Source organism: Trichomycterus rosablanca, chromosome 2 (genome assembly GCF_030014385.1).
Source record: "Trichomycterus rosablanca isolate fTriRos1 chromosome 2, fTriRos1.hap1, whole genome shotgun sequence".
Classification (NCBI taxonomy): domain Eukaryota; kingdom Metazoa; phylum Chordata; class Actinopteri; order Siluriformes; family Trichomycteridae; genus Trichomycterus; species Trichomycterus rosablanca.
In genome coordinates this window covers 34,050,235-34,194,413 of record NC_085989.1, presented here as the reverse complement: position 1 = coordinate 34,194,413, position 144,179 = coordinate 34,050,235, and the positions used below count along the sequence as shown (strand labels likewise).

At 38.9% G+C, this 144,179-nt stretch overlaps 6 protein-coding genes across 8 annotated transcripts; 3 read left to right on the top strand and 3 right to left on the bottom strand.

Annotated features, from left to right (window-relative positions):
• The first annotated feature begins 23,209 nt into the window (after positions 1-23,209).
• Positions 23,210-86,901, top strand: hpca (hippocalcin). Its single transcript, XM_063014626.1, has 5 exons — positions 23,210-23,346; positions 78,293-78,439; positions 80,206-80,487; positions 86,593-86,698; positions 86,804-86,901. The coding sequence occupies exons 2-5, from the start codon at positions 78,344-78,346 to the stop codon at positions 86,899-86,901; spliced, it is 582 nt and encodes a 193-aa protein (XP_062870696.1). The 5' UTR covers positions 23,210-23,346; positions 78,293-78,343.
• A 3,475-nt stretch (positions 86,902-90,376) lies between these two features.
• Positions 90,377-102,013, bottom strand: tmem54b (transmembrane protein 54b). Of its 2 annotated transcripts, none has more exons than XM_063014614.1 (6): positions 101,866-102,013; positions 99,060-99,250; positions 98,381-98,440; positions 97,619-97,810; positions 91,953-92,084; positions 90,377-90,789 (listed from the first exon to the last, which is right to left on the bottom strand). In XM_063014614.1, the coding sequence occupies exons 2-6, from the start codon at positions 99,210-99,212 to the stop codon at positions 90,577-90,579; spliced, it is 750 nt and encodes a 249-aa protein (XP_062870684.1). In that variant the 5' UTR covers positions 99,213-99,250; positions 101,866-102,013; the 3' UTR covers positions 90,377-90,576. The 2 variants fall into 2 exon arrangements, with proteins under 2 accessions (XP_062870684.1, XP_062870676.1); XM_063014606.1 differs by having other exon boundaries at positions 101,879-102,013.
• Positions 102,014-104,518: 2,505 nt separating this feature from the next.
• Positions 104,519-105,289, bottom strand: LOC134309141 (gap junction beta-3 protein-like). The gene has a single exon (XM_062990772.1). The coding sequence runs from the start codon at positions 105,287-105,289 to the stop codon at positions 104,519-104,521; it is 771 nt and encodes a 256-aa protein (XP_062846842.1).
• A 6,977-nt stretch (positions 105,290-112,266) lies between these two features.
• LOC134309140 (gap junction beta-4 protein-like) lies at positions 112,267-113,076 on the bottom strand. The gene has a single exon (XM_062990771.1). It carries the CDS (start codon positions 113,068-113,070, stop codon positions 112,267-112,269), a length of 804 nt encoding a protein of 267 aa, XP_062846841.1. The 5' UTR covers positions 113,071-113,076.
• Positions 113,077-114,709: 1,633 nt separating this feature from the next.
• zgc:91944 (uncharacterized protein LOC436941 homolog) lies at positions 114,710-128,215 on the top strand. 2 transcript variants are annotated; one of them, XM_062990769.1, is made up of 11 exons: positions 114,710-114,914; positions 115,378-115,491; positions 118,359-118,770; positions 119,953-120,038; positions 120,742-120,852; positions 122,041-122,166; positions 122,414-122,567; positions 125,702-125,784; positions 125,883-125,978; positions 126,313-126,431; positions 126,806-128,215. In XM_062990769.1, the coding sequence occupies exons 2-11, from the start codon at positions 115,413-115,415 to the stop codon at positions 126,947-126,949; spliced, it is 1,410 nt and encodes a 469-aa protein (XP_062846839.1). In that variant the 5' UTR covers positions 114,710-114,914; positions 115,378-115,412; the 3' UTR covers positions 126,950-128,215. The 2 variants fall into 2 exon arrangements, with proteins under 2 accessions (XP_062846839.1, XP_062846840.1); XM_062990770.1 differs by lacking the exon at positions 122,041-122,166.
• Positions 128,216-129,776: 1,561 nt separating this feature from the next.
• Positions 129,777-143,978, top strand: LOC134332789 (coagulation factor XI-like). The gene is given in 16 exon segments (XM_063014597.1): positions 129,777-129,936; positions 130,122-130,269; positions 131,433-131,542; positions 131,641-131,803; positions 132,702-132,820; positions 132,924-133,071; positions 135,432-135,440; positions 135,649-135,653; positions 136,420-136,530; positions 136,620-136,776; positions 139,100-139,227; positions 140,314-140,452; positions 140,845-141,005; positions 141,145-141,240; positions 141,323-141,474; positions 142,805-143,978. Coding segments are annotated over 16 exon segments (1,935 nt in total). The 5' UTR covers positions 129,777-129,839; the 3' UTR covers positions 142,997-143,978.
• Positions 143,979-144,179: the final 201 nt, after the last annotated feature.

Here is a 144,179-nt window from a genome sequence, read left to right as displayed (position 1 = left end):
TTTGCTTTGGCAGTAAACTGTGAATCATCATTCACTCAGTTTTAAGGTTTAGGTTTTTTTTTTAAATTCAGTATTACTTCATGCATTGTTGTATACTATATTCCCCCGTTAATCATGAAGAGATTGACAGTCCCTGCTGCTAAAATGGATCCAAACTTTGAATTATTAAAACATGACTTGATGCTTCCATCACCATATTTCACTGTTGGAATGGTTAAATGGCTAATGTGTACAATTTATGTTGAAATTTTTATTTTAGTATCAAATGTTTACAAGATGTTTACCACAGTGGTACCTTGAAACTCAACGTTAATTGGTTCTGGGAGTGGCGTTGAGTTTAAAAGGTATTGAGTTTTAAGTTATTCCACACAAATGCAGGTTGTAGGTTATTCCACACAAATGCAGATTCGACTCATATTTGCATGACGTTTTACCACACCGCTCAACTAAGCACTGAACAAAGCAGCAGTCGCACACACGTTGAGTTTAGGGGAATCGTTGAGTTTAATGGTACAAATTCTCAACGAAGGGTATTAAGTTTTAAAGATTTTGAGTTTAGGGGACGTTGAGTTACAAGGTACCACTGTATCTGGTAAGTCCTCCACATGACAATTGAAATGATCTGAAAGCTAGATGCAGGGAGAGTTATTGATCATATTTTTGTAATTTTTATGGTGGACTGAATTCACTTTCTTTTTTCTATTAGTAAATAACATGTGTAAATTGATATGAAATATATGTGTACATTGATTGAGTGTGTGACGCCCTGAAATGGCCCGGTATCCCATCCAGGCTGCAGTGCCCCCAAGCATCCAGTGTATCTAAAATAACCCATAATTGACACATACTGGATGGACAAGGGCCTATTACAGGTGGCTTGCAATAGGTAGTGTTTTGGTGCATCAGCTATGCACTCAGTCAAAGACAGTAGGACTCTATAATAGTGTCAGCCATACTCTTGAGGCCTGCTCCAATTACTTTACTGCAGATCAGAAGCACTTTGATGATACAGTAAAAATAATTTTGTATGCATACAGCCATGTCAAACAGTTTGCTAATGCAGCAACTTTCACATAATGAACAGGTCTTTTGTGATCTGTATGATGTCTTAACAAACATCAGTTATTGTGAATGCCCACCACCCCCAAAAAAGTGCTGACTTGAGCAATTGTTTATTATGGGGTTGGTGGGTGGGTTTAATGTTTATTTAAATCTATGAATAACACATATAGTCATGTACTGTACATAACAATAACCATTTTAAACCAGTAAAAAACCACCTATCATTTTTATTCATTTCATCTTCAGTTTTGGCCCTGTTTAGACCAATATTCAGTATGGTAGCACTCTAAATGGCTTAAAAAATTCATATTGGCTACAAAGTGCACTACTTAAAGTGGATTCTGGAAGGCATGAAAGTATGACGTCCTCTATCTATTGCAGGAATGTAGAGAGTTAAAAGACTTTTAGGATTTTAAATATTAGAATGGTTCTAATAATTTTTTTAATAAAAAATCTTGCCAATTCTTTTAAATTACCTACATTTCACCATTAATTATGTTTTATTTGTTTAATCAAAATCACAATTATAATAGGCAAACACTAAACAAGGCTCACAAGGAAAAATAAAATTTTACTTTTAATGCCTGTCATTCACAGAACTGATTTTGTTAACTCATGTAATAAATAAATAAATAGAAGATACGTCTTTTTTTAGCAGAAATACAGTGTATCACAAAAGTGAGTACACCCCTCACATTTCTGCAAATATTTTATTATATCTTTTCATGGGACAACACTACAGAAATAAAACTTGGATATAAGTTAGAGTAGTCAGTGTACAACTTGTATAGCAGTGTAGATTTACTGTCTTCTGAAAATAACTCAACACACAGCCATTAATGTCTAAATGGCTGGCAACATAAGTGAGTACACCCCACAGTGAACATGTCCAAATTGTGCCCAAAGTGTCAATATTTTGTGTGACCACCATTATTATCCAGCACTGCCTTAACCCTCCTGGGCATGGAATTCACCAGAGCTGCACAGGTTGCTACTGGAATCCTCTTCCACTCCTCCATGATGACATCACGGAGCTAGTGAATGTTAGACACCTTGAACTCCTCCACCTTCCACTTGAGGATGTGCCACAGGTGCTCAATTGGGTTTAGTCCATCACCTTTACCTTCAGCTTCCTCAGCAAGGCAGTTGTCATCTTGGAGGTTGTGTTTGGGGTCGTTATCCTGTTGGAAAACTGCCATGAGGCCCAGTTTTCGAAGGGAGGGGATCATGCTCTGTTTCAGAATGTCACAGCACATGTTGGAATTCATGTTTCCCTCAATGAACTGCAGCTCCCCAGTGCCAGCAACACTCATGCAGCCCAAGACCATGATGCTACCACCACCATGCTTGACTGTAGGCAAGATACAGTTGTCTTGGTACTTCTCACCAGGGCGCCGCCACACATGCTGGACACCATCTGAGCCAAACAAGTTTATCTTGGTCTCGTCAGACCACAGGGCATTCCAGTAATCCATGTTCTTGGACTGCTTGTCTTCAGCAAACTGTTTGCGGGCTTTCTTGTGCGTCAGCTTCCTTCTGGGATGACGACCATGCAGACCGAGTTGATGCAGTGTCGGTGTATGGTCTGAGCACTGACAGGCTGACGTCCCACGTCTTCAACCTCTGCAGCAATGCTGGCAGCACTCATGTGTCTATTTTTTAAAGCCAACCTCTGGATATGACGCCGAACACGTGGACTCAACTTCTTTGGTCGACCCTGGCAAAGCCTGTTCCGAGTGGAACCTGTCCTGGAAAACCGCTGTATGACCTTGGCCACCATGCTGTAGCTCAGTTTCAGGGTGTTAGCAATCTTCTTATAGCCCAGGCCATCTTTGTGGAGAGCAACAATTCTATTTCTCACATCCTCAGAGAGTTCTTTGCCATGAGGTGCCATGTTGAATATCCAGTGGCCAGTATGAGAGAATTGTACCCAAAACACCAAATTTAACAGCCCTGCTCCCCATTTACACCTGGGACCTTGACACATGACACCAGGGAGGGACAACGACACATTTGGGCACAATTTGGACATGTTCACTGTGGGGTGTACTCACTTATGTTGCCAGCTATTTAGACATTAATGGCTGTGTGTTGAGTTATTTTCAGAAGACAGTAAATCTACACTGCTATACAAGCTGTACACTGACTACTCTAAGTTATATCCAAGTTTCATGTCTATAGTGTTGTCCCATGAAAAGATATAATGAAATATTTGCAGAAATGTGAGGGGTGTACTCACTTTTGTGATACACTGTATGTCTGTTAGCTTCAGATCAAACTTGCCCAATGCTGAAAAGGAATTTAAAATAATATCTTCTTTCTTTTATGAACAGTTCTTTAATGTCATTTTTGTCAAATGCACCACACTCTAACTAATCGAACATCTCCGCAAATATTTCCTTTAGTAGTATATGACCCAATTCTCCTGTACATGATGATGATGATGATGATGATAGCTGGGATTTATTGCCATGTCAGCACGATTACGGCTATATACGTGGCATGTCAAGTTTCAGGTTCATATAATGGTGACGATGTTTTTAAAGGGCGGGGTGCGGCTTGGTACTCCCATCATTTCCTTTACATAAGGTGTACTAGTTTGACGTGTGTTAAGTAATTATGTATTTTCCCTGGTGAGGTATTATCAAAGAGATCTTTGATGTTGCTCCTGTACATAACATTAATGTCAATTTTAATTCTACTTATATCTAATTATTATAATTCTCAATTATATAAGTAATAACGTATGAAAATCTCATTATTTCAACTGCCAAATTATTTTGACTTGACATAATTACTTTTCAGGACAGATCAAAATCTGGCTATTTCTGAGACTGTTGAGTATGATATACAAAGTTCACAATATATTTTACAACCAAAAGGATAAGAACATTTTTTTTTCACAAATTTTTGCTAAACAAACTGCTTACAGCTCCATACATTGAAGTATACAGCCATGCAATCTCAACAGACATCCATTTCAACTTCCTCTGTAAGAAATATTAGAAGAACAGTTTATCAGAAGCTTTATGCATAGGGTTTCTATGACTACGCCATATAATGTGACCATACACAATAACAAGTTATCTGGAGGGTTGTAAAGAACCCCACTAATAAATACTGAAACAGCAAGGATGTGTTCTCTATATTGATCAATCGAGCTTTATAATCTGCTAGTCTGAGGTACAAAACTGGGTCTGGCTGATACCAGGAAAGCATACAACAGGCTTTTTTCAACCATATCAATTGCACATGCCTTGATCAACTAAAATTTTTGCCAGGTTCCATGACACATGCAGAGATGCTGCAGTTACGTTCTCTTGTTCAGATGTAGCTTTATAAAAGGTAATAACAGAATGATTGTAGAAGGCAATCAAATTTGCAGTTTTTTGTTTTCTACTCAACTTGTCATTGAAACTGTTGTGGCATCTTTAAAATACCCCTTTATATTAACCACCTTGCAGATGGATGTAGTTTAAGAGCATAGCAAACAAGTTGGCTTAGCATTGTTATGGTTCTCTAAAATAAAACAAAATCTATCAACCCTGACAAAACTGAATTGTTTATTTTCTTTATCAACTTTTCATTTTTTAGCACTGTTTCCCCCCCCCCTCTTTTTGGTGCCAGTAGCATTCGTATGTGATCCTGTGTTGGCAGTGGCCCAAAGTTTAAGAGCTGCATTAGGCCTGCAGGCCACCCATTAGGGAACCCTGTTCTAGAAAATTCCGCTTCCACTATTTTAGCCAAAGTATCAAATATGACCCTTATATGCAGTTTTCCGAATACACAAAGAAAAGCTGTCAAAGAAAGTAATTTTCTCAGTTTGGTATAAAAGAACTTGATTGTCTTTCACAGAACATTGGGCTCAGCTCCATCAAATACCATTTCTATGGATCAGAACTGTACCTGTTAGCCAAAACATTATCACTCAGTCTCTACTCATCTGTAACCTTTTCATCATTAACATTATTTGAACAAGCCCTGATGCTATTATGAAGAAAAAGAAACAACTCTGGAATGAGATGGAAATGCATGTAGTGCTTTATTTATATTAAGCAACCTTATAGCAGTGTCAAAAAAAAACTTTTTGATTTGCTCACTAATATCTTTTGACCCTAAATGTGTGACAGTCTAACAATTATGCTATTTAGTGTATTAAAATACTATTGTATATGTAAATGGAATGGTGTAATAGTACCCTTTTGTGCAGAGCCTCACAGATATATCCACACTGGATGTGGGCTGCATTACTGATGGAGTGCCAGGAAAAGACTTTTTAATTGCCACCTGGGGTATACTTCTGTTTTTATCTAGTTATCAATTTTTCTGAAATGTAAATTATCACACACCAGTGGACCGAGTAGCTAGTGCTGTTCTAACTCACCCCTTTTATCATATTGTTTCCCACTTTTCTCTGTGGTCCTAGAATTAAAGCAGAATACAAATGCAATTGTATTTTTAAATCTAACGCATACAAAATGTTCAACCTCTAAATACTTCTATTCATTTTCTTACTGACCCTATTTTTTCATCTGTGTGCGTATATATATATATATATACAGTGTATCACAAAAGTGAGTACACCCCTCACATTTCTGCAAATATTTCATTATATCTTTTCATGGGACAACACTATAGACATGAAACTTGGATATAACTTAGAGTAGTCAGTGTACAACTTGTATAGCAGTGTAGATTTACTGTCTTCTGAAAATAACTCAACACACAGCCATTAATGTCTAAATGGCTGGCAACATAAGTGAGTACACCCCTCAGTGAACATGTCCAAATTGTGCCCAAAGTGTCAATATTTTGTGTGACCACCATTATTATCCAGCACTGCCTTAACCCTCCTGGGCATGGAATTCACCAGAGCTGCACAGGTTGCTACTGGAATCCTCTTCCACTCCTCCATGATGACATCACGGAGCTGGTGGATGTTAGACACCTTGAACTCCTCCACCTTCCACTTGAGGATGCGCCACAGGTGCTCAATTGGGTTTAGTCCATCACCTTTACCTTCAGCTTCCTCAGCAAGGCAGTTGTCATTTTGGAGGTTGTGTTTGGGGTCGTTATCCTGTTGGAAAACTGCCATGAGGCCCAGTTTTCGAAGGGAGGGGATCATGCTCTGTTTCAGAATGTCCCAGTACATGTTGGAATTCATGTTTCCCTCAATGAACTGCAGCTCCCCAGTGCCAGCAACACTCATGCAGCCCAAGACCATGATGCTACCACCACCATGCTTGACTGTAGGCAAGATACAGTTGTCTTGGTACTTCTCACCAGGGCGCCGCCACACATGCTGGACACCATCTGAGCCAAACAAGTTTATCTTGGTCTCGTCAGACCACAGGGCATTCCAGTAATCCATGTTCTTGGACTGCTTGTCTTCAGCAAACTGTTTGCGGGCTTTCTTGTGCGTCAGCTTCCTTCTGGGATGACGACCATGCAGACCGAGTTGATGCAGTGTGCGGCGTATGGTCTGAGCACTGACAGGCTGACCTCCCACGTCTTCAACCTCTGCAGCAATGCTGGCAGCACTCATGTGTCTATTTTTTAAAAGCCAACCTCTGGATATGACGCAGAACACGTGGACTCAACTTCTTTGGTCGACCCTGGCGAAGCCTGTTCCGAGTGGAACCTGTCCTGGAAAACCACTGTATGACCTTGGCCACCATGCTGTCGCTCAGTTTCAGGGTGTTAGCAATCTTCTTATAGCCCAGGCCATCTTTGTGGAGAGCAACAATTCTATTTCTCACATCCTCAGAGAGTTCTTTGCCATGAGGTGCCATGTTGAATATCCAGTGGCCAGTATGAGAGAATTGTACCCAAAACACCAAATTTAACAGCTCTGCTCCCCATTCACACCTGGGACCTTGACACATGACACCAGGGAGGGACAACGACACATTTGGGCACAATTTGGACATGTTCACTGTGGGGTGTACTCACTTATGTTGCCAGCTATTTAGACATTAATGGCTGTGTGTTGAGTTATTTTCAGAAGACAGTAAATCTACACTGCTATACAAGCTGTACACTGACTACTCTAAGTTATATCCAAGTTTCATGTCTATAGTGTTGTCCCATGAAAAGATATAATGAAATATTTGCAGAAATGTGAGGGGTGTACTCACTTTTGTGATACACTGTATATGAACCCTCCCTAAACTGCCTGTGACTATTTGCTCTGAGTTAGTCACTGTGGGAGTGAACCCTTTCTCCACTCACCATGGTAACCTGTTTGAGCAGCATCTTAGTCTTCCAGTGTGGTTTTCATTCACAGAAAAACCATATAAGGCTTTTTGGGGAAAATACACCCTAGGTTTTTTGCACCCTATAAAAATCATTAGTTCTGTGCCGCATGAACTGTCAATATTGACCATAGAAATACCAAGGCACTTTGGGGAGGAATGTGGTAAAATTAAACCTTGGTGATAATTAGACTTTCCAGCAAGACAATGATCCCAAGCTTGCTTCCAAGTCAATCAAAACTTGGTTAAGGAATCAGTACTGGAATACCCTGGCCTTATTAAAAGGACATAGAAAATCTTTGGTGGGAAAAATGTGTTCCAGTACATTCCTGTATTCAAGTTTGATTTATAGACGTAAAATTCCTGTACTGTTTACAGAGAGGCAGCCCCATATCATGATGCTCCCACTTCCATACTATACAGTGGCAAAGTGTGGTACGTGTAAGGGCAAGCATGCAGAGTTCATTGATTGCCAAAGAGTTATATATTTTATTTTGTCTGACTATAATATGGGGTATTATAAACAAAGACGGATTGTCACTTCATCGTTAATATTTCTTGATTTAACATAAAAAGCTTTAATATAAGCTTTGTTGTGTTATATAATTAAAGAAATTAAAGTACAACCTGAAATTGATATAATAAACTAAAAATGGTATTGGTATGAATGGTATAAAAATATAAATGGTATTGTGTTCTAGACAAACACATCGTCAGAAAAACAAGTCAACAGGAACCCGCGTAAGAAACCATAATCTGCCATGTCTCATTTAATCCACATACAAACTCAGTCTCATTAATGCAGGGGGAGCATAGCGGAAACATTTGACCTTTCTACATTAAAATAAGGCACAGAATCCTCCAGCATGACACTAATTCAGACTGGGCTGTCCTAATTTTTGTCCTGATGATTAAGACAGTCAGAAGGAGGCTAATTGAAGTAATCCAAATTAATTATATCACTCCCCTGTGAAGATGTTTTTAAAATGGCCCTTTCTAGCCAGTAAAAATAATGTATGATTATTTATGTCAAATCTAACTAATTTAATATATAATTTTGACGTCTGAGAAAATTACAGCATAACAGGTTTAGGGTATACATAATTATTTTATTTTAACTATATACACAATTATAAATCTCCTGATGGAGTTCCAATTAATCAGCATTTCAGACTGGCTTATCTGGTCCCACATGCTCAACATTTATCTTTCTGCAATTGTCCTTCTCTCTAAATTATTTTAACTAGTGCAATACCTGTGTTAGGTGTCATAAGAGCCTAGCACCTCTTATTCACTTGTTATCCCAGAACTTCTTTTACCTCTATTGCATTTGTATTGCTTTAGCACAATGACACATTACCTGTAGAGAGACTGTACCCAATCAGTTAAAAGAGGTCAGGCATTGGATGAGAAGACCTTGCTTGCAATGGACATTGCAATTCATTTCAAAGGTGCTCAGTGGTGTTGAGGACAAGACTTTAATTAAGGTCAGTGGAATTACTTCACACCAAACTCATAGAATCATGTCTAAACCTTACAGTAATGTTTAAACAGGAAAGGGCTTTCCCCCAACTGTTTCCACAAAGTAGCTTAAAAAATTGTATATGTATTTTAATACTTTATATAGCAATATACAAATGTTTATCATTGGTTTATGCATTTTTTTATAATTAATTATTGTAGAAGTATTGTATTGTAGAAGGTTATTTCACATATTTATTTTTAACTGTAGGATATAAGACCTAAATCATTTTTAATGAGTAATCTGTTAATATACATTATAACACATTTTTGTCAATGACTATATTGTAGTTGTAGCCTAGTGGTTAAGGTACTTGACTAGTAATTGAAAGGTCAATAATTCAAACCTCACCTCTGCCAGGTTTTCACTGTTGGGCCCTTGAGCAAGGCCCTAACCCTCTACTTAGAAAATTGCTCAGAAAATATACTTGTACAGTACTGTAAGTCGCTGTGGATCAATTGTTTCGAAAATATACTTGTACAGTGCTGTAAGTCGCTGTGGATAAAATGCTAAATGCCGAAAATGTAAATGTAGTTTATGAGAATTCAATAAATCATAGGACAACTGGTGTAAATTTGTTTTTTAAAAGAGTATTTTACTCTCAATAATCATATAAAAATACAACACAACAAAGACTGCCTGCCAAGAGTAAAAACTCGGCAAGCCATGTTTTCCCTTTAGAGGCTTAATTGGTCACTTACATAACCATGTTTGGTAATGAAATGTCTAAGATTTCACATAATGTGAAGTTAGTGAGGAAAGTAAGGACTTTGGGAGTTTTAGATAAGGCAGATAAGGGCATATTTTGCAAAGTTAAAAAAGGGTATAAAAAAAGGTAATGGGGATGGGAGATATGACACAGATGCTATTTAAACAAATTACAGGTTATGAAAAAGCAGAAAAGAGTATTGCATCTGCAAAAATAAAATCAAATGTATCCATAATCCACTGACTGAGTGCTAGAGGAGTTTGTTTTTTTAAAGTCAGTTGGCAATACACGGTTTAATCTCTGGATATGTTTAAGTCTGGATAACTGTCATTCTATTAAATCTTTACCTACCGATAAACAAAATGTATCTGCTATGTTTTTATGAATTTCTAATTTATAGCAAAAAAAATAACACCACTAGAGTAGTTTTTATGCACTGTTAGCCAGTTTTATATTTTGGGAAAAAGGCACCATCTGTGTAGCCTACAGCTCAGCATGCACAGTTATTACCTATCTCTATAAAAACATCCAAACTCCTGGAGCAAATTTTAAGTGTTTATTGCATCCTCTTTTGCACACATGCTAGACTACCTTTATTTCTTTTTCCCAGGCTTGCTATGTAGGCTGTGGTACATTGCACTATGCAGTTTTTAGTAAGGTGTCTGAAAGGTCCCTCTGAAAGAGAGTCAAATTCAAGCCCACCACCACCAATTTGCCATAGTCAAAGGTCATAGTCAGGTCCCTAAACAAGGCATCTAGCCTTCCACTGCTTGTGTTGTATTTGTACACAATTGTTCAAGCAATTGTACAAAAAAATAAATAAATAGAAAACACAATAGTAAGTCACTTTGGATAAAAGTATCACCTAAATGACATAAATGTAAATATAACAATCCCTTTAAAAAGTCCCTTAGTAATGGTGAGCCACCCCTATAAAATGGCTTTTGCACTTAACATTAATAACTGTCTGGATGGTTCTTTTTTGTTTTTGAATGCAGCAACCTGCTGAAACATGAAGTTATCTGACCACAGGCATACAATTTCATTGTACAGTGGTACCTCTAGATACGAGCTGCTCCACATACGAGCTTTTCGAGATCCGAGCCGAGGCTTGGACAAAATTTCTGCTCTAGATACGAGCCCAGATCCAAGATACGAGCCGGGCTGGAGCTTCGGGGACGCAACCGCTAGTTTGCGCGTCGGCGCAAGGGAGCCGTTTCAAAGGAATTTCCCAACTACTACTACTACTAGTACAGTACTCGCTCCCACAATCCTCGGTCCCACAATCCTCTAGCATCCCCTCATTCCGTTCTTCTCATGGGTCCCAAGAAAGTAAGTGCAAGTGACAATGGCGAGAAGAAGAAGAGGATGATGTCGGTTGAGTTAAAGCAAGAGATAATAGAAAAGCATGAGCAAGGCGTGCTTTTTATAATAATACTGATTATTACGTATTTTATACATTTTTCTTACTGTTTTTTATACATTTTTCTTTTATTTATTTATTTTGTTATGTTTTATATGTTTATACATGTGTTTTTCTTAATTAAAAACGTGTATTTTTTCATAATTTACGATATTTTGGGGACTTGTCAGAGGGCTGGAACGGATTAATTCTATTTCCTTTATTTTAAATGGGGAAAATTAGTTCGAGATACGAGCTGCTCTACTTACAAGCTCGGCTCTGGAACGAATTAAACTCGTATCTAGAGGTACCACTGTATTTTGGTTCATCTGCTATGAGCCCTGGCATGAAAATTGGTGGTATTTCAGCACATAATTGATGTATGGCTTTCTCTTTATGTAATAAAGTTTATGCAAGACAGACATTATCTGGGACCTCATCACAAATGTCAGTGTCTTAAGTATGCGAAACAACAGCTAAATATTTTGAAAACAAGAGCTGTGGATGGGTATTCCAATGTCACAGCGGTCTATGAAGCTAACCTTCCACTGTTGTGATCCTGCTGTTGCAGATTGGACATCCACACAGACATGATTGGCTATGTCTAAAAGGAAAGGAGATGGAGGAAACCCTGTGATGGATTGCCGCCCTGTCCAGTGTAATCCTTCCTTGCGCCCAGTGTTTCCCCGTGGAACCAGACCAGACCTAATCCTGACCAAGATAAAGCTGCTGATTAAATTAAATAGAAGTCCTGCAGACTCCACAATCACCAAAGTACATTATATAGGCAAAAGTAATGGGACACCTACACATTACACCTACAGGAGATTTAAATCCATAGAAATTAATATGGAGTTGTTCCCCTCTTTGCAGCTATAACAGCTACCACTCTTCTGAAAAGGCATTCTACAAGATTTTGGAGTGTGCCTGTGGAAATTTATACCCATTCATCCAGTATGTGAGGTTGGACACTGATTTTAGACAAGAAGGCCTAGCTCACAATCTCTGTTCTAGTTCATCACAAAGGTGTTTGATAGGGTTGAGGTCAGGGCTCTGTACAGATTAGTGAAGTTCTTTCACACCAAACTCACCCAACTATGCCTTTTTGGACCTTGCGTTGTGCACTAGGCACAGTCATGGTGGAACAGAAAAGGGCCTTCCTCAAACTGTTCACACAGAGTTAAGAGTTAAGTGAGGGTTTGTAATGCAATGCCATCTGAGGGCTCAAAGGTCACAGCCATTCAATAGTATTTTGTGGCCTGCCCTACACTGAGAATCCAACAGTCTTTTCACAATATTATGTAATATTATGTCTCACAAAACTGTGACCTATGTTGGGGAGCCATTATCCATGTTTGCTTGCAAAGATTGAGCCTGTGGTGTACAGGGGTGATTTGTGCCTCACCACTGAGGCAGCAGGTAATACGTGACAAATAAAAGAAACAAAAAAATGAAACTAAGAACTACAGCCCAAAGCAGAGATATGAAAAAACACATAGACAAGCACATTTGGGGAGTAGGGGGTATCACACTCTACAAGCTTGGCCAGAAAAAAGGAACATTCACTCAATAAAGACATAAGCCAAGTTGTATCCAGTACATGTCAGAAAACTCAGGTGGCTATGTTCTTGCCAAGTGAAACACATGACCATAGAGGAAAGTAGGAAAATTAGGTAAGAGCAAATATGAAAACTGAGTTATTACAACGTCAGCTACTTGTTCCACCGGCAAATAATAACCCATGTTTTTGGGGAAAAAGACATAAGAAAATGAAAAAGAAATGGAGCAGGTGTTTCACCACTGATACAACCCACATACTGTACATTGTGAATACATCTGTGGGGTGCTGCTTAGGAGGCAGCCTGCCTGTCCAGGGAAGTTGCCCTTTGATCGCAAAGACTGAGTTTCTTTAAAAGAAGAAAAAGAATATCAGCATATCTACTAACGAAAACAAAAGTAGTAGCTTCACATTGGTGTCAAAAATTGCTCTCACACCATATAGCACAATGCCAACAGTCCAGCGGTGAAGAGGCCAGTAAAGCTAGCATATAAAAGCCCTTCCCAGCTGCAACAAATTAATGCAAATGAGATGCAGAACCTGTCTGATTAAAGGTAAAAATTCTAACAGTATTCTGTACCTCCATGCCTCATGCTGGTCATAATGACATAGCAAGTGGGCATGTGGAGATTGGCAAGTGGACAATCTGTGCCCCCTGCCAGGTGGACAAGTGGACAATTTGTGCCCCCTGGGGCAGCACAGTGGCGTTACAGCAGAAAGGTCCTGGGTTTGATTTCCAGGTCGAGCGGTCTGGGTCCTTTCTGTGTTGAGTGTCTGTGTGGTTTCCTCAGTTTCAACTTTTTGAAGTGTTGCAGGCCTATTTATTTATTAGGATTTTAACATCCTGTCTAACACACTTTGGTAACATTCATGACAGAACAGGTAGTTACTCGATACACAAGATTCATCAGTTCAAGTTTTAATGTCAAACACAGTCATGGACAATTTTGTATCTCCAATTCACCTCACTTACATGTCTTTGGACTGTGGGAGGAAATCCACGCAGACACGGGGAGAACATGAAAACTCCACACAGAAAGGACCCGGACCACCCCACCTGGGGATTGAACCCAGGACCTTCTTGCTGTGAGGCGACAGTGCTACCCACTGAGCCACCATGCCACCCGTTGCAGGCCTAAAATGCAGGAATGCATGTATAGTAACAAATGAAATAAAGTAGGCCAGACAAAACATTATATATTTCGGGTTCAAACTTTCTGCGTTGATATAAAAGTCAAAGTAAATGTAAGAAACTCTGCTGGGTTTTTTCTCCATACTGTTCCAACTTTTTTCTGGGGTTATATTATATATGAGTTATGTACAAAGCCAATTAAATTAAATAACTTCTGCTCAACAAGTCAAAGTTAATAAACTTTAAAAATAAAAAGAACAAATGTACTTATTAAATAAAAATATGAACATGGGAACAGAGTATCTGCCAAAAGAGCAGACTTAACCTTGACATAAAAGTCCGGAAACATATCCCAGATAATAAGCTGTTTTCTATTCTTCTGAGTCACTCAGTAGACAAGTCAAAAAATTCCAGCTGCTCTTGTTCAGATCTCATAAATATTGCAGTGATGGTTACCTCCTGCTGGTGGGCTCCACTGTCATTATTAATTTAGCTTTGTATTTTTGATTTATTATTTCACCACTTGCTCTTACTCTTGTCACAAACATCAGACTCACTGAAGTCCAGAGACTAGACTGCCTATTTAAACATTTAGTCATGTCTGACTTTTCATTGTCTATTGAAGTTTTGGTATTTAGAAGAACAATATTTAAACAAACATACATGACCTCATATTTGTATTTTATCTATCAGTGCATTCCAAAGTTGTTGCATAGTAGCGTAAAGCAGCAGTCCCCAACCTTTTTTGCACCATGAACCAGTTTCATATAAGATATCATTTGAAGGGGCAGGAGGATTTAAAATGAAATTATACAACGTGACTGAAATAGGTACGTGTCAAACAATTTAAAAGGAACAGACAGATGTTATTAAAGGAGAATCCTTTTTTAAAAAAAATAAAACATCTTTCAGAGTGTCATTGTCAATAAAAAATAAAAATAAAGTTATTAATATAAAGTAATTAATTCTTTCTGTGCAGCCTGTGTGGCCCTGTAATGTGGGGCCCCATGGTGTGAAGTATACAAAACAATATTTTTGATAAGTGTGTAAGAATTATGAAATATTGTTGTTGTTGTTTTTTTTTTGAAGAAACATTATCTTACTAATGGATTATTGCAGAGGTTAAAATGATCATAATTATACCCTTGTCAGTTTAGTACATACACCTATTATGTAGGTGCACTTGTTTCATGTAACTGGACAGTGACTGACTTTAGCTTATGTGTTGTAGCAGGGCAGTTGTAGCCTAGTGGTTAAAGCACTGGACTAGTAGGCATTAGGTTGCTGGTTTAAACCCCGCCACTGCCAGGTTGCCACTGTTGGGCTTTTGAGCAAGGCCCTTAACCCTCCATTCCTTAGAGTGTATACTGCAAGTCGCTTTGTCGCTTTGGATAAAAGCGACTTATTTTTTACATTTTGATTAGATTCAGGAAGATACAGACTGGCCAAAATATGACCATGTATGGTATGTAGTTTTGTGTATGTGTGTACATAGTTTGAGCAACATAATTGTGTAGTTAGAACAGAATTTGTATGTTTTCTCAATTTGAGGTTTGACTAAAATCCAAACAACTACTCATACACTATTTTAAGGTCAGTGATGCCCTTGTGACTCTAGCTCTTTCATTAGTGAATGTTTTTTGAACAGAGTATGAACAAATCAGGATGTTTTCCTGCAATCCCTTGTACTTTATGCTACAACTGGCATTTAATCAGGTCAGTTACAAAACAACAATTTCTCAAAGGTTTACTATAATTATACAGTTTCATATCACATAATTGATAAAATGGACACAATATAAATCTCTTAAACTAAAAAAATTGGCTTTTGCAAAAAAATATAACATTTAACAAATTTATATCTGGTTTGGAGTTTAAATAAATTCCCTAATGGTGGCATCAAGTCTATCAGCTCTATCTTTCTGTCACAATGGGTATGTTCAAAAGGCTAGTGAGCTCTCTACATAGACAGCATTTTACGTCATCCTACGCACGCTCCCGAGAAGGAGGCTGTTCGAATTCCTAGATGCCTTAAAATGCTGTCTACTAAGGCACCTTAAATCTGAATGCTATTTTGACAAAATAATGAGGGAGCATCCCATGCTGCCTTAGCGGTGGAGGCAATCCTAGCATTTAGTGTGGCACAACTTTTCTCACAAAAAAAACCCCAAAAAACATGGCGGACGGTGCGGAGTTATTTTCAAATGTAAATAAATTATTGTTGATTTTAATTTGTATAAACTTGCAAGTGTCATTTATCTGCAAATTCGGGCTTGTCGGCGAATTTAACCGTTTTTGGTACATGGAGGGAGATGTTAGTTGACATGCTAGTGCGTTGTGCCACCCCATCCCATTGGTTTGAATGGCATGAGGCTAACTGTGTAAGCGATAACTGATGGAATCACTGTGTAGTGTGTTCGAATAACCGCGCTTATAAGAGGATTCTTATTAGAATCCTCTCTACTTACGCAGCTGCCTATGTAGGCAATAAGACAGCAAGGTAGCTCACTAGGTTTTTTTGAACACACCCTATGTTTCATCCAACGAGACAATCTGTAGACATTGGACTATATTTTAATAGTAACCATTTGAAATAAAACAAAAAAGAGCCTGAAATTCAAGCATAATGCTTGAATTTAATCAAGTTTATGCATGTTTACATTGAAATGTAGCTGCACACTGACCCTATGCAGTCTTGCAACTATTTTAGTATTAATCACCATGTATCCAGGAAACACAATTCAAACTGAAAAATTTGGAGTTAGTATCATTTTCAGCATATTGAACTGGCAGTCTGGACAGGATTAATGAAAAAAGATAGGGAAGGAAGTGTACAGAGAGGAATGGCCACATGGTTGGGTCAGGTAAGCAAGATTTGTCTATTTTCAGGTGGTGTCATCTAAAAGTCACTAAGCAAGATCACAGGATCTTGTCTTGGTGATATATTTCCATCAACTCAGTCTTGCTGGGGTTTGGGTGATGAGCTGATATTTTAATATACAGTTGATTTAGAAAAAATTCAGATCCCTTGACATTTTGGCACACTTGATTCTATTGTAGTTTGGATTTTAAATGTATAAAACTGTGACATAACGTTTCCGTTTAATGGATGAATATTGGATAATTGACACATACAACATAGATTGTAGGATATACAGTGTAAGGACAGATAAGTGTGGCAAAGGTGTGTTTTCAGGAGAGGGCCAATGCATTCCGGATTGTTTATCCTGGTTGCCATTATAAAGGTACAGCCGATATGACTTTGCTATTGCTTCTTAGCATGGGTGTTAGAGCCATGTGTGCCAGTATCTGGAATGGAGGGTTCTCCATGTCTATTTTCTCATGCTCCGCAATAAACTGTGGTTTTGGCTCCAACAGTATTGTGCCTCTACAAGACTTTCTTCTCTATATTGAGGTTTTTGTTTCTATATTGTTTTGCTTTGATATTGTTCTGAGGGTTCATCTTAGTGGAACTGAATCTCCCAGACTAGAGTATGTGCTGTGTGGGGTGTGTAGGGGTAATCTCTTAGATCATCCCTGGATTTATTTTTAATGTATTTTATGCCACAGTTATATATCTCTTAATTCTTTTTTATGTCTTATTTTCCTTATTTTGTAGTGATTTTAATTTCTCGTGTTGATGTGAAAACAGGCCCTAATTACAGCCTACAGACACAGTCTCCATATAAATACACAAACAGGTTTTAGACTCACTATCTGCAGATATTGTGCTCATACAATTGATCATGAAATTTGTTTTGACAGCTTCAAAATCAGGTGAGTCTCACTCGCCAGTTTTAGACTGGTTTTGTACATATCTAATTTAAAACACCTGGAAGTTAGACAAAAAAGACATACAGGCTTATCTTGAACGTATTTGAAGCATTTTCTGAAGCAAGTGTAGAATTTTAGTCACAGATTTTTCTGTGAGAATACACAAGGGTATTTTAGAGATGGGGTTAAATCCCCTAAAATAACAAATACAGGCTTTCATAACATGCTGGTTAAGCTTTTCCTTTTAATGTGTTTCTTTTTAATTCATTTAATTTGTTTTTTATTTTGTCTGTTATCATTTTATTGCATTATTGCCTCCCTCCCTTTGTAAATTAAAAAGCAATTATTGAAAGGTCATATAAGACCAGTTCTAAGCATTACAGCCATGGAAAGTACATTAAACCAATCTTCTTATTAACTCAAAGACACAATGTGCTAAGTTGTGCTGATCCTCAGCAGCCTCCATAATGGTACTGGTTGGGATTACAGGGCAGCTTGTCCTGTTTCACCAGAAATAGCTCATCGTGCTAATCTCTGAGCACAGGTGAAATCAGCCGTGTAAGGATTAGCAAGCACTCTGGGAGGCAATAATCAGGTAAAAGTCCCTCATAGTTGACTGGGCCAACAGATTCAGTCAGATTGACAAATACAAATGTAGCTGTCAATCATGACCAAAAATTAGCATTTAATTATATTAAAATAAAATGTTTCATGTATTACAATAATCATGTAAATAAATATTTGATAAAGTGAATTTATATAGTAGGTCATCCTTATTTACATAGCCCATTTAAAAACCTTTGTTGATTCAAAATGATTAGAACAGTAAATAAAACAATAAAAGTAAAATCATCTACACATGTAGTTAGATCTATTTCCTTTCACCCCCCTTTATTTCAGTCCCGGCTCTAGGTTTACATTATTTCATACACTTTCTTTAACAATTTGACCAGCTAATGTGGCAGTTTGCTCATTCTTATTGAAATTTTACTCGTTTTGCTTGCTTGGTGAATAATCTTAGATGTGACAATTAAAGTAAGCTAATATACTTTGAATCATGATTCTAGCAGCAGATATAATTCATGCTTTTCAAACTTGTGTTTTAAAATGTATATAACACAGGTACTTGGGCTTTATTTCACCTAACTGGTTTGGGAAAAGGTCCAAACTTAGTATTAGGTGGCCTTAAATAATGCCTGGGCTTTCATATAATTTGAGATTGTTTTTTATTTAATGAAAATGTTCATTATTTGTGTTTTTAATTTGCTATGCTTTAAGTAACCATCTTGAACAACTTGATTTGAAATATTTATTAATATATTCCCATTTTAACCCTAACCCTGCCTCAGAACTACCCTCTTAAAAGTGAATGGTAAAGCGTTTTTAAAAACACTAACAGAGCTGCCTCAAAACTAGTCTAATTTTAGTCGATATTCGAGGTAACTAAGTTGACTTCCTTTTCAGTTACTTTTAAAGCCACACCCCAACACACATGCATTAATGCATTTAAACGTGTAATTTAAACCTTCTAGTGCTAATTTTCTCATTTGTCAGTTCTCAGAATATTAGGAGAACTGTAACTAAAAAAGAAGAACAAAGAATTATGAAGAATGAAAAATCACTGCCCTCTTTATGTCCCCATTCCACCTGGGGCTCTTATAAAAATGTAGGCTTAGTACAAATAGATAATTTAATTCATTTTAGTAAAACTAATTACTTTAGTTGTATTTTTTAATATTTTATTAATAAATATTCTTTTCAGAAGCTGACATTTAAATAGACTATTAGAATGCAATACTTTTTCTGATTCTTAATTTTTTCATCAGTGGCAGCAGCTGGTGGTGGTTCTTCACAAAAAGAGGCCTTGCAAGTAATAATGAGGAAAAATTTACCCAAAGGCTAAAGTTACTTGGATGTAACCATTCATGGCCCTCTGTCCCAGGGGTGGTGTAGTGTCCAGGAGCAGGTTGATAACTCAATGGTTTTGGCGGTGTGGTGGGAGAACTTGATGGTTGTCATGGGCAACAGACTTTCAGGGGCATGGTAAGCATACCTAGGACCTTGGCCAGGTTAAGTCTTCCAGCTGCTCTGGAATTTAGGAAGACCCCCAAAGTTCTTCTCTTGCTGGGCTCACCGTATGAGGGTCGCACTTAAGAGAAACAAGTGGGCTCTTTCTGGTCAAGATTTCCCTTTCTGGAACGCACCTTGTCTTTTCAAATTGAGCTTCGGCTTTTGTGGTCAGGAATGTCAAACCTACTGTATTTGAGCACTAGGTTCCGAATTACTATCATGGAGACAGGCATTCTCGAGCTGCATGGGTTCATCCTTTGTAAATACTTGGTCAAGTTGAAGGTGGAAGGGTGTAGAAGGAAGGATTAGATTTAGCTCTCCAAAAAGTCTTGGCCCAGCAACTCAGAAACAGTTGCAATGCAGAAAGTCAGTTAAAAAAAGGGCTCCAAAAATACTGACAGATCCTGGGTGGCAGCTCATCTTTATTCTTCTCTACAAACCAATTCTGAAGAGTGGCGATTAAATGCTCTTGATGGCACAATTGGCAACTGAGTAGTGGCCCTGTTGATTGTGGAGAAGTCATAATGTGAAGTCTTTACCTCTGGCTGAGCAGTCACAGATCTATCGTAAGCTTGAGGTAAGCTGGATGAGGTATGAGCAAAGGTTTGGCTGGTTCTCCCAAATAACAATGGCCGAAGCAAGGGCCCACCCAGAGAGCAGTTTGCATCCAGCCAGGTACTCTAACTGCCACAGAATCAGCTTAAGCACTTGTTTGTGCTGCCCCAGGATGATGTAATGCTCTTCAGTTGCTTTCTTTAGTCTATCTGGCTCTGCTCGATCAATAGCTAACAATCAGTTTGGTAACTGCGGCTGTCTACCTTACTGACTGGGTTAAATGCAAGTCAAAACCTTAGTGCATTTCTGAGCTCCAGGCTTTCAGCTATGCCATATTAGTGCTAATGAGCCCTGTTATTCATAAGATGTGTGGTCTTTCATGGGAGAAGGTGGTCACCCCATTACAGTTTTGTATATTAAGTCATAAATATCTACACGGATCTGAAAAAACCTGTCAAAAACTTCTGTCAGTGTCACTACAGTCTAAAGGCCTAGTTAATGCCTAGTGTAGTCTACAGGTCAGAAATACAGATGCTGGTGTTTGTATTATTAAAATGACTGAAGAAATGAAATGACTCACTGTTTCAGACCTCTGAATCATCTTTACCTTGTCTTTCTTTGTGTTTCATTCAGGTATTTCCACTACACACATTGACGGGTGTATAGAATCAATTTTAAGTAAAGTAAATTTTTCAAACAAAACTCCTGCTTTAAAATGATTTGCCTGCAATTTTAGATGTCCCCCTATATTTTGTCATCTTTGGATCTCGCAGTTGCTATGTGTTTTTTAAAGAGTTATATTTAAAGTGTGAACTGTCATTAAAAAAAAGATATCACCCTAATGGAACTGACCCATGCAGCTTTGTCCAACCATTGCATCTTTAAGTAGTACCTATGCAATTGGCTGTATAACTAGTGGTATAGGCTATGACTAAAAGAAGAAATGGTGGTAGTGGTTGGATGGAGAGTAGATGTATATTATTTATTCATTAGGATTTTACCGTCATGTGTTACACATTTTGGTTACATTCATGACAGAACAGGTAATTACAGGTTACACAAGATTTATCAGTTCAAGTCTTTAATGTCAAACACAGTCATGGACAATTTTGTATCTTCAATTCACCTCAATTGCATGTCTTTGGAATGTGTGAGGAAACCGGAGCTCCCGGAGGAAACCCACACAGACACGGGGAGAACATGCACACTCCACGCAGAAAGGACCCGGATTGCTCCACCTGGGAATCGAACCCAGGACCTTCTTGCTGTGAGCCACTATGTCGCCAGTTGTTTAAGGAGCTGGGTATCTTTAGAACTACATGTTGAAATCTAACATATGAAGCATATCATATAAAGCATATCAGGGCAGTGGTAGCTCAGTGGTTAAGGTACTAGACTAGTAATCAGAAGGTTGCCGATTCAAGCCCCACCACCGCTAAGTTGCCACTGTTGGGCCCCTGAGCAAGGCCCTTAACCCTTAATTGGTCAAAGTTGTGTTTAGTCTCAACTGTAAATTGCTTTGGATAAAAGCGTCTGCTAAATGCTGTAAATGTAAAAATATTTGTTAGCCTTTAATTATCATGGTAATGAAACTGACTTGTTCAGCTGTGTTTGTATTAGGAATTTAAGTCGATTTAAGTCAAGCTCCTTTTCACATGCTGTTTTTCTCTAATCGTTGTATCTCTACCTAGCACATTTGCAGCTGGCTGTATAACTAGTGGTATGACTGAAAGATGAAATAGTGGTAGTGGTTGGATAAAAAGTGGTTGTATAGGGAGCTGGGTATCTTTGGAACTCTGTTAGTTGCTACATGTTGAAGTCTAACATACACTGACCAAAAAAAAGGTCACCACTACTAAAATCGGGTTAAGAACTGTCCAACGCATTATTAAAAAGTGGAAAGACAGTGGGGAAACTGTCCAAGGAATTTGGTCGGGAAAAAATCTTGAATTATCGTGATCGGCGATCACTTAAACGTTTGGTGAAATCAAATGGTAGAAAAACTACAGTAGAACTCAGGGAAATGTTTAATAGTGACAGTAAGAGCATTTCCACACGCACAATGCGAAGGGAACTCAAGGGATTGGGACTAAACAGCTGTGTAGCCTTAAGAAAACCACTTGTCAGTGAGGCTAACCGGCAAAAACGGCTTCAATTTGCTAGGGAGCATAGAGATTGGACTCTGGAGCAATGGAAGATGGTCATGTGGTCTGATGGGTCCAGATTTACCCTGTTCCAGAGTGATGGGCGCATCAGGGTAAGAAGAGAGGCGGCTGAAGTGATGCACTCATGCCTAGTGCCTACCGTACAAGCCTGTGGGGGCAGTGCTATGATCTGGGCTTGCTGCAGTCGGTCAGGTCTAGGTTCAGCAACGTAATGTGCCCAAAGAATGAGGTCAGCTGACTACCTGAATATACAGAACGACCAGGTTATTCCATCAATGGATTTTTTCTTCCCTGATGAGACGGGCATATTCCAAGATGACAATGCCAGGATTCATCGGGCTCAAATTGTGAAAGAGTGGTTCAGGGAGCATGAGACATCATTTTCACACATGGATTGGCCACCACAGAGTCCAGACCTGAACCCCATTGAGAATCTTTGGGATGTGCTGGAGAAGACTTTGCGCAGTGGTCCAAATCTCCCATCATCAATACAAGATCTTGGGGGAAAATTAATGCAACTCTGGACAGAAATAAATGTTGTGACATTGCAGAAGCTTGTGGAAACGATGCCACAGCGAATGTGTGCCGTAATCAAAGCTAAAGGCGGTCCAACCAAATATTACAGTGTGTGACCTTTCTTTTTGGCCAGGCAGTGTATAAGGCATATCAGAATGAAAATATTTGATAGCCTATACTTGCCTTTAATTATCATTCTAATGAAACTGACTTGTTTAGCTGTGTTTGTATTAGAAATTTAAGTCTAGCTCATTTTCACACGTGTTTCTCTAACCGCTGTATCTCTATCTAGCACATTTGCAGCTGGCTGTATAACTCGTGTATATTATAGGCTATTATTAAGAGTAATAGTGGTAGTGGTTGGATAGGGAGCTAGGCATCATAATAAACCGGCCCGCGTGATCCTTCCCCCCCTCTCTCCCTCTCCCCGCCTCGCTTTAAATGCGCTCCTTCAGTTCCGCGTCCTGACCCAGTACCTGAATCTTCTCCTCTTGTCCGTCTGAAGCTGCGAGTCGCGCGGTAACATGCAGCGCGGAGCTGGGCAGCACTGAACGATAAACAAGCCCGAATACACCACCCAGTCCGGTTCACCTCCACGTACAGGCTCAGCGTGCGGATTTAGAAGTGGTAAGGAACGGTCTTATATTCAGTCTGAGCTTTATTTTCATCTGCAATATTGATACGGGTGTAAATTATTAACGAGGGCGGCTGCAGCATCGCTGTGTGTGTGTGCATGCTGCCATTCTGTCCGGTATTGTTGTACTCGTCCAGCGTCGTGTGTGAGCTTCCGTTCGCAATGCCAACAACGAACTTGGAACCGTTCTGCATCTGTGCTATTTCGTATACTCGACCAGGATTGCACCCATGTAACACACATTGTGGTATTATTACAAGCAGTGAGATCTGGTAAGGAGATTACTGTACGACATCGGGTCTAGGTTACCTAGCGTTTACTCCAAGTGGTCAGTAGTTTGTGAATGAAACATGGCTCTGCTCTAATGCAGTGTATCGTTTTGCCAGCGAGAAATGACTGTATCGTGGTTATCAAGCTGCTTTCTTACTGAGGCTATTGTTGTTTTATTATTGGTACAGATTTAGAAAGGAAAAAACAGAGTTTGCAGCAGGAGCTTGGGGAAGATGTTGTAAGTAGGGGCTCGAAGCGTCAGTGACGCAAGTCAGATGGATGCACGCACACGCTCAAATATTTATTTCCTTATTTATTAGGATTTTAACCTCATGTTTTACACACTTTGGTTACATTCATGACAGGACACAAGATTCATGAGTTTACAAGTTTAATGTCAAACACAATCATGGACAATTTTGTATCTCTAATTCACCCTCACTTGCACGTCTTTGGACTGTGGGAGGAAACCGGAGCTCCCAGATGAAACCCACTCAGACACGGGGAGAACATGCAAACTCCAGACAGAAAGGACCCAAACCGCCCCACCTGGGAACAAACCCAGGACCTTCTTGCTGTGAGGCGACAGTGCTACCCCATTAGCCACCGCAGCCCGGCTAAAATAAATATTCCAAACAAGCAGCTTGGCAGCAACATTGGCAGCAGTGTTACCCACAAAACTATGAACTTTATCTGCTGATGTTACAGATGCTGAATAATCGAACTTTCACTTTACGTTATCAGTAATTCATGTCCTGCTTGCATTTTGATGTTCTGCTGTGATGAAGCTTCCAAAAAAAAAAAAATCTGTATATAATTTATGCTGAATGTTCATGGTGCACTTGCATTACAGTTGACATCTTTTGGATCATAGTACTTTTAAGTTGCACCCTGAGCCTCTGTAAACAGTGATGTGTAGATTGTGGATACAACACGCTGTTAGAAATCTGGCAACCTTTGGGTTATTTTAAATGCAGTGCCATTGAATGGCCGATCTAGTGCTTAGATAATTTGCATCCTAAACAAATATTTAATCAATATATGGTATAAATACCTGCAAATAAAAAAAAAGTAATAATGCAAATTAAATAAATAAAGATATTTAGGCATTGTAGGGAGTAGAATATACACACTGTTTAGTATATAGAATGGTATCTGGAACATTCCCTGGAGCATTCCTTCTTGTGCAGCCTGATACAGCAACTTTCATGCTGATGCATTATGCAATTTTACATTCATTTTATTAGTTTTATATTTCTATTTTCATTTTTTTACCCTCTACTCACCAAAGTCTTTAAAGAATACTATAACCCTGAGGATCAACAAAGCAGTGGATATGATTTGTAGCATTCTGTTATACAATTAAGTGTTTGTAATTGATTCCTCATACTCGTATGAAGTGCCTTTACTGCTTTATGTTGCAAACTGTTTAAAAAATAAAAAAAAATGCAAAAATTAGATACTGTATATGCACAGTAATGCAACAACCTATGATGTATTACTCTTACATTTTTTTTACTTTACCATATACTGTACTTGTGAACACATCCTTTTAACTAAGTTCTTTTAATTGCTAAAGCAAATTGGTAACATTTATCTGCTCATTTTTTGTTGGATTTCTTTGCATCTGATCTGTTCTTAGACATTGTGCTTAAAATATTTAGATAATGAACTCTGGTTTAAATGGCAGGGCATAGGAAATTGAAATTTTGATCATATGCTGACAGCCTGTTTGATTAATATGTCATATGTGCACACTGAGCAAAATGTACCTATTACCTTTTCTATTAATTAGACTTTTGAATGGTTTGGGAACTGTGGTCACTAATTGTTGCAATTTTGTCATTGTTGTCTGAGTCTCCTCTTTAAGATGCAGCATATTTTTAAATAAAAGACAGCCTTTCAAGCACATGCATTCTGTGTCTTTAAAGCAATGCCTGGCATCATCTTGCTGAAATAATCATGGTCGTCCTGGGAAAAGATGTTGCCTTAATAGTAGCACCTGTCTTTATAATTCCAGTATACATCTCTGTGTCAATGAAACTTTCACACTTATGCAAGTCATCCATACCATGGGCACTGATGCATCCCCATACCATGACAAATGTTGGCTTTTGCACCTTTCACTGCTAACTGTCTGGATGGTTTTTTAATCTTTGGCACAGATAACTCATCCACCGTCTTTCAGACTGTCCGAGATGAGCTTGGGCACAGAGAACTCTGAGGCGTTACTGCATAAAATTGATGTACATTTAATCAGCTCTGGACTGTGTTAAGTGACACTGGATTTCTGAAGGTGTCCAGAGCCCATGTGGATATACCTATTAGAGTAGCATAATGATTTCACATAAAATGTCGTCTAAGAGCTCAAAGGTCATGCACATTCAAAAGTGGTTTTCGGCTTTGACCTACATGGACTGAGATCTCTCCAGATTCCCTGAACCTGTTTTGAATATTATGAACAGTAGATGGTGAAAGACTAAACTACTTGAAATCTTGCATTAGGACTGATTAGCAATTCTCTCCTGAAGATTGGCACAAAGCTGTGAGCCAAAACCCATAATTGCGTGTAAATGGCTCCTTTATTCCCTAATCATGATTCCCTCACCTGTTACCAACTGACTTGCTATAGACATTAAATTCTGAACATGTCTCTATTAACAAAATACAATTAAAAATTGTTTCTTGTGATTTAGAACATAAGATTCTTTGTTTTATTGCGTTTTTCGAAACACTCCAACAAGGACTCTCCCAGGACCACTACAGAGAAGGTATTATTTAGGTGGTGGGTCATTCTCAGCACTGCAGTGACACTGACATGGTGGTGGTGTGTTCGTGTGTGTTGTGCTGGTATGAGTGGATGAGACACAGCAATGCTGATGGAGTTTTTAAACACCTCACTGTCACTGTCACTGTCAAAATATATCCAGCCAATGGCTTTCTGTGGGCAGCGTCCTGTGACCACTGATGAAGGTCTCGAAGATGACCAACTCAAACAGCAGCAATAGATGAGCAATCGTCGAACAAAAAGAGACACTTTGTCCCACAGCCATACCCACTGATCAACCAATCTCCAGGGTGCACAGCCATCACATCCTACCTGGGGTTGGGAAATAGCAAAGTGACTTACAGGAAATACACCCCATGCAGTAAACAATTCCATTTGTTACAGACACAAAACAATTTAGAACTGCCTTACCCTCACTCATGGTTCTGACTCTGCACAGGGGGTCATTGCACTATTTTTTCTACTTGAAGAATTTAAAGATTGCAGAAGAGTTGCTGTGACAAAAAGTGGATAGATGTTGAATAAAATTTGCATTTTTCCTCATGTTACACATACTAGAAATGTGTCTTGGCAGATATACAGTGTATCACAAAAGTGAGTACACCCCTCACATTTCTGCAAATATTTTATTATATCTTTTCATGGGACAACACTATAGAACTAAAACTTGGATATAACTTAGAGTAGTCAGTGTACAACTTGTATAGCAGTGTAGATTTACTGTCTTCTGAAAAAAACTCAACACACAGCCATTAATGTCTAAATGGCTGGCAACATAAGTGAGTACACCCCACAGTGAACATGTCCAAATTGTGCCCAAAGTGTCAATATTTTGTGTGACCACCATTATTATCCAGCGCTGCCTTAACCCTCCTAAGCATGGAATTCACCAGAGCTGCACAGGTTGCTACTGGAATCCTCTTCCACTCCTGGTGGATGTTAGACACCTTGAACTCCTCCACCTTCCATTTGAGGATGCGCCACAGGTGCTCAATTGGGTTTAGTCCATCACCTTTACCTTCAGCTTCCTCAGCAAGGCAGTTGTCATCTTGGAGGTTGTGTTTGAGGTCGTTATCCTGTTGGAAAACTGCCATGAGGCCCAGTTTTCGAAGGGAGGGGATCAAGCTCTGTTTCAGAATGTCACAGTACATATTGGAATTCATGTTTCCCTCAATGAACTGCAGCTCCCCAGTGCCAGCAACACTCATGCAGCCCAAGACCATGATGCTACCACCACCATGCTTGACTGTAGGCAAGATACAGTTGGACACCATCTGAGCCAAACAAGTTTATCTTGGTCTCGTCAGACCACAGGGCATTCCAGTAATCCATGTTCTTGGACTGCTTGTTTTCAGCAAACTGTTTGTTGGCTTTCTTGTGCGTCAGCTTCCTTCTGGGATGACGACCATGCAGACTGAGTTGATGCAGTGTGCGGTGTATGGTCTGAGCACTGACAGGCTGACCTCCCACGTCTTCAACCTCTGCAGCAATGCTGACAGCACTCATGTGTCTATTTTTTAAAGCCAACCTCTGGATATGACGCCGAACACGTGGACTCAACTTCTTTGGTCGACCCTGGCGAAGCCTGTTCCGAGTGGAACCTGTCCTGGAAAACCTCTGTATGACCTTGTCCACTGTGCTGTAGCTCAGTTTCAGGGTGTTAGCAATCTTCTTATAGCCCAGGCCATCTTTGTGGAGAGCAACAATTCTATTTCTCACATCCTCAGAGAGTTCTTTGCCATGAGGTGCCATGTTGAATATCCAGTGGCCAGTATGAGAGAATTGTACCCAAAACACCAAATTTAACAGCCCTGCTCCCCATTTACACCTGGGACTTTGACACATGACACCAGGGAGGGACAACGACACATTTGGGCACAATTTGGACATGTTCACTGTGGGGTGTACTCACTTATGTTGCCAGCTATTTAGACATTAATGGCTGTGTGTTGAGTTATTTTCAGAAGACAGTAAATCTACACTGCTATACAAGCTGTACACTGACTACTCTAAGTTATATCCAAGTTTCATGTCTATAGTGTTGTCCCATGAAAAGATATAATAAAATATTTGCAGAAATGTGAGGGGTGTACTCACTTTTGTGATACACTGTACATAGTACATTCATGACGTATATCTGAATTTACATACATAAGGTCGTTTTTACTCTGTACTTCTAAATATCTGACAGATTAATAACATTAGTACCATGTTACAAAGCAATTGTTGCCAATCTGAGAACAGAGACAATTGCAGTAAAAATAATCAGCATCGTTTGCTCATTTCAGCATTTTAACTTCTATTCCCCAGCGTTATGAGAGTCCTTTTGTTGGATTTTTTTTAAATGTCCAAATCCTCCATTTATATTTAGTGTGAATTAAGTAAGGCAATTGGCTAAGCCATGCAAGCATCTTCACCCTCTTGACTTCTTATGACTGTGTGTGAGTCTTTGTCTTGTTGAATTTAGTTTCTTGGCTGGAGTTCTTCTCAAAAATTTCCTAGTAAATCACTTCATTTATGTTTTCTTTGACAATTTGTAATGCCCCAGCAGTATCTTGTGCTAAAAGTATCCCCATACTATGATGCTCCAGTCTCCATACTTTACTGTGGGTATGGTGCTTTTCGGATCATACACATAATGCAAACATGACAAGAGAGATTATGGCCTGATCAGAGTACAATCTCTAGCACGTTGGTGCTTTTTAGTAGAGGAGTGTTGCATGGTTTGTATGACCAAGTGCAATCAGAGAATTGCAGAGCAGACATTTCAATAATATTTTTCATGTACCGTGTGTTCCTGCTGTTTTCAGGTCATCCTGCAACTATTAATGACTACTTGCCTTCTTCATACTATACTGATCATTAGTTTAAGAGCATGTTATTGAATCTTGCATAGTGCATTTGCACAGGATGATTATAAAAGAAAACTTAAAGGTGTTTGTTTAGGCTGTTTTGGTCTTATTCATTTGGGTGGTGTTTAATAATTTTGGCTGTAAATTTCTTAAGCTTCATCACCTTTACTATGAATGCCACTTGTTGCAGTTTGCTTAATACTATTTTCTGCTACATTAATACCAATGTATGTTTATAAGATTAAAGTATAAAAAATTTAAGTCAGAAGACAATGCAGGTGAACTTAAAGTGGAGTTATGTACCAAAAGTATATTAAAGGAAAGTCTGCTAAAAAAGCTTTTTGTTATCCTAACTTAAACAAAGCTTACAGTAGTTCACTAGACTATACTGGAACTTTGACTGTAGTTGGGTTCTGTGGTAAGATGATCCATTTATTCATTCATTACTTCAATTATGTAATTATTTTAACCCCAGTTTTCTCCTAATTTTATCTAGTCGTATTCAATACCCAGTAATATTTTGCCTCTACTTCTGCAGACCTCCACTCCTGACTGAGAATGGCTTTAACTAACATATGCCCCCTCTGAAGCATGCACAGTAGCCGATCGCTTCTTTTTACCTGCACAAGGCGATATAGATAGATAGACAGACAGACAGACAGACAGATAAATAGATAGATAGATGGATGGATGGATGGATGGATGGATGGATGGATGGATGGATGGATGGATGGATGGATGGATGGATAGATAGATAGATAGATAGATAGATAGATACTTTATTGATCCTTTGCAGGAAATTTCTAAAAAGATTCACAGGAATATCTATATACATGTAAACATTTGACGTTTTTTATTTAATAGAGAAAACTGTATCCTGCACAGAGAGTCACGCACAGATCCCCATTAATCCCCCATCTCTGTATAGGCACCATCGATCAGCCAGCAGTGACCATAATTGCAGCAGTTATGAGGAATTCCATCAGCCCTCCCTTCCCCAGACATGCCACTTATTGTTCGTATAGGCACCCAGCCAGCCGATAGCAGAGCTGGGATTCAAACTCATATGTTTGAAACGTCAGCTGATGGGCTAGCATTTTTTTTTTACTGCTGCACCACCTGATTGCCCTGATTATGTTATTATTTTAAATAATTGTTGGAATCAGAGCCAGTCGTGGAAACTGGGCAGAGAGCAGGAATTTGGATTCTCCAATCCACCCGCTGTTATGTGTGGACAGAGTGGACATAAAAACTCCACGCAGACAGTAACTGAAGGCAGGGAGAAAGTGCAACTGGATTTTGTACAAAAATAACAATGACAAGTATAATCAGGCAGGTTTGTGTTATCACTGCCTTACTATTTAATATTATTAGCCTGATGACAGACGTCAATTCAGACTGTTGATAAAAATCTGTATTTACTTGCATCAGATGCGTAAGACGATTTGGACTTATGAATGAAACAGTGTGATTAGGAATGGCATATGGACATGAAGCCATTGATAGAGTGAGTGCTATTCGGCTATGCCTGTTGATAAGAAGGTGAAGAGACAGGACAATCCCCAGTGCTCGTACGCACAAGCTTGCATTGGATTGCACTGGATGTCTTCAGGCCATATGTGATTAATTAGACACATGGAGGTGGAACACCATGTGAAGCTTGTGCTTAAAGTCTTTGTGCTTTTTCTGTACTCAGTTCTTTGAGTGCTGACATTCTTTTTTATGTGAGTTTGTGTCTTTTTCTTAATGTTTTACATATTATGTACTCTATTATAGATACAATGTGGATACAGTATTTTTAATAAAATGGTAAAATCTGTAAGGCAGCAACGTGGCTTGGTGGGTAGCACTGTCGCCTCACAGCAAGAAGGTCCTGGGTTTGATGCCCAGGTGGAGTGGTTTGGGTCCTTTTTGGGTGAAATTTGCATGTTCTCTCCATGTCCAAAGACATGCAGTCAGGTTAATTGAAGATACCAAAGTCCTAGGTGTAATTGTGTGTATGCCCTGTGATGAACTGGCAACCTGTTCAGGGTGTTTCCTATATTTTGACTGGTGAATCCTACCCACTGCCACCCTGAATAGGATAAAACAGACAATGAATGAATGAATGAATGAATGTTAAAATCTAAATCACATAAATATAATCATATGGCCCTACTAAAGTGAACAAAGTAGACATGTAATTTGCTCAGTTCTAATTTGTTGAGGAATTGAACTAGGGATAGTCCATGTTTACTCACTCACTTTATTAACCGCTTATCCAATTAGGGTTGGGGGGGGGGGGGGGGGGGGGGGGGTCGGTGTTTGCTGGAGCCTATCCCAGCTTTTCAATGGGCACAAGGCACACAGTAACACCCTGGATGGGGCACCAGTCCATCGCAGGGCAGACACACATACACACACCCATTCACCTATAGGGCAATTCAGTGTCTCCAATTAACCTGACTGCATGTTTTTTGACTGTGGGAGGAAACCGGAGCTCCCGGAGGAAACCCATACAGACACGGGGAGAACATGCAAACTCCACACAGAAAGGACCCAGACCGTCCCGCCTGGGGATCAAACCCAGGACTTTCTTGCTGTGAGGCGACAGTGCTACCGACCAAGCCACCGTGCCGCTCGGATAGTCCATGTTGTTTTATTAAAATACATTTTAATTAATATTTTAAAAGCATTGTAATATAAGACAGATTTCACAATGGTCTCTCCCCTAGCCATATTCTGAAGTAATCATCTCCACTTATCTGTGCTGTGTCTGTACTCTGGCTGTCTATCTTTTAAACTCACTCTCCATGTGGGCATTGCAAATTAAAGATGACAGTAAGTCAGGGTTGCTGTATGGGTGTGGATCCCATTAACAGCATCATTTTACATTACTTAATGTGTGTGATAGATGCATAATGCATTTGTCCATGCAGTATGATTTCCCTGTTGTTGCAAGTCCTTATATCTCTTTTCCAAAGTGTTTTGGGCGTCATTGTTTGGCTCAATCATTTTTTATGTAACGTCAGATAGAATGAATGCCTGTGAATGCCTATCATCACACATACATGGAAAGATCCCTTGAAACTCCTTACAAACAATGATCCATTTTTTAGGATTAAACTCAGTCCTCTAGGACCCACATAACTGTGAGCCTAATTAAAATATTTGGATCTATAAATGTTAATAAATATATACAAAAAATCTTGTCTTTTGGCCATCCCATAATAACAGACAGCTAGTTTTAATATTTATTAGCCTGCATAAAATACAAGTGGGATTTTTTACATATAAAAAAAATATAATAAAAAATAATAACCTGTCAAAATCTGTTTATACATTTAAAAGTGAAATGACTTTAAATACATTTAAGGTATTTAAATAGAAGTGCTTGAAATTTACTATTACAGTGGTACCTTGAAACTCAATGTCAGTTGGGACTGGCGTTGAGTTTGAAAGGCGTTGAGTTTCAAGGTATTTTTTTCCCATAAGGATGTTTGGGACACCTGTTAATGTGTTCCATGGTCCCATGGAACACAAATATAAAAAACACTGAAATAAAAAGCTGATTCTTAAAATTTTTCAGAACCCCGAGCTGTAACACAAGTTTAAAAGTGAAACACAGCTAAACACAGATACATGTGGAGCTTTCAGAATGGATTTGACAGTTATTCCACAGAAATGCAGATTCGTCTCATATGCGCACTTTGATAACATGTTACTGCACAGTTTAAGCCGAGCTCTGAACAAAGCAACTGTTCATTGTTAATTTGAAATTAAATAAATAATTAGTTTTTTTTAAAACTAACTGAACAGATTGAGTTTAGGGGAAACGTTGAGTTACAAGGTACCACTGTATTTATAATAGTCAGTTAAATCGAATCGTCTTGGTGGCCGTGAGAGCTCTAGTAACCAGTTACAAGTTTGAAAGCATTGTTAGGAAAAATCAGCCTTGCCTGTCTATCACCTAACCACAGTGCCCCTACAAATGTGATTGCAGATTTATTACAGAGTGTGATTGCAGAATGTATTGAAGCACAGCATCAGGACTGTATGTGGTCTTAACCACCAGCTGAGAGCCCTTCATGAACCATCTTCAAAAAATCTGTAGCACTAGTTTCAACCCCTTGGTTACACAAGCAATTACTCTCAGGTCTGCAGTTTATTCTAATGATCTCATTATAGTGTTATAACAAAATGCAACAAACACAAGATTTAGGTTTAAAGAAGGATGCAGATAGTCTTTAAAATTGGAGTGCAGTTGCTTTTTTATATATCAAGATTGCAGACACGCTCAAACACATTATAATATGCAACTAATCAAGACCCTCGATCAAATTTTGGGCAATACTGCTGTGCTGTGGTTGCTTCCATGTCTTAAAGTGTGGTGTTTAAATAGAAGAGGAGGGCGGCACAGTGACTTGGTGGGTATCACTGTCGCCTAACAGCAAGAAGGTCCTGGGTTTGATTTTCAGATGCAGTGATCCAGGTCCTTTAATTGATTAATCTAACCAGTAATTACCTATTCTGTCATGAATGTAACCAAAGTGTGTAAAACATGACATTAAAATCCTAGTCCTAAAAGAGGATGCAGCCTTATTCTAATGGTATTTGTTTAGTGGTGCAGTGCACTGCAGGAAGTGTGGTTAAGGGGAAATGGCATCTTGGTCATACACACATTTTTTCCACTAATAAATTTTAATCTAGTGACCCAAGTCCCAAATGTCATGTGAATCAGTGCACTACAAACCATTTATGGCTAATGGTCCCATGTAACTAAGAAAAAAAAATGTTTTAAAGCTTTACCTGCCAGAAGTATTCGGACACTGAAGCATTAAGTGTTAAACATATCTTTCAAAGATCATGCATTAAAGAAGTGTTGCCCTCACTTTTATAACTTCCACTGTTTTGGAAAGGCATTCCACGAATAACTTATGTGTGAGAATTTGTGAGTCAGTGAAAAGGCATTTGTGAGTTCAGACACTAATGTTGGATAAAACAATGTTGGATTTTCTACTCTATATTCATGGTTATAAAAGAACAAACCAGCTTGTTAGCACTATAGCTGCTAAAATGAACCACAAACTCAAACAGGCAGTTGTAGCCTAGTGGATATGGTGCTGATTTAGTAATTAAAAGGTCAATGGTTCAAGCCCCACCACTGCCAGGTTGCTTCTGTTGGGCCCTTGAGCAAGACCTTAGCCCTCAGTTGCTCAGAATGTGTACTGTAACTAGTGTTAAAAGTATTTGTAGCAGTTACAGTTGAAATATACACCGATCAGGCATAACATTATGACCACCTTCCTAATATTGTGTCGGTTCACCTTTGCTGCCAAAACATCCCTGCAACTGTGATGCACTGTGTATTCTGACACCTTTCTATCAGAACCAGCATTAACTTCTTCAGCAATTTAAGCAACAGTAGCTTGTCTGTTGGACCCTGTCGCCGGTTTTCCACTGTTCCTTCCTTGGACCACTTTTGATAGATACTGACCACTGCAGACCAGGAACACCCCACAAGAGCTGCAGTTTTGGAGATGCTCTGACATCACAATTTGGCCCTTGTCAAACTCGCTCTAATCCATCCAATATGCTCGCCCATTTTTCCTGCTTCTAACACATCAACTTTGAGGATAAAATGTTCACTTGCTGCCTAATATATCCCACCCACTAACAGGTGCCATGATGAAGAGATAATCAGTGTTATTCACTTCACCTGTCAGTGGTCATAATGTTATGCCTTGTCAGTGTAAATCTACCACATACATTATGGCTCCAAGATTTGTGGAGCCATAACATTTTTTCATATTTTTTTAAATATTTTTAATCATAAAATTTTTTCTCTGGGTATTAATATGGTCTTGTCCCCCTGTATTTAATCCTAAAGCAGCCTCCTCTCTTTAACTAAAGCTTTTTACTAGATTTTTATGTAGGAATTTGCTTCTATTGGGCTACATGTATTAGTAAAGTTGGGGGCAGATGTTTAGTAAGCCTGGCACACCAATGACAATTAAAATTTTTCTTTTTATTTTAACTTTGTGCACAGTAATACTGTCATGCTAAACATCAAAAGTATTAGCCAGACTGTTGCCAATAGATGGATGCACAGTTTTTACTTTATCTTTAATGCTACACCACTATTTCTTCACCACAACCAAATCACTCCTGAGTTGAACGGGGTGTGTTTTACACTACTCCTCAAGCTTGGCATTGCACTTTGTGAGTTATGAATGTAAGGAATGTATGACTCCTTTGAAAAGAAAATAAATAGAATGAATGTGAATGTAATTTCTAAAGCAGTTTAAAATCTCAGTAGTGAGAGTGTTACTATCAGGTATGGATCGAATTACTTAACAGAACTAGAACTGGATTAAAGTGAGCATGTAGTGGCCACTTTTGATTGCAGAAATGGAGACCAAGAAAGCAGCTCTCGGCACAAAGGCTGTTTATTGTAACACATGATATTGGGTGAAGAGGACAGTCTTGCTGAGAGAGCAGTTTATATTGAAGATGTGTATTTTTAGCATGCTTCTTATCCAGACAGGAAATTGGATAGTGGGGTCTATAATGTATCATATAACATACTTAAAATATTTTCCCAAGCCCTTAAGTTAAGGAGGGGTTGGAGATGATTGTGCAATCGAATAGAAATAATTCCTTTGCCTCTGCTTTTTTGAAAGCATGCCTGTGACGATGCCCTACCCCAAAACTAGTACAGAACTGATAGCAGGTATGGTCTTGAGCATTAAGACTAATTGTGAAAATTACCTTAAGGAGCTATAGATAAGATCCGATCTGTTTTAGTTGAGGATGCAGCATGTAATTGGATAAAAATGTTTACTATGGTGATTATTTTGAAATAATGGAATATTAGCCATTATTTTAAGCCTGTCATACAATATCTGGACACAAGTATTGAGACACCGCTTCTAATTATTGAATCCATGTGTTACAGCAACAGGTTACAGATGTAATAAATTAGTTACATAAAGGAAATCTATGCTTTCAGGGGTCTTCTTTAGGGAAGACCCTTTAATGTTCAAGTCAAGTCAACTTCATTTATATATATTTTTACAATAGACATTGTCTCAAAGCAACTTTACAGAATCCAGGACCAACAGATACAAAAACCCCTGTTGAGCAAGCTGAGGGCGACAGTGGCAAGGAAAAACTCCCTTAAAATTACAGGAAGAAATCTTGAGAGGAACCAGACTCAGCAGGGACCCATCTTTCTTGGGTGGCCTGGAAAATAATTTGAATAAATAGGATTTACACAATATCATACACACACAAATTAAAATGAATTAAAAGTTATAACTAGCAATAAATAATTGGAGTTATTATTCAGTCCAGTCTGTGATAAAGTCTGTAGTGAGTTCTTGACATTCTTGGTGCACATTCTTGACATCCAGCAGGAGCAGCATTGTTGGCATGGCAGTCTCGACTTCATTCCTTAACCTCGGGCGGGTAAACAGGTTTCCATCAGAACCACCTCAGGGTAAAACAACAAAAAATGTAGCTAAAAATGTAAAATGTGAATTAAGTAAAATTTCAGTTTTACAGAGAGTTGCTTTAGATTCCGGCACCCCTAATTATTACAGCATAACTAAAAGGGAGAGCGAGCAGGTAACAAGGTCATGAAGGCTTTCACAGGACATCAGCGCCCACCTCCCCACCGTCATCAAACCTGATTGATCGGACAAGAGAGGCAGAACGACAGCAACCCAACATCCCTGATCACCACAAGTTTCTATGACCAAGAACCCCCAAGCTCTCGCCTTTGTCTATATTTGGGGTGGACAGCTCCGGCCCTAGAGTCCAGAAGCTGGATGCAACCCGAAGGCAACACCCAGCGCCAGCAAATCTGACAAAACATGCGAGCACCTGACCGCCCAGACCCCAGATCTCCAGGACCAGAGCCACACACCCCTAGTCTGGAAAAAAAACTAATCAAAAGCCTGAGTAAATAAATGTTTTCAGTCTAGACTTAAATATTGAGACTGTGTCTGAATCCCGGACAGAGGCAGGGAGATTATTCCAAAGTTGTGGAGCTTTGTAAGAAAATGCTCTTCCACCAGCTGTGATCTTTTTAATTCTAGGAACTGTAAGTAACCCTGCACCTTGTAAACGAAGTGGAAATGCTGGGCTATAGTGATTAATAAGTTCACTCAGATACTGTGGAGCCAGACCATGTAGCGCTTTATAAGTTAGTAAAAGTATTTTGTAATCAATGCGGAATTTAACTGGCAGCCAGTGTAGAGATGATAGAACAGGACTAATATGATCAAATTTTCTAGTTCTAGTTAGCACTCGAGCTGCTGCATTTTGAACCAACTGGAGTTTGTTTATGGATCTACCAGAGCATCCAGTGTTCCAGCATAGTTGTGCCCCTGTGCACAAAGCAAGGTCTATAAAAACATGAAGAAAAGTTTGTTTTAAAGAAAATCAAATGGCCTGCACAAATCCCTAACCTCAGCACCACTGAACAGCTTTGGAATGAACTGGGACATCAGTTGAGGCTGTCATGACCAACATCAGTGCCCAGCTATACAAATGCTCATTTGACTGAATAGGCACAAATTCCCACAGACATACTTGAAAGTTTTGTAAGAAGCCTTTTTTAGCAGAAAGGCTGTTGTTAGCTGAAACAATCACATAAAGGACACTCTATTTTAATAAATTGTTTTTGTAATTAGGGTTGGGCGATATTGCCGATTTTCATACCGTCATACCGTCTTCAGGAAATACCGCGGTATACGGTATTACCGGGAAGGGGGGGGTTGTCGCGGATAAGCTTTACAGTGTACACACTTGAGTGTAATTACAATATTTCAATGATTTATTATAAAAACGTCAAACGTCAAACATTGCTTATCTTATCTGATCTATAATAAATACGCATAAGTATAAATGCATGTGTATCAATTACACTTTAACACAAACATTAACACAACATTTTGGCATTGTAATCTCTCTCTGCCCACACAAAACAGAATAATAGCAGGCTACACACTTCAATATATTTCAAAAGTTAACTGCTTAGTTTATAGTTACAGATATTTCTTAAAAGTGTATGAACGTGTACGATTAGTTATGCCTGTAATCCAGAATTAAGTTCTATACCGTAACAAAAAATATGAATGTAAATGTTCATGTTGCGATGACGGTGATGTAAAATAATGTTAAAATAATTCAAAGTCCAAACATTTGAGTGGTTAACGAGAACACTACTTTACATGTCACACAAGCTCAGTGCAAAACACGAACACGGAAACGGTACAAATCCAATCTCTTCCCTACACACTCGCTCCCTACGCCCTATAGTGCGCTTAACATTCTTAAAGGGCCAGACAATATATTTTATAATTCACATTACCCGACAGGTGAGACATTCTTTTTTCTTAATATAGCGCTTTTATTTAGGAAAAAAATAGTTCTTACATAGGCAGGAAAATCTATGGCAGACAAGAGTCAGAACAGCGGATTGGGCGTAACGTTATTATTACTGTTTGCTCCTTTTTCTCAACACTTGTGCTCGATTTACACTGAAGATATATTTAGTAAATAAGTACATGTCCGTGCATGCACGCGCTTGTGTTCATTTCCGGTTGAACTGATAAAAAATGTTGATTTTGAAAAATTAAAAGACGAGACGTTTTTCAGTTTCTGCTTGTTAGCTCACAGCTAACGCTAGCCAGTGTGGCTCTTCACTCGTCTCTCTGTGTTATCACCCCACAGCCAATCAGTGAGCTCCAACCGCCTACCCCTCCCACCCCTCCCACCCCTCCCTCACTGTGGATGCGCGCATGTCCTAAAGCCTCAGTTATCAAGGTAAACCTGAAGCAGAAATTTGGCACTTCACAAATAAAAAATACCGTCACCATTTTTGAATACCGTCACCATTTTTGAATACCGCGGTATACGGTAATATCGTCATACCGCCCAACCCTATTTGCAATACTATTATGCATTTTCTCCTTTTTTTCTACAGATTTGTAGTTCATCCAATTTTTACCCAATTGCCTTATGCTTCCTCTCTACTGGTGCTGATCCCCGCCCCTGACACACGCCCCATCTGACACGTGTGCAGTAGCCGACTGCATCTTTTCACCAGCATGAGGCGGGTTCATATGCGGATCAGCTTTGTGTACAGAGAATCACACCCTGATCGCATTATTCCTCTACTCTGTGCAGACGGCATCAGCCAGCTAGCAGAGGTTGTTATTGCATCAGTTATGAGGTCCCTATCCAGCATTTCCCTCCCTGGATGAACAACAGCCAAACATTGGTCACACATTCGATATGATGTATTCAAAATCCCAGCTCTGGTAGGTGTTTAAATGCTTTTGACCATATAGTGTGTATTGCACAAGAAGTATGGAACGGTATCTGATTGGACACTATGGCTGCTTGCACTAGGTACACTTAAGAGATGTCTAATTCTTTAATGTGTAAATATACCCAAAAGGAACAAAACTAAAGCGGGCATACAGCTGACATATAAAGGCTTTTCCTGGCAACATATGGGTAATGTAGATGCTAAGCAGTTTTACTTTTATACTGGGGAGTGCAAAATGCAAAATATCCAAGTTATTTTTGTAGATACACACAAATCTGTTCAGTCAGACTCCATACTGGCACAAAACTATGTCTGTTTATAATTGTAATGCATAATAGTTGCATCGTTTATGATTACATAAAATCAGTACATAAAGTTTTTTGAGTTTGAGTTAGAACTGTGATGCTCTTTCTACAGCCTGAAACAGAACTGGTGCATGTGCACTAAAGATGGTTAAGAGTTGCAAATTACTCTTCACAACTTGTCTCTACTCTTAGTACAAATTAACAGTTAGCTGTTATAAATAAATTAAAATGACATTTTTGTCAGATTTTTTCAGTTATCAGTTAGTTATTGACATACCATTTTTCTTATAAGCTAAAACATATGCACAACTGATAGTTATCGGATATTAGAGTCATCACAGTCAACAAACCAACTTTCTCTATAATAATGGTAATGCTTTTGAAAAGAGATGTCCAGCAAGCTAATGATTAGGTGTCCACATGCTCTAAACTACATAGTGTATGTACTTTCTATATCTGTGTTTATACATTTTAGTACTTTCATTTCTAAGATTGCTATCACAGACATTGTAACCCAAAATAAATCTTGTGGTTGACTTGAGAATCACTCAACTGTGTATTTTTCTTTCGTCCTTTTTTCCACCAAGCAACTGTTTTCCATTACAGCAGTACATATTTTGCAGTTGCTTTCTGCATTTCCACCCTTTTACAGAAGCATGATAAACACCACAAGATGTTCTAATGCTAAAATGACTGGAGTCTGAGTGCTTCTCATTAGGGAGATGGAGTTACAGACGGATGGGAAACGATCAGCTTTGTGAGCCAGTAGCTGATATGATACTGTTTCAGTTTTTACTGCAGTGGGTGTGAAATATTTTATGGGAACTGATTGATTTGATTTGTATGGCCTTTATTTGATTTGATAGACTTTGCATTTATATTGCTTCATAAAACTTTATGAGGGATCTAAATTGTCACAAGAATCTAACATATTTTTAATCAGTCTAAACAAACAAGATCTAAGCTCTCAAGTAAATCCTGAACATATCTAGGATTTTCTTTTCAAGTTTGTTTCAATAAACTCTTTAGTAACTGGAAGAGGAAACATCAAGCTGGATCCAAACAAAACAAGGGACACAACAAATACATGATTAATTACATTAAATTAATTACAACAGTCAAAAGGTTATTGTGAATTATAAGTAATATACTGGATCTCTGATGTAAACATGGTCTTGAAAACTGTAGATTTGTACTTTAGGGGCATTAAATATTTTGGGCACAGTGTTTCTTGCATTTACTTTGACTTTTATTTTATTGCCGACTGTATGAACCCAACCTATTTCATGCTTTTGTCTGGTAAGTTTAGTTTCATTTGTTAATACAGACCTGATTTATGAAGTGCTGCAGAGATGGTTGCCCAACAGGTTCTCCTCAGTCTGAACAGGACCTTTGGAACTCTTTTAAAATGAAAGTTGGGTTCTTTCTTAACTTGCTTTTTGATTGGTTGTCCAACTTTATGAAGGTTCAGGGTTGTGCCAAGCTTCTTCCATTTAAAAATGATTAAAACCACTATTTAAAAGCCGCTCAGGTGGCGCAGCGGTAAAGTACTGACGGCGCCTGCACAGGGCTGAGGAATAACATTGAGGGGGGTGTGACCCTCCGTACACAGTGTCTCTCGGTGTATGAACTCGGCTCGTGCAGGTGAAAAATGCAGGCTGTACTGATTGCGTGCCGGAGGGGGTGCAAGTCAGTTGAGTGGCGTCCTCAGTCAGCGGCAAAAGGGTCGAATCAGTAAAGAGGACGCAATCAGGGTAATTGGACACGATTAGAATGGGGATAAAAGTTTGGGGGAAAAAGTGGGGAAAAAGTGGGAACCCCCCCCCCCATTATTTAATATCCTTTCCCTGATCTACTCCCTGCCCCACTTTGATTGCAGAGCTCCATAGACAGTTTCTATATGGCTTGTGTGTGTCCTGGCAAATGCAGTCTAAATTATATACTCAGGTGTGTGCTTTACACTATACTAATAAGCCAAAACATTAAAATAATTCACCTAATTTGCTGAATATCTGACCCACTGAGACATAGACTCTGCAAGACTTCTGAAGGAGTCCAATGGTATTTGAAACCAGGACATTACTAGTGTTCAGCAATAAGAGGTGGATCAGCTTGATGGCCCTCATGTCCTTTGGCATCAATAAGTATCGGCCACTCAAAAACTGTCTGTGGTTCATCGCTTGTCTTTCATTGGACCACAGTCGGTGGGTGTATGTGAGACACAGTTCTCTCGTAAATACGATTAGGCTCTTATTAAAGATATTCCTGTCTATATCTGCTTCATTCAACATGTTTACTATAAAACAGCCCAACATTTAATATATCCATTACCATGCCATACACAATTGTTATGAAAGTGCCATTCATTGCCATTAACATTTCTGAGAGTTGGTCCTTATGTGTTGGCTAATTATGTCCAGTCAATTCAAAAAGCAACCAGTGAACTCTTAACTGAGTTCTAGTCACATCTCAAGTATAAGCAGCTGGTTGCAGCTGTCCACAATTCTGAGTGGCAAAACAAAAGGTCTGAATAATTTTCTCCCCGTGTCTGCATGGGTTTCCTCTGGGAGCTTCGGTTTCCTCCCACAGTCAAAAAACACATGCAGTCAGGTTAATTTGAGACACTGAATTGCCCTATAGGTGAATGGGTTTGTGTGTGTATGTACAGTATGTCTGCCCTGCGATGGACTGGTGCCCCGTCCAGGGTGTTACCCCCCCCAGCCCCCCCCCGCCCCCGTGAACCTAACTGGATAAGCGGTTAAGAAAGTGAGTGAGTGAATATGCCTGGCATCTAAATATTAAATTGTGATTATGTGTCATAAAAATGATTACAGGTTTTAGGCTCATGTGACAGACCTATGGTGCTGTTTAGGGCATGACACTTTTTTGAGTCCTAACTCAACGAGAGTCATTTTCTCTCCCATGATCACTCAGCCAAGTGAATGAGCTGCTGTCCTTGACCTCAATACTGATTTACCCTAGTCCAGAAGGTACTGTTGGAATAATTTCCATATGGAGTCTGGCAAACTATGTTGTGTGGAATTAAAAATGGAACAAAAATCAGCTGAGCTACATTTAGCAGTGATTGTGGGCTGGATTTCTTAAATTTGAACTAAAACAAAGTACACAATTATTTGTAGGTATACTTATTTAACCACTTTTTATTATTTTTTTATGTGTCCAGTGCAAATATCCATTTTAAAGCTTTTTACATGGTTTATTTGAATACAAACTAAAGGTATGTATTTAAACATAAACAAATATGTTAATGTAAGAAAAATACTGCATAAAATAAATAACATTAATACTTCATTGCAAAGTGACTGGAATTTACAGCTTTAAAGTGCCATTGTGGTTCACTTTGAACCTACTCCTTCTGGCAAATTATTTTTCTTTTCTCATAGTCAAAATAGCCTCTATGATGGATTTTTATTAATTAATGAATAATTCATAAATTCATTCATTCAGTGATTGTTTTACCACCTCTTTATCCTGGTCAGGGTTGCGTTGGATCTGATTTATTTGGCAAAAGACAGGTTGCCAATCACAAGGCACACACACACACACACTTTCACACCCAGTGCAATTTTTAGTAGCACCAATTTGACTGACTGCATGTCTTTCAGTTCCTTCTTGCTGTGAGACAACCACGCTAACCACTGCGACACCGTGCTGCTCTTTTGGAATCCAGTCGTCACTTATTTTGGCTTCATGTTTTTATTTGCCATTTTTTTTATTTAATTTATCCTGATCCATGTATGTAAACTTATATATGTTATACCCCTGTACAGCTTGCAAAGAGGCAGCCTTATATCATAATGCTTCTGCTGCCGTCCTTCATAGTATGACGTTTTGGACTCATACTCATAATCCTGCTTTATCCAAACAAGATGATTTTTTCCATTAAGTTTTGTTGAATATATATGGTGCATCGTTAGAAAGTGTCCCAGCTTTTCTGGGGTAACAACAATATTAATAACAAAAACAGTATATTCAACTCAAACCTTGTTGTCCATTTTTGTTTTGTCTCTTTTATATTGTGGAGTAATGAAAACATACCTTAGATGAAGCTCAAGACATTTACAGTCCTTTTGTTAAGGGCGCTTTAGTCACTTTATTCCTTGAAGAAATTTGAAATGGCTAAGCCGCTCCTGTTTGGACCCACCACAGTTACAGGTTTCCTCCTTTAGAGATATTGGCTCCCACTAGGTTCAGATAAACTCCTTAAGCTTTAGAAATGAAATATAGCATTTTAAAGACTTATAAACATAATTTCTATTTATTTGGCTTAACAATGAAATGGACTAGTTGATTAAGGCAATTCTTAACAAGGGTTTTTTAAGGGTTAAATATGTTCTCTTTCTCTCTCTCTCTCTCTCTCCAGCGGCTGCTGGTTTTTCAAAGAGGGGAAGCTCATTGTCGGCTTACATCATAAAATTTGTCAATTTATTTACACATAAATTCTGCCCTCTGTTCCTTTTACAAGAAAATGGCCTGAAATGGGTTGCAGTTTGTCTTTCGACTTCACTCGCAAAATCCGCAATGGGACTGAAGCTCCTAGTGATTAAGTGACTAATGAAGTGTATTGCTTTGGCAATACGAATGTCCCTATTTGTCATGCCAATAAAGCTTCTTTTGAGTTTGAGTTTGAGAAGTGACGGTGTAGCGCTCAAACGAGCTGTCAATCAAAACGGGATTCAGCCTTTCCACTGATCCTCCAATCATCTTGCAGAAGCTCAGCGTCCAGACCCGCCCACAGCCCCATTCACCCCCAGAGACGCTCAGCGTCCGGGGGCGGGACAAAATCAAGGCATTTATCCAACGACCGTCGAGTTTCGGAGCATTAAAAAAAACAACTCAACGCAGTCCCATAGAAGTGAAGAGACGCTCAGCTTCTGCGGGAAAATGCATTGACGCTACGGGAATGTATGAGTTAAGTTAAGAAAATCGAGTCGATTTGTGATAATTAGCTGATTCTGAACGAACTCGTCTTCGAGATGAACGTGTTCTAACGCATTTGTAGTCAATGAAATGTTAACACAACTGTACATATTTGACCATTTAATTTTGGACATTTTAGGGGAAGCTGAGCTTCTCTTGCAGTCTTAGAGAAATCGTCACTGATATATATACAGGGTGGGCCATTTATATGGATACACCTAAATAAAATGGGAATGGTTGGTGATATTAACTTCCTGTTTGTGGCACATGAGTATATGGGAGGGGGGAAACTTTTCAAGATGGGTGGTGACCATGGCGGCCATTTTGAAGTCGGCCATTTTGGATCCAACTTTAGTTTTTTCAATGGGAAGAGGGTCATGTGACACATCAAACTTATTGAGAATTTCACAAGAAAAACAATGGTGTGCTTGGTTTTAACGTAACTTTATTCTTTCATGAGTTATTTACAAGCTTCTCTTTGTTTACAGCCATTGACATGTCGCAGAGGTTAACACGTGAGGAGCGGATAGAAATTGTGTTGATGTCTGGTGAACGCAGTACCCGGGTCATTGCAGCAGATTTCAATGCAAGACACCCTACGAGACCACCCATCTCCCATGCTACAGTTAGCAAACTGTTTGCAAAGTTTCGTGAAACTGGTTCAGTGTTGGATTTGCTGAACATTTTGTTCAGTGATGAGGCAAACTTTTATGTGAATGGTGAAGTTAACAAACAAAACCACCGCTATTGGTCTGACACTAACCCACATTAGATAGATCCCTCCAAGACTGTTGGAACACAAAAATTGATGGTATGGTGTGGTATATGGGGTACAAAGATAGTGGGGCCATTCTTCATCAATGGAGACCTCAAGGCCACTGGATATTTGAAATTGCTACATGATGATGTGTTTCCCTCTTTATGCACTGAATCTGGCACGTTCCCTGAGTTTTTCCAGCAAGATGGTGCACCACCACATTATGGGTGTCAGGTCCGAGCATTCCTAGATGAACAGTTTCCTGGAAAGTGGATTGGTCGTGTGGGCCAGTTGAATGGCCCCCAAGGTCTCCCGATCTGACCCCCTTAGACTTTTATCTTTGGGGTCATCTGAAGGCAATTGTCTATGCTGTGAAGATACGAGATGTGCAGCACCTGAAACTACGGATACTGGAAGCCTGTGCTAGCATTTCTTCTGCGGTGTTGCTATCAGTGTGTGAAGAGTGGGAGAAGAGGGTTGCATTGACAATCCAACACAATGGGCAGCACTTGTAAATGGGTCAGAAACTTGTAAATAACTCATGAAAGAATAAAGTTACGTTAAAACCAAGCACTACCATTGTTTTTCTTGTGAAATTCTCAATAAGTTTGATGTGTCACATGACCCTCTTCCCATTGAAAAAACTAAAGTTGGATCCAAAATGGCCGACTTCAAAATGGCCACCATGGTCACCACCCATCTTGAAAAGTTTTCCCCCTCCCATATACTAATGTGCCACAAACAGGAAGTTAATATCACCAACCATTCCCATTTTATTTAGGTGTATCCATATAAATGGCCCACCATGTATATATATATATATATATATATATATATATATATATATATATATACACTGCTCAAAAAAATAAAGGGAACACTTAAACAACACAATGTAACTCCAAGTCAATCACACTTCTATGAAATCAACCTGTCCAGTTAGGAAGCAACACTGATTGTGAATCAATTTCACCTGCTGTTGTGCAAATGGAACAGACAACAGGTAGAAATGAGAGGCAATTAGCAAGACAACCCCTATAAAGGAATAGTTCTGCAGGTGGTGACCACAGACCATTTCTCTCTTCTCTTCCTTTCTGGCTGATGTTTTGGTCACTTTTGCATTTTGTCAAAGCTCTCACCCCTAGAGGTAGCATGAGGCGGTGTCTACAACCCACAGAAGTTGCTCAGGTAGTGCGGCTCATCCAGGATGGCACATCAATGCGAGCTGTAGCAAGAAGGTTTGCTGTGTCTGTCAGCACAGTGTCCAGAGCATGGAGCAGATACCAGGTGACAGGCCAGTACACCAGGAGACGTGGAGGGGGCCGTAGGAGGGCAACAACCCAGCAGCAGGACCGCTACCCCCTCCTTTGTGCCAGGAGGAACAGGAGGAGCAGTGCCAGAGCCCTGCAAAATGACCTCCAGCAGGCCACTAATATCCATGTTTCTGCTCAAACTGTCAGAAACAGACTCCATGAGGGTGGTATTAGGGCCCGACGTCCACAAGTGGGGCTTGTGCTTACAGCCCAACACCGTGCAGGGCGATTGGCATTTGCCAGAGAACACCAAGATTGGCAGATTCGCCATTGGCGCCCTGTGCTTTTCACGGATGAGAGCAGGTTCACAATGAGCATGTGACAGACGTGACAGAGTCTGGAGACGCCGTGGAGAACGTTCTGCTGCCTGCAACATCCTCTAGCATGACCAGTTTGGCAGTGGGACAGTAATGGTGTGGGGAGGCATTTCTTTGGAGGGCCGCACAGCCCTCCATGTGCTAGCCAGAGGTACCCTGACAGCCATTAGGTACCAGGATGAGATCCTCAGACCCATTGTGAGACCATATGCTTGTGTAGTGGGCCCTGGGTTCCTTCTGATGCATGACAATACTAGGCCTCATGTGGCTGAAGTGTGTCAGCAGTTCCTGCATGATGAAGGCATTGATGCTATGGACTGGCCTGCCGGTTCCCCAGACCTGAATCCAATCGAGCACATCTGGGACATCATGTCTCGTTCCATCCACCAATGCCACGTTGCACCACAGACTGTCCAGGAGTTGACTGATGCTTTAATTCAGGTCTGGGAGGAGATCCCTCAGGAGAACATCCGCCGCCTCATCAGGAGCATGCCCAGGTGTTGTAGGGAGGTCATACAGGCACGTGGAGGCCACACACACTACTGAGCCTCATTTTAACTTGTCTTGAGGAATTTCCACTGAAGATGGATCAGCCTGTAATTTGATTTTCCACTTTGATATTGAGTATGATTCCAAATCCAGACATCCATGGCATAATAATTTTGATTTACATTGATCATTTTTATGTTATTTTGTTCTCAACGCATTCCACTATGTGATGAATAAAGGATGTGTTATTTTAGTGTTCCCTTTATTTTTTTGAGCAGTATATGTGTGTGTGTATATATATACATATATACAGTGTATCACAAAAGTGAGTACACCCCTCACATTTCTGCAAATATTTTATTATATCTTTTCATGGGACAACACTATAGACATGAAACTTGGATATAACTTAGAGTAGTCAGTGTACAGCTTGTATAGCAGTGTAGATTTACTGTCTTCTGAAAATAACTCAACACACAGCCATTAATGTCTAAATGGCTGGCAACATAAGTGAGTACACCCCACAGTGAACATATCCAAATTGTGCCCAAAGTGTCAATATTTTGTGTGACCACCATTATTATCCAGCACTGCCTTAACCCTCCTGGGCATGGAATTCACCAGAGCTGCACAGGTTGCTACTGGAATCCTCTTCCACTCCTCCATGATGACATCACGGAGCTGGTGGATGTTAGACACCTTGAACTCCTCCACCTTCCACTTGAGGATGCGCCACAGGTGCTCAATTGGGTTTAGTCCATCACCTTTACCTTCAGCTTCCTCAGCAAGGCAGTTGTCATCTTGGAGGTTGTGTTTGGGGTCGTTATCCTGTTGGAAAACTGCCATGAGGCCCAGTTTTCGAAGGGAGGGGATCATGCTCTGTTTCAGAATGTCACAGTACATGTTGGAATTCATGTTTCCCTCAATGAACTGCAGCTTCCCAGTGCCAGCAACACTCATGCAGCCCAAGACCATGATGCTACCACCACCATGCTTGACTGTAGGCAAGATACAGTTGTCTTGGTACTTCTCACCAGGGCGCCGCCACACATGCTGGACACCATCTGAGCCAAACAAGTTTATCTTGGTCTCGTCAGACCACAGGGCATTCCAGTAATCCATGTTCTTGGACTGCTTGTCTTCAGCAAACTGTTTGCGGGCTTTCTTGTGCGTCAGCTTCCTTCTGGGATGACGACCATGCAGACCGAGTTGATGCAGTGTGCGGCGTATGGTCTGAGCACTGACAGGCTGACCTCCCACGTCTTCAACCTCTGCAGCAATGCTGGCAGCACTCATGTGTCTATTTTTTAAAGCCAACCTCTGGATATGACGCCGAACACGTGGACTCAACTTCTTTGGTCGACCCTGGCGAAGCCTGTTCCGAGTGGAACCTGTCCTGGAAAACCGCTGTATGACCTTGGCCACCATGCTGTAGCTCAGTTTCAGGGTGTTAGCAATCTTCTTATAGCCCAGGCCATCTTTGTGGAGAGCAACAATTCTATTTCTCACATCCTCAGAGAGTTCTTTGCCATGAGGTGCCATGTTGAATATCCAGTGGCCAGTATGAGAGAATTGTACCCAAAACACCAAATTTAACAGCCCTGCTCCCCATTTACACCTGGGACCTTGACACATGACACCAGGGAGGGACAACGACACATTTGGGCACAATTTGGACATGTTCACTGTGGGGTGTACTCACTTATGTTGCCAGCCATTTAGACATTAATGGCTGTGTGTTGAGTTATTTTCAGAAGACAGTAAATCTACACTGCTATACAAGTTGTACACTGACTACTCTAAGTTATATCCAAGTTTTATTTCTATAGTGTTGTCCCATGAAAAGATATAATAAAATATTTGCAGAAATGTGAGGGGTGTACTCACTTTTGTGATACACTGTATATATATATATATATATATATATATATATATATATATATATATATATATATATATACTGTATATACAGGGGTTGGACAATGAAACTGAAACACCTGGTTTTAGACCACAATAATTTATTAGCATGGTGTAGGGCCTCCTTTTGCGGCCAATACAGCGTCAATTCGTCTTGGAAATGACATATACAAGTCCTGCACAGTGGTCAGAGGGATTTTAAGCCATTCTTCTTGCAGGATAGTGGCCAGGTCACTACGTGATGCTGGTGGAGGAAAACGTTTCCTGACTTGCTTCTCCAAAACACCCCAAAGTGGCTCAATAATATTTAGATCTGGTGACTGTGCAGGCCATGGGAGATGTTCAACTTCACTTTCATGTTCATCAAACCAATCTTTCACCAGTCTTGCTGTGTGTATTGGTGCATTGACATCCTGATACACGGCACCGCCTTCAGGATACAATGTTTGAACCATTGGATGCACATGGTCCTCCAGAATGGTTCGGTAGTCCTTGGCAGTGACGCGCCCATCTAGCACAAGTATTGGGCCAAGGGAATGCCATGATATGGCAGCCCAAACCATCACTGATCCACCCCCATGCTTCACTCTGGGCATGCAACAGTCTGGGTGGTACGCTTCTTTGGGGCTTCTCCACACCGTAACTCTCCCGGATGTGGGGAAAACAGTAAAGGTGGACTCATCAGAGAACAATACATGTTTCACATTGTCCACAGCCCAAGATTTGCGCTCCTTGCACCATTGAAACCGACGTTTGGCATCGGCACGAGTGACCAAAGGTTTGGCTATAGCAGCCCGGTCGTGTATATCGACCCTGTGGAGCTCCCGACGGACAGTTCTGGTGGAAACAGGAGAGTTGAGGTGCACATTTAATTCTGCCGTGATTTGGGCAGCCGTGGTTTTATGTTTTTTGGATACAATCCGGGTTAGCACCCGAACATCCCTTTCAGACAGCTTCCTCTTGCGTCCACAGTCAATCCTGTCGGATGTGGTTTGTCCTTCTTGGTGGTATGCTGACATTACCCTGGATACCGTGGCTCTTGATACATCACAAAGACTTGCTGTCTTGGTCACAGATGCGCCAGCAAGACGTGCACCAACAATTTGTCCTCTTTTGAACTCTGGTATGTCACCCATAATGTTGTGTGCATTGCAATATTTTGAGCAAAACTGTGCTCTTACCCTGCTAATTGAACCTTCACACTCTGCTCTTACTGGTGCAATGTGCAATTAATGAAGATTGGCCACCAGACTGATCCAATTTAGCCATGAAACCTCCCACACTAAAATGACAGGTGTTTCAGTTTCATTGTCCAACCCCTGTATATATATATATATATATATATATATATATATATATATATATATATATATATATATATACTATACCCACTCTATCTCTTAGTTATTTCCACTCATTTCCAATTCCCATCCATCAATCCACTGCCACTTGCACAACCCCTGATCTGATCATAGAGAGCTGGATCAACGCATGCCACTTCCAGTACATGTCCAATCTGTGGCCGCTTCTTATCACCTGGCAGTGTTGATTCGTCACATGGGGCTTACTGTCTCTGAGAGATCGCATATCTCAATGGCAGCGAGAAGAGTTCCAGTCTGACTTTCCTTCCTTTAAGCATAGCCAATTGTGTTTGTGTGGACTTGTGAGTACAAACACTCTGCAGTGGTGTTCCAGGGCATTTGACTGCTGCACCACCTGAGTGCATAAAAATGATTACATATTATATGTTATGTGTTTTCTTTTTTCTTTTAGTAAAATATTTAGTATTGTATATAAAATACTAAACGGAGCAGTTTGTACCCACTTTTAGCATTTTGGAACAGTGCTCTATCTTTAGTCATGTCATCTTAGGCTGAGTCACACAGCCCTGGATGTGAAAAATCAATTTGAGTGCCTTTTACTGATAAATCTGCAGACTGAAATAGTGGTGAGTCATGAACAGTTTGTCCTGCCCGCTGAGAGCCATCCAGCTCTGCTCGGACCAATGGTAGTGACAAATGGAAAATGCACCATTAATAAAATGTCACATTATTGTCATCGATGCATTGTGATGACTTTCAAAAAACAAAAGGCCGTTGAGAGCAGATACAATTAGCACACGCGACAAAGCAGACACCTGATTTGTGCTTGCTAATAACACGACAACATCTTAAGTGCTTGTTTTTGGAGTCACAGCAGGGATACTGCTATTACCATTATAGAGTAAAAGGTTACTGTTTTTCCGCTCTGGAGTTACAGACATTGCAGACTGGCTGTTAACAAACTCAATCAGTTACTTCACTAATAAGATCAACGCTGTTACAGAGTGCTAATTGTGTTTTAATTGTAAGCTGGTACAATGAGACTTGTCAGGCAAATACAGATCAATAAGATTTACGCCCGCAATAAAGCACATAACAGACAACAGTGGAAAACAATAAAGAATAAATGGTTTGGTTATTTTAATTTAATTTTTCTGTTCAAAATGAAATAAACACTATTTGCAAACAAAGGGGAGAAACCTTACAATGACTCTCATTAACACTTTTGTTGAATTTTGTGTTTGACTAATATATAATGAGATTTGCCAGGTAATTGGCTAACATAATTGGAGTTCATTGACAAAGCATTTCTATTATAAGAACTGCCTTTTTCATTGCATACCATTGTGGCCATTTTCCACATTGGTAATACACACCGATCAGCCATAACATTAAAACCACCTTCTTGTTTCCACACTCACTGTCCATTTTATCAGCTCCACTTACCATATAAAAGCACTTTGTAGTTCTACAATTACTGACTGTAGTCCATCTGTTTCTCTGCATGCTTTGTTAGCCCCCTTTCACCCTGTTCTTCAATGGTCAGGACCACTACAGAGTAGGTATTATTTGGGTGGTGGGTAATTCTCAGCACTGCGGTGGCACTGACATTGTGGTGGTGTGTTAGTGTGTGTTGTGCTGGTATGAGTACTCACTGTCCACTCTATTAGACACTTCTACCTAGTTGGTCCACCTTATAGATGTAAAGTCAGAGACGATCGCTCATCTATTGCTGCTGTTTGAGTTGGTCATCTTCTAGACCTTTATCAGTGGCCACAGGACGCTGCCCACTGGGCTCTGTTGGCTGGATATTTTTGGTTGGTGGACTATTCTCAGTCAAACAGTGAGTTGTTTAAAAACTCTATCGACGCTGCTGTGTATGATCCACTCATACCAGAACAACATACACTAACACACTATCACCATGTCAGTGTCACTGCAGTGCTGAGAATGACCCACCACCCAAATAATACCTACTCTGTGGTGGTCCTGGGAGAGTCCTGACCATTGAAGAACATGAAAGGGGGCTAACAAAGCATGCAGAGATACATATGGACTACAGTCAGTAGTTGTAATTGTAAGTGGAGCTGATAAAATGGGACAGTGAGTGTAAAAACAAGGTGGTTTTAATGTTATGGCTAATCAGTGTATATGCCTTTGATAAAAATTGTCCCATAAATAAAACTATATATTTTATATAATGCCTAACATTTGTATTTGTAATATTTTAAATTAGTGTGAACTCTTCTGACTAGAACTAGAAAAACCCATATAATACACTTGTAAATAGAGCATGAATCAGAGGCGCAGTGACACATGGAACAGTGTAATGCTACACAATAAGATAATGAGCTATAAATAGTACTTAGTAAGTCAAAGAATGAGCCACAGGTGTTAATACTCAGGTATTACACAGCCAAGGACAGGACTGTGAGAGTTGCATCTCAGGAACTGGAGTTACGTCTGATACTACTGTATATAAACCTTTGACCTTAACTATAAGTGCTTTCTAGAAAATTGTATGCAGGTCAGGCCTTAATGATTGCCAGTATTGCTGTGTGGAACTGTTGTGGCATAAATGTCAACAATTGCATAAACAGATGGGTGATAACTCCTTGCAACAAATAGGTGGCGCAGCGGTAAAAACACACGCTAGCACACCAGAGCTGGGATCTCAAATACATCGTACCAAGTCTCGGCTCTGCCATCCGGCTGGGCTGAGCGGCCACATGAACAATGATTGGCCTGTTGTTCATATAGGGGTGGGGTATTAAGCCGATAGGGACTCCTCGTGACTGGTGCAACTACAACCTCTGCTGGCTGATTGATGCCGCCTGCACAGAGGTGGGGAAAGAGTGCATTGATCAGGGTGTGTCTCTCCGTACAAAAGGCTGATTCGCATATATGCATTTACCTAGTGTGGGTAATAAAATGCATACGGCTGCTGCCCACATGTTGGAGGGGGCATGGGTTAGCTTTGTTCTTCTAAAATCAGAGCGGGGGTCGGCATTAGTGGAAAAGAAGCATGACGCAATCGGGCAATTATTATATATAATAAGTTCTTTTAGTTGAGGTTTACTAGTTCATAATGTTGAAGTATTGGGAACTTATTTTATTATTAAAACAGCAATGTGTTTTCTTGTAATGAAAAATAATTACCTAACTAACCGTAATTCAATTAATAACACACTCCACTAAATGTTATTGTACTGTATTTAAAACACATTAGATTCCATGACTATGACAATGTTGTTATTGTCTCTCTGAGCTAGTGTTGGCCTTGTTCTTGTACTGTTACTCACAACTTACCACTTCATGCAGATATGCAGACTGGTTCAGGTGGAGAGAGCCACAGGAGGCTGCACACAGTTGTGAAGTGATGATGGATGTGTTTATATCTCACCTTGGTAGAGCAGGGAGCTGCTCTCAAATACATCCAGGATGTATCAAATACATCCAAGATGTATCCAAGAAGATCCAAGATGGCGGCGCGTTAACACGCAGCGGCTGCTCTGGGGTCGAAAAACTGTGTTTTTTTGTTGTTTTCAGGAAAAGTTTGTAAGTTTGTTTAGGACAGTTTTGTTTATAAACGTATGGAAACCACTTTTGACTTAGTTTACAACCGCCAGACACTGCTACAATTGAGAAAACAGTCAGAAACCAACCTGCAAGATGATCTGCTGCGAACTCTGCATGAACTCTGCCTACTTCGCGAACCAGGCCTGCAGTCCTCGGTGTTACCTGAAGCAGGTGACCGGGGGAGGGGGCGCCGCAAGCGGTGCTCGAGGAAGCAGAAGCGTGGAAAGCGAGCCGGGGTCCGTGCTAGGCTAAAAGCTAACCCAAGCCGGCCGGCTCTACCATCGTTATTCCTCGCAAATGCATGCTCTCTGGAGAATAAACTGGACTGTATCAGACTTCAGCGAACTACCCAATGTGAGTACAGGGACTGTTGTGTTTTAATTTTCACTGAAACATGGCTTAGCGACAACATTCCAGACAGTGCCATTCAGCTAGACGGGCTAGCATCGTATCGCGCCGATAGAAATGCAGCTCAGTCCGGTAAAACACGAGGAGGAGACGTTTGTGTTTACATTAACACCGAATGGTGCAAGGACTCTGTGCTTGTTGTGGCGTACTGTTCTCCGATGGTGGAATTTGCTATTGTTAGATGCAGACCTTTTTATTTACCACGGGAATTCACCAGTGTGCTTATTGTCGCGGTGTATCTTCCGCCCAGCGCGAACGCAAAGGAAGCATTGAGCGAACTTTACAGAGCCATCAGCGAACTGCAGAACATTCATCCAGACGGACTGTTTATTATCGCTGGGGATTTCAATCATGCAAATCTCAAGTCTGTTCTCCCTAAATTCCATCAGCATGTGGACTTTGCTACGAGAGGAGCGAACACGCTGGATAATGTTTACACGAACATTGCTGGTGCGTACTGGGCGGAGCCCCGCCCCCACCTCGGATACTCAGACCACATCTCTGTAATGCTAATCCCAGCATACAGAGCACTCGTCAGGCGCTCCAGACCTGTACAGAAACAGGTGAAAACCTGGCCAGAAGGATCCATCTCTGCTCTTCAGGACTGTTTTGAGTGCACTGACTGGGACATGTTTAGGGAGGCTGCAACATACGGCGATTACACTGATCTAGAGGAGTACACGACTTCAGTGACCTGCTACATCAGCAAATGCATTGAGGACGTCACTACCACTAGAACCATCACTTCCAGACCCAACCAGAAGCCGTGGATGACTCCAGAGGTGCGTGCACTGCTGAGGGCCCGAGACTCCGCTTTTAAAGCAGGTGACCAGCCGGATCTGAGAACAGCGAGAGCCAGACTGTCCCGGGCAATCCGAGAAGCAAAGCGCGCACACGGCCAGAACATCCACAGCCACTTCCAGAACAGCGGTGACACACGGCGCTTGTGGCAGGGCATCCAGGCCATCACCAACTACAGGACGACTGCACCCGTCTGTGACAGTGATGCCTCCCTTCCAGATGCGCTGAATGACTTCTACGCTCGGTTCGAGGCGCAGAACAACATGTTGGCGAGGAAGATGGTCCCACCTTGTGACGACCAGGTGCTTCGTCTCACCACAGCGGACGTGAGGAGAACTCTGCACAGAGTCAACCCACGGAAGGCTTCTGGACCAGACAACATTCCTGGCCGAGTGCTCAAAGGATGTGCAGACCAGCTGGCAGATGTATTCACTGACATCTTCAACATCTCCCTGAGCAGCGCCATCGTTCCAACATGCCTCAAGACGACCACCATCGTACCCGTGCCAAAGAAGTCATCTGTGTCATGCTTCAATGACTATCGTCCCGTAGCACTCACGCCTACCATCATGAAGTGCTTCGAGAATCTAGTCATGAGGCATATTAAGACCCTACTGCCTCCCACCATGGACCCACTGCAGTTTGCGTACCGTCCTAACCGCTCAACGGACGACGCCATATCCACTACACTTCACCTGGCTTCTACACACCTGGACAGAAGAACACTTACGTCAGGATGCTGTTCATAGACTTTAGCTCAGCATTCAACACCATCATTCCTCAGCATCTAATTGGAAAGCTGAGCACGCTGAACACCTCTCTCTGCAACTGGATCCTGGATTTCTTGACTGAGAGACCTCAGTCCATCCGGATCGGTAAGAACACCTCCAGCACCACCACACTGAGCACCGGCGCTCCCCAAGGCTGTGTGCTCAGTCCACTGCTGTTTACTCTGCTTACGCACGACTGTACAGCAATGCACAGCTCGAATTCCATCATTAAGTTTGCAGACGACGATGAGTCAGCGTACAGAGAGGAGATACAACATCTAACGGACTGGTGCCAAGTCAACAACCTGTCTCTGAACATGGATAAAACCAAAGAGATGGTCATTGACTTTAGAAAGACACTAAGGGACCACTCCCCACTGCACATCAACGGCTCATCTGTTGAGATCGTCAAGAGCACCAAATTTCTCGGTGTTCATCTGGAGGAGAATCTCACCTGGACCCTCAACACCAGTTCCATCACCAAGAAAGCCCAGCAGCGTCTCTACTTTTTGAGAAGACTGAGGAAAGCTCATCTGCCACCCCCCATTCTCACCACGTTCTACAGAGGAACAATCAAAAGCATCCTGAGCGGCTGCATCACTGTCTGGTTCGGAAATTGTACTGCGTCGGACCGCAGGACTCTCCAGCGAGTAGTGAGGACAGCTGAAAAGATCATCGGGGTCGCTCTTCCATCTCTCACGGACATTTTTAACACCCGCTGCATCCGCAAAGCTCTCAGCATTGTGGACGATCCAACCCATCCATCACATGGACTTTTTACTCTGCTCCCGTCTGGGAGACGATACCGCAGCATCCGGACTAACACAACCAGACTGTGTAACAGTTTTATCCCACAAGCAATCAGACTCCTCAACTCAGTACTATAATAATTTCCTCCGGAAATTTTTTGCTGCCACACACTGAACTGTATTGACTATGTTACTTGCATTTTTTGCACACCTCCTGGAACTGCACAAGTTTTTTTTATTTCTGCACCTTACTTGTATTTTTGCACCTTATTTACTTTTTAGGCACCTTATCTGCATTGCCAATTTTACGCTGCTAATGTACAACATGTCACTACCTCATGAACCATTATACCATCTATTCACCATCATGTACTAACACTTGTCTTTAGTCCTGTCTTCTAATTACTTGTTTAGATTAGGGATAATTAGGAATATCTTTTGTAGTTATTTATTATAGGATTTTTTGTATTTATTGTTGTACTTACACTGTTTTGTATTTACACTGTTTTTGTCTCGCACTTTTTGTACCGTGTTACACCGTGATCCTAGAGGAACGCTGTTTCGTTTCAATATGTACTTGTATGTAGCTGAAATAACAATAAAACCTCTCTGACTCTGAGCTGTGGGAGCATTTCAGATGGTAGACTGACACCGACACAGACTGGACATGAGAGCACAGAAACAGAGCTGTTCATAAGGACCTTGGCATGGTATTTTTACTGTCAGTTATTTGTTAAAATAAAAAACAATAAGTCAGTAAAATAATTTATGTATATGTAAATACTGTACATAGGAAATATTAGGTCTGGAAAAGGAAGCTGTGCAGTTTAGTGATGCATTGTAGTAGTTGATGTTTCACATCAGTGATTGTGTGTCCTTTTTACTGATACAAGTTCACCCTGGTATGCTTGTTTTCACTTATATTCACTTACTACATTTATTATGCAGTCCTTTAAATAGATAGATAATGAGCCATGATATTCTTTGTTGTAGTAGTCACTAATTGCTCACAGTTAATCAATGTTGTCTTATCGATTGTTGAACTCAACAAAAAGCTTGCTTTTTTGTCAGTGAGGCTGGGCTGGGTAAATTGTGTGGGAAACAATTGCCAATATTCTTGGCCACAAAATTTGCTTTACAAATGTAAACTAGTGCTTAAAATAAATCAGCAAAATATTTAAAATGATGCTTTGCTTTAAATTTTTGCTTGCATTGTAATTATAACTCCCTGCTTAATTCAACTCTACAAGGTGCAGCCATACAGCCTACATAAAAATGTATTACATTTATGGAATAGTATTTTACCTGCCTATTGTTAACTTTATGCTATACACCGATTAGGCATAACATTATGACCACCTTCCTAATATTGTGTTGTTCCCCCTTTTGTTGCCTCATATGCAACAAACTGTGATGCACTGTGTATTCTGACACCTTTCTATCAGAACCAGCATTAACTTCTTTAGCATTTTGAGCTACAGTAGCTTTTCTGTTGGATCGGACCACACGGGCCAGCCTTCGCTCCACACGTGCATCAATGAGCCTTGGCCGCCCATGACCCTGTCGCAGGTTTACCACTGTTCCGTCCTTGGACCACTTTTGATAGATACTGACCACTTCAGACCGAGAACACCCCACAAGAGCTGCAGTTTTGGAGATGCTCTGACCAAGTTGTCTAGCCATCACAATTTGGCCCTTGTCAAACTCGCTCAAATCATTAAGCTTGCACATTTTTCCTGTTTCTAACACATCACCTTTGAGGGTAAAATGTTCACTTGCTGCCTAATATATCCCACCCACAAACAGGTGCCGTGATGAAGGGATAATCATTGTTATTCACTTCACCTGTCTGTGGTCATAATGTTATGCGTGGTCGGTGAATGTCTTACTAAAGTCGAGAACATTTTCCCTTCATTCTTTAACATTTTAGAAGAGACACTGTTTTATAGCCTTTAAAAAAGAAGATGCAAATACAGGCTCTGTACTAAATATTATCTAACAGAACATTATGACTATTAATAATGAGATTATGAAATACCTCTACTTTTTATAGCACCTGAGCTAAAGTGTAGCAGGTCCTTGCATGTGGACACAGTTAGTCTCAGATGCTGTATAGTTTTATGCTTAAAAATGTCTAATGTTCTTACTGACCAACTAAATTGCATTTTGTAAACATAAACAAATGTTGAACTTTACGCCTGCAGCACACTCAAAAAAGTTGGGACAGAGAAAATAAGAGTCAATAGTTTAATAGAATATGCAAATTTGACTGTTTTGAAACATTCCACAATAAGCAGGTGTCTTACGTAAGTAGTAGATAGATAGATAGATAGATAGATAGATAGATAGATAGATAGATAGATAGATAGATAGATAGATAGATAGATAGATAGATTCTTTATTTATCCCGGGGGAAATTATTGGCCTCCAGTATTTTAACAAGCAAAAGAAGAGAAAACTAATAGAAATACAAATAAAGTAAGTAGGGTGTAAGTAAGGTGTAGCGATTAGTACATAATTGTGGTAATACCAAATGCACCTATGATTAACATTGCATTTTATTTAAAAATATTTATTCATTTTTTTATCTGTTTGCAGCTATGCTGTGTATGCCTGCATAAAACTGCTCAGTCTGGATTTTGCATAATTAACACTCTGACCTCGATTAGACTGCTGGCTGTGCATTTTGATCACTAGTGCAGACAAAACTCTGTCTCCTCTGGTTCTTAAGAGTTCTTAAATCTTTTTGCATTTTGTTTAGTTAGGGGATACAGCAGACAAGAGGACACCAGTATGCACTGTAAGATAAATTTAAAACAAAATAATAGTGGTAAAAGGTATTTAGAAACCATAAATAAGTAAGACTAACACGTTGTTGTAAAGCTTTCAGACGTCTTCAGTCAGAAGTACAGTCATTGGCACCATATTGACATTCCTTTTGGCCATTTATTTTAATTCTGCAAGATTACATAGGTCCGTTTGAAGGACTCGCCAAAAACCCTCTATAAATTTTAAAATTCAAGTCAGAAGATTTGTTAGGTCAACCAGTCTTAAGTTGTTTTAGCTTTATGTCTGAGTTTGTCTTGCTGAAATGTTCAGAATTAATTTCTTGGCAGTGCGTGTTTCTTTCTCTTTAGTTTGGTCCTGTGCCAGTATAAAGGAAAGCCACTATTCCCTCTTTGCATCACCTAAATTAAAATAGAAAGACCTTTTTTAAGAGTTCCTCAAAGAATGCTTGTTCCCTGTTGGCCCTATACTTCAAAGGTTCTGTGTTGCTATGCTCTGGCTGGGGTTTAAGGATTTATATCTGTAGAGTTGCCTCACACTGAATTTTCAGATATGACTTTAATTATTTTAAACATAAAGATACAGAAGTTGATGGCTGTAATGTAGTACACTAGCAAAAGTTGGGACAGCATGGAAAATGCAAATGTTAAAAAAAACACAGAGTTTCTTACATTTACTTTGACTTTTATTTGATTGCAGACAGGATAAACCTGAGATGTTTTGTCTGCTCAACTTCATTTCATTTATTAATAAACATCCATTCCTGCATTTCAGACCTGCAACACATTCCAAAAAAAGCTGGGACAGTAAAGCATTTACCACTTTGTAATGTTGCCATTCCTTTTCACCACACTTAAAAGATGTTTTGGCACCGAGGATACCAAGTGATTTGAAGTGTTTCAGCTTTTATTTTGTCCCATTCTTCCTGCAAACACGTCTTAAGATGTGCAACAGTACGGGGTCATCGTTGTCGCATTTTTCCTTTTCAAAATTCTCCACACATTCTCTGTTGTGGACAGGTCAGGACTGCAGGCAGGCCAGTCCAGTACCCGTTTGAGGTACATTGGTTGGTACGTGCAGCCAAGGCAGTCTTTTTCAAGTCTGTGGTTATTTCAGCAAGACAATGCCAGTCTTTATTATGTATGTGCTTTAACAGCATGCCTTGTTAGACACATAGTGTGTGTTTGACTGCTCTGACTGAAATCCAGGTTTGTCTTATATTGAAATCATCTTATATGGTGCATCTTTAAGAGGAAATTAGACAACAGCGACCGCCGACTGTTGAGCATCTAAAGCCTCAAATCAAGCAAGAATAGAGAAAAAATTCTAAACTGCAACAATTAGTGTCCTCAGTCCAAACCATTAAAACATCTCATTATTAAGAAAGCTGATTGAACATAGTGCTACATGCCGTTTTAAATGAATCATTTCCTTAATGACTGATATCTTTGTGGGACATATGGCCGCAAAACAGCTCTAAGCCATGATGCTTTTTCCACCATGCTTCATAGATGGTTTTAGTGTTGGTATACATTGCAGTTTTTTTTTTTTTTTTTTGCAAGTTGCATTTTTTATGTTGTTCTTTCATTAACATCCCATAAATACAGACTTTAGTAACCTCTCCACTTGTAGACAGCATAGTTTTTTGACTAAAATGTAATTTAGTTTTAGTCATAATTTAGTCATCTGAATTGTTTTAGTTTTAGTCTAGTTTTAGTCGACTAATTATCATAAGAATATAGTCAACTAAATCTACAGTTGATTCAGTCGACTAAAATACATATTTGTTTGTTTGTTTATTAGGATTTTAACGTCATGTTTTTACACTTTGGTTACATTCATGACAGGAACGATAGTTACTCATTACACAAGTTTATTCGATTCTCAAGGTTATATTGAACACAGTCATGGACAAATTTAGTATCTTCAATTCACCTCACTTGCACGTCTTTGGACTGTGGGAGGAAACCGGAGCACCCGGAGGAAACTCACGCTGACACGGGGAGAACATGCAAACTCCACACAGAAAGGACCCAGACCGCCCCACCTGGGGTTCGAACCCAGGACCTTCTTGCTGTGAGGCGACAGTATTACCCACTTAGCCACCGTGCCGCCCTAAAATACATATAAAAGGTGTAAAATGTAAATGCTTTTTCATCACTTCCCTTAAATTATTTAAGTCATTATATACACTTACACAAAATGAAACATTTTTAACCAGTTATGGAATATTATTAATGTTTGAATGTGCAATACACACAAAAACAGATTTAACTTATTTCAAACAACATCTTTATTTAACTGACCTTGCTTATTGAGCATAACAATAACAAAATATTAATGACCAGTAGGCCTGCTCTGCCTGAAAAATATATGCACTGTTCATAACAAATTGCATATTACATTCTTTATAAAACTGGGTACCGTTAAAGCAGCTGTGACATTATGTTGCCATTATACTGCCAGCGGTGCCAGATGTTTCAGATTTGTTGTGTTTTTACCCGAGATCGTCGCCCCACACATCATCTTGTTTTTCATGACGTCAAAAATAAGAAATGTGTCCATATATCAACTCTCCTCTTTCTCCATGTTGACAGTGTGGAGTTAACCTGGTTCCATGAGTAAAGAAAGTTCACAGGCTAATCTGGACTTCCCGGGTTTAGATCAAATGTGTGCGAGTGTGCTCTTACCGCGGTACTGCAAAAGATTAGTACTGATTGGATGGCTAATCGGCTTGTCCCGCCCCTCCACATACGCTAAAGTAGTTATGATTGGATCTCTTTCTAACTTGTCCCTACCTTCCACAAAACTAAATCAGTTCTGATTGGATGTCGTCCCTGCCAAACATTTTCTTCTCGTTTTTATTCATTGACGAAAGTGTCGATTAATTTCGTCATAGTTTTTATCCTTTTATGTAGTTTTTATTTAGTTATCGTCTCGTTTTCGTCATGAAAAAAAGGTTCGTTGACGAAAACTATGACGAAAATCATTCGTCAACGAAATTAACACTGGTAGACAGTGACTGTCTTTATAAATGAATAAACATCCAGTTGTTTAGAAATCTTCTTATCCATGGATTTTTATATTTCTTCTTCTAAGGCTTTCTGATGTTTGTCTTAAGCAGCTAATGTTTACATAATGAAATGTTGCATAAAAGCAGACTCAGATACTGTGTCAAATTATAGTGCAGGGCTTCACACAATCCCCTAAATAGAATACATAACCTTTTGGAGAAGCTATTTTGCTAGATGTTATACATACTAATTTCAACCTGGCATGTGGATTATTTCAACTTGAATTTTAATTATTTTAATAACAAATACTCTGAAAATTACAATTAATGTATTATTATTTGTAAGTAATTAGTATAGATATACAGTTAAAAAGATTTCCAATTTTTTCTTTTTTTTGCATACTTGTCTTGCTCATGTTTTAGATAATTAAATTACTTTTAATATTAGAGTAACTTAAGTAAACACAAAATGTTCAGCTTTACCTGGCCCTGTGTAAATAGTAATTGACCCCCTTTCAGCTACTAAATTAATTTGCCAACTGGGTTTAATTTTGCTAGCGACAGCAGGTATAATTACTTCCAGACCTGTTGAATCTACACATCACTTAAATAGAACTTGCCTGGTAATGTGAAGCAGGCTAGGAGGTCTCAAAAAGCAGCACATTATGCCACATTCTAAAGAGATTCAAATACAGATGCAAAATAGTTATTATATTCTACCAGTCTGGCAAGGGTAACAAAGCCATTGCTAAAATTCTGGTACTCCAGTGAACCACAGTAAGAGCTATTACCCACAAATGCAGAAAACTTAAAACAGGAGGGGCCGGCCTACCTACACATTCAGAAGGTCACAAAAAACCCAGAAGAACACAAAGGCTTGTCACGTATTTTGATAAAACCACGAACTCTGCTCTCTAACCAGAACATCTCGAAGAAGAATCTCTGCCCTTTAGTTTGTGACCTAAAGCTCAAGCGCAGTTATCTGAAGCAGCAGAACAATGATTTAAAGCACACAAGTTAACAAGCTTACTTCTGAATGGCTCAAAAGAAACAGAATTAAGCTTTCAGTGACCAGGTCAATGTTATGACTTAAATAACATTGTCAAAGTATGTGGTATGGGTAGTAAAAATTGCCTACTCTTGAACTGAAAAAAACCTATAGCCTTTCAGAGCCTGGCCAAGTTAGGCATTCAGGCCTTGGTCAGGGAGGTAGGAATGAACTCAACATTCACTTTAAAAGAGCTCCAAAAGTCCTTTGCAGAGATGGTATCACCTGTTAGATGGGTGTATATCTTAGTAGCACTCCATAACTAAGGCCTTGATGGCAGAGTGGCAAGACAGAAGCTACTGTAGAGTAAGAGGCATATGACAGCCTGTACTTTGGCAAGCTGAGGAGAAATATTTTCAAATTCAACACTATGTCTGGCAAAAACAGGCAGTGTAGATCACCCGGCTAATACCATCCCTACGGTGAAACATGGTGGTGTCAGCATCATGCTGTAGGGGTGCTTCTTAGTGGCAAAACAGGGAGACCGGTAAGAATCGAAGGATGGATGAATGCAGCCAAATTCAGAAAGAGCCTTAAAGAAAATCTCCTCTAGAGCACATGCAATCTCAGACAGAGGCAACAGTTCACCTTTTAACATGACACTGGTGTAAAGCTACAGACAAAAGAGCACTGGAATAGCTTTTGAGGCATATCTTTGAATGTTATTGAATGGCCTAGCCAAAGCCTGGACCTAAACCCAATCAATATCTGCTGAAAGACCTGAAGACAGAGCTTAAAAAGATCTGCCTTAAAGAATGGGATAAACTACCCAAATCCAGTTGTGCAAAGCTTGTACATACACTAATCAGCCATAACATTAAAACTACCTCCTTGTTTTTACACTCACTGTCCATTTTATCAGCTCCACTTACCATATAGAAGCACTTTGTGGTTCTACAATTACTGACTGTAGTCCATCTGTTTCTCTGCATGCTTTGTTAGCCTGCTTTCATGCTGTTCTTCAATGGTCAGGACTCTCCCATGACCACTACAGAATAGGTATTACTTGGGTGGTGGATCATTCTCAGCACTGCAGTGACGCTGACATGGTGGTGGTGTGTTAGGTAGGAGTGTCTAATAGAGTGGACACAGTATTTAAAAACTCCAGCGGCACTGCTGTGTCTGATCCACTCATACTAGCACAACACACACTAACACACCACCACCATGTCAGTGTCACTGCAGTGCTGAGAATGATCCACCACCCAAATAATACCTGCTCTGTAGTGGCCCTGCGGGGGTCCTGACATTGAAGAACAGGGTGAAAACAGGTTAAAAAGGTATGTAGAGAAACAGATGGACTACAGTCAATAATTGTAGAACTACAAAGTGCTTCTATATGGTAAGTGGAGCTGATAAAATGGACAGTGAGTGTTGAAACTAGGTGGTTTTAATGTTATGGCTGATTAGTGTATATGCAGCTACTGTATATTGCTGCTGAAGGGACTTAATGAATGAATACTTTTGTGAAACAGAGGCATTAGTGATTAATTAATTTTCAAAAAACTGTTTTCATGTTTTCAGTTAATCAGTATGTGTGGGTAAATGGCAGCTATTTCAATTTAAAATAAAATCCATTGTTAAAATTAAATCCATAATAAACTGTGCACAAATGCAACAGGTCTGAATACTTTTTAAATCCACTGTATGCACTTTGTTCTGAAGTTTTGGACGTACTGTGACAATGAATTGACCAGTCTACCACCAGGCTTAATCACTAATCCTCAAAATGATTATAGGCATCCACAGACATCCATGCTTTATCCTGCAAATGTCCCATTATGCTTTTAGCAATGACACACACCCGCACACTGCATCAGAGAGGTTAAACAGCCTCCACTGAAAGCAGTGCTTCAATTAAAAGGCTTCCATTCACAGCTCTGGGTGTGCTAACCCCTTACCTTTTCTTTTCATGATGATACATATTGTACATGTTTTTAAAGCCAGGCCCTAATTACTACATTCCATACATTTTGTTTTCCTGTAACAGCTAAACTTGTCTGTTTTGATTACAGTGCACTATATGCGTTTGTAGTTCTACTAGTAAATCTGTTGAAGTGTGTGACATACAGCTGTGTTTACATCCCTCTGGCACATTAACATCTTCACCCATGATATTATATATTTCTCTTTTTTATCTCTTCACATTCCATTATTTGCTCTCAAATGTAATGGCCCTGAGGGATGAGTGTTACCCTTTGTTCACGCATCTCATTTGTTTATGCACCTTATCTGACCCTGGTCGGTCATTTTCCTCCAATAGAACAAAATTAGTTAAAAGCCTTCAGCTCTTCAGCCTCACTTCATCACCCTTATCTTTTTGACACACGGACGGCTAAGATTGGCAGAAGTCCCAGCTGAGGAATTAAATGAAGGCTGTAAAGTGAGTTGTTATTCTTGCTCTGACTGGAGGGACTCATCCACTGAGGACACAGCCTTATTCTTATTTTTACCACCTCTATTAGTATTCCCCCTCATCGTTACTGCCTATCTTCACCAACTCCTCCTTCTTCGCTTTCTTTCATTTTCTTTCCTTTCCTTTTATATGAGCCATCAGTGGAATAGTTGCTTTACTGATTTAGGTCAGGGCTTGACCCTTACTGGCTTCATTAAAAAATGTACCTGCCAGCAATGTAATTATTAGAACATCCGACCAAGAGATCCAATGTTTCTGTAATGTTGTTAACAAAGTAGGCTGCATTTCTCCTAAAAATAACATGTAATAAAATGTAAAATTACACAGTTTCTGTATAGTTTACAAGTGAAAATACAACATTTGTCACACTAGGCTTATATATTTGCTGTTTCCTCAAAATTGTTTAAAGATGAATATAGAATTGTCCTAAATGTGCCTTGAACATGTTTTACTTGCATCCAGTGTCCTTGTTGCCACAATAATTGCAGTCATTGTGCAAACTGAGGATTAGATTATGATCTGCCTTTCATACAGGCACCTTTGTTAAGATGAGGAAATCACACCTCTGCTACTAAATGAATCAATATGCATCAATCTGGTTCACTATTGTGCACCCTTATGTACAGTAGCCACAGATGACATTTTCTAAATTATTCTATATTACTGCAACATAGAATAGAATAGAATGCCTTTATTTGTCATATATACAGGGGTTGGACAATGAAACTGAAACACCTGTCATTTTAGTGTGGGAGGTTTCATGGCTAAATTGGACCAGTCTGGTGGCCAATCTTCATTAATTGCACATTGCACCAGTAAGAGCAGAATGTGAAGGTTCAATTAGCAGGGTAAGAGCACAGTTTTGCTCAAAATATTGCAACGCACACAACATTATGGGTGACATATCAGAGTTCAAAAGAGGACAAATTGTTGGTGCACGTCTTGCTGGCGCATCTGTGACCAAGACAGCAAGTCTTTGTGATGTATCAAGAGCCACGGTATCCAGGGTAATGTCAGCATACCACCAAGAAGGACAAACCACATCCAACAGGATTAACTGTGGACGCAAGAGGAAGCTGTGTGAAAGGGATGTTCGGGTGCTAACCCGGATTGTATCCAAAAAACATAAAACCACGGCTGCCCAAATCACGGCAGAATTAAATGTGCACCTCAACTCTCCTGTTTCCACCAGAACTGTCCGTCGGGAGCTCCACAGGGTCAATATACACGGCCGGGCTGCTATAGCCAAACCTTTGGTCACTCGTGCCAATGCCAAACGTCGGTTTCAATGGTGCAAGGAGCGCAAATCTTGGGCTGTGGACAATGTGAAACATGTATTGTTCTCTGATGAGTCCACCTTTACTGTTTTCCCCACATCCGGGAAAGTTACGGTGTGGAGAAGCCCCAAAGAAGCGTACCACCCAGACTGTTGCATGCCCAGAGTGAAGCATGGGGGTGGATCAGTGATGGTTTGGGCTGCCATATCATGGCATTCCCTTGGCCCAATACTTGTGCTAGATGGGCGCGTCACTGCCAAGGACTACCGAACCATTCTGGAGGACCATGTGCATCCAATGGTTCAAACATTGTATCCTGAAGGCGGTGCCGTGTATCAGGATGACAATGCACCAATACACACAGCAAGACTGGTGAAAGATTGGTTTGATGAACATGAAAGTGAAGTTGAACATCTCCCATGGCCTGCACAGTCACCAGATCTAAATATTATTGAGCCACTTTGGGGTGTTTTGGAGAAGCGAGTCAGGAAACGTTTTCCTCCACCAGCATCACGTAGTGACCTGGCCACTATCCTGCAAGAAGAATGGCTTAAAATCCCTCTGACCACTGTGCAGGACTTGTATATGTCATTTCCAAGACGAATTGACGCTGTATTGGCCGCAAAAGGAGGCCCTACACCATACTAATAAATTATTGTGGTCTAAAACCAGGTGTTTCAGTTATTTTGTCCAACCCCTGTACATATACAGGTGTACAGTACAATGAAATTTGTTTTTCGCATATCCCTGCTTGTTCAGAAGCTGGGGACAGATTGCAGGGTCAGCTATTGTACATCTCCCCTGAAGCAGACAGGGTTAAGGACCTTGCTCAAGGATCCAACAGTGGCAGCATAGCAGAGCCGGGATTCGAACTCTCAACCTTTTGATTGATAGCCCAAAGCTCTACCCACTATGCTACCACTGTCCCATGATACATTGTCCAAAATGTTTTAAGGGCTTTTATACTTACCCATTATTCTCTTCTTTCCTCCTTGATGAATCCTTACATCCAGCTCACAACGGGACTAGGGTTGGTGAGCATTTAAAAATGGTGAGGGTATTCAAAAATGGTGACGGTATTTTTTAAATGTGAAGCGCCAAATTTCTGCTTCAGGTTTACCTTGAAAACTGAGACTTTAGGACATGCGCGCATCCACAGTGAGGGAGGGGTGGGAGGGGTAGGCGGTTGGAGCTCGCTGATTGGCTGTGGGGTGCTTACTGGTGATAACACAGAGAGACGAGTGAAGAGCCACACTGGCTAGCGTTAGCTGTGAGCTAACAAGCAGAAACTGAAAAACGTCTCGTCTTTTAATTTTTCAAAATCAACATTTTCTATCAGTTCAACCGGAAATGAACACAAGCGCGTGCATGCGCGGACATGTACTTATTTACTAAATATATCTTCAGTGTAAATCGAGCACAAGTGTTGAGAAAAAGGAGCAAACAGTAATAATAACGTTACGCCCAATCCGCTGTTCTGACTCTTGTCTGCCATAGATTTTCCTGCCTATGTAAGAACTATTTTTTTCCTAAATAAAAGCGCTATATTAAGAAGAAAGAATGTCTCACCCGTCGTGTAATTTGAATTATAAAATATATTGTCTGGCCCTTTAAGAATGTTATGTGCACTATAGGGCGTAGGGAGCGAGTGTGTAGGGAATAGATCGGATTTGTACCGTTTCCGTGCTCGTGTTTTGCACTGAGCTTGTGTGACATGTAAAGTAGCGTTCTCGTTAACCACTCAAATGTTTGGACTTTGAATTATTTTAACATTATTTTACATCACCGTCATCGCAACATGAACATTTACATTCATATTTTTTGTTACGGTATAGAACTTAATTCTGGATTACAGGCATAACTAATCGTACACGTTCATACACTTTTAAGAAATATCTGTAACTATAAACTAAGCAGTTAACTTTTGAAATATATTGAAGTGTGTAGCCTGCTATTATTCTGTTTTGTGTGGGCAGAGAGAGATTACAATGCCAAAATGTTATGTGTTAATGTTTGTGTTAAAGTGTAATTGATACACATGCATTTATACTTATGCATATTTATTATAGATCAGACAAGATAAGCAATGTTTGACGTTCAGATTGTTAAATCTTTTTATAATAAAACATTGAAATATTGTAATTACACTCAAGTGTGTACACTGTAAAGTTTGTCCGTGACACCCCCCACCCACCCCCGCGGTAATACCGTATACCGCGGTATTTCCTGAAGACGGTATGACGGTATGAAAATCGGCAATATCGCCCAACCCTAAACGGGACCTTAACATCTAGACCTCCAATGTACCCCAACATCCAAACTTCATATTAGTGACTGAGCAATTTTACAACAGTATCCTCATATCCACACCTCACACCAAAGTTCATGCAGTTTTAATTAATAGATTTAGACATCCAATCCTTATATGAGAGACCAAGCAACTCTAACACAGAATCTTAACGTCCGCTTGTCACATCACAAAGTTTCATAAGAGAATTTTTCAATATCTAAAACCTCATATCAGAGACTAAAGCAGCTTTACAACAGGTTCTTAACAACAATGCTTCACATCAGAGTTCATGCCAATTTCATAAGATGGACAGTTTCATAAGATGGACAGTTTCATAAGACGGAGTTCATTATTCAACATCATATTAAAGACTAAGTTCAACAGCTTCATTCATACAAATAAGATGCAAACAACTAACAATCGCTATCCCAACCATATCAGCACATTTCCCCCATCCTTAATTTCTCCATTCATTATTTCCTTTGGGATTAATAAAAAATGGGATCTATCTGTCTGTCCTTCCTTCATCCCTCCATCCCTCCTTCCTTCATCAATGCATTTCTCCATCCATACATCCACAAATCCATACATCCATCAATCCAACCACCTCCCCCCTTTCTGTGCCACCCCACCCCCTTTCATCTGAGCTATATTCAACCCAACCCCCCTTTTAGTCCCCTCCAAAGAAAGAATAAGAGGACAACCCGCAGCACTATTCATGTGGCCTAGGTGTGTGAAACAACTCAGTAGCAATCATTATTTAAACCCACCCGCTACTCTTATCCCATCCAATTATTTAAATGTTCAAATCCCTACCCCGAGCCTACTCAAACATCCACTAATGCATGTCTACATCCCCAAGAAGGCACAAGCTCAGTGCTTGTCCATGAACTATCATGGACCTCATTGCCTACTGCAGCAGCACCAAATTTCTCAAAACCCAGAGTCTTCAGCCCAATATCTTTGCTGCCTCCTTTGGAGGCCTCACCTCTGATTGGTACCTTGGGGATATTGCTGATAACAACCAGTTCTAATTCTCCTACCCAGCACAAAGAGGGATCCACCCTGAACTTCAGCCCAACTTTCTTAGAGTTCCCTCCCATTTACCTTACTGTCTCAATCACTCCTCATCCACTGTAGTTAAAGGTGAGGTCTGCACTTGCTAAATGGAATAACTAAGGTTTGGGGAATTGACTTCATGTTTATTTACCCATTATTCCCCTTTTTCTTTTTGATGAATCCTCACACCGACCTCCTCCATATTTCCTTCACAGCTCTTTACGTTCTTGTTTTCCTGGGTTGGATGTGGATGCTCAGCACAAAGAAGGAACTCTTCCCCATCCACATCCACTCTATAGTTGAAGGTGTAGCCTGTGCTCATAAAAGCTGAATATGATGTCCACAGGATATACCATGAAATGTATTACACCAATAGCAAGCATTTGTACCATCTAAGGTACAGTTTGATATATTTTCATTTAAAAAACATACTTAGAGCTGGAAAATCTCAGTGGTGTTGTTAGGCTGTACAACAAATGACTAGACTAATCATTAGAATCTGTTCTTAACTGCAGCATGTGATTTACAGGGATAAGATCCATCTTTGATGTCTCATAGATTGAATGTCCTGTAAGATTGAGATTGTGTTTGTTTGTGCATGTGTATCATCTTCACAAGAGTGGCGAATACTGATTATGTTAGAGGAATTAAAAAAAAGAAATAAAAGTCAAAGATATAGAAGGCAGGGAAACATTGGAATTGAAAAGGGTTATTTAGATAGACCAAAAGTTAAATATCAGATTGCTTCTCAGATTGCATTTGTTTCCCAAAAACTGGAAAAAAAAAAATCTTGAATCCAGAATGAAAAATCAATTCTGGCTTGTTTTTCCCCCAGACTTTTTATAGTAACTGCAATAAGATACTCTCACTGTGTAATACATTTTTATTCTCTCTCCAATTCCTGTTTCCATCTGCCTTGCTCTGCTCTAATTTAACTGCATACTTTGGCACACTCAGGCATATGATGGCATATTGCTTATCTTTTTAGCATAAATGGCTCACCAGGTTTATGTGTTTCTCTTCAACAGGAAATCTATCCAAATCTGAAGTATTTAATTTAAAATAAAAAATCCACCATGCTTTTGATGGCCCAGGCAAACACCCGTGCCTTCAAGGGCCCACAATTAACACTGCACACTAAGGACAAAACCAAACCATAAAATCCTAGGAATAGTCTGTGGATCTCTGTGATCAAAGGCATAAATAAAGGCAATGATATAAACCAATATCAAATATGATGAGTGAAAATGGCAATTATAACTATTTAAAATTTGATCCAAAACTCAATCAAGTTTGCAAGTTAAGGGGTCTAGATACTTTCTGGATCCAGTGTACATACAGAGTGACATAATAATATCTGTATTTTACTTTCTATCTACTTTCTACCTTTCTTCTTTTTTTTTTAAATAGTGACATAATGTCTTGATTTTGCCACTGCAATTTACTTTCTTTCTACTTTCTACTTTTTTTTTTTTTGCATATATCTTTAGTCAAAATTAAATACAAATTGATGAGGGCCATGGATCCTATTATATTGGACATAAAGCTAACACATTATTTCAAATAATTACATCATAGTCTAATGTTTTGTGAATGATTTGTTGTTTCCAGGTAAAATCCTTCCATGTATTTATTCACCCACTTATTAGGCCATTCATCCATCCACCACACATCTTTTTATTAATCATCCACCCATCCATCCATCCTTCCATTTATCCATCCATCCATCCTTCTGTACATCCATCCATCAATGCATTCAGTCATTCAGAATCAATGCATTTACTCACTCTATCCAGAAATTTAAAAATCAGGGACATTCAGAGACTTGACCCAAAGCAAATCCAGTGTTAGATAAGAATTATTAATTATATTAAATCCACAACCACAAGGTGTGCAAAAAGTCAGGGGTCTGAAAACTTACTAAATCCAATGTAAAATAACCTTTAGCAAGATAAAAATATTGCTTGGGCATTTAATTGTTTATTTATATTTTATTTGCTCTTTATTTTCTGCCCCTGAGCATCTGTACTATTGAAGTTTCCATGCCTTTAAATGTTAATTGTACAGAGTTGTTATGTACACTTGGTTTATATAATTATTTACCCATTTACAGCTGGATTTACAGCCTTGATACTGACCTACATAGTGGATAACAGCTGTCTGTGAGATAAAATGGGATACAAAGCTTGTCTTGAATGCTGATGTTTGCTAAACCCATCTGAGTTACTTTTGTTTTACAAAATGTCCCAACGTTTCTTGAAATTAGGTTTTAATTTAATGTTATTTTAAGGGAAAAAGCTTAAAGGCTTTTGTGATGTATTTTAAATTCACAGTGCTGTGAAAAATATATGCAATTTCTAGTTGCACTGAATCCAATTTCTAGTAGCACACTGCTGTAAGTATGTAATACTCACATTACACAACACATTACACAACACAGTTAGCAACAGCATTTTTATTTTTCATGGTCACCAATATTCTGTAAAATGAAACAAAATTAACTGTAATTTTATTGTCCAAAACATGCTGTTCTGAGTGGGAAAGCACTTATCATTAATAACAACTAATACTGACATGCTTTCTGTGCTCACTGCTATTTTCTGCCTCTTGACTGTGAGTGATTAACCATTAAAATAATAAAAAATCTGACTGTTTTAATTAGTGATTCAAGTGTGTGTGTGTGTGCATGGGATGGGCGTGTGTGTGTGTGCGTGTGCGTGTGTGTGTGTTCCAAAAACCAAAAGTCTAGGTTGGATTTCTGCAATAGTTTTTGGTGAACTCTTTGAATTTTAAAATGTCTACCATGTTATTTAATTTTAAGGCCTCTCTTTGTATGTCACGTTTTGTAAAATTGTCTTCCCTGTGGTGGATGGGATCTTTTAGCAAGACAATGTGACATGTCACATGGCTAGAAATGTCCGACATTGGTTGAAAAAGTAAGACCAAGACTTCTAAGTACTACCCTGGCCCCCTAATTCCCCAGACTTGAACTCAGTTGAGCATCTGTGGAACCACTTCGATTGTCGCTCTATGGATCCTCCCCTACGCACCCTCCATCAGCTGTGGGATGTAATAATGTGTCTTGACTGTGTATAACAAGTGGTTTCCCCACATTTAATGACTACAGCAGTCTCAGAATTTTTCTATGCCTTCAAGACAAGCATCTTCAGTACTTAGTAGTCTGTTATGACCAGCTGCAAACCTGATGCACAGCCAGAGATCAGCTTTTGGCAGTGCTCCTGAGGAATCTAAGCCCATTCCTCATGGGTACTGTTCTTCAGTTCATTAAAATTCTTGGATTTGCGTGCTGCAACCGCCGTCTTCAAATGCGTCTTTTGGCATGGAGAAGTTCAGCGTTTAGTATGCACCGTACTGTGCGAACTAAAACTTCAGTGCCCGCTGCCACAAAATCTTGCTGCAGGCCTTTTGCAGTCACTCAAGGTTTTTTAATCACCTGTATCCTCAGGAATCTACAGGCAGTCAGTGAGAGCTTCCTCTTTCTGTCATGTCCAGGTAGTGTAGCCAGTGTTCCTTTAATTTGAACTTGTGAGCTATGCTTCCAGCTTTCTCTAGGAACATTCAGTGCCTTTGCCAACTTTTGTATCTCTTTTCTTGTTTGTACAAGGCAGTTATCTTTTAACGTTTTGGGCAACTCCCTCGAGAATAAATGCTTCTTTGAGTATCAAACATCAAACTATTAGGAAAACATTTCAAATTATTGGAATGTCAGTTTAACAGATTAGTACCCTTTCCAACATAATCACTGGGTGCAAAGCCAGAGAAAGCAGCCTTTGCTCTCCATTTGTGTTAGTGATGTACTTTCCCACATTTAATGGATTGCAGCTTTGATCCTAAAAGCTAAATCTATCATCAAAGAACATCTCCCAAATACTTTGGGCAGCTGAGTCTACGTGACGAATACAAAGAGTTTACATCTGTAGAAGAGCTAAGATAGAAAACAGACTGGTGTCAAAGATTTAAATGACATGATTTAACTGGTCAGAAGTGTATGTGGATTTTTTAGATGCCATTGTAAGTTAATAGCATGTCTCTGTGGGTCATGGGAGTATTTGTGTAAATCCTTAGAGCATACTGGACTGAGTAAGCTTTTTATAATTGTCTCCAGAGCACAGAGTTCATGACATAGGGAACTCAAAATTGAATTGTCCATATGTAATCATAATTATATAAAAGTGATTATATTTAAACTCAAACAGACCAAAATCTAGAAGAGCATTTTGTTAAGTAAGCTGTTTAGCTTGAATTCTGTTTGGTGTGCATCCTGCTTTAGATCATCAGAGTTGTCTGGTCATCACTGCATAGTGTCTAAAGATTCCAAATCTTACAGTGTTTACTGCACCCACTTCCTTTTCCAGCATGTCTCTGCGTGGCTCTCATCCCAGCTCGGCTGGACTGTGAAGCACAGGCGGCGTGGGCGATGGTGTTATTAATTACTGCAGATTCTTGGCTCATGGGTTGTGTCGATGTTCTCAAAACATGTCATGAAAACATTGAAGTCGAACAGCTTTTTTCCAGCTTGCATTCTGATCTCATTAACCTTTGCATTAGAAATACTGGGACTTTTTTTTGCCTTATTAGAATAAGTAAATATACACTTGGTTCTACGAATGAGTGGAATAAAACATTTAATCTAATACTACCCATAACATCAGGAGAGAAATTATAGGGTGCTGGAGATTTTACTTTTGGGTTTTTACACAAACATTGCCTCAAAGGCATATTCAGCCTCCAACATTTGTTTTATAAACAGTGGTTAAAACAACCTGGGATTTTTAATCATTTGACCAGGAACTTTTACTTTTGAATCATCAAAAGTGTTCACCCTCTTTGTACTTAGTTGACCTATATTTAAATATATTGACATTTATATATTTAAATATTGCCACTGTTGTGCCCTTGAGCAAGGCCCTTAACCCTCCATTGCTTAGACTGTATACTGTAAGTCACTTTGGATAAAAGCATCTGCTAAATGCTGTAAATGTATGTAAATGTAAATATTTGGCAGCTGTTATAGCTTATTGATTGATTGATTACTTTATTGATCCCTGAAGGGAAATTTAAGTGTTACAGCAGCAATTTACAATTATCACTAGCATCACACAATGACATGTGGTACAGGAAATAATTAAAAAAAAATTAAAAGTAATGTACTGCAAAAATAAAATATAAAAGCTCATCAAGAAAAAAATATATAAAAAAATATAATAATATAAAAAATAAGAATATAAATTTAAGAATCTAACACAGAACAAAAATTAAGGGGGGTAAGCCCAAAAGCCCAGTTATAGACATTATGTGTGCAATTAAGCTGTGCAAATAAAACAGTACCATGTGCAAATTTGCAAATCAAATAGTACCATTTGCAAGGTTTATTGTCTTTCGTGGGTGCTATAGGCTTTATTTATTTTATTTGTTCTATTTATTGGCTATAGTTAATTGTGCCCATAATAATAAATCAGTCTTGGACTATTCATCTTTTACGTAATTGTTTCATTAATGCCAGGTTAGCTGTGAAGCAGTGGTGTTTGAAAATGTATATTCCTTCATACAGATGTTTGATGTAGTTAAGCGCAGATGTCTAAATAGGTCATTCAAGGTCATTCATTTTCTTTATTGTTGCTTTGGCAGTTTAATTCAGGTAACTGTGTTTGAACTTTCTTTTAAAAACATAGCATGATGCTACCATCTCCAGATTTAATATTGGGCTTACTTGGCTGATGTACACCAACCAGACATAACATCGTAACCACTGACAGGTGAAGTGAATAACACTGATTATCTCTTCATCACGGCACCTGTTAGTGGGTGGGATATATTAGGCAGCAAGTGAACATTTTATCCTAAAGTTGATGTGTTAGAAGCAGGAAAAATGGGCGAGCGTAAGGATTTGAGCGAGTTTGACAAGGCCCAAATTGTGATGGCTAGACGACTCGGTCAGAGCATCTCCAAAACTGCAGCTCTTGTGGGGTGTTCCCTGGGTGCAGACCATGTACACTCTTTTATGGAAACGGTATTCCCTGATGGCTGTGGCCTCTTTCAGCAGGATAATGCGCCCTGCCACAAAGCAAAAATGGTTCAGGAATAGTTTGAGGAGCACAACAAGAAGTTTGAGGTGTTAACTTGGCCTCCAGATTCCCCAGATCTCAATCCAATCGAGCATCTGTGGGATGTGCTGGACAAACAAGTCAGATGCATGGAGGCCCCACCTCACACAGGAGTTAAAGGATCTGCTGCTAACATCTTGGTGCCAGATACCACAGCACACCTTCAGGGGTCTAGTGGAGTCCATGCCTCGACAATATTAAGAAGGTGGTCATAATGTTATGCCTAATCGGTGTACCTTGTTAAATTAAATTAAAAATTAATAAATAAATAAACTAACAAGTCTCTGTTCAGTCTCATGAGACTACAAGGCTTTCTACCACTTTATTGGGGAGTATTTCATACAGACATTCCACAAACACTTTAGTAAAAGGCTTCTTCTTTGCAGCTCTTTAATAAAGACCCATTTTGTGTTGGATCTATCAACATCCCCTCCAGTCATAGCCACTGACCTATGCAACTGTCAGGGTGACAGATGGTGCTACAGTAATCATTCTAAACAATTCCACGACTGGTTTCATTATTAGGTTCAAAGAGAGCTTGACATGGTGTGGATGTAATTTAGAATCTAATTTTGTCCAATTTATGACGTACTGAACAATGTTTGCTGAGTGTTTCGTGCTTTTGATATGGTGTTGTATCCTTCTCCAGATCTGTGGCTTTATGATTAGAAACCTGACTTGTTTAAATGCTCTGTGACCGTATCTTTTTTGTCTCTAATGTTTTTAAAGCAACAGCTTTGTTGTTTTCATAACTGACGGTTTTACAGAGGTGTTGACTGGTAACAAATTGGCAATGTTGTGAGGAGGTATTAATACTTTTAGTTTTACAACATTTTAGTAAATTTATTTCACCAGTAAAAAACCTTATTTGATGAAGACTTCTTGCTTGCTTTATGATCTATGCCTAATGAAACTCAAGCCCTTTCTTTATACATTAATAAGGGTTCTTAAGTGTAGACCATGCCTGGTTAGTTCTGCTTATTAAAGAAATTTGACCGAGCCCTAATTGGTGTTTTTGTTTGCAGTTCTGATCCAGGGGCTTGGTGTCATTGCTGTGCACACACTGACTTGTCACCATGGGAAAGCAAAACAGCAAGCTCAGGCCGGAGATGCTGCAGGACCTGAGGGAGAACACTGAGTTTTCCGATCATGAGCTACAGGAGTGGTACAAGGTGAGAAAAAGCAAAGTAATAGGAATGATTTTTTTGTGAATTATATACACTTTAGCCCTGAAGAATAACTATCGATTCAGCTGAAGAGTAAATGGTCTTTCTGTTTTGTGATATTTATTCTTAATATAAGCCTTTGCAGAATAAAGGCATCTATTTTCTTACAGATATAGCACATATATTTAGTACTGTAACATTTTTTCAGTAACAGTGTCTTTGTTACTGAGGAATCGTGTACATTAACCTTATCTGAGGCAAAAGAGGGCTGCAGTTCTTTAGAGGTTTATCTGGGTTCTTGGTGAAATTTGGGTAGGCTGAGGCTCTCAGGTGGCGCACGCTAGCACACCAGAGCTGACATTTCAAACTCGTTGGTTCAAAACTTAGCTCTGCCATTCGGCTGGGCGGCTACATGAACAATGAATGGGAGCCGGATAGAGAACTCCTCATAACTGAGGCAATTGATGGCTAATTGATGGCGCAGAGTCAAGAAATAATGAGTTGATCAGACTGTGGCTCTCTGTACACAAAGGTGATTTGCATATGAACTCGCCTCATGCAAGTGAAAACATGCAGTCAGCTATTGCACACATGTCGGAGGGGGCGTGTGTCAGTCTTGGCTCCCTTCAATCAGGGCAGGGATCAGCATTAGTAGAAAGATATCATAATGCAATTGGCTAAAGCCGGGAGAAAAAGGGGAGAAAATGCATAAACAAAAAAAACTGTTTCAAGTTTTCTCCATTTGTGGATAATGGCTTTCATTGTGGTTCACTGGAGTCCCAGAGCCTTAGCAATGACTTTGCAACCCTTTCCAGACTGGTAGATTTTAATGACTGTTTCGCGGCTCTTTAAATTGTGGCATAGTGTTCTGCCTTTTGAGACCATCTAGCCTGCCTGACATTGCTAGACAGATTCTGTTTAAGTGATGTTTAGATTTAACAGGTCCGGCGGTAATCATGCCTGGGTATGGTTAGTAAAATTTTTGTTAACTGATTAATTTAGTAGCTAAGAGGGCAATTACTTCACATGGTGTCAGGTACGGCTGAACAGCATTTCCCCTTTACTAAATAAAATCATCGTTTTAAAAAAGTAGTGTTTACTTGAGTAATCTTTGTCTAATATTTAAAGTAGTTTGATGGTCTGAAACCTGCAAAATAATGTGCTATGCAAACAATACAAGCAATTGGGAAGAGGGCCAATACTTTTACACAGCACTGTACATGCATTTATCATCAGCAGACTGAATTACTCCTCACTAATCTTCTCTAAAAAGTCCATTAGACTGCAACAGCTCATTCAGACTGCTTCTGCCTGAAAATGAACCAGGACAGAGACATAATCACATCACTCCTGTACGCAGTTCATTTCAGTGGATCATGTAAAATCCACATAAAATCAGCACAACAATTTAATCGAAAAGTTAAATCTTTAAAAATATTTTTTATTTTCTTTTGTACAAAAGATCAAATCTCCTGGAGTCTTGTTTTTTTAATCTACTTATTAGAAGCTTGTTCATTTTAATATGTTTGTAATGACTGTTCACCTATTATAAATATGGCCAAAGCATTTACTACGTTTGTTACTAATTGTTTTTTAGTGTATGTTAACATTGTGTTCAATATAATTCATCACGGCTGCACTAGAAAAATAATACGTTGTGTCTCCCATTTTTAAACAAAGCGACGTTCGTTATACTGTATTATATTATGCCAGACATTTGTTTTCTAAGTAATGAATCCTGTAATTTGTCACTCTCATCTTTCCCTATTTAGGGCTTCCTTAAAGACTGCCCAAGTGGCCACCTTAATGTGGAGGAGTTTAAGAAGATCTATGCCAACTTCTTTCCATACGGTGATGCCTCCAAATTTGCAGAGCATGTTTTCCGCACCTTTGACACCAACAACGATGGCACAATCGACTTCAGAGAGTTCATCATCGCCCTGAGTGTGACCTCACGGGGAAAGCTGGATCAGAAGCTGAAATGGGCATTTAGTATGTATGACCTGGATGGCAATGGATACATCAGTCGCGAGGAGATGCTGGAGATTGTGCAGGTCAGAGAACATATTGTGGAAAATTTGGGCAAGCTGATTTTAATCTGTAACACTGATATGTACACCAATGTGGCTATTTTATTAAATCTATTCGTGCATTAAAAAATATTATTAGTATAGTCAGTAATTTTGAGGCATGTATAGCCATTCTCTTCAGTGTTCCATTTAAAGCCAATTCACAAATTATAAAAAAAACACATTAAATCCATCTACTGGCTGGTGGAGAATATTTAAACCCACAGTGGGGATAAAACCAAAGCCCACAAAAGCATAGAACTGTTCAACTCTGACTCTAACCTTTTCAGATGTTTGTGGAAGACTATTAAAAACAGAAACCAATTGGTTTTACATTTTCTGCATTTAGCAAAGTCTCTTTTCCAGAGCAACTTACAGTAGTGTTTCCACAGTAACAGAAGTGCTTCCACAGTGGTTGGTTGATTTAACAAATGTGACAAACACAACCCCAAATTAGAACCCACATCCCCTCTGACACATGAGCAGCAAGCTGTATGCATCTTGCCACCCACACATTGACGAGTGTGGCGCCACCTAGCGTTGCATGCGGAGAGACACACCCTAAGAGCACTCCTTCCTCATCTCCGCGCAGGCGCCTCTAATCAGCCAGCAGGGGTCGTAACCGCACCATACTGACAGAGAGAGACCCACTTCCGACCTTAGTCCCGCCCATCTGAACAACAGGCCAATCATCGTTCATATAGCCGCCCAGCCTCGGTCGGTAAGGCAGAGCTGGATTCGATACGACGTACTCGAGATCCAGCTCCGGTTGCAGCGTGTGTTTTTACCGCTGCACTACCTGAGCGGCTTTCAGTTTGTTTTTTAAGCAAAGATGTTCACAAGTCACAAAATATGAGTCAGAGTCAAGTCAGAAGTCTTTAGGCTAGAGTCCGAGTCAGGTCACAAGTCAATATAATATACACAAAACATATTGGTAATGTAGTATAGACATGAACAAATAATATGTAAATTCAGATAAAAACAACAGATTAGCTGTATTTTGCTGTTTTACTTAGTGCCATTACCTTTGTAGTTATTGTGCAAATGAATGTAATTTCCGTAACAAGAAGGTACCAGTTAAAAGCTTAAACTGATAAGTTTTGTTTTCATTGCAAAACAAAAGTGTGCGATAAATCATGGCACAGCGGCCAAAATCCAAAACACAGCAAAAAAAAATCATAACCACTGCTTACCTTAGCTTATGTTCTTCCAGATGCTATTAAATTCATAACTGTGTGTCCCATTAGGAATATAATCCGTTATTTTGTAAATGTGCTTATAATTAAAAACCTCCAAACTTTTAACACTAACTCAGAAATTCAATCAAGCGTTTCATTGACATATCATCTGTGTGACGCAAACTGAATAAATGCAAATAACAGCATTTCTTACTAAAAATTAAAATCAGAAGGTTTGATTGGTTCAGAAAGTGGTTCTTCCAACCATTAGCGGCAATTCTGTAGGAGCGTTCCATTCACCCGAGTTGTTCCTGTGAAGTGCACTACGTAGGGTATTCCACCATTTTAAGTAAGATTCCAATCCAAAGGTAACGAAAATGTTCAAATGAAGTGAACTTCAAACTGTGTAGGGAGTAGGGAGCGACACTTCATCACTATGCCGGAAGCTGGCAGTAACATTTACCCATTGCGTGTGTTGCGGGTTAAGACGGCCGGAGCATTTTTAGAGTAGTAGAATATTTATAATGATAATAATTATATATATATACAATTGTCACACGTAACTAATGTTAACACATGCTGACGCTAGGGACTCTTGTTGTTTACGAGTCTTTTTTTTTTGCGAGTCATGAGTCGAAGTCGCTGTGTGTGCGACTTACATGAGAGTTGCACTGTGGAGTTGCAGACTCGAGTCCCCATCTCTGTTTTTAAGTGTTGAAGTAAATAAAATTAAGTTTTATTTACCAGACCAAAAATAAAATATCTTGGGTTTATAAAGATGCTGCTTTTTTTATTTGCATTTTCCATACTGTCCCAACTTTTTCTGACTTGGGGTTGTACAAGGAATTTACAGAATTATTAGTTATAAATAGTATAATTGTAATGTTTTAAATAATAAAATATGATATGTATTTGTGTATAGTAGGTTGTGTTTTGGGTGTGAACTGAGAGGGTGCATTGTGTAATGATTAAGCAAACAGATGCAGACATTAAAGATTAACCCAATGTTCACAAAGTATATCTGGTATGTTGATAACTGAGAAATCAAACAAAATGAGAATCTGTTTACACTACAGTTGCAGTGCTACGATCTGCACATACTGAATATGAAAACGTTTCAGTTACAACCTTGAGGCTGTGAGTTTTTGGTTCACCGTATGTTTTATTTTTGTCTGTGATGATAGTCATATAGCTGCTCCCAGTGGCTTTTATTTAATGTCATAGTCTTGCCCATGTGGATTTACAGATGAAATTAGATTCTCAGATTCGATTCAGTAATTGCTACCTGTCATGGAGCCATATACCTCACTATAATAAATCCACCACAGTAAACACAGCTTTCTATATTTAGACTTTATGAAATCAGTCTGGCTTGATACAATTTCAATAATGTCAAGCAAGACTGCTTTCTTGCTTATATCTGCTTTTACATGTATGTAAGCAGAAATGATCTGACTCCTTGTGATAAGAGCTTGTCCACAATACTGTATCAGTTATTTAGGTGGATGCCCCTGAGCTTCTGAATCCTTTGCCACCCTTGTATCCAGGCTGCTGAGAGGGAAGAGTTATTAGCATGTGCTCAGTGTACACAGCTTGTGTTCAGCTGCAGTCAGACTAGGAGGAGCTTTGTGGCCATTTAAGCCAGCAACCCCATTGAGGATCAATGCATGAAGAAAAAAATGGGGGATGGAGACAGTACAAGCTATGTTCTGTCACGGATTACACAGTTCAATTTAACTAGGATTTATCCCTGCTTGCAGAATTGCAGGATTATCTTCAGGCTCATCTATGTTACAGTTGGCTGGCACGCAGAGCTGTTTCATTTTTTATCATGAGAGCTGCTCATAAGGGGTTGGAAAAACAGTGCTAGAGAGTCTTCACTCTGCAATATAAAAAAAAATCTACTTATTCCTTACCACCAGTATCTGTATATAACTCGTGTGGATTAAACACGTAATATACAAACCCTATTTCAGAAAATGTTGGGATGGTTTGTAAAATGCAATAAAGATTCTGTGATTTGTTAATTCTCTTAAACCTTTATTTAACTGACAAAACAAAGAAAGCATTTTCAATGGTTTCACTGATCAATTTAATTGTATTTTGTAAATGCACCGATCAGCCATAACATTAAAACCACCTCCTTGTTTCTACAGTCACTGTCCATTTTATCAGCTCCTCTTACCATATAGAAGCACTTTGTAGTTCTACAATTACTGACTGTATTCCATCTGTTTCTCTGCATGCTTTGTTGGCCCCTTTCATACTGTTCTTCAATGGTCAGGACCCCCACAGGACCACCACAGAGTAGGTATTATTTGGGTGATGGATCATTCTCAGCACTGCAGTGACACTGACATGGTGGTGGTGTGTTAGTGTGTGTTGTGCTGGTATGAGTGGATAAGACGCAGCAATGCTGATTTTTTAACACCTCACTTTCACTGCTGTACTGAGAATAGTCCACCAACCAAAAATATCCAGCCAACAGCACCCCTTGGGCAGTGTCCTGTGACCACTGATGAAGGTCTAGAAGATGACCAACTCAAACAGCAGCAATAGATGAGCAATCGTCTCTGACTTTACATCTACAAGGTGGACCAACTAGGTAGGAGTGTCTAATAGAGTGGATAGTGAGTGGACACGGTATTTAAAAACTCCAGCAGCGCTGCTGTGTATGATCCACTCATACCAGCACAACACACACTAACACCACCACCATGTCATTGTTACTGCAGTGCTGAGAATGATCCACCACCTAAATAATACCTTCTCTGTGGTGGTCCTGACCATTGAAGAACAGGGTGAAAACAGACAAAAAAGTATGCAGAGAAACAGATCTAATTGTAGAACTACAAAGTGCTTCTATATGGTAAGTGGAGCTGATAAAATGGACAGTGAGTGTAGAAACAAGGAGGTGGTTTTAATGGTATGGCTGATCAGTGTATATACAGTGGTGTTCAAAAAAAATAGCAGTCCAACATCATTAACCAGATAAATCACTGTTTTAGTAGAAATGCTATTTCTACAGAGCAAATAATTTACCTGAAAGTGTAGTAGAGTAATGAAAACAAAACAAACCCAACAGTTAAGACATGCATGCCACTCATTCTGAGTAATCAAAGCATTGATTGAAAGGGCCTTGTTCAAAATAATAGCAGTGAGGAGTTCAATTGGTGAAGTCATTCATTCTGCAGAAGAACGGGTGTCAATTTTGGCCCTTATTTAAGGTAGGAGGGTGGCAAATGTTGCACAGGTTGGTCATAGCGCATTTCCTTCTGAAATACTGGATAAAATGGGTTGTTCTGATGAACAGCATACTTTGATTAAAAAGTTGATTGTAGAGGGAAAAACATACAGAGAAGTGCAGCAGATTATTGGCTGCTCAGCTAAAATGATCTCAAATGCCTTGAAGTGACAACCAAAACCTGAAAGACGCAGAAGGAAGCGTGGAACTACTGTTTGAATAGATCAAAGAATAGCCAAAATGGCAAAGGTTCAGCCAGTGATCACCTCCAGAAAGAATTAGGAACATCTGAAGTTACCAGTAAGTACAGAAGATGATTAAGTGAAGCCAATTTACCAGCAAGAACTCCTTGCAAAGTCCCGTTGTTAAGAAAAAGACACGACCTGAAGGGGTTCAAATTTGCCAAGAACACATTGACTGGTCCAAAGAGAAATGGCTCAACATTTTGTGGACTGATGAAAGCAAAATTGTTCTTTTTGGGTCTAGTGGCCGTAGACAGTGTCAGATGACCCTCGAGCACTGAATTCAAGCCAAAGTTCACTGTGAAGACAGTAAAGCATGGTGGTACAAAATGATGATATGGGGATGTTTCTCATACCATGGTGTTACGTCTATTTATCACATACGAGGGATCATGGATCAGTTTAAATATATCAGAATACTTGAGATCATGTTGCCCTATGTCGAAGAAGAAATGTCCTTAAAATGGGTGTTTTAACATGACAATGACCCAAAACATCTTGATTACAGACAAACAAGATTGAGGTAATAGAGTAACCAGCCCAATCCCCTGACTTCAATCTCATAGAGAACTTGTGTTCTGATATCTGAAACATGTTTTTTTGAGGCAAAACCCAAAAATGCAGAAGAACTGTGGAATGTCGTCTAATCATCCTGGACTGGATACCTGTTCAGAGGTGCCAGAAGTTGGTCGACTCCATGCAACACAGATCTCGGAAACAATTGTTCTGCCACTAAATATTAGTTCAGTAATTTAAAGTAAAGTGAAACCTCAAACATTTTTTCATGTTATAGATACATTTTTTGAGTTTTTAAAGAAAAATGCTGGCACTGCTATTTTTTTTGAACAGCCTAATATTCATTTTTCTTAACTCTCTGTAAAGGATGAACACAAACTGGCTAAATTTTGTTAATGTTTTGATTTAGAATTGAAAGTGTAGTATTTTCAATGCATTTGCATTTATGGAAATAAAAGTTATTCTAATGATTTTGTGCTTTATTCACTTTTTTAAAACCACTGCTATTTTATTGAACACCACTGTACAAGTGAATGCTTGGGTGGTGCAGCACTATTTCTTATTGTACTATTTCTGATATTTAAAACCTGAATTTTTCTGACATGATTGGCTATGTCTGGTGTGGGAAGGGGGGTGGTCAAAGCCCTGAAATGATTGGCACCCTGTCATACAAACCTCATCTTGCAACATATGAGTTGAAACCTTGCCCAGTCCGCTTGCACATCGTTACTGGCCAATCACTAACAAGATAGGTGGCAAGTAAACAGTTCAGAAAATCCTAAATCTCATCATCTGAACACTGAACATCTACACAAACAGCATTAATAACACAACTAGATATTTTAGTTCTATAGGAATATGTTGATACAAATGGCAAAAAGTAGTTATACCCTGTCTAATTCTGTTACAGGCCATATATAAGATGGTGTCGTCTGTGATGAAAATGCCTGACGATGAGTCTACACCTGAGAAGAGGACTGATAAGATATTCAGACAAATGGACCTGAACAATGATGGTAAGATGTAAAGCAGTGCCTAGTTTTAGCAGTAAAACAGATTCATACCCCTTTAACCTTGCTTTTGGTCTTATGTTTTTGCTTTTTCTGTCTGCCTCCACACAGGTAAGCTTTCCTTGGAGGAGTTTATAAAAGGTGCCAAAAGTGATCCGTCCATTGTGCGGCTGCTGCAGTGCGACCCCAGCAGTGCCTCCCAGTTTTAAGTCCTTTGAGAAGCAGGCTCTCAGTGCATGAAGATTCCTGTCTCTCATTGTTATTTGTGTTCCAGACAGAAGAGTTTAAGGAGAAAAACGTGCACCCGTTTTACTTTGTTTCGTTGACAACGGACACGTATGCGTACACCCGAAGAACAAAGACAACACCTGCAAAGACATTAACCGCCTGCTGTGCTTCGTCTGTCCGTCTCTGAGGCCCGTGGAGCACTCTGCTTACAGTGTTTAGCCACCACAAAAGGACCAGTCTCTGGATATTGTGCATAAAAATGCATCCGACTACTCCTTGCCCTCAACTATATATCTTATCACTGAGTTTGTAATGCTGTTTTTTTCCCCTTCTTAAATTGCACGTCTCTCCTTTTTATTCATATTAATGTGTGTGTATTTATATATACACACTGGATCAACACAAGCAGAACATATTAGACGGCAGCTGTAGATGCCTTTTTACTCAGTGTTATGTAGCTCATGCAAGAATATAAATGTGTAGCCTCCAGTAGACACAGTGGACTGATGGACTGGATGTTCAGATTTGTTTTTGCCGCTTATAAGCTTTTATTTAAGCTGAAGATTCCATCATTTTTGTTAATTTTTATTTCAGTTTTGTATATACTGTATGTGTAAGGTTGTTCCATGTTGATTTATTTATTTTTTTCCCCCCATTGCTGACCATGTTGTTTTATTACTTCGTGAAACTTTGATTTAAACTTAGTGAGATCATCAGTATTGGGCTCTCTTCAGGTCTGTGACAGGTAAGCACTGGTGAATTTAATGTGAAGGATTGATTTATAACTGCTGATTGAAGATGTTTGAGAAACTTGAAGGTCTTCGTGCCACAGGTGAACTGAAAAGGCTTGTTAAGTTTGGAAAATATTTTCATCAGGGGATACATTCCATGCTGTTTGAAATCAGATGCTTGTAGCACATGATTCAAGATGCTTTGTGCGTGTGTGTGAGAATGTGATGTATGCATGTTTTTTGTGCACGTGTGTGCTAACTGTATAGTATCACTACGTGTTGTTAAATACAGTACGTTTTAAGGTAACAATGTTTTTGAGCAAATTACCATGCATGGGTCTCACCTTAAAACCCCCTTGTCCTAAACCCATATGTTCAGTAATCCAAAATCTGCAAATTTAACCTGACTTGATACACTTATGTTAAACCTGTGATCTGACCCACACTTGTATTAAGGCACGTAGCTACACTAATTTGGCCTTTTATTAGGGCATATGAAACTTTCTCTGCATTCTAAATGCTGCAAACTCCTTTAGTACTGTTAAAAAAGCATTGCACTGCATTATATTGCATTAGCGATTTGAGAGACCATTCCCAAGAGCAAAGCTGTAGTCTCTGCAGCTGGGTATTGTTCAAGAATCTTGAGTATACCTTTTGTTTTGGAGCATTCACACAAACACGGAAATATCAAAAATAGGGTGGCGGTCAAACCACAAGAGTTAAACTAAAATTTGTGATAGACATCCAGTATTAAGTACTTGTGTAGTACTTATCTTGTGGTGATGCAATTACATTGCAAGTTCAATGTTTGCTAAAATGTGACTACGGTGCTTCTGCAGTAAAGACATAAAACTGTGGCACCACCTTGTTTTGGAATAAAGAATTTGGTTTCCCAAAATTGCAAAATTGACCATTAATAATTTTCATTTTGATTGGTCCAACTTCTTGTTTTGTTTAATTTTACATATTAATTAGGGGTCACCTATTGGGTAACATACAAGTGCTGTAATATTGTATTTTTAAGCCCCCGTTTAAAGTGGCTGCTTAGCCACATAGACCCTATTTTAATATCTTTTTAAAATCCCAAACCCACAATGCTTATTACTGCACCCAACAAATAATTGCTTATAGTCATACAGACCTATTTATATACAACCTATACAAAACCTGACCAGCTTCTGCATTAAATCGTATAACCCCCTGCACCACTTCAGGCTCACAAAAAGTACATATAATTTGAATAGTCATCCTAAAACCTGGCTCAATAAAACAGAAGGGAATGTGCAATCCAATGAGTTACGATTATGCCTCACTTCTATGGAAAAATGTGTCTTTTGCAAGAGTTATTACAGTAAGCGCTTGCACTAAGGGCTTATTTTTAATCTTGAGTGATGGGCGTGTTTGAAAATATCATTTTTCTTCTGCTTGCTGTTATAACCAGCAACAGCTGAGAGAAAAAAATCTATTCCACCTCTGCAACATCCATCCTCCTCCTACTCTGTGCACAGTGGAGCTTCGGTTTCTGCAGCACTTCTATTGCTACACCGCTTTTATCTAGCTATACAGCTGTTAGAATCCCATTGCTTGCATATTTGTACATAACCCTCCCACTTTTATGTTGCATGAAAACCTCATGTGAGGTTTGATTATGTCCTTCTTTGCTGAAATTGTTGAAAAATACACTTATGTTTAAATTTTGTCTGGTACTGTTTTATATCCACCTTGCACAAAAGCTTAAATTCCAGAATCCTCTGTGTTTGACAACCTGTTAGTCCAGTTGGCATGGTGCTGTACAAACATATTTTAGATTTAAAGGTATACACTGATCAGCCATAACATTAAAACCTACTCCTTGTTTCTACACTCACTGTCCATTTCATCAGGTCCACTCACCATATTGAAGCACTATAGAAGTTCTACAATTACTGACTGTAGTCCATCTGTTTCTCTACATACCTTTTTAGCCTGCTTTTGTTCCTAAATGGTCAGGACCCCCACAGGACCACCACAGAGTAGGTATTATTTCGGTGGTGGATCATTCTCAGCACTGCAGTGACACTGACATGGTGGTGGTGTGTCAGTGTGTGTTGTGCTGGTATAAGTGGATCATACACAGCAGGGCTGCTGAAGTTTTTAAATATCATGTCCACTCACTGTCCACTCTATTAGACACTCCTACTTAGTTGGTCCACCTTGTAGATGTAAAGTCAGAGACGATCGCTCATCTATTGCTGTGGTTTGAGTTGGTAATCTTCTAGACCTTCATCAGTGGTCACAGGATGCTGCCCATGGGGCGCTGTTGGCTGGATATATTTTTGGTTGGTGGACTATTCTCCACTCATACCAGCACAACACACACTAACACACCACCACCATGTCAGTGTCACTGCAGTGCTGAGAATGATCCACCACCCAAATAATACCTACTCTGTAGTGGTCCTGGGAGAGTCCTGACCATTGAAGAACAGTATGAAAGAGGCTAACAAAGCATGCAGAGAAATAGATGGACTACAGTCAGTAATTGTAGAGATACAAAGTGCTTCTATATGGTAAGTGAAGCCGATAAAATGGACAAAGTATGTAAAAACAAGGAGGTGGTTTTAATGTTATGGCTGATCGGTGTATATAAAGCTTTTTTAGGACAAAATAAATAATAATACATGTTAAAACCATATTTACTAAACAATACAATTAAACAAGTCCTATAGCTTAAATTCACCAAAGCTAATTTTGTGTATCATTTATTAAATTTTATTAAATACTAAATTTCACACATGGTATTTCAAAACAAAAGCACATTTGCCAGTGCAGATATATACCAGCCAACACGAACTGCACATTTTCTTCAGTGTAAACTCTTTATAGGATAACTGACCTTCAGTTCAGCAGGGTGGGAGTTCACCCAGAGTAACAGCAGGCTCATAATCAGATCCAAAAGCTAGCCCTGTTCAGTGAGCCTCTGTCGAACCGGGGTGATGTAGGTCTGTTTTGGGCAGAACGGCTCGAGCTGTATGGGCGTGATGCACGCAGCAGCTCAAGCTCTTCTGGGTGTTGCACAAACTTACTGTTACTATGGCAATGACGGGGTGGGGCATGGAAGGAAAGGACTAGTGGTTCAGCTGCTGCAAGGTTCTTTGCCTGAAACAAAGACAGAAACAGCACAAGTCATTTATCACTGATCACCTTCCTCAAATCTGAAGACTAACTAAACATTCTTTTGTATTTATCAATCTAGGAAAAAGCATGTCAACACATACACAAATAAAAACATGAGGCATGAAACAACCACTTCAGAAAACACACCACCACATATTTTAATGCAGTTACTATTTATTTGCTTACTTTAATATATTACAAAAATGTTGCATGTTCAAAAGTTAAGACACAATTTATATTTTGGGTTTTTTTTGTGTTGAATTTAGCAAATAAATACACTGACAAGGCATAACATTATGACCACTGACAGGTGAAGTGAATGATTATCTCTTCATCACAGCACCTGTTAGTGGGTGGGATATATTAGGCAGCAAGTGAACATTTTATCCTCAAAGTTGATGTGTTAGAAGCAGGAAAAATGGGCAGTAAGGGTTTGAGCGAGCTATTCTCAGTAATTGGTCAACATAATTTTAAATCTATTTTAATTACTATTATATTTTTTTAAGCCGTAAAGTGTGACCTCTAACCCTGTTACACCTAAGACAGTCATCTTTTACTCTTGTCAAAGTATTAAAAAAATTTTATAAATTTTGTCCTTTGTCTTAATGGGGCGTGACCCAACTACGGTTAGATCTTCAAAGACAATCTATGGTTTTTATTAATATGTAACTATATTATTCATGCTGCAGTTAGGTAGCACAATTACCAGATAGACTGTCTGTGAGTTGTGAAATTGTGTCTAGCCAATATTAAACAAGTCGTTTCTGTGGTCGTAGTATTTTTATCACGTCATTATATAATAACATCATAGTATAATTTATCAGAATAACAAATGTTTTAAAAGAATTTCAAAGAGGGTGCTTGTTGACTGGGACTTTGTTTAGTCATTCACCACTTACAGTAATCGGTTAAAGGTGGGCCCGGAGCCTACCTAAAAGCAATGGGTGGGGGTAAAAATACACCCTTTACTTTGATTCCGTGCAAAGCATTATATAAAACAATTTGCAATACTGCTCACCCAAGCATATTAAAGTATTAAACAACATAAGCTATCACATGTACTCCAGTGCACTATTCGGATACACACACAGAGAAGGGTAGGTTACTAAACCTTGTACAAAAATATTCATATAATAGTTACACACCGATCTGGTTTCACAGTGCATTTCTGATTTGTGGCGGATGAAAGAGATGGACATTGCACAGCAGCTGCCTGAGAACACCAGCTCCAACACACTCATTACAATCAATGGAAACCACAGGATCAAAGTGGTACTCTAAAAGGAGACAGACAAAAAAACTGCTTTATTATTGTTACATGTGCTCACATGTCAGCAAGGTCTGGCCAATGTGTACCACCAAATTGGGATATACTGGTAACAATCAACTCAAGAGTCTAGCCAATAATCACAAGTGAAGAGGTGAAAGGAAACCCATCACAATGCAATCAATTAGAGGCTCTTGAAAGGAAGATTATTGAAGAAAGAATGTTCTCAGGAAGCAGAGCAGGGGTAAGAATAGTGAGAGCAAACACAGCTTCCCCAGTATATTTGTGACGCAGAAAACAGGACAAATTGGGAGGTAAGAAAAAGGAATAGTAAATTGTACTGTGACCCTCTGTTTACACTTATGAGTCTTGAATATACAGACTGGAACCAGATAGTAATGCATCTGTAAATTGCTGAAAACACGTTTAAGACATGGTAAAATGTGCAAATGTATCTATTTTTCCCAGTGCCCTGTTAACAGCCAATCATGACATGCACTTGCAGGCAAATGTGTCCTTTGTTAGCCAGTTAAAAAAAAAAAAAAAAAAAAAAAAAAAAACATACTTGCATTAGCAAATTAGTTTATTCCACCGCACACCACATTTTAGCATTGTTGTGAGCTGTATTATGCAGAAGAAGGCTGCAGCAAAGACTGGGTTAACAGGTCTTTAACCTGCTTCAGGGAAACACTGCAGATATTTAGGAAGCACATGGTACTATAAGGTTGTCATGAATACATTATTTTAGGAGCCATTTCCAGACATGGCTTATAAATCTACACCAATTAGGCATAACATTATGACCACCTCCTTGTTACTCCTTGTACTACACTCACTGTCAATTTTATCAGCTCCACTTACCATATAGAAGCACTTTGTAGTTCTACAATTACTGACCGTAGTCCATCAGTTTCTCTACATGCTTTTTAAGCCTGCTTTCACCCTGTTCTTCAATGGACAGGACCACCACAGAGCAGGTATTATTTGGGTGGTGGGTCATTCTCAGCACTGCAGTGACACTGACATGGTGGTGGTGTGTTAGTGTGTGTTGTGCTGGTATAAGTGGATAACACACAGCAATGCTGATGGAATATTTAAACACCTCACTGTCACTGCTGGACTGAGATCAGTCCACCAACCAAAAATATATCCAGCCAACAGCTCCCTGTGGGCAGCATCCTGTGACCACTGATGAAGGTCTAGAAGATGACCAACTCAAACAGCAGCAATAGATGAGTGATCATCTCTGACTTTACATCTACAAGGTGGACCAACTAGGTAGGAGTGTTTAATAGAGTGGACAGTGAGTGGACACAGTATTTAAAAACTCCAGCAGCGCTGCTGTGTCTGATCCACTCATACCAGCACAACACACACTAACACAACACCACCATGTCAGTGTCACTGCAGGGCTGAGAATGATCCACCAACTAAATAATACCTGCTCTGTAGTGGTCCTGTGGGGGTCCTGACCATTGAAGAACAGGGTAAAAGCAGGTAAAAAAAAAAGTATGTAGAGAAACAGATGGACTACAGTCAGCAATTGTAGAACTACAAAGTGCTTCTATATGGTAAGTGGAGCTGATAAAATGGACAGTGAGTGTAGAAACAAGGAGGTGGTCATAATGTTATACCTGATCGGTGTATTTTTAATCTCATTGCTGTCATTAGTTAAGCCTAGTATTCCTAACATAAATTGGTATTAATTGGCAAAATTCTACACACTTAAAAAACTCAGTAACAAAATTCACTACCTGGTGCTACCTAAACCTCAAAAACCAGCTAATGCATCCCTAATTGGACAGGGTTCTTGTTGTGATATGTGGTTTGTTAAAACAAGTGCATTAACACGCATATAGTCTGTTAAGTATCTGACCGCTCCTAATTGTTTTAATGTGTGCATGTCACAATAGTTTCAGATCTAACAAGATTTCTAGTTTCCTTTAGACAAGGACAACCTGAGTAAACAAAATACATTTTATATAGCTGTTTCTTACATTGAAACAAAGAGTAATTTAAAACTAGTTGCTGCTCAAGTAACTCACTCAACTTACCAAATAAATTAACAATTGAGTTTTGTAAGGCTGCTGCCAGCACGGTTAAATCTAACCATCAAACCACAGAGTGACCCATCATCTTCAAATGAAAAATACATGAAACAGTGGTAAGTCTTTCTGTAAGTGGTTGGCCTACCAAGCTCACTTTAAGATGACTCATCCTGGAAGTCACAAATGTACCAAGCCAAACAGCTAAGGACCTGTTTATGATTTAATCATTAAAAAGAGAATGAGGGAAAATTGTATTCATGAGAGTTGCAAAGCCAAAAATAATCATAGACCTGATAACATAGAGGAACATAAAGGCCTGTTTGCCATTTGCTGTTTGCCAACAAACACCTCGATAAAGTCTTTTGGGATCATTTCCTTTCACTGATCAGTGAAAGGACTCATTTCTACAAATGCATGTTATGCACGAATCTTATTAGGTACAAGATAAACAAAACTATTAGATATCAGAATATTAGGCTCAGTTTTGTAAAGCTATAATCTAATTTTGTGTGCCCCATAGTACATAAATAAAGTTCCTAAATTCCCATTTGGTAAGAACACAACCTCCGCTGTACATTTCATATCTAACACTGGCAGAGAACAATTTGTTAATATGATTTAAAAAAAAGCCAGAACAAACTGTTCTCTTCTGGTAGGTCAAAAGAAAAGCTAAAATGACCTACCATTAGCTACAGTTGCAGAAATGTTAAACCCCCCTCACCCTAGAAGGTGTATACTATATTGTGTGTAGTAATGAATTAAAATATACAAGGTCTTAATAAACAGAGAAAGAAAATTTGAAATGTACAAGCAATTTTGATCACATAAATTGACAAATGAGAGACATCAAGTTTTCCTTACAAATATCCACGGTCATTATGTTCATAACCCCCAGCCTCAGTACTTGGTGGAACATCATTTTGCCTTGATAACCGATTATGATAAGTGCTTACAAGCTTCTATCACCTCCCTTGTGGAATCTTCACTTATTCTTCTCTCGCAAAAGATTCCAGCTCATTAAGGTTTGATGGCGTTTTATGCTGCAACTGCTTGCTTTAAATCCCACTAAACAGTTTCTATGGTCTTTAAATCTAAAGACTGAGACCAACCACCATGCTTAACTAGGGCTAGAATAAGTTTGGATTTGTCACTCAATAGAACTGTGTTGCAGGGATAAAAGGATCAAATTTTCTCCCACTGACAGGCAGGTTTGCTACTGCACCACAAATTTGAAACATCCAAACAATACTTCCAATGGTGAACACATATATCTGGGTGTATGTAAGAGAAATAAGAGTTGTTATTGCGTTTCCAACAGTTTAATTATGTTGTACCCCAACTGTAGGTCATACAGACAAGCAGTAAGTTTTAAAATCAGCAATATTATGTATGGATTGAATAATTGTGACTTGGAAGTATTAACAAAATATTTTGCCACTCTAAAATACATCATTTTCATTGTTCATTCGATGTATAATTCAACACTTTAGATTTATTTATATTTTTATTTTGAGCAGCTGAATATTTACGACTGATCTTCTGAAGAAAGGATTCTACTTCTAGAGATTTTTAAGTTTTCTAAAATTGAAGATATTAATTGATGCTTTGATTCAGTAAGACCTGTTGCAAATAGGTCTAATCGGAAATAATTATCAGTAACGGTTGATATTAAACACAAGGCCAATTGATGATGAAAACAATTTTTTTCCCTTAATAAATAAAATATTTTGCCACTCTAAAATACATCATTTTCATTGTTCATTTGATGTATAATTCAACACATTAGATTTATTTATATTTTTATTTTGAGCAGCTGAATATTTATGACTGCAACTGTACCAACTTCATTACTTCTAATTAAACCACCTCAGCACCTCAAGTTCAAATGAGTTCTTAACTTAAATGCTAATAGCCATGATCATATTATGCTTAATCATTAATGTAGGTGCTTAAACTACTTTATGATTTTGTACTGTGGTGATTTACACTGATCAGCCATAACATTAAAACCACCTCCTTGTTTCTACACACATTGTCCATTTTATCGGCTCCACTTACCATATAGAAGCACTTTGTAGTTCTACAATTACTGACTGTAGTCCATCTGTTTCTCTACATGCTTTGTTAGCACCCTTTCATGCTGTTCTTCAATGGTCAGGACCCCCACAGAGTAGGTATTATTTAGGTGGTGGATCATTCTCAGCACTGCAGTGACACTGACATGGTGGTGGTGTGTTAGTGTGTGTTGTGCTGGTATGAGTGGATCAGACACAGCAGCGCTGATGGAGTTTTTAAATACCTCACTGTCCCTGCTGCACTGAGAATAGTCCACCAACCAAAAATATCCAGCCAACAGCACCCTGTGGGCAGCGTTCTGTGACCACTGATGGTCTAGAAGATGACCAACTCAAACAGCAGCAATAGATGAGCGATCGTCTCTGACTTTACATCTACAAGGTGGACCAACTAGGTAAGAGTGTCTAATAGAGTGGACAGTGAGTGGACACGCTATTTAAAAACTGCAGCAGCGCTGCTGTGTCTGATCCACTCATACCAGCACAACACACACTCACACACCACCACCATGTCAGTGTCACTGCAGTGCTGAGAATGATCCACCACCTAAATAATACCTGCTCTGCATTGGTCCTGACCATTAAAGAACAGGGTGAAAGCAGGTTAAAAAAGTATGTAGGAAAATAGATGGACTACAGTCAGTAATTGTAGAACTACAAAGTGCTTCTATATGGCAAGTGGAGCTGATAAAATGAACAGTGAGTATAGAAACAAGGAGGTGGTTTTAATGTTATGGCTGATCAATGTATTCAGATAATTTCTATAAACAGCATCAGTGATGTATTTACAGTTACCACAATGAATAATATTGACATTTATCTGTACTGTATTAAAAAAAAACTATATTCTTAGGATACAGTGTTGTGTATCTAAACAAAGTAAATTGTTTAGTTGTAAAGACTTTTGATTACAAATTTAACATTTATCTGTAAAAAATAACCTTTGAGATATAAATGTAATTTCTAAAAATGTACTTTTTTAAAAGGAATAGTGGCTCTGTATTTTTAAATTCAATTGAAACATATAAATATAAACAATGTTAAATTTACTTGATTTTTAAACTTAAGTTTAAAGCTGGCTTTTTTAGGTTCAGACCCAAAGCTTTCGGTTCATTTTCTTTATCTGTAAGTTCACTGCACTTTACGTTAAAATATATCCATTTTTCATTTGATTTATTCAATAATCTCTTTTCAGTAAAATATTGCTCTTCTTAACTATACGGAAGTAAAAATGTTGGAGCATTTAAAAAAAAAAAGCAAGGTCATTCAGACCATCTGACTAAATTCAGAATATAAAAAGTGTTATATTGTGCTTTAAAAAAAAAAAAAAAACTCACATAACTGATATATTTCCAAATTCATATACAGCAGTGCCACATCATTCACTGTTTGACCACAGTGGGCTCTGTTTGGTCACTCACAAAAATGCGTGTTGGATCAAAGTGGCACTCAGTGGTGATGCTGAAGTAGCTCATGCCATCAGATAAATTGCAGTGAAGCAGAAGACCCTTGGTTCCATATATAAATGCCCACACAAGAGAGAGCAGCAGTCCAACGATAGAGGAAGCAGCCAGTGCGCCACCTACTGCACCCAGCATGCACACACACCATACCTAAACAAAACAAAAACATACTGGTATATCAGCCGTTTGCTTTAAACTTAGTTCACCATCTTACTACTCTTTCAATTTTGTGGCAACAATTTGGGGAGGACACTTTCCTGTCCCTGTACACAAACCAGGCCATTACACCCCCACAAAAAACAACTGGTAAAATGGTCATGGATTGGTGTTTACCAGATATCTATCAAACCCAGAATTACCCAGAGAATATTTCCACTACTTCAATCAATGTGGTGATCAATGTTATGCTATACAACCTTTGGCAAATGGCAGTTCAATTTGCTGAGTGTATTTATTTTATCACTTTGTTCCCAGGCTGATGTTCCCCGTTCAAACAACTTACAGTTGGCCATGTTAGCTCTAGCAGTGAGGGAATTGTATGAACTGTCCTGCTGAATACAATTTATTCTACTCTCAGGTGATAGCCTGGCTGTACGTTTGATTTTATCCACATGTTTGAAATCAATAAGGCCCTATAATGTATTTAAACATGCATGAAACATTGATTATTTAAATACAGAGCAAGTATAAACAATTCAGGAAAAACAGATTTAGACATACCAGTAATCGATTCTGCTTATTTTTCGAGAGGATTATCGTCAGTACACCAACAATTATTCCCTGTAGAGAGAATAATAAACAAACTCATAAAACAGATAATAGGAAAAACAAACATCTCTGTGATAATGGTCTGGGTTGTCAACAGGAAACACTGGGCACAAAGCAGAAATGCTCTGGACAGGGCAACAATTCTTTGCAGGACTATGGCCACCCATATCAGACATACCCTGGATGAGTTGTTGTTGATCTTTTAAAGAAAAGTTGATAGGATTCTACTTCTAGAGATTATTACAAGTTTTCTAAAATTAAAGATATTAATTGATGTTTTGATTCAGTAAGACCTGTTGCAATTAATTGTAATTGGAAATAATTATCAGTAACATTTGATATTAAACACAAGGTCAATTGGTGATGAATATTTTTTCCTTAAAAAAAACTGAATTGTTTTACACATGTACACATTACATGAGATGGAACTTTAGCCTTTTGTAAATATGCAAACGTGTCTGCATATGTCACATTTCCTGTCTTGGATCTTAAAACTTAACATACAGAGAATGTGTGTCTCCTATAGTCTCAATATAGCATCCATCTAAAGTTGACATCATTAAACCCAGGACTGGTGGAGTACATTGCTCACCCCGACTGTAAAAAAAAAGGAAAGATCAGTCAGTCTTACCACTAAGCCAGCTGTCAGAGCTAGTATATTTGAGACGGCATACTTCAGAGTCTGAGTGTTAAGGCTAACATGCCTTAACACTGTGCCATGTACCAGGGCCCCCAACAGAAAGTTCACATGACCCACAAGCACCAAATACAGGCCAAACTTCATTAGAGTCCTGGGTTCCTCTGGACTGGTACATGAGCTTTCTGGGACACACACACACACACACACACACACACACACACACACACACAGACATACACTCATTTATTTTGGCCAACTGCATCACACATGATGAATGAGCTAATAAAATGAGCAGTAGTAGCTTAGTGGATAAAATACTGGACTAGTAATCAGAAAGTCACTGATTCACTGTCAAGCTGCCACTTTTGGGCAGTTGAGCAAGGCCCCTAACCTCACAATTGTAAGTTGCTTTGGATAAAAGCGTCCACAAAATGCTGTGACTATGATGTACATGTTCATTTGTCCAATAAACTTTTATTGTGGGTTTTCTAAAAATGACAATATTACCTAAGACAAAAGTCAGACTACTTTCCAAACTCTGTGGTCAGCAGCAAATTTTATTTAAGCTTTAAGGTGCCCATTTTGAAGGAGCTTCTTCTGTGAACAGCAGCCATAATGTAAAGTTTGCTAATTATGGATAGAGCATCATCTGTTACAGCAAATTCCAATTTCTTACAGACCATTTTAATGGTTCCTTTTACTTCTAACCCCTTGGATTTTAATGACCACATGAACTTGAATATCTATGATGGTCTTCTGAGATTTTTGTCTAAATCTTTCCCAGCGAAATGTTTGTGACGCAGTACAATGGGTACAATCAAAAGAGCCGTTATTACAGGGACACAGAAAAGTCACCAGCTGTTGTCAATTATAATTACTAATGAGTAATTTGTATAGGTATGCCACCAATAAATTACATTATATTACCTCCTACACCTACCAAACATAATAAACAATGTGCAATACATTTTTTGAATCATGTGCAATACTCGTCATACTCTGTACAATTCGACGTGCAATAAATTTTTGAATCCTGTGTAATACTTGTCATACTATGTGCAGTTCACTTTATAAAACAGTGCAATATATGTCTTCTGCTTTTCAAAGACTGTGATTCTTTTGTAATTTGTAATTTTGTATATATCTTTTTATATACCTCTTGTAATTTTTTAATATATTATATATATATTTTATATATGCTTAAATTTCCTTTGTTAATATATGTATAACACTTTTTATATCTGTATATGTTTGAAAGCTGCTGTAACGTTAAAAATTTCCCCGTGGGATAATAAAAGGCTATCTTATCTTCATTTTATTCAAGTCATATTTTCTAAAAACCCACAATTAGTGCATAAAATACCTTATAATGGCCAAAAGAAGAGTTCCAATCATCTAATCACAAAAAATGGAGAAAAAAAAAAAAAAAAAAAAAAGCAATTAAAATCCTAAGTGATTTTTGTGATTAGATGATTGGAACTCTTCTTTTGGCCATTATAAGGTATTTTATGCACTAATTGTGGGTTTTTAGAAAATATGACTTGAATAAAATGAAGATAAGATAGCCTTTTATTATCCCACGGGGAAATTTTTAACGTCAAGACATTCATCCATAATGTTTTTTTTTCCCATTACTGTAATGTTTATTTCACAATAGTTCAAATATTTTCACAATTATAATTTCTCCATCTGGGTTCAGTTTTGAGCTACTGAAGTCTAAAACTACAAAGCTTATACTGTAGAACTCCTTATCACTTGCAGTCCAAAGTCAAGCCAAAGTTGGCACAGTAGGTCCATTATTGATTAGGCAAAGCAGTCAGGGTAGAGCACTCTGCATCAGAAAATGTCACTTCCATCAATCATTACACACCAGACTCTGCGATCGAACAGCCTCAGCTAAAAAATTTTTACTTTTAACTTACTTTTAACTAGGAACAAAAAGCTTCTGTTGCTGTTAAGAAGAATTTGAAGGGGCTGTGTTGAGTAACTTATTAAATAAATTAGGAGCCATTTATAACAAGACATTCATAAGAAATGAATAGAACACAACTTGTTGATACATTTTTCACAATCAAACATAACTATGTGTTTTACAGTTCACTTATATTTGACAACTGGGTTTCTGTAATGCATTTTGTGAGATGAAAAGGGAATGATTTTTAATGTTTTGTTTTTAAAACGTGATTGTAACGTGTTTTAAACGTGATTGTATTTTACATATATAAACATTTTGATTTGATGCATGCAAGCTGGGACAGGGGCAAAGAAAGAGTGTTCATAGCAAAGAAGAGGATCATATAACTGATTTACACTGCTTTCATTTCACAATAATTAGGTAAATTGGTAACAGGTGAAGGTGTCATGATAGTGTAAAAAGGAGGGTGTTATACCGTATCATGAGGAGAATCAGACAACAGCTACCATGAACAGTTAAAGTCTTTTTTAAAACGTGATTAAAACGTGTAATTGAATGGAAATGCGATGTATTAGTGGTAAACATGCCTCTTTTATGTGCTGCAGGGATCAATTTTTTAACTTGTTTAGTTTAAATTTAGAAAATACAATGAAGCTGGTTAATGATATTGGAATTTGTATGTACTTTTGTGAGTTTAATCACATATTTTAGTAGTATTGCATTGGACACATTATTTATCACAATATTTATATATACAGATATATACATTTATATATACATAAGCTATAACATCATTACAATCAAGAGCAAGTCACACCGCTCTGCACACTATTGATAGATTTTCGAGTTTTTTTGTCTATTTGTTTTCGTTATGTTACTTACATGTGAAGCTTACCTGGCTGCATAATTTTATCTTGATTGTTGAAAGACATTTAAGTCATCCTAAATTAAATCTTAAACAGATTTGCGACAGGAAAAACAAACACTTAATTCCACGTGTAGCCCCAGTTCTACCACACAGTACAACAAGTTCTGCTGCAATCAAGTCTGTGACTTCATGGAGCCGACATTAATGGGCGCATGCGCAATCACACACGACGGGCATGTCTGTGGGAACCTGAGCCCTTTTATTCAAAGGAATATTTGTAAGGTTAGGCAATAATGGGCATAAAACCTTCGTCACAATTAACGTTTCGAATCACAAATGGGTTAATGAGTATGGCTAAAACACCTACACTTAATAATCTGAAAGGGTGTCCACATACTTTTAGCCAAATGGTGCATATTAAATAAGAACAAGTGATACTTGTTTTTTTCCTCACTGCATATATATGTGGGTTTTTATTAAAGAGTGTTCTATGTGCAGCAGCAGCAGCAGACTTAAGTTTGCTTTTATTTGCAGTTACTGCATTTGTGACTGAATTAATAATAATAATAATAATAATAATAATAACAATAATAGCAATAATAATAATAATAATAATGCTTATATTTAAGCACATGATTTTTTTATCATTCGCCACAAGGTGGAGAAAAAGAGCTTTCTTTTTAAAACCTAGTTACAGCCCTTGAAATTGTTGGCAAGCTGTGCCTTTTGTTTCAGCAAGGAACAGTAGTAGCTAAGTGGGTAGGGCTGGGTTACCAACTTGAAGGTTGTTGGGTTCGAATCCCAGCTCTGCCATGCAGCCCCTGTCAGTGGCGGTTCTAGACCATGTGAGGTGGGGGGGCCAGGCAGGGGCCAGGCAGGGGCCAGTGGCTATGTTAGAGGGGCCAATTACTTTCTGCCCAAATGTGCATTGTGGGCATTAAGAAGAAACAGTCGATATTCAATAGAATTTAACATTTTATTCATGCAGTCTTCAGTCTAAAAACCCCTTAAAATGGTCCGACTGAAAAATGTGGGTTACTTTGGTGTGCAGCTTTGTCGCCGTGTGTTCGCAAGGGTGAGGTGACTCACTCATTAGGGGGGCCGTAGGGGGGGCCAAGCTGGTTGTCACAGGGGCACTGGCCCCCGCTGGCCCCCCCCAGAATCGCCACTGGCCCCTGTTGGACCCTTTAGCATGGCTTCCCCCATGACTGCCTCTGCACTCTTACCCCAGCTTCCACAGAAGCTGGAATATGCAAATAAAAAATATAATTTTACTGTGCATGACAAATAAAGGTGTTCCACCTGTCATCGATTATCCTTCAGGAGGTTTAAATGTTTGGGTAAAAATATTCGACAAATACTAATATTGTTCCTTAACTTGTCCTTTTTATTGTAGCATTCATTACGCTACATATCCTTCTGAGACCCAGCAATTCATTTTTGTCCTCTGTGGTAGACATGTGTCTGAGATCTCTAACTCAAGCACCATTTGTGCAATCCATTTGAACACTCCATTTGAACACTACTGTTCTATATAGAGTACATCCTGGGCTTTTCAGTAATGTCACATTTGTGGGGGTGTGGCAAACATAGCTCACGAACTTTCTTTTCAAAGTGGCTACAATCTCATACCCCACATTTTATGGCAACAAGCAAGCAGTTTTTTGCTGATATTATGTTTCTGTTGCTAATAATCAAATTGTTTCATCAATATGAGAGTCTTAACTTCAATTTAGAAACATTTCAGAAATGTACAGCAATTTTACCCCTTTCAAAACACAACATTTATTCAATGTCCTTTGTAGTGGACAGCGGGACTTACTACCTCCTGTTTTACTATACAAGGAAGCAAAGGGCTGAGTATATTTTATTCATAAATTATGCAGATTTAGAGCTGTCAGGAGATCTGTAGATCTGGGAGAAGAGGAGGCCTGTTGAACCACAGTCCAATGACAGTGTCAAAAAATATGAGGCACTGCATTTGCCAAAAATGCTGAATGCAGTACATGCATCACCATGCAGGAGAGCAGGATGCAAAGGGAAAACATTTGTCAAATGTATTAAATGTTACATGTTTTTGTGTGTGTTTCAAAGACAAAAAAACTGCTTCCTGTTATACCATGTGTGATGCTGTAAATGCTGTGTGATGTGATCTTTAGGTGACTATCTAAATAAATGCAATTAAAAAAATATATATTTCACTCCAAGATTTTAATTGAAATCTATACAAAAACAATACAATAATAATACAATATTATTACATTACACCATTACATTTTTTGATCAAACAAGACCTGATGTCTACTACAAAGGACAGATGATAAAAACAAATAAATAACATTGAAAAATAAATTGTTTCTTTCAACAATTCTTTCTACAATACTTAAATTATCAAAAAAAAAATCTAAATATCTAAACCATTTTCCCTCTGGGTCTCAGGAGGATATGTTAGTATCTATCAAAAAGGAACAGCTGGAAGGAACAGTAACTTTTTTTGATGTCATTTGCATTTTGATCATTTGAACCTGGTAGAAGCACTTTGATTAATCTCTTTCTTTAAGGAATGCATAACATAGTTTTAATAATGAAAAACACAACACCATAAGTAATCAAATAAAACAACCATATAGACTATTTGACATGTTTATATTTGTCTCACTAACAATATTACAATTGCTTTTCTGACTTTTCAGGACACGCTGTCTTGTAGTCTATTGAGCTTAATGGTAAGTTACACTCATCACATCCTGGTTGGTTACACTTTTTGCGTGAGGTGACACTGCGTCCCTTTTGAGTAAAATGCAAAATACGCATGCCGATCAGGTAGAAGATCTCAGACACGTTCAGTATTATGCAGATAGCTGAAGCCCCCACCATGAAGTAAGTGAAGACCCTTTTCTCAGTCGGTCTAGCTATGTAGCAGGTCGCATGTCTGCAGGGTTCAACATCACACACCACGCTGCGGGGCATGTCAAAGTTGTTGTAGAGACTATGTAGCAGGTAGAGAAATCCTATCTCCACTCCTGTCTTGACAAAAAGACTGATGAGATAAGTCCACCACAGACCACCATGCTTCTGCCCAGGGTTGTCATAGAGTTTTGCCTCATCACCATGCGTTAGGCGGTACTTGCGCTCACGATCTTCACGGTACCACACATGCATCGCGACCAAAAAGGATGGGCAGGTAACAAAGATGAGTTGTAAGGCCCAGAGTCGTGTGTGCACTATGGGGAAGTAGTAGTTGTAACAGGCATTGGGGCAGCCAGGTCTTTTTGTGTCACAATCAAAATCCTTTTGATCATCAACCCACACACGCTCTGCAGCTACAACAAAGACCATGACGCGGAACATGAACACCAAGGTCAGCCAGATGCGCCCAAAACCAGTGGAGTACTTACTCACTCCACTGAGAAGGGATTCTAAAGTCTTCCAATCCATTCTAACAAAAGATTTGGTGTATATGGGTTAGGGAGGTTTACAAAGACGGCAGTCAGATATTCTTGTGATTTATAGGAAGTTGGAAAGAGCACACTGCAGTGAATGGCAGCCTAAATAAAACAGTAGAAAAAAAACATAAGCACAATATAAAAATAGCTGTAGCAGCTTTTTACTTTATTATAAATGTGATATGAACTTTAACACAAATATGCATATATTTGTTTATTCGGATTTTTAACATCATGTTTTACACTTTGGTTACAATCATGACAGAAACGGTAGTTACTCATTACACAAGGTTCTTTAGTTCACAAGGATATATCGAACACAGTCCTGGGCAATTTAATATCTCCAATTCACCTCACTTGTATGTTTTTGACTGTGGGAGGCAACCGGAGCTGCCGGAGGAAACCCACGCAGACACGGGGATAACATGCAAACTCCACACAGAAAGGACCCGGATCACCCAACCTGGGAATCGAACGCAGGACATTCTTGCTGTGAGGCGACAGTGCTACCCACCGAGCCACTCAAGTTTTACATTACATTCCCGTGTATCTTCAATATTTTACATTTTCGGCATTTAGCAGATGCCTTTATCCAAAGCGACAAGGTACTGTGACAGTATACAGTCTTAGCAATTGAGGGTTAAGGGCCTTACTCAAGGGCCCAACAGCAGCAACCTGGCAGTGGTGAGGCATGAACCAGCAATCTTCTGATTACTAGTACAGTACCTTAACTACTAGGCTACAACGTCCATACCAGTTGAATGATTGGAACATACTTCTTTGTCAAAGGAAGTTCACATTTTTACAATTGTATGTTTATAAAATATTTATTACAGAATATGCTTGTTTAAAAATAACAATTCATTCATCAACCTAGATTATTCTACAGTAGTAAAAAAAAAAGAGTTTTAAGAATGTTTTGCTGTTGTTTTTGTTGTTTTCCAATCATTTAGACAAGGAAAAGAACAGGTGCTACAGTATTAAATGAAAAGTATACTGTACAAAAGTGTCTTCTGGTATTAAAAACATACAAATTACAAAGAGTTTTCCACTGTATGTACTAGTATTTTTCAATACTAACAAAAACTTAAGAAAGGAATCATACCTATAATATTGCTTTATCCATCATTTCCATTCTCTGCATAAAGAGTTCAATATTTTCGTACAAGATTGCCTGTATGACCAACTTCCTTTGAATGTTTATTCACTCTAAGGCTGTGTGATATCACTGGAATGCCTTCTGACACAATGAAACAACTTATGTTTCAGAAAGAGGTGTGGTTTTGATACTTCAAAATGCTTATCTTGACATTGGCATGACTTGGAAGGTGTATTTGAAGTGGCTACGCCAAGTCCACTTTAAATACCCAATACAGTTTTGCACAGAAAAAAAGTTGTTCCATCAACAATATTTTGCTATAAAGAAAACTTTAACATGTTCCTTTGTTGTTACTTTTGTTTTTTTTATGTAATTCCAGTTTGTAATCTTAGATAGGATCATATTATGCTGGCTTGATTTTTTTTTTTTTTGCAGGAGGCTTATCTATAACTGAAATGACAAATTATTTATCTTTATTTTGGGCCTGGTCACTCCAACCGCAATCTGGGTTGCCAGTTTCAACCTATTTACTTAAGAGAAAAAAAATCTAAAACTGTTTAACTAATACACAAGCACACCCATAATGTACCTTATAACAAATGATCTATTATTTTACAATGCATATGAGTAAAACCAGACAGGGTGTGGATTAATCAAATTGTTTATTTTTCAGGGAGTTACTTCAAAACTCCAGCTACTGCTAACTACATAGTGTGGGTGAAAGTTTCGTATGTCCCTAGTTTTACTTTATATATCCACTGTTAATTCTCATTGTCTAAGTACTTTTAATCAGAACACCCCTTTAAATTAAGTAGCCAACCCTGTAATTTGGTAAAATATGGTAAAATATGTCCATGAGAATGGGTTTGTCCTAAATTATGCGAATAATTTTAAAACCCAAACACGTTTAACACTAAGACCAATGTTAATTTTTGGTATTAAAATGCAAAAAGTAAAAAAGTAAAATGAAGGGTGTCATTTACATGTATTTAATTGAAAATAGAACAAAGTTATTTAACGTTTTACTTTATCAACTATATAAATCTATATCATTTTTTATAAATGTACGATTATTTCTAAGGACGTCACGGTGGCTCGGTAAGTAGAACTGTCGCCTCACAGCAAGAAGGTCCTGGGTTCGATCCCCAGGCGGGCGGTCTGGGTCCTTTCTGTTTGTCTCTGTGGGTTTCCTCCGGGGCCTCCGGTTTCCTCCCACAGTCCAAAAACTTGCAGTCAGGCTAATTGGAGACACTGAATTGCCCTATAGGTGAATGGGTGTGTGTATGTGTGTGTGTCTGCCCTGTGATGGACTGGCGCCCCGTCCAGGGTGTTACTGTGTTCCTTGTGCCCATTGAAAAGCTGGGATAGGCTCCAGCGCAACCCCAATTGGATAAGCAGTTAGGAAAGTGAGTGAGTGAGATTATTTATCATGATAAATTAGGCAGTAAATTTTAGAAATGTTTATTACAGTCTATAACATAAGTAAAAGATTACGGGTAAATTAGCATTAGATACTGTCACGAGTGGGTATAAAAGAGAAACTAATGAAAGGCTCATTTGTTTATGAACAAGGATGGGTTAAAGTTTGCCATATTGTAGAAACTGGATATTAACGTCATGTTTTATACTCTTTGGTTACATTCATGACAAGACAAGTAGTTACTCATTACACAAGGTTTATCAGTTCAAGTTTAACGTCAAACACAGTCATGGACAATTTTGTATCTCCAAGTCACCTCACTTGCATGTTTTTGGACTGTGGGAGGAAACCAGAGCTTCCGGAGGAAACCCACGCAGACACAGGGACAACATGCAAATCCACACAGAAATGACCCGGACTGCTCCACCTGGGAATTGAACCCAGGACCTTCTTGCTGTGAGGCAACAGTGCTACCCACCGAGCCACCATGCCACCCTGTCATGACCAAACTGTTATGACTGAAAACAATGTTTCTCAATTACATTTAGGAAATTACCTTGCTCAGGTGGCGCAGGGGTTACACACACACACACCAGAGCTCATAAATCACAAATTCAAATCTCTCGCTTTTGATTGGGAAATTGGTTCTGATTAGATTGGAAGAAAATTGATCAATGATTCAGATTCAGTAAAATATTTAAATCTGAAGAAATCTCAAAAAATCTGGCAGTACATAGATGTGTGTTTGTGTGTGTGTGTTTATACCACTATTCACTGATAACAGTCTGAATCATTTAGTTTTTCCCAAAAATGAGTTGAACCATGGACTTATCTGACTGTCTAGACAGCTCTGAGACATTTCTATATACATCGATCAGCCATAACATTAAAACCACCTTTTTTTTTAACACACTGTCCATTTTATCAGCTCCACTTACCATATAGAAGTACTTTGTAGTTCTACAATTACTAACTGTAGTCCATCTGTTTCTCTGCATGCTTTGTTAGCCCCCTTTCATGCTGTTCTTCAATGGTCAGGACTCTCCCAGGACCACCACAGAGTAGGTATTATTTGGGTGGTGGGTCGTTCTCAGCACTGCAGTGACACTGACATGGTGATGGTGTGTTAGTGTGTGTTGTGCTGGTATGAGTGGATAAGACACAGCAATGCTGCTGGAGTTTTTAAACACCTCACTGTCACTGCTGGACTGAGAATAGTCCACCAACCAAAAATATCCAGCCAACAGTGCCCAGTGGGCAGCATCCTGTGACCACTGATAACGGTATACAGTGTATCACAAAAGTGAGTACACCCCTCACATTTCTGCAGATATTTAAGTATATCTTTTCATGGGACAACACTGGCAAAATGACACTTTGACACAATGAAAAGTAGTCTGTGTGCAGCTTATATAACAGTGTAAATTTATTCTTCCCTCAAAATAACTCAATATACAGCCATTAATGTCTAAACCACCGGCAACAAAAGTGAGTACACCCCTAAGAGACTACACCCCTAAATGTCCAAATTGAGCACTGCTTGTCATTTTCCCTCCAAAATGTCATGTGATTTGTTAGTGTTACTAGGTCTCAGGTGTGCATAGGGAGCAGGTGTGTTCAATTTAGTAGTACAGCTCTCACACTCTCTCATACTGGTCACTGAAAGTTCCAACATGGCACCTCATGGCAAAGAACTCTCTGAGGATCTTAAAAGACGAATTGTTGCGCTACACGAAGATGGCCAAGGCTACAAGAAGATTGCCAACACCCTGAAACTGAGCTGCAGCACAGTGGCCAAGATCATCCAGCGTTTTAAAAGAGCAGGGTCCACTCAGAACAGACCTCGCGTTGGTCGTCCAAAGAAGCTGAGTGCACGTGCTCAGCGTCACATCCAACTGCTGTCTTTGAAAGATAGGCGCAGGAGTGCTGTCAGCATTGCTGCAGAGATTGAAAAGGTGGGGGGTCAGCCTGTCAGTGCTCAGACCATACGCCGCACACTACATTAAATTGGTCTGCATGGCTGTCACCCCAGAAGGAAGCCTCTTCTGAAGTCTCTACACAAGAAAGCCCGCAAACAGTTTGCTGAAGACATGTCAACAAAGGACATGGATTACTGGAACCATGTCCTATGGTCTGATGAGACCAAGATTAATTTGTTTGGTTCAGATGGTCTCAAGCATGTGTGGCGGCAATCAGGTGAGGAGTACAAAGATAAGTGTGTCATGCCTACAGTCAAGCATGGTGGTGGGAATGCCATGGTCTGGGGCTGCATGAGTGCAGCAGGTGTTGGGGAGTTACATTTCATTGAGGGACACATGAACTCCAATATGTACTGTGAAATACTGAAGCAGAGCATGATCCCCTCCCTCCGGAAACTGGGTCGCAGGGCAGTGTTCCAGCATGATAATGACCCCAAACACACCTCTAAGACGACCACTGCTTTATTGAAGAGGCTGAGGGTAAAGGTGATGGACTGGCCAAGCATGTCTCCAGACCTAAACCCAATAGAACATCTTTGGGGCATCCTCAAGCGGAAGGTGGAGGAGCGCAAAGTCTCGAATATCCGCCAGCTCCGTGATGTCGTCATGGAGGAGTGGAAAAGCATTCCAGTGGCAACCTGTGAAGCTCTGGTAAACTCCATGCCCAGGAGAGTTAAGGCAGTTCTGGGAAATAATGGTGGCCACACAAAATATTGACACTTCAGGAACTTTCACTAAGGGGTGTACTCACTTTTGTTGCCGGTGGTTTAGACATTAATGGCTGTATATTGAGTTATTTTGAGGGAAGAATACATTTACACTGTTATATAAGCTGCACACAGAGTACTTTTCATTGTGTCAAAGTGTCATTTTGTCAGTGTTGTCCCATGAAAAGATATACTTAAATATCTGCAGAAATGTGAGGGGTGTACTCACTTTTGTGATACACTGTAGAAGATGACCAACTCAAACAGCAGCAATAGATGAGTGATCGTCTCTGACGTTACATCTACAAGCTGGACCAGCTAGGTAGGAGTGTCTAACAGAGTGGACAGTGAGTGGACACAGTATTTAAAAACTCCAGCAGCGCTGCTGTGTCTGATCCACTCATACCAGCACTAACACACTGGGGCCAGCTGTAGCCTAGTGGTTAAGGTACTGGACCAGTGATCAGAGGGTTGCTGGTTCAAGCCTCACCACTGCCAGGTTGCTGCTGTTGGGCCCTTGAGCAAGGCCCTTAACCCTCAATTGCTCATACTGTATACTGTAACTGTAATGTAAGTCGCTTTGGTAAAGGCATCTGCTAAATGCTGAAAATGTAAATGTAAATGTAACACACCACCACCATGTCAGTGTCACTGCAGTGCTGAGAATGATCCACCACCCAAAAAATACCTGCTCTGTGGTGGTCCTGTGGGGGTCCTGACCATTGAAGAACAGGATGAAAGCAGGCTAAAACTGTATGTAGAGAAACAGATGGACTACAGTCAGTAATTGTAGAACTACAAAGTGCTTTTATATGTTAAGTGGAGCTGATAAAATGGACACAAGGAGGTGGTTTTAATGCTATGGCTGATCAGTGTAGAATTTATTTACAACAGTGATGGACTGTGTTAGGTATCAATGTCACTTTTTGTCAGTTTAATAAAGATGAAAGACAATTAACAAATCACAGATTCTTCTTTTTCTTCTTTTTTTACTGCTGTCTCTTTATTTCCTAGTGTCCCAACTTTTTTTTTAAAAATTGGATGATTTGTGATATGATATTTAAGTATATATTACACATATTACATTTTGCATGCCACCACAAGCATGTCAGTCACACACACGCACACAACCACATATTGTACACAGAATATTTATGCTGCTTCTTACTTAAATGTTTTTATTGTATTAAAATTAAACACAACAAAACAAACATTTTATTTCATATTCATGTTTATGAGAAATCCAACAAATCCCAACAAATCAATCCTTTCCAACAAATCAATCAAGTGTCTATAGTGAAAAAGGTAAAATTAAATTAAATAAAAAGGTAAAATTGACAAATTTGTAGAGAAATTACTTTGTTTGATACTTAAAAGAAAAATATTTTTGCTTATGTCTGATTAGAAAGAAAATTTGTTTATGCAATCTCTGGTCAAACATGTCAAAGACATCCAAGAAGTGCAGGGTGTTTACAGTGTTGCTATTATGCCAAAGTGCAATATGAGAAATTAAATGCAAAATATATCAAATTATGTATGTATTCATTTTTAAATTAAATATAAAACAATACAGTAAACACTTAAATAATTACAAATAAAACAGTTTAAAGCAGTGTGTTAAAACATGATGTTTTTTTCCTCAATACATGACATTGGGCAAAAACAATAAAAAGTAATATTTGTTTTTCCTGTAGATCTTAAATGTAATATACACAATGTATGTTGGTCTTATAGTATCTTTGAGCACAGATTATAAGATGGTTATCAGTAAGCAGGAGCATTGATATCCTTTGCTGGAAGATGACAATTAGCTTGATCTAACAAAGAAGCTTCATGCATGTTATCTTGATTATGTTTGCTAGCCAGAGATGAGATAGTTACAAGCTGTCTGTCATGTTTGTTACGTTTGTGTGAGACAACACATTCATGGCACCGCTTACAAATAAGGTACAGTATCTCACACAGCGTCAGCAGGATGCAGACCAGGCTGACCACCACCAAAAAGATGGTGAAGATGCGCTTTTCTGTGGGCCGAGCAATGTAGCAGTCAGTCACTTGAGGGCAAGGAGCCTCACGGCATCTCACCAACAAAGGAAAGAAGTTGGCCTCATAGATGTAGAACACGAGAAAGATGAAGACGGCGTCCACTGCCATTTTGAATATGAGGCTAAACAGATATGTCCACCACAGTCCTCCTCGCTTCTTACTGGTGTCTTTGTAGAGATGGCTACAGCCCTCACCATACTTTAGTTGGTGCTTTCTCTCACGATCTTCCCTATATGCCACATGCAGGACCACCATGAGAGAAGGGCAGGTGACAAAGATGAGCTGCAGTGCCCACAGACGAGAGTGAGACACAGGGAAGAAGTGGTCATAGCAGACATTGTGGCAGCCTGGTTCCCGGGTGTTGCAGTCAAAGTCCTTTTGCTCGTCACCCCACACCTTCTCCGCAGCCACAAGTAGCACAAGCAGACGGAAGATGAACACTACCGACAGCCAGATGCGACCGAAAGCTGTCGAGTACTTATTAACGCCACTAACAAGACCCTGAAGAAAAGCCCAGTTCATTTTTTTTTTCAAAAAGTAAGAATACACAAGACTCCTAATCCTCTGTAAGCACTTAACACACTGTGTATGTACAACTGCCTGAGGTGTGTCACTTATTTCAGCTATTATGTGACTCAACTCAGTAAACATCATGGTGTGAGGGAGGGCAAGTGAAAGAGAGAGAGAGAGAGAGAGAGAGAGGGAGAGAGAACAAGGCAAAACCATTTTTTAACCCCTCTACCTCATCTGGTGAGTGTACCAAGTTTGGGTCTCCTGTTAATCCTTTTATTTGGAACACTTTGAAACACTTATATCCATTGCAGGGCAACACACTTACAGAAACACATACTGACTCATTACCACTCTAGGAGCAATTTTGAAGTAGCCATTTAACCTACTGCATGTTTTTCCACATGAGGTAAGACAAATCATCTCCACAAGCTGTGTCACCTGGACCCTTGACAGCTAAATAAAAAATTATGGCAGGCATTTTCCCTATAGTCCCTTTGACTCTCTGTTTACTTTACCCACTTTACCCACATTTACAGCATGAGTGTCTAACATATATTTTCCAGCAGATAGCTTTAGAGTACTGGCCACCTGGGTTTGGTACTTTGTATCTATGTGGGTTTGCTCCAGTAACCTTTTTGCCTTTATGCTTTAAAAGCTTTTGTGTTTTTATAACTGTTATGTTGTTGGTCACTTTTATAGTGTTGATGTTGCTGGTTACTTTTATAGTGTTGATGTAATTTATGTATTTTTGATAACTGTTATGTTGCTGGTCAAAATGCAGCTGCTCACCTCAGTCAAAATGCAGCTGCTCGCCTGATTTTCAACCAACCTAAACACTGCCACATCACCTCACTGCTGCGTTCTCTTCACTGGCTTCCTGTAGCTGCCCGCATTTTAAAACAATGTTGCTCGCCTGCAAAGCCAAAAATGGACCAGCCCCAAACTACCTTAAAGAACTCATCACACCTCGCTCTGTACCAAGCAACCTCCGAGCCTCTAGTCTCGCTCGCCTTAATCCTTCACCCAGAACTCGGAGAAGACACGCATCAAGGCCCTTTCTGTACTGGCACCCAAGTGGTGGAACGAATCTCCTCTGTCTGTCCCAACATTCGAGTCTCTCAGCATCTTTAAAAGATGATTAAAAACCCACCTCTTTACTAAACACTTAAGCTGAGAACATACTAACCCTCTTATTAATTTCTTACTTCCTAAAAAATGTACCAACAGGTTTTAGCAGATTTGTGTTTTTGAACTGTTGTCTACTTAAACTAGAGTAAGGAAATGTTTACTATGGAAGCACTTCTGTAAGTCGCTCTGAATAAGAGCATCTACTAAATGCCAAAAATGTAAATGTCAATGGTCACTTTTATAGTGTTGATGTAATTTTCATGTTTTGTGTTATGTTGCTGGACATTTTCAGTGTTAAAGTAATTTTCCTGTTTTGATAACTGCCATTTTATCTTTATTTCATAGTTCAGAATTAATTCATTATGTTTCATGCTACTAATAATGAAAGTTTATTCGTTTTTGCACTGTTTATTTGACAATAACAGTCTCCCTTGTTCTGGAATTGAGCACAGGAATCGACTTAGAATCTGACTCCGACTCGACTCCCTTCATTTGGAATCGAACACGAGTGGAAGTGAGAGGTCAGAGAGCGCAAAGGCGGCTGGCCGTGTACAAAAGCGATACAGTACTGCAGCATCCCAGGACAATGTGACCCTTTAACACCGGATCACCTTCATTAGCCAAGTGCAGCGACTCGGAGTCGGAGCAGAGCCGACTGAGCACAGCTATAACCCGGGGAGAACAGAGTCGATCAGTCCGGCTGCAGAATCCAGCAGCACGGCGAGGTAAGATTGCGCCTCTTTAGCACACATTGCTAGCACCAGTAACAGTTATCTTACGCCTTTAGCGATTTATTTAATCAGTTCAACTACCATTTCTGCTTTATACTCACTGTAATCCTTTTATAAAATGTGTATTTGCTTGTTTGCATTAGACACTATGAAGGAAGAAGTATAAGTGGCCTTGTGTGTGTGCTGCTGTGATTTGGAGCTGCCCCAGGTTATTTATTGAACTGCGCTAAGAGATTAAACGGGCACCAAAACAGAAAGTGCCGTGCCAGCCGCTAGCCTGCCTGCTAAAGCTAACCAGCCGCTACAAGCTAACTGCTCGAAAACTGCAGCAGCTGCAGAAACAGCAGCATGCGAGACGTGATTGTGCCTTATTATAACGTTTTGGAATGTAGTGCGTTTAACTTGTGCAGCTTGGATGAAGTTGTCAGGACTGATTTATGTCATTTCTATTTGGCAGGCGTGTCCTCGAGCCCCTGTGCTGAGTGGATCAACATGCGTCAGTGGAGTCTCCGTGCTGTGGCTCCGCGCGCAGAGCCGCTCCCCACGGGTCGCGTGTCCCCGCAGCTCTTAGGTAAAACTGCGCATGGCATGGGTTGCTTTGTGTCTTTGTAAAACTATTTTATGTATAAATACATTTTATTGCACCCTCGGGATTTTAAATGCATTACATTTCCTTTTATCAGACGCTTTTATCCAAAGCGATTTACAGTACTGACAGTATAGTTTCTAAGCAATTGAGGGTTAAGGACCTTGCTCAAGGGCCCAACAGTGGCAACCTGGCAGTGATGGGGCTTGAACCAGCAACCTTTTGATTACTAGTCCAGTACCGTAACCACTAGGCTACAACTATCCTACTATCCTACATGGCCAGTTGTATGTGACCATAAACTTGTTTGACAGCCCTTGTCAAAACTGAGAGCATTGGTGTGAAGTTCCCCCCTTTACCTATCCAACCATCAGCTCTTCTGGGAAAAGCTTTCAACAATACTTTGTAGTTTGCCTGTGGTAATTGTGTGCTAATTCATTGAAAAGAGAGAGGGTCTGACTCAGAGTCGATGTTCCAATTACTTTCTAAAAGTGTTAATTCAGGTATAGGTAAGGTTTGTGTGCAGGAGATCCAAACCAACCTTGTCAAAACCTTGTCTTTATAGATCTTGCTTTATGTGCTGGGGCACAATCATTCTGAAATAGGAAACGGCCTTCCCTAAAATGTTTAAACTATATAATTTATATTTTGACATGTGTTTGGCTAAACACATGAGTTCAGAGGTACAATGTTTTTTCTGTGAATGAATGAAAAAATCCTTTTTTTGTACAAGAAAAAAAGTCATAAATTTGTCCTGAACTTAAATATGTTGGATGAAAAGTCGAGGGCACTTTATGATAATAATAGTAATAATACAGTTTAATGTGGTCGTTCAAAACTTTTAATGCCATTTTGCTTTCCTGGCATGACATCCAAATTCCTTGGTAGTAGTTTTGAATGACTGTGCTTGTTTTGTTTGGGTTTACAGTGCAAAAACACTTGTAATTATTTTCTGCCCTCTAGTGTACGTGGACGGAACATCAAATTGAGACACAAGGCCAACGTTTACCTAAACAACAATAGTCTAACATTACTTTGAACTAGGAGCTTGTTTATTGCTAAGCACTAATATGTTTTGATGGCAGGTGGGAAGTATTGTAGGGACTTACTAAGGTATATTTAATATTTTTTTAAGTAAATAGAGATACATTTTAGACATATTATATGGCCAGTGATAGCTCAGTGGTTAAGGTACTGGACTAGTAAACAGAAGGTTGCCGGTTCAAGCCCCACCACCACCAAGTTGCCACTGTTGGGTCCCTGAGCAAGGCCCTTAACCCTCAGTTGCTCATTGTGTTCAGCTCATTGTGTAAGTCGCTTTGGATAAAAGCGTTTGCTAAATGCTGAAAATGTAAATATTAAATAGAGATGCATTTTAGTTTTTTAGAAACATTAAATAATAAATAATGCATTTTGTGCATATTACACTTAGATGCATTTTAGGCATATTAACTAGGAATGTAACATGTTTTTAGACATTAAACAGAAATGTATTTTTTAGGCATATCAGTCAAGGTTGTGTTTTAAGACTTTATGGAATTTTATTGAGACATGTGTTTTTAGATGTTTGAAGTTTTTGGTGATATTTCTGTTTAATATTCCAAAAAGCTTCTCTCTGACAAGTCTAAAAATAACAATTTCTAAAAACGCAGCCCTTATTAATGTTGTGGACATATTTACTCAGAGATGAGGTTTTGGGCACAATAAAAAATTATGCATTTTGGGCATATTGCAAAGGAATGTGTTTTAAGGCATATTACATAGGGATAATGTTGTGGACATATTTGCACGTAGATGAGGTTTTGGGCACAAAAAGTTATGCATTTTGGGCATATTGCAAAGGAATGTGTCTTAAGGCATATTACATAGGGATATGTTTTAGGCATATTAAATATAAATAATGTTTCTAGGCAATTGTAGCCTAGTGGTTAAGGTACTGGGCTAGTAATTCCAAGGTTGCTGGTTCAAGCCCCACCACTTCCATGTTGTCGCTGTTGGGCCCTTGAGCAAGGCCCTTAACACTCAATTGCTATTGTAAGTCACTTTGGATAAAAGTGTCTGCTTAATGCAGAAAATGTAAATGTTTTATAACGTATTAAATAGGGAAGTGTTGAATGCATCTAATTTGTATGTGTTTTTTAAGGGTTCATGTTAAAAAGTGTGTTTTTCAGGATATCGTGTGTTTTTCAGGATATCAATTATAGGTGCTTATTATGTTCTGTAGATGCATTTTTTGGGTTATTAAATAGTAATGCATTTTTGAGCATGTTAATTAGAAATAACTTTTTGGCCATATTATATAGAAACATGTTTTAGGGCAAATAAAGTAGAGATGGATTTAAGACATTAAATAAAGATGCACTTTTCAGGGTATTAAATAGAGATGTTTTTTTTTTGTCATATAACATTATTAGTGTAGTAAATGTAGTGATTATTAGAGAGTTATATTATGAGCAGAGTTTTATACTGGAAAATGATGCAAATCAATATCCACATCATTAAAAATGTGTTTAACATGGAGTCAGATTACAAAATGACATTAAACAGCCTCCATTTGTGATTTATGTGTGTGTATGTGTGATGCATAATGTTTATGATTTAAATTATATAGATGCAAAAAAGTTTTTTGTGTTTAGAACGACAGCACTTTCTGAATGTGTCGGAACAGTTTATGCGCATGCACACTGAGGATGTAAGGGTGAAACTCAAAGCAACACTCTCACTGAGGTTTTACTTTAGCTTCAATCTCACTTTAAATTAAGCATCAGGGGTTGAAAATAAATTTAAATGACATTTTTTTTGCCCATAAACTGATTGCAGCTGCAGCATGACTCAGTTGGCTCTTCTTGCAGATGCCAGGATGGAGTGTTGTGATGTGGAGCCACGCTACACAATTGAGCAGATCGACTTGCTTCAGCGACTGAGATTGTCTGGCTTGACCAAACCTCAGATCCTTCAGGCGTTGGAGTCTCTGGAGAGACTGGATCCAGAGCACCGTGCACCTTTCTGTGACAATCACTCAGCCCCTGCCAGGGCACCTACCTCTGCAGCTCCGGCTGCACCCTCCTCCTCATCGTCCTCTTCCTCCTCCCTCACATCAGCTACCACTCAGACCCCTGTCCTTGATGCTGCACTGTCACCCAGCAACAGCTACGATGCCTCGTCCCCACCCTTGTACCCACATGGTGGGGTTCAAAGGGCATTTGCTTATGACCTGCCTGAAGAGGAGTGGGATCTGGAGGAGAAGGTTGAGGAGTATATGAGGTATCTGATAGTTGTGCTAATAGTTTGTATAAAGTCATGAGGAAGAAGGTGATTAGTATAATGACAGATAAAGGCACAGAATGTCCCTGAGGGAATTGTGTAAATTTTAGAAAGATACAGGCCTTTTAGAAGTGGGTCAGGTGAGCAGTGAGGGAGGGTAGATGGTTTTTACAGCTCTGTTAACAACACTCATAGCAGAGTGATAGGCACCAATAATAATAATAGTTTGAAGTAGATTAAATGTGTTTATTTATAATCACTTATAATACTTGTATATATATATATATATATACACACACACACACGAGGGATCTTCAAAAATGTTCTGCACTTTTATATTTTCGTTGAAAATGGTGAGGGTGGGAGGAGTAGTAATTGGTCGTGTCTGAGAGAGAGCTTATATAGGATTTAGTGCCATCAAATTTCCACCTTTTTGGACACTCAAAGAAGCTTTAAGGGAAACAAGATTTTCATGTGATGATGTGAAAGCAGCGGTGCATCAGTGGCTACTCGCTCAACCAAAAACATTTTAAAAGTTGGTATGACGCTGGGAAAAATGCATCGGAAGGTGACTGTGTAGAAAAGTGATGTAATTTGTTTTTTAAATTCTTAATTATTAGAGTTTTAAAAGTGCAGAAACTTTTTGAAGAACCCTCGTATATGTATATACATGTTCTAATGCTGAGAAATATAAATAAGTATGATTTTTTCAAAATAGTTTTTACTACTACAGCTATTTTACAGTGGTTTTCTTCCATACCTGTTTTGGCAATTTGTTGTAGTAGTAGTAGCCACTGAATAATTAAAATGCAGAATATTGCAGCACTTGTTAATATGTGCAAGCCTTTAAAACCACATTAGGAAAGGCTATTTTTGCCATGTTGCTATGGGAGAAAATATCCCAAAGCGACTTAAACTGTTTACTGAGCGCTATCTATATACAGTAATTAGATTTTGTATGTCATGAATAATGATTTATCATCTAACTAGTGTTGTATGTTGATAATGTAGCATAATAGTACTGTTATTACACTGGTATATTCACACCACACAGCAATGTATTGAGGCTTGAAACAATTGCCATGGTGATGGATTCAGATATTGTAGTTCATGTGGTATTAATATGGGTGCTGCTGTGTATGTAATGCGCCATTCTGATGTATGGCTGTGTTTGGGTTTTAGGAGGGACAGTAACCTGGTGAAGGAGGAGATCAAGGCTTTTCTCAACAACAGAAGGATTTCTCAGGCTATTGTTGGACAAGTCACAGGTACTCAGCCCAGCTTCCATCTGCTCACACTGAATTTACCATCATTTTTATATCTACCGTATTCCAAACAAAAGGCTTTTCTCTGTATTTTCCCCCAATTGTCTCCCCAATTGTCTCCCCAATCTAGTATCAAATTACCCTGATTGCATTAGGCTTCACCTTCACAGATACAACCCTCCACTGCTTTGCAACTGATACACACCCCCTCCGACACGTGATCAGTACTGACTGCCTCTTTTCACCTGAACGAGGCGAGTTCATATGCGGACCCCTGGTCCGGCTTACCAACCCTGTGAACAGCAGCCAATCGTTGTTCATGTGGCCACCCAGCCCAGAAGGATGGCAGAGCTGAGATTTGATACGATGTATTTGAAATCCCAGTTTTGGTGTGCTAGTGTGTTTTACAGCTGCGCCACCTAAGCGGGCCTATTCTATTCCAAACAAAAGTTGATTTGAATAAACCACGAAAAATACAAACCCACTTTTAAAAATTTTAAGAAAGGAGGAAAAATAGTATTTATTTATTTGATTTTTATTTATTTATTTCATTTTTGTGTTTATTGATTTCATTTTAATTTAATTTATTTATTAGATTTGTATTTATTTAGTTCATTTCGTCATTAAGGATACATTTTATCAGTTATGTTTTGTGAGCAGTCTGTTCTGCCAGCTCTGCTTCATTCACACATGTTCACTTTTGTAGGTATCAGTCAAAGCTACATTTCTCAGTGGCTACTGCAGCAAGGCTTGGAGATGAGTGACTCCAAGCGCAGGACCTTCTATCGCTGGTACCTTTTAGAGCGCAACAGCCCAGGTGAGCACAGGTGCACTGATAAGCACAGAAGCTTAAATTTATTAACAAATCCAGATTAGGACATAAAATTTAAAAGCTGCCTTATGCTACTTTTCAGTGGAATATGTGCTTCAGATGAGTGGAACCAAGGCTGTTTAGTAAAGTTTGATAAAGATCTTAAATCTTCATCCTCATCCACAGCGATTGGATGATAAATTGCACAGCTAAGAGATGAGTACATGGATAAGCATGATTAAAGTCATGTGTTGAATATTTGGGTAGATTTACTATTTGATTTTCAATCTGGTCCCTCCTTTTTGTCTGTAAAAGAACAATACATGATTGTCTCTACACTATCATGGTAGTTTATCAGCATTGTTCAGTTAATGCTCTTAGTCAAAAAGGTAATTTAAATTGATTTGTAACAGCTGATGGTTAAGATTTGAAATGAGGACAGCTTTGGATATCACACATGCACCTAGTCAGTGTTTTCAGTGGAAAAATCTTTGGGCCACCCTCCGAAGCACTTTTGCAATGGTCTTTGGCATGCTTGATTATTAAAAGTATTTCTGAAGGAGATTCTATTTATGTTATACTCACTTCCATGCTTATTTTACATGCATTACATGGTCCTTGAGGGCTTATAACTCTTTAAAAAGTATGGTCCTATAAAAAGTCTTTTCACTAATGAAATTGATTTGCCTTTTTTCATAATATTAAGTTAATGTTTGATTTGGCAAAGCATATACAGTATATGTGCACAGTTTTGAAAATTGTAGATAAAAGCTTGTCACCCAGCCAAAACAGCCATCTACTTACATTAAAGCAGTTAACATGACAGAGGTTAAGGGGCTAATACATTAATGCAGAGTTTGGACGAAGCCCTCTGGGACTATTTGCCTTCTCCCGCTTTACCCCTTCACTAGTGCATTATAAGCCTCAGTTCTGATCCTGGGCCTGGAACTTGCTGGTTTTCGTATTGCCTTTGCGACACCTAACAGTACTAACAAAGCTTGAAGCATGTCACTTTGTAATACTCTGCAATGCTGCAGTATTGAGCATGTATCTGCACACGAACTCCCTCGGGTTATAAACATTTTTAGCACAAATTGGATCGATCAGATCATTTTACTACGCCTATGAATCAGTGTTGGACTTTGGAAACAACTTTAGTTAACACAGTTTTCTGATTGCCTGAATGGCCTGAAGGGTTCAGATGGAGTGAAAACCAGCATGCTCAGGGCCCCAGGAGCAGGACAGAGACCCCCTGGAGTAGACAGAGAGAACTACTGATGCACCTGCTCCCTTGGTATTCTGCACAGCAGGTCCAGCAAGGTAAACAGCATGCTGCAGGGTAGTCACACTAATGCACCCATTTATTGCTTTTGAAGTTTAATGAAAGACAGTGAATGCCCCAGTCAACATTCCTATATATACTGATTTATTGATTCATTCTGATTTAATATTTATCAGCTAGGCACATTCCATTTTCTCCTATATTTACTCTTGTATTAGAAACCCCTGTAAAGCACTTCATGGTATTTTATGGTTTTTACATTGAGTCTGTGTAAAATGTCTTCAGGTGCTACTCTTTCAATGCGTTCTATGGTTAAAGAAGAACCTGACTGGAGGGTTGCTGGTTGCCAAGGAGACAGGGCAGCTGTGGGTGGGCCTTTCAGACTGAGGAGGGGCAGCCGCTTCACCTGGAGAAAAGAATGCCAGTCAATCATGGAGAGGTAGGCTAATCCCAAACTGGGTATAAGGCAGTTGTCCCCAACCACTGAAGTCATTTATTACTGGGCCACACTGAAAAAATAAACGATTAGAGATTGCTACAAGAGCAAGTAAATTTCCAATACTTTTCGGTTGTTATTGTCCCCAGTCATCACTAGGTGGAAGCAGTGTCTCCTTGCAGCAAAAAAAAGCTCAGGATTCACACTGATTTTCCATTCTACAGTTATTCTATTTTAAATCCCTCCGCCCCCACCTGTCCGTGAAATGATATCATATATGGTATAAGGTACATAAATAAGATTTTAGGTTGATATTTGAAAAACATTTGGGCCTGTTATTCTGTTAACAGCGAAATATCTTCAAAATGTTTGTCTGACACTGAAGCAAAAAAATGAATTATTATTGAAATGCAGCCAAATCTTCTGAGAAACATTTATAACACTATTACTAAGGTACTGCTCACAAAAACCTTATTCAGATTGCAACACATGGTGAAGAGAGCATCATGGTTTGGAAATGTTCTGCTGCCTTAGGGCTTGGGCAGCATGAAGTCACTGAAGAAATAATACACCGAAAATTGTTTAATTTTAAAGAAGAACCTCGGGGTTAGATGATGCATCAAGACTTTTTTCAAAGTATATTAATGCATAGTATAAAAACATATGAGGGTTTTTCAAAAAGTTTCAGCACCTTTTAACTCTCTTTATCAAGAATTTCAAAACCAAATAACGTCACTTTTCTACACAGTCACCTTCTGATGCATTTACCCCAGTGGCGTACCAACTTTTTAATGCTCAGCAAAAATGTTTTTGGTTGAGCGCGTAGCCACTGATGCACCTCTGCTTTCAAATCCGGACTATAAGCGTCTTTCAGACACGACCAATAACTACTCCTCCCGCTCTCACTGTTTTCAACTAAAATATAAAAGTCGGAAACTTTTTGAAGATCCCTCATATTATTAAAGCAGTATCAGAATGATTTAAAAAGAAGAAGACATGTTTTGGAATGACAGCTCTTAACCCAATTTAAATGCTGTGGCATGAGCTAAAGGGGGCTGTTCATGCAAAAAAGCTCAGAATGGTCTAAATTTCCTCCTCACTACTGTTCAAGACTTATTAACAGCTACAAGTAACATGTTGATAAAAGTTTTTTACTTTTTACTTTCAGTTAGTACTGTGAGTAATAAATGAATGAAATAGTATTATTCTGTATCAGTTTAGTCAGAATATGTTTGTCACACATGCCATGGGCACTGATGCACACCCCAGACCTTGACAGATGTTGGCTGTTGCACATGCAATCATAATCAGAAAATATTTAAATGCCCCTGGGTGGTACAGTAATCTAATGTGCTAGCCCAACACAACTGAGATCAGAGTTTGAATCTCAGCTGTGCTATTGACCAGCCAAGCACATGACACACAAATGGTTGTGTTTAATTAGAGAGGAGGGACAGTGGTCGAGAAGGGATTTCTTGCTGGTATCAAGTATAAAAAATGGATTCACCAAAGGCTCAGTCTTTGCAAGCGAAGGTGGGTGGTGGCTGTCCGCTTTGTGCCAAATATCATGAGAGATTTGTCAAATAGTTCAGAAAGAACACTTCTCAATGCAAGACTGCAAATAATTTAGGTCTTGTACCATCCCATCTGCTGTACATAAAAATGAAATCTGGAGAAATCTTAGTCCCTTTAGGGCAAGGCTGGAAACCACAGTTAAATGTGCATAACTTTTTGAAACCTCAGACAACATTGCATAAGAAACCACGATGCTACAATGAAAAATATTGCCACATGGGCTTTGGGAGCACTTTGGAAACCCATTGTCACACGGTTTGTCATTGAAAGCAGAAATACATCCAGAAACTGTTATTACGCAAAGAGAAAGTAATACATAAATTCTATACAGATTTTTCATTTCTCTGTACCACTTCTCTAAAATGATAAGACACGATCATAAAACCTTAGGTTCCACACTAAATCCTCTAAAATTGCACACTCGCACTCTCTATAGCAAAAAATTCCCCTGCTGTTCTTAAAGTGACAGTCATTAATTATCATGTTAAACAACATGACTACTCTAATATTAACAAATGTCGTCTTCACATGCAAACAAAATATTCAAATACAAGCACAACATATGTATATGATTATCTAGAGGCAAAAATGACCATCCAGACTGTTATGGTGCATTAGCCAACATCTGTCATGGTCTGGGTGGCATCAGTGCCCATAGCATGTATAAAGGTATCATTAATGTACAGGCAATATACTGGAATTATGCTATCATCAAGGTGACATTTTTCTCAGAAAGTGCATGGTTATTTTAGCAAGAAAATGCCAGGCCTCATTCTGCATGCGCTACAACAGTGCAGTGTTGACAGTGAGACATGTTGACAGCTGAGTATTGAGCAAAAAGAGGCAACAATTCCACTTGCAAAACTGCAACAATTAGTGTCCTTAGTTGCACAACAATTAAGAAGTATAATTGCAAAAATAGGTGTAAAAAAATGTCTCTGTCCTATTTTAAGTGTGTTGCAGACCTCAGATTTTATATAAATTTATATTTACAAAAAACAAATAAATTGTTCACTGAAAACATTGAGGCTAGCTTTCTGTCATGAATCATTAATTTTTTTATTGCATTTTATAAGATCCAAGTTCCAATTTTTATGAAAATGTGGTATTTATTTGTGACTCTGATTGTGCTATCTAGTTCCTAACTTTCTAATATGCTATTTTATCTGTATTTCAAATTACAGTTTGAAATATTTCTCTAAACTTAACACAAGACAAATGAATAGACTAAACCTGGCTTTTCTGGCTGTAGAACCAAAACCAAGATTTTGGTTAATATAGTCGAACCTTGTGCATGTTGCTGGTAATAGTCCGTCACTAGAGGGCCTATGAACACAGCTGGAATGCATAGTAGTACACTAACCAACTGAATGAATATACGACATAGGGTTGGTGTGAAGGAACACCAGTGTCTCGTCCAACACCATCACCTAAACATAGTGTACTTGGTCCATGTATTAAAGGGGTTTGGAGAAAAATAGCATAAATAAATGATTAATTTTTTTATTTATAATTTATTGTTTTGTAATAATCCTGCCTCAAATTGTTTGCTTCTTTTTCAGTTTCTTTATAGAGAATCAGTACCCAGATGAAGCTAAACGAGAGGAGATTGCTAATGCCTGCAACTCAGTTATCCAAAAACCAGGTAAGCAGTCTTTTGCATTTTTTCATCTGTAGATCACAAGCACATTTGCAAGTACTGTTTGTAATAATGTTGCCTTATTGTGGAAAATACTGTTCTAGGTTGCAAACTTTCAGAATTTGAGAGAGTCACTGCACTTAAAGTGTACAACTGGTTCGCAAACCGCAGGAAGGAGATGAAGAGACGTGCAAACATTGGTAGGTTGGCCTGTAGTTTTTTTTTTTTAAATAAGTTTGACTTTATTTAGTCCTTGTTTACAATCAAAATAATTAAGTACAGTTAAGCACATGAACAGCTTCACTTCAAAGTGACTAAATCACAGGTTTCATTATCATATCTACACAGGTTCAGGTACATTGTGTTTATTGACAAAAAAAATCACAAAACAGCAAAACGTTACTGTATTGTTACATTTTCCTTTTTTTTGGACATCTGTATAAGTAACAAAAGATTTATAGCAAATTGGGTAATACTAAAATAAATGCAAGATATCCTGTTATTACACTTTACCATCTTATCTGGCCTACCCAGAGGCTGCTATTCTTGAAAGCCATGGTATAGAGGTGCCAAGCCCCAGCTGTCATTCGAATGGTGAAGAGATTGAGAGCCAGGAGTATGGAGATCAGGTTGTGCAGCGATTCCCTGATCAGGTAAGAGATCTATAACCCCAAATCAGAAAAAAGTTGAGACAGTATGAAAAATGCTAATAAAATAAAACCACAGTTTCTTACATTTACTTTGACTTTTATTTCATTGCAGACAGTAGAAATGCAAGATATTTCATGTCTCGTTAGGTCAGATTTGTGTTATTTGTTAATATACATCCATTCCTGCATTTCTGGTCTAAAAAAGTTAGGATGAGGCAATTTAGGGCTAGTAATGAGGTGAATAAAAACCTAATATAATGATGTGATTTCATTATGATTTTATGAGATAGTTAATGGGCAGAGGATACATACTCTATCCAAATCAGTGTGTAGCATTTATTGCCCTGTGAAAGTGAACAAATTGTCTTTGTACACAGGAAGAGCTTTCTCAGAGAAAATTAAGTGAGCTAGATGGAGCCACGATGCCTGCTGTGGAAGTAGTGCCTCTTTCAAGCCCCACTGCTCAAAATGTGGATCAGAAGAGGGAGGAATCAAAAAGAGAAGCTGCTGACGAGGAGTGAGCATCAGGAAGAGTCTGCTTTTAATTTTAGTGGCTTACGACTGAGCCACTAACCTTCACTCCAGATATCTGAGGATGACGTCTGAGTCTGGCCAGAGACCGACATTTCTGATGCCTTTAGTATTAGTGAGGCAATTGTATGTATCTACATTAACCATGCTTGTAGTAATGGCAATATTTATCTCTATACACTATTGTGCATTCCACAACGGTCTTGCATCTTTAAGAGTATGGTGCAAAATAATAACCCTTGACCTCATGCTAAAGCCTGTTTTTCATCTCTTCATACGTTTAGTGTTTAACAGATTAACAAACTACAGAAACCTCATACAAACAGAATGAGGCAGTGTTAAGAGGAACCTGCAGGTCAGGTGTTTGGGGGCGATTATGGGATGTGCCAGTTTTGTTGGTGCTTAGGCAAAATTAGACAGTGTTGAGCTTTCTTTATTCATATGCAATAGTTCTCATGTGGTATAGGACAGTTATACAACCTGAACATTATCTCAGGTAAAGACACATGTAACAAAGGGATGGAAAGCCCCATATTCACTAAAAATCAGTAATATCACCTCTAAACTTAAGTGTTGGTTATAGTTTTATGTACATGTATGTACTTGCCATATTTTGTCTGTTTTGTCTGTCTTTGTTCTTTATTTTTAGTAAGCAAAGCTAACAGAATTACTTAGTTGTAAGTATGATCTAGCCATAATACCTAAAGATCAGGATTTTTTAATCTCTTTTTAATATTAACCACTACTTCAAGCCTATCTGTACAGTCATTAAAGATACTCTAATGTATGACTGGTGTTTGGGCTCTAAATTTTATTTTATTATTATTATTTTTTATCTTTATGGTTTGCTATAAGCACCATTATTCCTTTTATAAGCTAAAGCAGTATGTATAAACATGTATTCATAAAGTTAGAATCTAATGCAAAATGATGCTTTCAGGTGGATAATCCACTGTTTTCTCTCTGCCTCTCAGAAGCCAAAGCTTTGCCCCAGTATTCGAATCATTCTGTAGGTATAAGTGGTTACATGATGATGAGTTTAAGAAAATGTGTGTACTTAAATAGTGCTCTTAAGTGTGGAAAGATTTGTAGCTATAATCTTTTAAGCCAAGCAGTGTTTGCACGCTGTTAGGATCTCTCTCTCTCTCTCTCTCTCTCTCTCTCTCTCTCTCTCTCTCTCTCTCTCTCTCTCTCTCTCTCTCTCTCTCTGTCTACAATTTCCTAATGACTTAATTAAAACTATTATACAAACATTATCTTGTCTTATGGATTTTTTTATTTATTTATGCATTTTCTCCCAATTTAGCATAGTCAGTTTGTCCTCAGCTGCTGGGGAGCTCCTGATTGCAGTTGAGGTGGGTATATTGCTCATGCCTCCTCCAGCCCGGGTGCAGCCTTTTGCGGAACCCTTTTTCACCCATGCACTTTGCACAGGCGCCTCTCTATCTGCTAATCAGATTCCTTACACAGTGTTTGAAGACCCCACCCAAATCGAGGAGTTCAGAATATCGGTGCTGGTGTGCTAGCGGAATATCCTGCTGGGCCACCTGTCAACTTTTTAAAACATTGCATGGACATGTCTTATTTTATTATATACCATGAGAAGTAATATTTTTATCAACATTTTATCTGACCATCACAAAAGTCTAACGGTCGCTTGTAGACTATTAGAATACCCTCATGAATATTTTGTTTTTAAAGTGTTATCATAAATATGAATACCTGCAAGGCGTTTGGGTGGCGCATTGGTAATTGGTACTTACCAAACCAACTACTGCTAGGATTCAGGTTTTGAATCCCCAGCAGTGCTATCAGCCGGTAAGGCGACTACATACAGACACGATTGGCTGGGGTGTGTTGCTGCATCGTACCCAGTGATTCTGGGAAGCTGGACCTACCATGACGCTGACCAGGATAAAGCAGTGGTAAAACATGCATGTATGTTACTAAACTTAAATTTTTTTCATTGTGGATATTATAAATACTGTCTCTCAAGATTGAGTGTTCAAATTAATTAAAAAGGAATTACAGCAAAATAAATGCACATTTTGTCCAAATAATTGTGAATAATGAAAATGCATAAGAAAGAAATGTGTGGGTATCTTGCTTTGCCATGAATTGGTGCCCTGTCCAAAGTGTATTCCTTACTTGCACCATGTCTCATTGTTATTCCAGACCCGCAGTGAGTCTGACTGGCATAATATGATTGATAAAAATTAATAAATGAAAAAAAAAAACAGTCATTTTTCAGCCGTAGTATCAACAGCCGAAGAACAAAGTAAGTTGAACATCTAACACTGTGCATGTCACCTGCACAGCACGTCACGTGACCATCCCCATTACCTGATCATCCCTGCCTGAAGGTCATGTATATATATTTATATTATATATACAGTATATACATACATACATACAGTAGATAGATTAAGCCTAGCGGTTAAGGTACTAGACTAGTAATCGACAGGTCACTCTTCCAAGCCCCACTGCCAGGTTGCCACTGTTGGGCCCTTGGGAAAGGTCCTTAACCCTTAATTGCTTATATTAATACCCTTAATTACAGTATATTGTATAAAAGCGTCTGCTAACTTACAAAACTGTTAATGTAAATATATTATTATATATTATATATGTTGAGATATACAATGTTATATTATTTTTTAAATACAACTTTAAAAAACAACTTGAAAGGTAGACATAGCACACTGTTGACTCTTTGCCTCAGTCCATCTCAGAGTATCGAACCTCGACCTATCCATTATTTCACAATCCACTAACTGCTTTTATAATCAATGTGGCATATTTACTTTTCACATTAAACTTTGTCTAGTTGTGGCAGCATTTGTCAGAACAGCAAGAAGTGGCTCATTAGATGCCAAACAGATGCATTTAGCCCAAGCCAAAATGAAACTGAGTGTGCTGATTGTTTTAATTTTTGTGTGTTTTCATAAATTATTGGGTGTTTTTTCAGAAACAGAAGGTAGGTCTGTTCTTCATCTAAACTACCACACTGTAATGTATAGATTAGTCTAACACTTTGCTAATTTATTTCGGTAGTGCATTTGCATAGATTAAAATGTATAAACATTAAACCTTATATGTTTTACTGTGAATTATGAAATGAATTACAGTTGCGTATGAGTAATTCTGTTTATTCTTTTGCAGTTCAGGAATTGAGAGTGGATGTGGACTTCCCTGGTAATGATATTTTACAGCTCTACTCTCCAGATGTAAATCACTGTCAGCTTGCCTGCACACAGCACCATTCCTGTCGCTTTTTCACCTTCTCGAGGCCTGATTGGGAGGACCACAGGTTAATTAGTTTTGTTCTACGTAAAATGTCTAACCACTGAATAAAACATCTGGTCCCTAAAATAATCTAAATGTTCAGAACAAAAACAACATTTGGTAGTACTTTACATGTACTAAACTGTTTTTTTTTTTACAGATAACAATGTATTTATAATATTTTAGTTAGACTGCTTTAGTTTACAGCTAGATATGCAGTGTTCACATTTCCTAAGGGGGAAGCACCCAGATTTGTTCAGTAATGCTAATGCTAGGTGATTTAACAATGTAACCAGTCTTTTTTTATAGTAATGAACATTTCCTCAGAAAATGCTGATATTCCCAATTTTTCTTTACCTAAAAAAAACTGGAATCATTTTTCATTTTATTTTTTTTATGAAACATTGACCAGTATGGACATTATTGTTTGCAAGAAGTTCTGGGTTTAATTCTCAGTGGTGCTGTAGGCTGGCTGGGCATCTACACAGATAAGTTTGGCTGCCTGTGATGAAAGAGGGGTGCCCAAAGCTCTGCGATGGATTGACAAACTGTCCAGGGTTTTCCTACCTTATGCCCAGTGTTTCTGGTGAAACGTTTTTACCACTTAAAAAACAATCCATACTTGTTATTATTATTATTATTATTACTGTATTATATAATGTAGGTAAATACTGAAAAAGCATTTATGAGAAGTAGAACCAGTACTAGAGAGAACATTTTAAGATGGGATATTAGGTTAGGACTTTTGGGTTAGTGTGGATTCCTCTTAACCCTACCAGTTAACACGAGCAGCTTATTGATACTCATATATTTATTTGATATGTTGAAGGATTTTAAATATGGGTACTGCTTTGATAGAACTTGTCAGTCCTGTTGTTGCTGTGGCAGACTGACAAGTAGTTTTTCCTGCTTACAACAGACACCATAATTGAAATAGTCTGGTTTTCTAGTTTGAACATGTAAACTGGCATTTTTTTTTGCAACTTTTTAATTGTGCAGCATATTATACTATTTTTAAATCGGAATTGCTAATTAACATGCAATACAATGTACTAGGATAATATGGTTGTGTACGAGCCTTCTGTACTAATGCAGACAATGCACTCATAGCTTAAGTTTCATACAGGTAATAAATAGTGTGTAATGTGTTTTAATGGTCACTCACTGTACACATTAAAACCTTCAAAGGCAATTCGTCTGCTACCTAAAGCACACAGAATCTGGAATCCCATCTGTTGTTGTAGACCTAAAAGGAGTGACCTCAGGCTTCTCACTTACCCGCCAGGAGTACAAAACATGTAAGCCCAGGATTTTTCCTAAGAATTAAGGTTCCAGGTTTTTTGTTGTTTGTGTAGATTTTCATATATTTGCATTTTTTTATTTCTTATCCTATCAGATAGCTGCTTGTCCTCTATATATCAGGGTGTAGATTTTAGAGGATCAGACTACCATGAATTAAAGTTAAATAATTATAATGAATGCCAGGAGAAATGCACCAATGATTCAGACTGCCAGTTCTTTTCATTTGTAACTGAGAAGTTTCCATTACCAGAAAAAAGGTAAGAAATAAGACTTAGTAAGTCATAATATTAAAACCACGTCCTTGTTTCTACTCTTACTGTCCATTTTTTCAGCTCCACTTACCATATAGAAGCACTTTGTAGTTCTACAGTTACTGACTGTAGTCCATCTGTTTCTCTACATACTTTTTTACCCTGCTTTTACCCTGTTCTTCAATGGTCAGGACCCCCACAGGACCACCACAGAGTATGTATTATTTGAGTGTTGGCTAATTCTCAGCCCTGCAGTGACACTGACATGGTGGTGGTGTGTTAGTGTGTGTTGTGCTGATATGAGTGGATAAGACACAGCAGCGCTGCTGTTTTTTTTTTAATAATATCGTGTCAACTCACTGTCCACTCTATTAGACACTCCAACCTAGCTGGTCCACCTTGTAGATGTAAAGTCAGAGACGATCGCATCTTCGAGACCTTCATCAGTGGTCACAGGATGCTACACACAGGGTGCTGTTGGCTGGATGCTTTTGGTTGGTTGACTGTTCTCAGTCCAGCAATGACAGTGAGGTGTTTAAATACTCCAGTAGCGCTGCTGTGTCTTATCCACTCATACCAGCACAACACACACTAACACACCACCACCATGTCAGTGTCATTGCAGTGCTGAGAATGATCCACCACCTAAATAATACCTGCTCTGTAGTGGTCCTGGGAGAGTCTTGACCATTGAAGAACAGCATGAAAGGGGGCTAACAAAGTATGCAGAGAAACAGATGGACTACAGTCAGTAATTGTAGAACTACAAAGTGCTTCTATATGGTAAGTGGAGCTGATAAAATAGACAGTAATTGTGGAAACAAGGAGGTGGTTTTAATGTTATAGCTGATCAGTGTATATTATACAGTATTTCTTAAAGTTAAAGCTGTTGTGTTATTTGCAGGAGAACATGCTATTTAAAATATAGTTGGACTGTTCCAATACCGCCACAAATTGTACGCACACCTGGCATTGTATCAGGTTTCTCACCTTCATGGTATAAGATTAAAGAAACTACAAATGGTAGATTACAATAAAATACATTCTAACTTTTTACAACCTTGTTTTTAGAATTCGTATTGAATTTTTTAATGGGGCATATAATTGAAATATCCATTTTTAGTAGGATGTAGCGGAGAAATCCATGCCAACACAGACTTCCCTGGTAATGACTTCCAAGAGATTTCTTCTGTCTCAGCTCAACATTGCAAGTTCCTGTGTAGCATACATCCCCAGTGCAACCATTTCTCAGATTCCAGTGAACCCTGGTAAGTGTTACTTGTAGATAAATACAAATATGTTCATTAATTAATGTAATCATTAATCTTCACATAAACCACTTCCTGGTCAGGTATCTGCTATAAATGCTATAACTGTAAATGCAAACGTAGGTCCAGTACCGCTTAGTAACAATAAGTGCAAATCAGGAATGCACACTGAAGAGGGTGACACCCATAATTCTGTGCGGCACCCAATCCAACAGCTGGGCCTCTGTGCCACAATGAACTGCAGCTCCCCAGTGCCAGCAACACTCATGCAGCCCCAAGACCATGATGCTACCACCACCATGCTTGACTGTAGGCAAGATACAGTTGTCTTGGTACTTTTCACCAGGGCGCCGCCACACATGCTGGACACCATCTGAGCCAAACAAGTTTATCTTGGTCTCGTCAGACCACAGGGCATTCCAGTAATCCATGTTCTTGGACTGCTTGTTTTCAGCAAACTGTTTGCTGGCTTTCTTGTGCGTCAGCTTCCTTCTGGGATGACGACCATGCAGACCGAGTTGATGCAGTGTGCGGCGTATGGTCTGAGCACTGACAGGCTGACCTCCCACGTCTTCAACCTCTGCAGCAATGCTGGCAGCACTCATGTGTCTATTTTTTAAAGCCAACCTCTGGATATGACGCCGAACACGTGGACTCAACTTCTTTGGTCGACCCTGGCGAAGCCTGTTCCGAGTGGAACCTGTCCTGGAAAACCACTGTATGACCTTGGCCACCATGCTGTAGCTCAGTTTCAGGGTGTTAGCAATCTTCTTATAGCCCAGGCCATCTTTGTGGAGAGCAACAATTCTATTTCTCACATCCTCAGAGAGTTCTTTGCCATGAGGTGCCATGTTGAATATCCAGTGGCCAGTATAAGAGAATTGTACCCAAAACACCAAATTTAACAGCCCGGCTCCCCATTCACACCTGGGACCTTGACACATGACACCAGTGAGGGACAACGACACATTTGGGCACAATTTGGACATGTTCACTGTGGGGTGTACTCACTTATGTTGCCAGCTATTTAGACATTAATGGCTGTGTGTTGAGTTATTTTCAGAAGACAGTAAATCTACACTGCTATACAAGCTGTACACTGACTACTCTAAGTTATATCCAAGTTTCATGTCTATAGTGTTGTCCCATGAAAAGATATAAGGAAATATTTGCAGAAATGTGAGGGGTGTACTCACTTTTGTGATACACTGTACATCACATCTTATACACCATAATACATTTCCTTCTTTTTTAAATAAAATGTATCAAACAACAACTGAAACAACAACCCTCATATTTCTCTATTATTTCCTTCTTTATTTCAATAGTTTTGTATTTTGTAGTTGTAACTGCATGAAAGAAAGAATACTTTACTCAGTGATATCCTTCTTCTCTCTCACTCACTGTCCCCTCTGTCTGATACACAGTGAAACCTACTGGCAGGAGTAATTATACAACAACAAATGTAATAGATTTTCTCAGCTCTGCGCTCTCTCTGGGGGCATTTTAATATTGTAAACACCGGAAAAACACCGTCTGCTGTCCAAATGTTCGCTTACTGTATATATACAGAGAGAGAGAGAGAGAGAGACGCTCGGAGTCAACTTGTTTGTGACGTCATGTGTTTCGCGAATTTCAGTTTGTAATCCGAAATTTGTTTGTACTCTAAGTTGGAAGATCGTTCGTAACCCGAAATGTTCGTATGGTAAACCATTCGTAACTCAAGTGTCGACTGTAATCTAAACTATTAGTACAAGTGCAATAATTAATATACATATACACCCCTCACATTTCTGCAAATATTTGGGACAGCACTATAGAAATGAAACTTGGATATAACTTAGAGTAGTCAGTGTACAGCTTGTATAGATTTACTGTCTTCTGAAAATAACTCAACACACAGCCATTAATGTCTAAATAGCTGGTAACACAAGTTAGTACACCCCACAGTGAACATGTCCAAATTGTGCTCAGTTGTGTCATTGTCCCTCCCTGGTGTCATGTGTCAAGGTTCCAGATGTGAATGGGGAGCAGGGCTGTTAAATTTGGTGTTTTGGGTACAATTCTCCCATACTGCCAACTGGATATTCAGCATGGCACCTCATGGCAAAGAACTCTCTGAGGATGTGAGAAATAGAATTGTTGCTCTCCACAAAGATGGCCTGGGCTATAAGAAGATTGCTAACACCCTGAAACTGAGCTACAGCACGGTGGCCAAGGTCATACAGTGGTTTTCCAGGAAAGGTTCCACTCGGAACAGGCCTCGCCAGGGTCGACCAAAGAAGTTGAGTCCACGTGTTCGGCGTCATATCCAGAGGTTGGCTTCAAAAAGTAGACACATGAGTGCTGCCAGCATTGCTGCAGAGGTCGAAGACGTGGGAGGTCAGCCTGTCAGTGCTTAGACCATACGCCGCACACTGCATCAACTCGGTCTGCATGGTCGTCATCCCAGAAGGAAGCCTCTTCTGAAGCTGACCCACAAGTAAGCCAGCAAACAGTTTGCTGAAGACAAGCAGTCCAAGAACATTGATTACTGGAATGCCCTGTGGTCTGATGAGACCAAGATAAACTTGTTTGTCTCAGATGGTGTCCAGCATGTGTGGCGGCACCCTGGTGAGGAGTACCAAGACAACTGTATCTTGCCTACAGCCAAGCATGGTGGTGACATTCTGAAGCAGAGCATGAGCCCTTCCCTTCAGAAACTGGGCTGCATGCCAGTTTTCCAACACGATAACGACCCCAAACACACCTCCAAGATGACAACTGCCTTGCTGAGGAAGCTGAAGGTAAAGGTGATGGACTAAACCCAATTGAGCACCTGTGGGGCATCCTCAAGTGGAAGGTGGAGGAGTTCAAGGTGTCTAACATCCACCAGCTCCGTGATGTCATCATGGAGGAGTGGAAGAGGATTCCAGTAGCAACCTGTGCAGCTCTGGTGAATTCCATGCCCAGGAGGGTTAATGCAGTGCTGGATAATAATGGTGGTCACACAAAATATTGACACTTTGGGCACAATTTAGACATGTTCACTGTGGGGTGTACTCACTTATGTTGCCAGCTATTTAGACATTAATGGCTGTGTGTTGAGTTATTTTCAGAAGACAGTAAACCTACACTGCTATACAAGCTGTACACTGACTACTCTAAGTTATATCCAAGTTTAATTTCTATAGTGTTGTCCCATGAAAAGATATAATAAAATATTTGCAGAAATGTGAGGGGTGTACTCACTTTTGTGAGATACTGTATATTGAATGATTATAATTTCATTTATATTCATAATAATTTAATTTTATATAATTAAAGTCTTGTTTTTACATAATTTAATGGATTGTTGCTTTTTTTCTTACAGAGTTGATATGATTTGTTTTCTAAAGTATAAGCAAAATCTAAACCAGATTAAGTCTGTTCAAAAAGATCAAGTACATTCTGGATATGCATCACGCAACTGCAAGCCTTCATATGGTTATATTTTCTACTTAAGCATGCTACCTATAACGTCCATTACATGTGTTTTGCTTGGTTTCCTGCTAATTTGTCGTTTTTACCTTAAGATTGGACAGAAACACGCTATGAAGACATTGACTTCAATGGCTATGATAACCTTGATATTTCAGTGGATAATTATGAAATCTGCCGTGACATGTGCATAACTAACCCAGATTGTCAATTCTATAGTTATGTCTCATCATCTTACCATCATTCCTACAGGTAAATATAAAAATACAACATGAACACTTGGCCACATATGGCTTAATGTATGTGGAAAGCCCACCAGATTACAAGGCCACAATAGTTCAAGTGTTTCCCCCATTGCTAACAATAAATTATATAAAATAATTTTTTTTGTGACAGATGGAAAAGGCTCATTTTTGTTCCAGCAAGACTGTGCCACTGTCTTCATAGCAAGGTCCATAAAGACATAATTTAATAAGTTTAGAGTGAAGAAGATCCAGTGCCCTGCACAGAGCTATGACTCCATGACTCCAACCAATTTACCATTTTTGGGATAAATTGTTAAATGCCAACATTAGTGCCTGACCTAGCAAATGCTCTTTTGACTAATTAGGCCCAAATTCCCACAGACACTCCCCAAAACCTTGTGGAATACCATATCTAAAGAGTGGAGGTTGTTGAATGTTAAATACATTTGCAATTAAAAATATTCAACCTGGGCCACTCAGGTGGCTCAGCGGTTAAAAGAAAAACATGCTAGCACACCAGAGCTGGGCTTTCGAGTACAATGTATTGAATTTCAGCTCTGCCATTTGGCTGGGCTGGGCGGCCACATGAACAACGATTGGCTATTGTTCACATGGTTGTTAAGCCAATCCAGGGTTCCTCATAACTGGTGCAATTACGACCTCTGCTGGCTGATTGATGGTGCCTGCGCAGAGTTGGGGAATTATGCTGATCAGGGTGTGGCTCTCCATGCACAAGGCTGATCGGCATATGAACTTGTCTCATGCAGGTGAATAGAGGCAGTCGGTACTGATCATGTGTCAGAGGGGTGTGTGTCAGTTGCGAAGCTTCTCAGTCAGCAGTGAAGGGTTGTATCAGTGGATGTGAAGCGTAACGCAATCAGGGTAATTGGATACAAGATAAGATATGATGCCTTTATTGTCATTGCACAGTGTACAACGAAATTGAGTAGCAATCCAACGGTGCTTACACATACAATAAGTAGGAATAGAAGCAAAAAAAATTGTATACAAATACACAATACACACACCTATGTATAATAATCTTAAATACAACTAGATTAGGGGAGAACATTTTGGTAAGTGCTAACAAGCTTTTGACACCTCCCTTGTAGAATATTTGCCTGTTTTTCTTGTGCAAAAGCTTTAAGCTTATTGACATTTGATGGCTTTGGTGCTACAACTGCTTTTCTTAAATCCCACTAAATATTTTCTATTGGATTCAAATCTGGAAACTGAAAGGGCCACTTCAGTATATTCCAGGACTGATTCCTTAACCAAGCTTTGGTTGGCATGGAAGCATGCTTGGAATCATTGTGTTGCTGGTTGTTCAATTTCACCACAGAAGACATAACATTCCTCCTCAAAATGCCTTGGTATTTCTGTAATTTCATGATGCTAGTCACACAGTCAAGACTGTTAGTTTCTGCAGCGGAAAAACAAATGAGAATGTACTTCTTGGTGGCATGAATCATGGAGTCAGGCCATGAAGTTTGGTTGTTAAGTGATCTTCTTATGCTTGTCGCTGACACATTTGTTCCAGTCTTTATCTTTTGCAATAACACATGGGTTTTATTTGTTGTCCTAATGAGATTGCTAAGACCTCTGGATGAAACTGAGGGCTTTTTCTGACTGCCAGGCAGGGTTGCTGCTGCACTTTAAGTTTGATACTTCCAGGCAATATGCTCGGTAATGTCTTTAGGAATGTTCAAGGTCTTGAAAATTAGACCTGTTGCCTTTTTGGTGCAATGGAATAATGTTCTCTTTCAGCTTTTGTGCAGCTCCTTAGTTTTCATCATAGTTGCAACACACCTATAACACTTTAATCTCTGGGTGGTGCTTATAAAACACATAACAGCAAAAAAAAGAGTTGTTATTGAGTTCCCAATAGTTTAATCATGTTGTAACCCAACTTTAGGTCATACAGACTAGCATAAGGTTTTAAGATCAGCAATATTATGTAGGAATTAAATTATTGTAACATGGCAGTATTACCAAAATATCATGCTACTGTAAAGTACTACCTCCTCCTACCTCCTTTTTCTTTGTTTATTTGCTTTATCATGTAACTGATTTAATTTAAAGCAAACATTTTCCTTCAACATTTCTGATTGTAGCTGTATATCATATACAATCCATATGACAAAAGTTTATATGCTTAATGTTTTTACTGATCAAATCCATTGTGACCTGAGGTCATATAGTGTATATTTAATGAGAAATAAACAAAAAAAGCTGTATTTAGCACCACAAGACATACAATACCTTAAGAAACCAAGATGTGTGCATCTGCTCTATGCATGTATTTGATTCCATGTTTGTGGTTATTGCAGAAATTGTTTCCTGAAGCAGGTAATGACTTTGCCCAAACCAGAGAAAGTGGTGTCCAATCCTGATATCATATCTGGCTTTTCACTAAGGAACTGCAAGGCCATTGAAGATGAGCCTTCTCAAGACTTTGGTTTGTAAATCCTTTACTTCATTTACTTGCTTACTCTACAAATGAATGTGGGTTTCTAAAATGTTGTATTTAGGTTCTACAGAAATAATACAATGTATGTGTCAAATTAAAACTTCTAGCTAAAAAAGCACTGTTAACAAATAGGACCATAAAGGCTTGTCTCACATTTGCTAAAAGACCTCTTAATATCCCCTAAGTGAGTGAGGCAGCCTCACAACAGAACTGTCCTGGAAAAATGATTTGCCCCAGAGGCAGTGTGTTGTCTTTTTTTCCGGAGCGAACCCTATGTTGGACATGGACTGCACCGGTTGGTGGGGTTGGGGTGCCACTGGTGCTTGTGCACTACTGTGCACTACTGATCCCTGGATTGTTTTGAGGTTTGCCAAGAAATAAGTTGTCACAGATGGCCAGAGTAACCTGTGATATTGTGTGTGACAAACAGTTCTTACTTCTTCATTATCCCATTTTATCCACGTTCTTCATTGTGCACTGCAATTTTTTTTCTTTCATTTACTACTTTGTTTTTGCTTTTGCCATCAAATTAACTAGCCTGCTTTCGTTTAAGGCTTTTTGGACACAGTATAGTTCTACCTTGGTTAAGCATCCTGCACTTGGGTTAATTTTCGTTCTTGCAGGTCTGGTGTTTCACCTCCCACTTCAGTAGTGAGGCATGACTCACCCTGTTACAGTCATAAAGTTACCACAGCATTTCACAATAAAACATTATACCACCTGTTAAACATAATGGTGGTAGGCGCTCACGTAGCGCAGCGGTAAAACACATTAGCACACCAAAGCTGAGATTTTGAACACGTCGTTTCGAATCTTAACTCTGCCAGCAATGTGGAAAAGGCTACCCCTTTTGCTAAACAGAAACATTAAGTTTTGGAGTGTCCCAGACAAAGTAATTCCAAAGATATTTGAAAAAGTTCTATTTTGTAATTATAACCAGAACAAACAAAAATCAGTAGACATAAAGATTTTAAAGGTTTAAAGCAATAATAATCTGTAATGGCCCAGCTAAAGCCCAGACTTAATCCCTGTGTGTTTGTGTGTGTGTGTGTTTATGTTTTCTTTCTGTTAAAGGCATAATTATTGGAGGTGTAAATACATTACCAGGTAAATGGCCGTGGCAAATAAGCCTCCAAAAGGGCGGTAAACACATATGTGGTGGATCAATCATTGCCAGCCAATGGGTTATTACTGCAGCACACTGTATCACACAGTAAGTGCACATTTCTTCCCACTCATTAATAATCTTAAATGCTCAAAAAAACCTTTTAACCCTCCCCCCAAAAAAATTAATGCACCGTACCCATGAAAAAAAGGTTTAATTTTTTATTTACAATATTAAAACAAATGCTATTTATAATAAAATTGTAATTATCAGGAAATTGGTGCAACAAAACATGTTTAAAAGTATTTAGAAAATATCTTTATTTGAACTTTGTACTCAGATTCAATATTTGTAATATTTAATTAGGTATGGATTGTTAGTAATTTAATTAATTTACATTACATTTAATACTGGAGAAATGGGAATAAATAATAATAATAATAATAATAAATAAAATAAAAGATGTAATGTGTATTTTTCTCCTAAACTTTAAACTCCAGGCCATACACACAGCTTTCTGTTCGGACTGGGTTGACTAAACTATCAGAGAAAGGTACAGGGTATGAGCTGGAAAACATCATTATCCATCCTCAGTATAATGAAAATTCTTTAATCAATGATATTGCGCTATTAAAAACAAACAAACCAATTACATTCAGTGGTAAGTGCTTTTAATTACTATTGTTTTTCATATTTTTGATTTAAAGAAGTATTAAAGACATTGACATAACTTTCTGTTCATGCTGATGTATATAAAAGATAATTAGGATGTGTATTTTTGTATGACATTTTAATTCCAGATTATGTACGTCCAGTTTGTCTAATGGAAGCTAAAAATGAGCCCAGTTTTTTGGGGAAGAAGTGCACTGTGACTGGATGGGGAAGGCTTTCGTCAGGTAGTGTGAACTAACACAGTGTACTCTTCAGTTATGTATAGTTCTCAATCAGCATTTCTTTGAGTTCATCATCTTATTGTAGGCTCATACACAGACGTGCTGCAGGAAGCCCAGATGCCTCTAATAGGTTTTGAGAATTGTGCAAGTTTGTTAGCTAATGATGGTTTGGATATTAAAGTTCTGCCCACCAACCTGTGTGCTGGGTACCCTGAGGGTGGAATAGATACATGTAAGGTAAGTAATGACTGCTCTACTGTGTTTCTTTTCATGTTGGTGTAAATAAATTAGTGATTCATAGCATAGTGATTCAAGTGAGTATCAACTGTTAACCACATGTCTGTGTATTAGATCACTGACAAAAGTCAGGCTAGAGGTCAGAGTATTGATATTTATTCACAGTTTCATAGTTTTTACAAAAAATACATGCAAATACATGTGTTTAATAACTGAAGGGCTCTGCTATAGCTAATAGAATATCTTCCAATAGCTCTAATACGTTACATGGCCAAAAGAACACCTGACTACAAACTCCTTGGACATCTTATTCCAAAACCATGGGCATTAACATGTGAATAGAATAGTTTTTAAAGCCTTTGGTGTGTGACTATGGGAATTTACCTGGCTAAGAGTATTTGTGAGGTCAGGAACTGATATTAGATAAGACTTACCTCCATTCGGCATTTAATCTTTTGAAGATCGGCATCTTGTGTCCCCCCCGTCACTGAAAAGCTCCCCACAGCATGATCACCTTTTCAATAGTATTAGCCAGCTGAACTGCATAGCCTGTTGTAAGCCAGGCATAGTGTTTGCTGTTCTCCCTAAAGAGTTAAATGTTTTAAAGTATTCAGACCACAGAATACTTTTTATCATGTTGCTGGAGTACTTCACATGCTTTTTAGTTGGCCACTCTGCCATAAAGGCCTGATTTGTGGAGCACTGCAGAGATGCTCTATCCAACAAGATCTCCCATAACTGCACAGGATTGTTGGGTACTTTTTTACCTCCTTGACCAAGGCACTTAATGCCTTACTTGGCCAGGCAGCCAACTTGTGAAAGGTTCAAGGTTGTGCCAAGCTTCCTCCATTATCTCAGAATGATTGAGCCAGTTGTGACCCAGGGAACCACCAAAGCCTTGAATATTGTTTTATTTTCTTGCCCTTCTTTATGACTTGCCAGAATTTGATGAAGACATTCAAAGACAAATTTTTAGACTTCATGGTTGTTTACACATTTTAATTTTTTATTAATTTTTGAAAAACTCTTTCACTTTATTATGGGTGTTTAAGTGTAGGTTGATGGATAAAAATGGTAAAAATATATTTTTCAACAATCTAACACAATAAAGCGCACCAAAGTCAAAGAGTATAAATACTTTCTGAATCCACTGTACATACACTCAAATTTCTATGTACACCTTACATAAGGTTACCTGTCCCATGTATGTAATGATTAATGTCATAATACAATAAAATGTAAAACATCCAAGAATTTTAAATACATATTGCAGAAACTACATTGGCTTTGTATATTACTGCCGCTTGGCTGTGTTTTCTATGAATGGCAGGGGGATTCTGGTGGTCCACTGGTTTGTAAAGATGAGGACATGTGGTATCTCGCTGGGCTGACCAGCTGGGGAATAAATTGTGGACAGCCCAACAAACCCGGTGTGTACACTCGTATTTCCAGCTATCTGCAATGGATCAGAAATGCAATTGCAAATGGTAAAAACAAAATGGTAAAATTGGTAAAGTCATGAAAAATGTATGTGTAATGTACACCAAAACATAACATTATGACCACCTTCCTAACTGACTGGTCTGCAGACTGGGAACACCCCACAAAAGCTGCAGTTTTGAGATGTTCTCACCCAGTCGTCTAGCCATCACAATTTGGCCCTTGTCAAACTCGCTCAAATCCTTACACATTTTTTCTGCTTTTATCACATTAACTTTGAGGATAAAATGTTCACTTGCTGCCTAATAAATCCCACCCACTAACAGGTGCCATGATGAAGAGATAATCAGTTTTATTCACTTCACCTGTCAGTAGTCATAATGTTAAGCTTCGTCGGTGTATGTGTTCATGGCAAACATCATGTTACATTATGCTACCATACTAAGTAGTGTATTGTTTTTTACTAAGCAAAAGCTTCATTTCTGTCATCTGACCCTAGAACCAAGTTTTAGTTAAAATAGCTTTTAACAAATTACAGGTTAGTAAAGACAATGCTACACAGTTTTTACAGTTTACTGTAGAAAGATAATATTTTTCTGTAGCAACTATTTGTGTAGTCTTGCCAAAATCATTTGTTAGACTAGTGGTTTGGTCATTGCTTTTGTCTGAATTTGTGTAAGACCTTGCATGCTGGTATCTTTGCCTTGTCTACTGTTTTTACGTTCATTGACCCTTGCCTGGACTTTGATATGTTTTTGCCAGTGCCCTTATGATCTGTTTCAGTAAGGCTTTCTGATCAATGCCTTTGTTTGTGTTTACCATCTATGACTAAGGCTGTTTATCTATCTGTTATCAGTATTGGTGTGATAAGTAGAGGTCTGTATAGGCATTGTCTGATTCATGAAGTCAGACACACTTTTGTCTTACTTAATTTGTGTTTTTTATTTTTCTCATGTTGATAAGTATAATAGAAAATATGGTCTTTGTGTCATCATATACAAATCATGTATGACTTAAAAAGGCTAAAAAGAGAAAAAAATAAAAATTGGAACATGCTTAAGTTACATTTTGTGAGCTACGAGTTACTGTTAAAAAAATAAGGATTTGTTTATTTGTAGAAAAAATTTGCTATTTTGATTTTCATTCATTCATTCATTGTCTGTTTTACCACCGCTTTATTTAAGTCAGGATTGCAGTGAATATGAATAATTGTCCATTCCATCACAGGGCAAACACACACACACACACACTGCAATTTAGTAGCT

Coding starts and splice junctions, on each gene's coding strand:
- hpca (XM_063014626.1), top strand. CDS start 78,344: ATGGGAAAGCAAAACAGCAAGCTCAGGCCGGAGATGCTGCAGGACCTG. Junction 78,440..80,205: donor AGCTACAGGAGTGGTACAAG/GTGAGAAAAAGC, acceptor TTCCCTATTTAG/GGCTTCCTTAAAGACTGCCC. Junction 86,699..86,803: donor AATGGACCTGAACAATGATG/GTAAGATGTAAA, acceptor GCCTCCACACAG/GTAAGCTTTCCTTGGAGGAG.
- tmem54b (XM_063014606.1), bottom strand. CDS start 101,915: ATGTCTTTCAACAATCAAGATAAAATTATGCAGCCAG. Junction 99,251..101,878: donor AGATAAAATTATGCAGCCAG/GTAAGCTTCACA, acceptor TGTGTGTCCCAG/AAAGCTCATGTACCAGTCCA. Junction 90,790..91,952: donor TGCACTGTGAAACCAGATCG/GTGTGTAACTAT, acceptor TCTTTGTTTCAG/GCAAAGAACCTTGCAGCAGC.
- LOC134309141 (XM_062990772.1), bottom strand. CDS start 105,289: ATGGATTGGAAGACTTTAGAATCCCTTCTCAGTGGAGTGAGTAAGTAC.
- LOC134309140 (XM_062990771.1), bottom strand. CDS start 113,070: ATGAACTGGGCTTTTCTTCAGGGTCTTGTTAGTGGCGTTAATAAGTAC.
- zgc:91944 (XM_062990769.1), top strand. CDS start 115,413: ATGCGTCAGTGGAGTCTCCGTGCTGTGGCTCCGCGCGCAGAGCCGCTC. Junction 115,492..118,358: donor CGTGTCCCCGCAGCTCTTAG/GTAAAACTGCGC, acceptor CTCTTCTTGCAG/ATGCCAGGATGGAGTGTTGT. Junction 120,853..122,040: donor TTTAGAGCGCAACAGCCCAG/GTGAGCACAGGT, acceptor AATGGCCTGAAG/GGTTCAGATGGAGTGAAAAC.